At 36.4% G+C, this 144179-nt stretch overlaps 1 protein-coding gene across 2 annotated transcripts; it reads right to left on the reverse strand.

The window, feature by feature from the left end:
- Positions 1 to 17604: 17604 nt before the first annotated feature.
- Positions 17605 to 90791, reverse strand: LOC149576009 (transcription factor). 2 transcript variants are annotated; one of them, XR_016360945.1, is made up of 6 exons: positions 90570 to 90791; positions 90416 to 90480; positions 89543 to 89642; positions 29450 to 29522; positions 18610 to 18665; positions 17605 to 18121 (listed from the first exon to the last, which is right to left on the reverse strand). XR_016360945.1 is itself a non-coding variant. In XM_089816128.1 (5 exons), exons 1-5 carry the CDS (start codon positions 90666 to 90668, stop codon positions 18016 to 18018), a joined length of 399 nt encoding a protein of 132 aa, XP_089672254.1. In that variant the 5' UTR covers positions 90669 to 90779; the 3' UTR covers positions 17605 to 18015. The 2 variants fall into 2 exon arrangements, 1 of the variants encoding a protein (XP_089672254.1); XM_089816128.1 differs by lacking the exon at positions 89543 to 89642 and having other exon boundaries at positions 90570 to 90779.
- Positions 90792 to 144179: the final 53388 nt, after the last annotated feature.

A 144179-nucleotide genomic window follows, 5' to 3' on the forward strand; every position in this document is an offset into this window, starting at 1 on the left:
CTTTTCGAATTCTACCGTTGATCATCCACCATCTTCATCTTGATCTCTAACGTCCGTACGACTTTAAAAGGGAGAGAGCTTTCCCCCTCAAAGGATCCATCCATCTTTTGAGTATTGTTATGTTGCAGGTTTTCTAACAAGTTTCTTTGGAGCTTTGTGGAGAACTTCTATTTCTTGTCTACATTCTCTCATACCATAGCATTTTAGCTTAGATTCATGTTGCATGTTAGTTTAGCTTCTATTTTGCAATAATCTATCTCACATAGCTTAATATTTGGATTGTAACACTATCATACATGTTTTAGCATAGCTGCATTTTGCATTCTCATCTTAACTTAGTTTCCATAGTTGCATTGCATTCTTGAGGAACTCCTTGAGACATTTGCATTCTTGCATCTTGTCTTTGGAACCTCCCATTGCATGGTTTACTAGCAAGAAGAGTATTCATAAGGCTTAGCTTAGAGCCCTTGAACTTGAAATACACTCTCTTGCACTCCATGGATAGGGAGCTCTAAGTCGACATCCAAGCATTCCAAACTCATGGAATCGTTTGGATAGAAGGGTTTAGAGTGGGACACTTTCGAGTGTACACACAGTATTAACCAAGTTACACAATATTAACCATGATCTCCAATGTCTACCAAGCTCACAATGTCAGTAATCTGAATCTAGTGTTGATCGAGCCATGGAGTGTCAACCAAGTGATTCAATTTATACCAAGTTTCATAGTGTTCATCAAGTCACACAGTGTTGACCAAGTTCAAGCTACTTGGAAGTGATTAGTATGGACCAAGCCCCTATGTCTACCAAGTGCATGACGATGTCAAGTTTTGATAGTGGTTTTCGAGTATCGAAACATCACTAATTTTTTCTTCTAAACCCAAGTGACAGCAGTTGGGCTAACTTGTGGATTTTGATGTAAACTTGTATTGCAGCTGACTCCAATGAGTTGTGATTTGGATTGGTATAAATGTACTAGATTGTATCATATCCAAATATATGTGAGATATATATGATGAGTAGAAGTGCGAATTAAGAAGGCTACAAGAAGTATAAGGGACAGCAAAGGTTTATCTATCATAGCAAGGTGATCTTTACATTGCAAAGAAATCTCAACTAGAAAATCAGAGTTGCAGATCAGAGATCAACCACTGGTTTGTCCTAACAAGTGTATCAGTTAAATCCTTTAACTAACATGTGGATTTTGATGTAAACTTGTATTGTAGCCGACTCCAATGAGTTGTGATTTGGATTGGTATATATGTAATAGATTGTATCATATCCAAATATATGTGAGATATATATGATGAGTAGAAGTATGAATTAAGAAGGCTACAAGAAGTATAAGGGACAACAAAGGTTTATCTATCATAGAAAGGTGATATTTACATTACAAAGGAATATCAACTAGCAAATTAGAGTTGCAAATCAGAGATCAACCACTGGTTTGTCCTAACAAGTGTATCAGTTAAATCCTTTAACAAGGTAGACTTAACAGTCTTTGTTAAATCTCTTTACTGAATGCATACTTTATTGTATGTTTTGTAAGTCCTCTCACAAGGTGGACCTAGCAGTCCTTATTGCTCATAACTGGGCAAATCACCACAAGTGATCAATTGTAAGCCTTAACAGGTCAAATTTATAGTGCAGTACTAAAGCTTGTGGGTATCATCCCCACCTTAGTTTTAATTTCTATTTGGAAGGTTTCTAGGTCACCATATCTTGTGTCAAAGTGTTATGAATGTTTTACTTTGTTCATTCTTTCATGCATGCAATTAGATCAGAATATTTTATGAAGGATTAATTGGTGAACTAAATTAAACTTTTATTGGTTCTTGATTCACCCCTTCCCTCTCAATAACCTTTTCTACCTTATATTTCCAACAACTCTATCTTACAAAATATCGTAAGGAAAACATCATGTGGCTTTACATGTTGTATATATGAAATCTATAATTTCATACTTTCAGAGATAATAAGAAGATCCTTTTCTATTTTGAAAATAGTTGTTGTTTGTCTGATAATATTATGTGTTTGTGGTATTAAGGGGAGTACCCTTCATCAAGTGGTATCAAAGAAGGAGTTCTTGAGTGTGTAGACAAATCATCAATTGTGAAGTAGTTTGCACATGATTGTGGTTTAGGGTTTTAGTTGTAAATGTGAAAATGCCTCCATGAAGGGAATGTGGTAGAAGAGCCAAAGGTGAGATATTCAAGGTTAGATCCTTCCAAAGACAAGTGCAAGCATTGCAAGAAGTGTGTCACTAATGAATGAATCTTATAGTAAGAACTGAAAGTGAGGATGAATTTGAGGAAGAAGGAAATGTTGACTAGGAAGGAGAATGTGAAGTTATGAACCAAGAGGAAAAAATACTTTTTAAGGCCATTTTTGAAATTGGAAAAATACCTAAGATTAAGGTCCCCACATTTTTGGGAATATTAACCTAGAGGAATCAATCAACTAGATCAATGAATTAGAAGAATATTTTGAGTATGAAGATATCAAAGATTTTGATAGGGTCAAGCGTACGAAGGTGAAATTGAAGGTTCATTTGAAGATATGGTGGCAAAAGATTCAATTGGAGAGAAAGAGAAGAGGAAATGAGAAAATCACAAGTTGGGATTAGATAGTAGTTAAATTGAAGCGATAATGTATTCCTATTGATTATGAGTTTGACATGCTAAATAAAATGCAAGGATTGAAGTAAGTGAGAAGATTTGTTCATTAGTATATAGAAGAGTTCTATTGAGTCCTCATCCAAACAAGCCATGTGGAAGCTAACAAGGAGAAATTTGTATGTTACCTTAATGGGTTGAGGACAAGTATTTAGGAAGAGTTAAGTCTATTCGGAATGAATAGTATTGAAGAGGCATAACATTTCACCCTAATAGTAGAGAAAATTTTGAACATGAAGTTTGAGAGTAGGAAAAGTGGAAAAGGTCACTGTGGAAGATCTGATAAACGAGCTTATGGAGGCAGAAATGAAGATTAGAAGAAGAAGGATGAGGAGAGAAGTAATCGAATTTAGAAGGGAAATAATTGCAATCACTTTCATGATCAAAATAATAGGGATCAAAGAAGAAGATGAAGAGGACAATGACTTGGAAGAGGAGGCTTTCATGGAACATGTTTTCACCATAGAGAAGAAGGTCATAGGGCTTATAAATGTCCTCAAGGCCAAGGAAGGAAATATAGGAGAGATGAAGGCCAGGAAAGATTTTCTCATGTGGATGAAGATATCAAACGTCACATTTTAAAGATGCTAAAAGAATAATAGTCCTAGTTAACATAAGAGTCTTGTTGAGTGGTGAGAATGAAAATGACCAAAGGAGGAGCTTGTTTTGTACTAGGTGCAAGTGTGAGGGAAAGTGTTGTGATGTGATTATTTATGGTGGGAGCACTAACAATTTGATCTCAGAGGAGATGATCACAAAATTAAAGCTCAAGAGAGAGAGAAATACCCATGTCCATACTGGATTGCTTGGGTGCAAGATGACCACGAGGTCATGGTAAATGAATAGTTCTTAGTGAAGTTCAAGATTGGGAGCTATCATGGTGAGGTACTATGTGATATTATACCTATAAATGTGTGTCATATATTGTTGGGTAGGTCATGGAATTCTAGCGAGCATGTTGTACATGATGGTGGTGTAAATGCCTATTTCACTTACAAAGGATGGAGTGTGACATAAGTTAAAGCCATTGAAGGGCATAGAAAAAAACGTGTGAAATAATTCCAAAATATGTTTTGTTAATGGAAGAAAGTTCCTAGAGGGTATGATACATGAGCATATGTATTTTTCTATAATTTCAAAAAATGGTGAGGAAGAAGTAGAAGATGTACTTGTAAAAGTTGTAGATTTGTTGAATGAGTTTCATGATATTGTATCTGATGATGTGCCTAATGGATTACCACTAGTGAGGAACATTAGTCATCATAAAGACATGATTTTAGGAGCCAGTTTTTCCAAATAAGGCAACGTAAAGAATGACGCCAACAAAAGGTGAAGAGTTGAATATATAAGTACAAAGAGTTGTTGTAGAAGGGGTTGATTTAAGAGATTTTGAGTCCATGTGTTGTGCCAGCAATATTACAACCAAAGAAGAATGGAGAACGGAGGATGTGTATAGATTCTATGTCTATCGATAAAATCATAATCAAATACAAATTTTCCTTCTCGAGGATGGATGATATTATGGATTGTTTGAGTGGAGCTTTGTATTGCACAAAGATAGATCTAAAGAGTGGATGTCACCAGTTTGAATCAGCCAAGTAGATGAATGGAAGATTGTCTTCAAGACAAAGAAGGATTAAATGAGTGGTTAGTTATGCCTTTTGGGCTAACCAATGCACTAAGCACTTTCATGCAGCTCGTAAATGAGGTACTAAAAAATTTATGGATGATTTTTTCATTGTTTACCTAGATGATATTTTGATCTTGAGTAAGACATTGGAGGAACATATAATACATATCTGAAGGGTATATAAGAAGTCAAGGGAAGAGAAATTGTTGAAAATTTTGAAGAAGTGCAGTTTTGTGAAGGAGTTAGTGTATCTAAGATTTGTAGTTTTAGTAAAAGGTATAAAAATGGACCCAGAGAAAGTAAACGTTATCCTCAAATTGCCTACTCCAAGGAGTGCTACTGAGGTAAGATGTTTTCATGGTTTGGCCAAGAGTTTTAGCAATGTCTATGGACCCTTAATCAAAACAATGAGAGGAGATATGAAGGAGTTTAAGTGGACTATGGGAGAAGTTAAGAGTTTTATATTGCTAAAATAGAAAGTTACTAAACAACATATTTTAGCACTTCCAGATTTTTAAAACATGTTTCAAGTAGACTATGAATTGTAATAGGAATTGTTTTGAGTCAAGAAGGTAGACCTTTTGTTTATTTTAGTGAGAAGTTAAATGATGTCAAAAGAAAATATTATATTTATGATCAAGAATTTATGTTTTAGTTCAAGCATTAAAGAAGTGGAGACATTGTCTTCTTCCTAAGGAGTTTGTTGTATATATTGATCATCAAGCTTTATAATATTTGAATAATAAAAGTTGAATTAGAGGTACTTGAAATGGGTTAAGTTTTAGTAGATTTATATTATTTTTCAAATATAGGAGTGGGAAGTCTAATAGGGTTGCAAATGCTTTTAGCAAGAGACATTTTTTTCTAACAAAGTTGCATATTCAGGTTGTTGAGTTCAAGGAACTCAAGAGTTTATATCCGAAGGATCTTGATTTTGGTGATTGTAAAGCTTGTACAAAACGTGTTACTCTAGACAAAATGAAGTGGTTGGATTTCATCATCCAGGACGGTTTGCTATTTAGAGGGATCTATTTGTCCATTCCAAGGAGTTCTATGAGAGAGAATCTCGTCAAGGAGAACCATAGTGAACGATTGGTTGGATATTTTGGTTGTATAAAAACCATTCTTGTGGTTAGTGAGAATTATTACTAGTCATAGTTGCAGCAAGATGTCAAGAAGTTTGTACATAGTTGTAGAGTATGTTTGATTGCAAAAGGAGCAAAGAATAATACAAGTTTTTATGAGCCATTACTTATACTAGAGAAGTCATGGGAGGATATTAGTAATGGACTTTGTACTTGGTTTAACAAGGACTCGATGATCAGAGAAGGATTCATTTTTTGTGGTGGTTGGCAGGGTTTCAAATATGGCACATTTCATTTCCCCCGAGAAGACTAATGATGTTTTTCATGTGTCAGAATTGTTTTTCAAAGAAGTGGTGAGACTACATGGTCTACCAAAGTGTATAGTTTCATATCAAGAGACCAAGCTTTTTGGGTACTTTTGGTGCACATTGTGGTATATGTTAAAGACAAATTTGAAGTTTATCTCGCACATCATCCATAGACTAATAGATAGGCAAAGGTGGTGAATAGTAATTTGGGGAATTCACTAAGATGTTTAGTTGGAGACAAACCTACAGGAATGAATTTGTTTTACCACTATTGAAAACAAGATTGTTTGTATGGAACCTGGAACAATTGTTATAACGATGTCAAACCTGCTACTTGCTCGTAAGACAATTGCTTGTTTAGTCTAAATGCTATAATTTGTTTGATTGATGAAGAGGATTTGATAAAATGTGAATACAAAAGCACCTAGAGGAAAGGTTGAGTTATTTGATATAGAAAAGAAGTACTAAGACCAAGTGAGACATGGATGATATGTTGTATTGTTTATCTACTTAAGGATGAAGTTGATGGATACACTAGCTAAGTTTGGAAGAACATAGAAAGAAAATTATGTTTGCTAAGCTTGACTGAGTGGTTAGTTAGAGATGAGAAATGTTAGTTCAAGTCGAGCAGAGAATCAGTTAGTACCGAGCAAAGTAAAGTTCTAGTATATGCCGAGTAAACTTAGTATATGTCAAGTAAATTCTAGTTGGTGCCGAGTGATAGTAAAAGACAATATGTGCTGAGTGAACTCTTAGTGGATGTTGAGCAACATAGTGTGTGTCGAGCATTAGAAGTTAGTTAATGCCAAGTGACAACATTATGAGTTAGATCATGAATTCGTTGAATCTAAGCTGGCAAAGTTGACTTCTTGGATTGTGCAAAGTGTGTGGAAGATAAGCATGACGATCTGGAGGCACAAAATTCAAGGTAAACCATTTTAGGTGGATTCAAAGAGGATTGAGAAGGAAGTTTCTAGAGGGGGAAAATTGTAAAAGAGGGAAGATTCAATGAATCTAACCTAACCCTAAAACGGAAGATTGTTATTGAGTAGCAAAAGACCTAAATTCTCTTTATAAGGGGATACAAGGCTTGAAGCAACAATTGGCATGTGCAACAACCCAAGAAAAGCAAGGAGACTAGGGTGTTGCTTCATATGGTGGTCGAATAAGAGAGTTTGCAATTGGCATGCAAAGTGAGAAGGCTTAAGAGGATGAATGCTTGAAGGGTGAACAAGCTATAAAAGTTGAAGTGAATGAAGCCAAGCAAAATGGAGGACTAAATAGAGATCTATAATCTGCAAGTGAGTTGTGATTTTTTATCAGATCAAGCCTTACTATTACTTTCTAATCATTGTATCAGTCTAGGGTAAATCCTTTGGATTAAGGTTGACTTAACAAAAACTTGTAAATCATTTAATTGGGTGACATTCTAATGGAATGTTCCAAAGTCCTCTAACAAGGCTCACTCCTAACAGGGTGATTGAAATCCTTTAACCAAGTCACATTTAACAGTGTGTATCGTAAACTTTAACAGGGTTGGCCTTTCACAGGGCATCACTTCATAAGAGTGAGAATTAGTAGCATGTTACTGGTGGCCTTTCCCAAATTGGGTTTCCACATAAAATCCTTGTGTCATGTGTGTGAATTATTTTGTTATGTTTCATGTTTACATTTCTACAAAGTGATTTTGACCTAGGACAGTAACCTACAAGTTTAAGTTTTGAATGATCTAATGGATGCATGCAAGATATATGATAAGGAGATATACGTATGAGTTTTGTTAAGCACTAAAAAGTTTAATTGGTACATTTGGACTTTGGATAACTAATTCACCACACCACTACCACCCCCTCCCCCCCCCAATTATTCTGAAGTATTCCAATAACCATAGGAAAAATTTGCATACAATAATTTTGTCAATAGGAGCACTGGTAAATAACCATTCCAGATTGTATATGCAATTAGTTCTAGAAATCCTTTTAAATTGAGGGAGTTGGACAAAGGGAAGATAATGTTAGAAAGGCTAGAGTTTCCATTGCACCAAAAGGTCGTCCTATCAATGCATGATACAACCAATAGTCTTATAAAACCACATGAGGCAGTTAAGCCATGTCACAAGTCTTGCAAGGGATGTTGGGGATGATACAACCAATAGTCTTATAGTCTTATGAATACACAATACAAGGCTAATACAAATTAGAACATGAGGCATAAGGAATTTCAGGTTGGGAATGAATTCATGGTTCATTTGAGGAAGGGGCAATTTCCAATAGGAAGATATAATAATTTTAAAATAAAGAATTTTTGACCATGTAAGATACTAAAGAAGCATTATTTAGGAAATGGTTATGAAGTAGAGTTTCCCACTAAACTAAATATTTCACCAGTATTTAAAATTTCAGATTTTACAGAGTTTCATGAATAGGTTGTTGAAGATGAGGTCACAGAAGTCCAGTGGAGTATTCCAGAAACTACTTCAACTACAAAAGAAATTGAGGATATATTGGTCAGTCATGTTTGCAAAAGCACAAGGAACATGACATGTGAAGAGTATCTAGTCAAATGGAAAGGATGACCTATAGAAGATACATCATAGCTAAAAATGGAGGAGGTTAATTTTCTTGGCTTTCCTCTAAACACTCGAGATGTGATAAGATCAACTCTCAAATTAACACAGGTGCCTGATGTAGAAGCATCCTAACTTGTAAGGGCAATCTTGCATCACCCAAAAATATTTATGTTTATGTCTTTTCAATAAGGGTTGTTTTAGTGCAGAGTTACTAGTTTTGCAAACTTTCTATTTTTAGTAAGTTGTTCGTACGAGCTCAAAATGTTTTGATTTCACAAGTGTAGGTTCATTTTGTCATATCTATCTTCAGCTGAGCTTCATTGCCATACCATCTATATTGGTAAAGTTATTGAGGTTTTTGGATATAAAATCTTTGAGCTCAATTTTGAAGACCTTAGAGGCTCTAAAACGAGATCGAACCCCAATTAATTACGCTTAAGCAATAAGGGCATTGTAGATCAAGAGCTGTCATTTTCAAAAAGTGTTATAATAGCCAAGCAGAGCTATGGTTAAAATGTTATAGCCTCCAAAAGTTGAGCTACCTAAGATTATAATTTGTAATTATTTTGAGCCAATCCTAATGTAATAAATATGAAATAAAATAATTCTAGTGTTGGCCAACCTCGAGGGTTAGGGCTAAAATTCTAGAACCTTCCTTTGCGGTGGAAAATTGCCTCTATAAAGAAGGTCTATAGGATTGTTTAGGGAAATTTTGGGTGATTTTTTGTGGCTCTATCTTACAGAATATTGTAAGGAAATCGACCATGTGGCTTTGCACATTGTATTTCTAAAAATATGCAATTTCATACTTTTGGAGATAATAAGAAGCCCACTTTGTGTTCTTGCAAATTGTTAGTGTTTCTTTATTTATGTTTTGTGTTTGTGGTATTAAGGAAAGTACTCTTCATCAACTAGATAAGATTTTGACCTTTGTGGGAGCAAAGAGTCATATCAAAGGAGGACTAGAGAGATTTGGTTTTCTTACTTTTGACCATAATCTAATTGTCCTCAATCCTAAAAGAAACATTTTTCCAAGAAGTTGAATCCAACACAAACATTCTCCCACTAGCTGAAGAAATCAACAAGTGCAAGAAGGAGCCTATGAAATAAGGACAATAAAAAGTGGAAAATTGGAAGGATTCAAGAAGGATCCAACAGAAACCTAAGAAGTTGTGCCAACAATACCCATAGAGGAGCAACCAGCATCCTTCAACTGATCAGCAAGAATGGTAACATTTCTAAGAGCAACCTGACTCCTATGAAGAAGTAGTAGTAAGACTAGCAGAACTCCCACCAACCAATACCACACAAGGAAAATGAGACAACAACTACACTTCCAATCTAAGAAGGAGCAGCAAGACCAACAGAGCTCCCACTTGCCAAGGTCGTGAAAAGAGAAGAAGAGTCAGCAAATGCACCAGTAACCTGAGTCAAGGTAGCCTCAGCACTCAGAGATTCATGTGCGGCCACCTGGGAGAAGTTTTTCTTCCTAACAGAGTGGTGTTTTGAAGAAGCACCCTTCCACCAAGAAACAATTATTTTCTATTTTTATAACATGTTGAGCAATGACATGCCCAATTTTGAAGCATCTTTCACATATGAACGGGATACCTTCATAGTTGAGCAATAAGAGCAAAGAGCCCATATAATATTCAAGCATAATCTCAAGGGAAAGCAATTTAGAACAGTCCACATCAACCAGAGTTCAGGCACAAGTGAAATTAAAAAACTTGAATGATTCTTTGTCAATCATCAAATAAATCCGCCAAAGCCTCGACCACTTCCTCTAACAGAGAGTCGGTCTATAGATGAATGGGGGGTTAGGAAGCCTAACCACAATAGGAATCTTGTTAAACAGTCCAGAAAGGATTGTTAAAATATGGATGTCGAGGTTTAACCATAAACAAAAAAATTATCTTCCCAAACCGAAAATTTTAAAACATAAGTTTTTGTATCTATCTTCAGCCTGATTGAATTTAGCAATTAAATAACCCTCATTAATAGGATGAATGTAAATAGTACCCGTTAGGATTGGTTACCAATTTTGGGAAATCTAAGCATGCAACTGCGAAAGAATGGGCTAGAAGCCCCGAAACCAACAAATCAATCCATTGAGACACCATGTTACATTGGTCATTCCATCTATTTGTAGTTTTCTACCATCATGTTTTCCAAAGTCCCTTACGATTGTTGTGAGCTGTTGGAATAATCTTATGTTTCTTGAGTCAGTCCTATGCATGTGATACGATGTTACCTTGGCTCCTCATACCTTAGTGAATAGCATTTTATGCTATACCAAATGGAGTTCTCATTACATGGCAACTTAATTCAAAGTATTCAAACCTCCTTTCTTCCACTCATCCCACATTTGTTCCTCCCATTCCCCATCCCATTACCACTTGCTCATTGATTTAATATGCACACAAATCCTCATTCGCCTGTAAAATTGCTTTGTAGTATGGTTGGGACCCTTGTTTGTACTTTATCTAATTAAAAAAATCGTTGGCAATCGATGAATGGATATATTTCTTAAGTATTTAATGGTAATTTTTGCATTAAATTGGTGAATGTAGTTAACATTTATTTAGTTCAATGTATTGGAAGCTTTTTAATTCAGAGAGGGGTTGTAAATTAGCTACGTACTATATAAATAACAATAAATCGTCGTAAGAAGAAACTTAAATATAAGAAAAAGTATTGTTCCCATCAAGAATATGTATCCTCTGTATTAGGAAACTATATTATTGAATAGAAGAGGATTTTGATCATCATCCAGATCTTCTCAATCCAAAAGTTCGGTAAAAATAAAAGATAGTGTAAAGAAAGAAAACATGAACATCTGATCGATATTGAGATCAACAACATACTATTACTTTGGTAATTCAAATTCTATGATTGTTGGCAATTCAAAGTCTAACATAACAAAAGAGCGCATTAAATGTAACTGTTTTTTATGTTAGCTGCAATAATGATATATCACAAGTTTTAAGATTGCTTTTCTAGTAAGTAAAACTGAGATCGAGGTTTTGTTGTAAGCACAAAAAATGTGAGTGGAATCTTGTTTATCCAGCAATTTGTCTTGCAAGTAACATTTCGAGTATCATCAAGGCACATGCTAAACAACGACATTCTTTAAATAAATAAAAATTAATCACAGACATGTTCCAAGAAAATCAACTTATAGAAGGAAATGCAAATGGCTAATTAAAAAATTTCCAAACATATTTAATATTTCTGTTAACCAAATTCTCATTATAAGAGAAATGATGTCTTTAGTTAAATGTCTACTTAAAGTGGGGAATGTCGTCTGTGAGGGAATGTCGTCTGTGAGAGTTTTGGGTTGCATCCATATAGTATCTAGAAACTTTGTTCCATTCAACACTTATCAAAATATGTTGCTTAACAAATAATTGTTGGCAGTTCCTTCTAAAACCTTCCCATAGCATAAAATAAAAAATTAGAAGAAAATCCTTATCCTTCCCAAGATAAATCTCAATGAATTATTTTATTTTATGGAACCCTAATGTCTCATTTGCAAATATAAAATCATGTCTAAGTTCATTGGAGCTTGTTGAGAAAATATGTGTCTCAACCTAGCAATATTCTAGATAGTTTGGAAAGTAGTTGGGAAGATTTTCACATTATATTGTCATAAAAAGATAAATAAGTTATCAAATCAAAATTGTATGGGTCAAAAATAGGGGATAAGATTTTGGACACGAGTGACCACTTATAACCTAATTCATGCCTACATTGGGCAACACAAGTCATGCATGTGCAACATGTGTCAAGGAGGTTTTGCACATGGTATTGTAAAGCCACGAGTAGTCTCTAGGTTGTGAAAAACATATAAAAGGAAGGCTTGGGGAGGAGTTTGAACATTGAATTTTGTTTGCAAGATCAGGTGCTAGAATTGTGTTTGTGAAGTTTCTCTTGGATTGAGTTGAGGTGATACTCTTGTAAGAACTTGCATTGCAAGTGTGTTCTAATCTTCAGTGATTTAATAATACATTGCAAATCTTATAGTGTGGGGTTTTTCTCCTGTAAAGGGTTTTCCCATGATAAATCATTGTGTATGTGTTCATTTTTGTTTCATTTATGCACTTGTTTGTCTCTTGAAATCTTTGTAATGTAATAATTAAGTTATTTGCATAAATGTCCTCTCAAGATTGGCATATGAATTGATTTCGTTTACCTTTTCTTCCTTACAAATGGTGTCGAAGTCTGGTCAGTTTTGGTTCTATTAGTTGGGTATAGAGTTTTTGATCCAATCAAGGTTTGACTAGGAACTTGTGCAACATATTTCATTTCTACTACTGCAGGATAGTAAAGATGGAAATCATGTCCTAGTGGAGAAGTTTGCAAGAACAAACTTTGACGTGGATGTTGGAGATGAAAGAGTTGTTGATTGATTGTGATCTATGAGAAGCGGTGGATGAAAATGTGTAGAGGCCTACGGATCCAACTTTAGTTGCACAATATGATATAACAAATAGAAAAACTAAAAGTCTCATAAGATTGTGTCTTATAAACACAATTATGATATTCTCATAAGAGAAGCTAAGATATATCAAGCAAAATCACTTATGAATAATATTTTCTTGAGAAAGAAGTTGTATTCCTTAAGAATGGAAGGTGGACGAATATATGAGCATGTGGAAAGTTTTAATATGTTGGTGATTCAGTTGACCTCAGTATGGGTGTCAATGAATGAAGAAGAAAGGTGTCAAATATTTGTATGTTCATTACCAGACTCGTGAAATAGCCTTGTCATGACCATAGGAACATTGCACTCGTCTTGAAGATGAAAGATGTTGTTGGCTTTCTACTTTCTAAGGAGATGAGAAGGTCTCTTTGAATGTCAAAAAGGCTTTTTGTGTTTGAGGAATATCAAGAGAAAGAGGCAAGAATGAAAAGAAGCATGGTCATTCTAAGTCCAAGAATAAGGGGAGATCAAAATCCCTTAATAAGTCTAAGGCAATTTGTTGGAACTAAGGCAAACCCGACCACTTTTAAAAGGACTACAAAGAAGAAAAGCAGAAGGAAGATTCTTATTTCGAGTATGAGAAGGAAGATGGGGATTTCTATACTGTAGTCTTGGCTACTCATATAGGTGGCTATGCATGGTTGATAGACTTGATGCATCTTTCCACATGACTCCTAACAAAAACTAGTTTTGTAAGTACGAAAAGTTTGACAGCAGTAAGGTGTACTTGGGTGATAATTCATTTCTTGATATTGTTGGTTGTGGAAGTGTTGATGTAAAAAAATTCAGATGGTAGAATTAGAAGACTTGATGGTGTCTTGCGTATCCCAAGAGTGGCAAGAAATTTGTTATCTATTTACAAGCTAATAGATGAGGGTGTGCATGTACAATTTTTGAAGCGGGTGTAAAAATGGAAAGAGGTGCTATGGTGATAGCAAGAGGAAGCAGATTGGGTACATTATACCAACTTGATGCATGCAAAATTGAGTGCAATAGTACTTATGATAAGAGTGTAAAAATGGCTACTCTGTTGGAAAAGGAGAGGGTTTCTTTTTCATCAAATGGTCATGGATTTTGGGTAATCAGGGGTGTTAACAGAGAAGATGATGTTATGGCACTGAAGACAACCTTACAAGTGAGAAGGGTCTGTGAGCCTTGAAAAATAAGAATTTTCTTGATGGGTTGAACGATTGCAATCTTGAGTTTGATTTTTATGAGCACTTTATCTATGGTAAACAAAACCGCATTCTGTTTTACTCGAGTTGTCGTAAGTCTTCATGTATTCTGATTCTAATCCATCTATATGTATTTGATCCAATTGATGTTCCTTCTATTGGTAGATTGGTTTATTGTGTTTCTTTTATTGACTATTTTAGTAGAACATGGGTTTATTCTCTTAAGAGTAAAGCTGAAGTTTTAAGTCCTTTCAAAGAATTTAAAGCAATGGTTGAGTTATAGTATGAAAAGAAGATACAATGTTTATGAACAAATATTGGTGGTGAATATTGCACCAATGATTTTGATACATTTTGTAAATTTTGTGGTGTTAAAAGACATGAGATAACTCTGTATTCTCTATAGCATAGTGGAGTTGCAGAAAGAATGAACCAAATCTTGATGGAGAAGGTTAGAGTATGTTGAGTTGTGTTCGACTTAAACAAAAGTTTTGGGTTAAAGTTATAGTCATTGCTTACTTCAGCTCTTGTTGATTAGACACCAATGGAAGCATGGTTAGGTCACAAGGCCTCACTTAGACATTTGAGAGTTTTTGTTTGAGGCATATGCGCATGTGTCAAAAGAGAAGCAAAAATTATTGGACAACAAAGTTGTTAAATATATATTCATCGGATCTAATTATAGTGTGAAAGGATACAAAGCTTTGGGATCTTGTTGCACAAAAGGTCTTTTATTCAAAAAGTGTTATTTTTAGAGAAACTAAGCCTTATTATGTTTCACTACAACCATAGCAAAAAGAATAAAAGAAAGATATGATTCAAGTGTCTACTACACTCAAGAAAGTTGAATCAAGATCTTTAGAAAGACAAGAAGTCGAGGAGAGCTATACGAGTTCAGATCATTTGGAGTAAGAAGAACCTAAACCTGAGAGTGTTGAAAGGTCTAGACAAAGAAAACCACCTGAAAGGTATGGTTATTCTCTTGATGATTGGAGATGCATATTTGTTTTAAATGCTCATATTGATCTATAGAAGAGGCTCTCGATATTAATGATTCAAAGTCTTTGAAGATAGCCATTGATGAAGAGATGGCAGCTCTTGAGAGGAATGATACATGGGGCCTCGTACCATTGCCTAAGGGATGGAAGCCTATTGGATGTAAATGGATGTTGAAAAGAAGATAGGTTATGATAGAAGAATTGAAACATAATAAGAACGATTAGTTGCAAAAGGCTACTCTCAAGTTGCCTGAGTTGATTATGGTGAAAAAATTTCTCCTACAGCAAAAATGGCATCCATTCAATTTTTGCTTTCTATTGCAACTGTTAATGATCTAGGGATTGAGTAAATAGATTTGAAAACAACTTTCTTTCATGGAGATTTGGAGGAAGAAATTTATACAACACAACCAGAGTACTATGTGGTGAATGGTGAAAGTCATTTGGTCTATAAGTTGAAGAAATCTTTGTATGGTTTAAAACAAAGTCCTAGGATATTGTACTAGAAGTTTGATGTATATGTGTTGAGTTTGGAATTTGTCCAATCAAAATCTAATCATTGTATATATTTCAAATTTGACGGTGATCATTTCCTGATTATTATTTTATATGTTGATGACATGTTTATTGGCAAAAGAAAAGTTTTGATTGCAAAATTAAAATCTCAACTCTTAGCAAAGTTTGAAATGAAAGATTTTGGTGCATCAAGCCACATTATGGGGATGGAGATTATAAGAGATAAACAAAACGGAAAGCTTAGGATAGGCCAAAGTAAGTTGGCACTATCATGAAAAGATTTAATATGTATGATTCTAAACTATTGCGTGTTCTTGTCACTATGGGAACGAAAATTACCAATTCACAAAGTCCTGCATCTCTATCAGAGGTGAAAGTCATAAGTCAAGTAGCATATCAAAGTGTTGTTGGAAGTTCGATGTTAGCTATGCTCTGTACAAAACCAGATATAGCCCAAGCAGTTGGAGTTGTTTTGTGTTATACACCTAATCCAAGAAGAGCACATTTGGATGCCATAAAAAGAATTTTTAGATACTTGTGGGGAGCCTCAAGGTACTCTAGGAACAATAATGAGCATTCCTTGGATATTCAAGACTGTGGATTTAAACTAGGTTGGAGATTTTAATAGAAAAAGATCCATCGATGCATCTGTGTTTACATTATTTGGTGGTGCAATCAATTGGATGAGGAAGCTATAGGTTGTAATCGCTCTGCCCACTATAGAGGCAAAGTATATGCCAACTTCATACTTGCAAGGAAGCCATTTAGCTTTAGAAATTGTGTTGAAATATAGAGTTCAAACAAAGTGCAATGACAATTTATAATGATAGAGTGCAATTGCATAGCGAAGAACCCGACATTTCATGTCAAGACCAAACACATTGATGTGCAATACCATTTTGTGAGATATGGTTGAGGATGGCAAAGTGAAGTTGGACAAGGTAGAGAATTTGGCAAATGTCAATTCTTTAACTAAGCTTGTGAGCACAGAGATGTTCAAATGGTGTTTGGAGCCTACAAGTTTTTCAGCCCCCAACAATTTAATCCATGATAGTATGCATCTCTTTGACTCTCGCAAGGTATTCGAGGAGTGTGAGAATGTTGATACAACACGTGTCTCAACCTTGCAATATTCTAGATAGTTTTTGGAAGTAGTTGGGAAGTTTTCCACATGTCAATGTTTGGAAAAGGCAAATGAGTTGTCAAATGATTCCTTGTCCATAGTATATTATAAGAGGGGTTCATTTTAGAGTATATATGACACATTTTATAACAATTGTAAGGGTCAAAAATAAGGGATAAGATTTTGGACGTGAGTGACTATTTTTTAACTTGGTTCATTTCTATATTGCGCAGCACAAGTCATGCATGTGCAACACGTGTCAAAGAGGGTTTGCACATGGTATTGTAAAACCACAAGTGGTTTCCAAGTTGTGAGAAGCTTATAAAAAGAGGGTTTGGGAAGGAGTATGAGCATTGAATTTTGTTTGCAAAATCGGGTGCTAGAATGGTGCTTGTGAAGTTACTCCCGAATTGAGTTGAGGTGATGCTCTTATAAGAACTCGTATTGTAAGTGTGTTGTAATCTCTGTTGATTTGATAATAATACATTATGCAGATCTTACACTGGAAGTTTTTCTCAAATCATCGTGTTGTGTAATCGTTGTTGTTTCATGTATGCACTTGTTTGTCTCTTGAAATCTTTGTAATAGTTAAGTTGTTATTTGCATTATCATCCTCTCAAAATACCAACTACTACTGCATATGTTTACCTTTGCTTTCTTACAACAGAACTCCCTTTGCACCAACTACTACTGCATCTGCAAATGGATATTAATCCATCTGAATTTCTGAAAGTTAATTTTTCTTCTTAATCCTAATATCAAGGAAAAGAAATATATTAATCAAGACTAAACTAACTCTCAGAAACTGATAATAATGTCGATCACATTATTGGCATGTCTAACATGGTAACCTAAAACTGAGAAATATGAAAACGATCTCTTGATATAACAAGTGGACAGGTTTGCATGTATAGATGGACGGATCTATTTCTGCTGCTGCATAATCTGTGCACTTATTCCCATATTGTATAGATGATGTACTGATTCAAATAAATTAGATTCATTAATCAAGTAAAGCTTTGATGTGATGTTTGCAAGCTTTATCAAAACCATCCATTCAGAGTGCACATATTTCAATTAAAAAGGGTAAGTTGTGAAAATATTATACAGAAAATGTGCTTGATGTACACTACGAAAAGCTCCTTTCCTTGGCCATGTTACTGGTTAATATATCAGAGACGACCTGCATCAAGTAAATTAGATAGCATCTTCCCAATGCTATGTGAAATGAGTCTGGCTGCTGACTTGAAGTTTTAACTACATTAAAAATAATAATTCTGTCATTAACAAGAGCCAAGGAAGCATATTTTATGAGAAGTACCAAGACTTTGTGCCTCTACGTTTTCCCTTAGTCTGAGGCATGTCTGACACAATGTGGCTCTTGAGAGAACCTCAAAATGGGCCAAAGAGCTCCAAACCCAGCCTTCGTATGCCTCATATAAACAATAATCTATTTAGAACCAAATTGTTCAATTGTTCTGGTAGCAAGCACTAGGACATCCATAAATGCACTGAATGAAGCACGCAGAAATCTAGCCTCCACAGCTGAAAAATGACTGCATTAATGACGGACAAAGGGGTGTTAAAAGGATATTTTCGAAACTAATCCAGTCAGAAATAGAGTAAACTCAAGGAACAACTTAGAAATGGAAAAATTAGAAGAATGCATAAAAGCGCCAGTTGAAAAGATGCAAAAAGGATCTGCTATCATTTCACTCTTCTGCCATCAAAATACTTTTTCTGCCTGCAATATCATATGTTACCCAGAGCTTCTAGTTGAACAACTACATGGGAGCGAATATTAAGGGAATATGAACTAGTCAATATAGATGCTTAGAACACTGGATAGAAGTTACAGAATGATGAAAATTGAAGCACAGTATTGACTCCAAATTCTGTCCTTATTTTAGCACACTTTGCATATTCAAAATCAACAGTTGCAGTCTTGAAAACAAACACAATTGTTAAGTGTGTACCATCCACAGCACAAACATAAGTTCCACTGACCCACTTTATAAAATTGATTAAAAAGCACACAACTTACACTATGAGTTGGGGACCACTCAAAACCATATCCCTCTTCACTTTGTCAGGCTGTAACTGCACACACACAAAAAAAAACTTAGGTTTCAGAAACATCCTGCCTTGAAAAAATGGTTTGCATCCAACCATACAACATTTGATTAAAAAGGATGATATACCCAAAAAAAACAATTAATGCCTCAATATATATGGTTGTAATTTGTATTTAACAAACAAAATAAGTTATAAACATTATTAGAAAAGCTCTGTGCAATGCAATTGAAACACGATATAAGGACATCATAAATATTTAACTAATATTAAGGCCAACAGCATTGAAAATTGCAACAAGTGAATTTAAAGAATTACTAACGGGATCCATCGTCCTCAGAACTGGAAGATTTGCTCTATGCCTCCAGAGTCTAGTGGTGCTAGGAGGTTTGCTCTATACCCACAGAGTAAGGGGTACCCTGAATGTTTCACTCCATTCAAAAGGATTCACTTCAACTGCTCTGAGTCATAAAGAACAAAATGCAATATGGTATGTCATATAGGAATATGAGAGGTTAATGAAATGAGGAGTGTTGGAAGTGCATTTAAAGCACATGTAAGCAGAGAACAAGAGATTACGAAAAATGAACCTATTAAAGATACCTAATAATCAAGTCCTTGCTTTCCAAATAAAACAATGTATTTCTTCAATTTGTATTATTACCCTAGCCACTGGATCCAAGTTGTTCCCAACAGAAAACCTCTGCTGAAGTGGACAAATTCAAACTCAATCAACATGTACCAACTATAGAGACCAAGACAACCTATAACTTCAAATGATCAAAGACAGAGAAAGCAAGCAAACCAACAGTCTGATATAGAGTCAAACATAGAACACATTGGAGGCTCTGAGATGGTACCAACCATCAGGAGCCCTTTTTTCATTTACGAAGAATAGCAATATGAAGCATATTCTGTAGCTTCTGAACATGTGACCTGGAATCTTGCAGCCAGTACGCACATTCTGCAGCACTTCAGCTCAAGACCAAATAGGCAGATTTGGCAGTTGGAAAATCTGCCAAAATCAGACATTGCCATAACAATAATTTGGTACCTCCTCAATGCATCCAATGTGACATACATGGAAGACCAACAGCCCAAAATGGAATCTGAGATATCCAATCCATAACCAAATGCAAGCAGAATATGCAGATTGGTGTCCTGTCTTTCCTTCTAGAATTCTAGGTGATTACAGCTGGCTGTGGAAGTGATGTGATGATGTTTGAGCGATGCTGCAGAACACAGAAAGTAAGGTAGTTGTTAGGTACCGTTGATTTCCCCAGTGCTCTTAGAGGCTCCAAAGTAGAGCTTGGCTTGTAATCTTGCTGATTATTGCAGAGATGCATGGAAATAAATACGATTTTGAGTACAGCTACGGTGTCACATAAAGATATGATGAATTTTGAAGAGCCCTTAATACAGATACAGCTAGTTACAACAATTATAAAGATATACATATATTCAATTTATTATGGTATAGAGCATAACATCTAATATCTAAGTAGCCAATCCTGATTCTGGTTTGGATTCGGAATCTGGGATTCAGCAAAAAACAATTGGGCCAGATTTTGGTACCACAGGTATACATATAGACATTCTCGGAATTTATGTGTATGTATATATGTATATTCATAGATTCATACATGTAAAATGTCAGTGCTCATTCATCATTGGTTCAAATAATAATAAGTTCCAAACTGTTAATATATAATTATATCAAATTCATACTTTGCAAAAGTCTCAAAATGCCATTACATGATGAAAATTTAAATCACAATCCATATTTCATATTTTAAACCTGAAATCCAAATTCATCTTCATCATCTCAATATGAATTTAAGTCAACATTTGGTTCCTCCTCAACTTCATTTGAACCAAAAGCTCTGGCACTCACTATGTCCATACCATGTGAAACAGTTGCCTCTTGTTCATCTACAGAGACTTGGGCAAGTTGTGCAACTGTAACATCTAAATCAGAACACTCAAGGGCTAGATCCCGATTCTTTGTTGCAACCTCATAGTAGTCCTTTCTCTTATGTGACAATAGGCAAAGGTTGCAGAGTATATGAAGACCAAATCCTCTGCTTTTTTGGTGCCCAAGCGATTGCGCTTATCCGAGTGGAGGAAGGAGTATGTACTCCAATTCTGCTTAGCTGAAGAAGAACTTGCAACCTGATGACTTAGCAAACAATATTTACATTGAGTATTTAATTTTGATATGATAGAACCATATTATTAAATGAAAATTCAAAATCGAAGAATGATTAAAAAGATTCAAAAAGACACATTTGGGAGAGAAGTTTAATTGCAAGAGGCTGCAAGAGAATGAAGTGTTTCCCATGTGCATACCACCATTCATTAGCATCCATCCTGTATTGCGCATGCAGAGCAGTAGTGTCATTGATATTTGGTAGATGCAAATTGGGCAAACTCAGTGACGAAAATGTTTCAAATTCCATCATCATATATCTTTGAAAATGCAACCTTGTAACCAGCTACAACCTCTGCATCTATATATGGTGCCACCCTGTTTGGTTGTGAAACCATCTCTTGGTTATTATACTCTGGCACCAAGGCATACACCAAGAGATGTAAGGGGGTGGTCATCTTGTTCAGTCAACAATAATTTTTTCCACAACTTTGAAAAAAGTATTTGTATGTTGAATGTTCCTTGCCCACTATTATTGTTTTTAGTGCTCCGCCATGGTGCACATGTCATCATAAATTTCACACAAACATGGGCAATCGGTATCAACAAATAACCATGCTCATGATGAGCTCAGTGAATTTCAAAACATATTCCGCACGTTCCCACAATTCATTATCAAAGACCAATGCTTTTACTTTTTGGGCTTTTTCTGTGTTTGATTGCATCCATACACTGTACAAAGCATTGATAACCATAGCACTCAAGGCCTCTTGCACTTTTACGAGTCGTCTTAACACAATTATATGAGGTGCAAATCACCTTTCAGCAACCTATGATGGCATAAAACATACATGTCACATATTTAGTTCATCTATAAAATTAAAAACTAAAAAACAAAATATAAAAACTAACTTAAATTACCTTCAACAACTGCAAAGAAGAGAGGATCCTGAATATGGCACGTGTCATGTTAAGATTAGTTACAAACATTTCTCTCCTCAGCCTCCAGTATAAATTTTATTGACCCATTCAATTTGAGTGTCAATTTTTTGCATGATTAAATTGAGTGTGTGGAAATGTACATCGTGTCTACAAAATGTGATTATATGTGGCCTCCACTATATTCCCCAACTACCCTACAATGTTTAGTTTTGTCCATTGTGACTTGGACAACATTTGCAGCCACCACCATCTCAATTGATTCCATGAGGATTTTGGCAATGAATTTCGCATATTTCACTTGCCCATCACAATCCACTACCTTCAAGAACATGGCCTCCTTAAATGACACTACTATAACATTGATCAAAGGCCTATTCTCACAATCTTTCCATCCATAAGAAATGGACACACCCATTTCTGCGCATGTATCCTTGATCACTTTCAATTGTCTCTACTGAGGCTTTCTCCTTCAACAATAAGGTGGTTCGCACTTGTTCATACCCCTAGCACTAATATAATCAATAGGTGCCTTGCAAAGGGAAATCACCATTTCCTGCCAATAAGGTGATCTCACAAGGTTGAATGGAAGCCCATTCACATATAAGCAACAAGCAATACTTTGATGAACATCTCTCATTTTATTATTCAAGGCCACATCCAATGGGCCTCTTTTTCGTGGAACATTTTCTGGTTCAAAAGGTGGTGGCATTGGCAACAAAGGACGAGCAAATGTTACCAACCCACTAGAGGTATTTTCAAGCCTGTCTGGGCATGGGTTAGAGCAATCATCATCTTTCCTTTGTTGATTCTCCTATCAGATTTGTCTTGTTCTCTAGCATATTGTAGGATTAAATGAGTTGGCAACCCATTCCCATCTTTCCCCTAGGAGGTATTCTCAAGCTTGTCTGAGCATGGGTTGGAGCAATCACCATCTTTCCTTTGTTAGTTATCCTATCAAACTTGTCTTGTTCTCTAGCATATTGCAGGATGGCAACCCATTCCCATCTTCCCCCTACAAGGTTTCAATCCCTTTCCAGTGTTGGGAATGAAGTGAGATTTCACTCGACAATATGACCTCAAATACTCTGCATAGCAATGGTTATGCTGCCAAAGATAACTCCCACCGCCAAGCACTGCCTTAGTCATTGTCCTGTAACACCAAATTGGTGAAACTGCATAAATTCTAAAAGAGTTTGCCCCAACAACTGACCTAGAGCTTCCACTTCCAACCACTATGTTTGTCTATGAATAATGAACATAAAATGGAAAAGAAAATAAAACACTTTATTGCAAAATAAATAGAAAAAAAATCAGCATTATAACCCATTAATATGCATACAATCATCAATGTATAAAAAAGGTATTTAGAACTTCTTTAAAAACTTTCAAAAAATACTTGAAAATTTTTTAAAAATCTTGAAAAATTCATTAAAAACTTTAAAAGGGTGAAGATTCACTTACCTTTGCCCACTAAATCTGCCTTCCCCTGTTTACCGTACTGGGTAAAGAAATCAATGCGTACAGACAATAGATGAGAATGGCAGAACTTCTTCCTTTATTCGCATATGCCAAAACAGTACATTATGCTTAATCCAATTTACAATGACCCAAGTGGGTGTATAAATACTTTCCGAAGAACCTTCCCAAAGGGGTCCGTCGACTACATGACAATTACCGAAGGGCCTGTCGGCTACATAACAATAACTTTCCCGAAGGGACCCGTCGGCTACATAACAAGAACCTTCCCGAAGGGACCCATCGGCTACACAATATCTACCGACGACATACATCTTATCGCCTACACAATATTTACCTAAGACATCGTCCCACCCAAAAAGAAAAAGTCGTCTCCGGACGACAATTACAAAATATTTGAGACAATTAACAAACAAAATACATTAACTGACTAAGTATAACAAGATAAATTTGCTTCTGTCACATCACTTTCACATTTGTCTCGTACCTGCACCAAACTGGTCCCAAACCATGTTGCATCTGCAGCCTCTACTAACACAATACTGTCTCCTCAGCTGACCTTAATAGCCACCCATGCCGCTTTCTCTGTTTCCAACTCCTGGGTACACTGAGCCAAGTGTCGTCGTACTGCCTTCAATTGGATGATCAGCTCCTCTCGAGCTCTCTATGCATCCACCAAGATAGCCTCACGTCCAACACCTACTTCAAGTGCCTCTGGTACACAGACACTGCATGCCTGCAGCAGCTCTAAGTCTCATCAACTGGTCATACTTCCCACGACTGATAATCCGCAACGACTAGGGGTCTAGGGGGCAACGTCCTTAGCAGGGTCGACGCCGCCAAAACCAAATCAGCACTCTGAAACCCACAGAAAACTGCATGGAACACGCTATTTTTGCGATTTCTTCTGATCCCACACTCTTTCTGGCAACTGCTTATGTCTACCCTTCCCTTTGGCATCATGCATTACTCATTCCAAACTGTTTCAATCTGCTTATGTCTTAGTTCTTTGTAGCATTCACTTTCGAAGGAAAATGCTACAGTTTTAGAACAAAACAAAAATGGCGAAAAATGCTTGAGAGATGAACGAATGACCATCAAATGGCTTTAGGTAGTTCTATATTGGTCGAATTACTGTTTAGAAGCTTTTCAATTTTGGAAAAATAAAATAAAAAATTGCAATGTCGAGCCTATTTTTGGGTAACCACAACCCATTGATTCCTGCAGATCCCGCTTAGATTCTGGCAGGATTCCGGACCGAAAATCCAGGCTCAGATCGTACCAGAATCATTATCCAAGATAAATCAGAGGGATCCAATAATGTAGGTAAAATATATTATGTTGAAGTGACATCCGACAATGAAGACACAAATGATGATACTTCAAAAAGTGGTAATGAAGAACAAGATGATACAGCTTTACCTCCTGGGATGTTGTTTTATTTCCTGGTATTCCCAGGTATCAAACATTTGGAGTAAGAGAATTTGTGAGTTAGCTGCAAGTGACATGTTTGCTAGACAGTGGTGCAACTCACAATTTTTTGAGTAATAGCTTCATGGCAAGAAATGTATTGGCATTGGAGGATTTTCCAGGACTTTTTGTGATGATGGCAAATGGATTCAAGGTGAGATGCAACAAGAAATACCACAAATGAGCGTTAGACTTTGAGTATTACACAATGTCCAATGATTTCTACATGATTGAGATTTATTGATTCCAATATCATATTGGGAATCTAATGGTTGCATTCTCTTGAATGATCTATTTAGAACTTCCAACAGCTGGAGAGTTCATGGTGGATGAAGCACCACAGGTAGCAGCAGCACGTTTGATCACAAAAATGAATAACGACAAAGTGGATGAGGAGATAGCCTTACCAGTTGATTTTCTGAGGAATGAATATGATATTGGTGCAAGAGTTTTTCAGGTATAACATTCTATGATGAGCTTTTGATCGATTATGCATCTATGGTAGGCAGATTGGAGTATGAAAAATGGATGAGAATACTAATATTCATGAGGATGCCGCATGTTATTAATCAAACTTCAGTCTACAGCATGAGTATGAGTGGTGGGATTTGATGAGACATTGTTGGAAGGAATGGATAAGCCTAATCATAGGGATACTTTGAATGTCAGAGTTAGGGTTAAATGATGTTGACTGCATCATAGCGGAGCAGCAGAGTAACAAAGCTCTTCATAAAGCTGACTTGGGATCCTATTGGTCCAGTAGGGAATTGCTTGAGAACAAGCAATGTTTGGGCAGGGAGAACAATTATTTAAATTGATTTCAATTAAGTTATCAAAAAAAAAAGATAAAAATTTAAATGATGACTTAATATTAATTAATTTAATTAAATATAATAAAACATTATAAATGTCACTTTATTAAATAAAGATCTCCAAATTAGATTAAAACTGAAGTTGGCTAAGTTGACCTAATATACTAGATGCTTCTTGCAGTTCTTTATAAGAAAGACTGGATGGAGGAATTGGTATGCTTTCTGAGTTTGACAATTTGTTTGAAGCCTTGTACAAAGCAAATCTCTAAGAGCAAAAACCTTCAAAAGATCAATAGAAGGGTTGGACAAAAAACTAGCTCTTCTAATTTGTTTGAAGCTTTGTACAAAGCAAATCTCTTGGGGCAAAAACCTTCAGAAAATCAATAGAAGGGTTGGACGAAAACCTAGCTCTTACAAAGTGGTGGATCTGTGAGTGAGTCTACATCTATGCTGAATTTGTGAAATCTCTGTTGGAGACAAATTTGCAATAACTAAAGATACTTATTGAATGAGATATTTTATATCTGAATGGGGGAAATAAGGATTTATTTCATTCTGGATATTATAATACATTTGATGTGAGTTTTAAGTGGAGATTATTTATCATCTACTGAATGTCAAAGAGAATCTATTGATTTTATTAAGCAGAAGGTTTAATTAATTATTTGGGACTAGAGATATATCCATCCAATATTTATGGCTGGGCGAACCATAATATTCAGTATGCCTGATATATTAAAATTTTGCATTTGTATTGGACAAGGTTGCATGGGTACTCGTACCCACACCCCTGGTAGTCGTACCCACATACCCAAGTACCGGGTAGACATATCCCACGTACCGGGTACTTGGTGGAGAGCATCATAGCTAAGGACCTTGATTAAGATTCTGATTTTTATTTTTGGTTTTTTATTTTTGTATTAGCTGCTTGTTTATCAAACTTAATTCAATACCAAATCAGTTTGAAACTTTGATACTCATTAACAATAAACTTTATCACTGTTCAAGTCATAAGTTTATCATTTGCAATATGTCATTGTCATATGATTTAGGATCTTCTTGTTCATGTTTAAAGTCTGCCTTCTTTGTTATGCATCAAAGCATTTATCATGTATTATTATTTCAAACATATAGCAAATTTGAAACTGAAAACAATACATTACATTTGCAAACTTTATCACTCTTCTTGTTTTGAAAAACCATTGTCATGACTCATAATTTCAGATTTTTTATAAATATAAAAGTATAATTTTTAAATAAGTTTCACATACCCAAGTACCTCCATCCCCTATTATGAGAAATACTTTAAACATTAAACATTCAACAAAAGCATATATATATATATATATATATATATATTATAATTTGACTTATGGCTCATATTTTCAAATTTCTTGTTTTGAATGCTCAATGTCATGACTCATGACATATATTTTGATTTTTATATTTTCCATAAAATATTAATTATATAGAAAAAATTAGGCATACACACGTACCCCCATCCCTTGTTTTGAAAAATATGCGTACCCGTACCCGTTCTTGTTCCCGTACCCACGTACCTGTGCAACCTTGGTATTGGATGAAGATTGCTGTAACGAGTATTTGCTAAGACTAGAGGGATTAATATTAAAGACACTACGTAGCTGTGCATATGTTTCAGCAATTAATCTTATGAAGTTGTGGGTTTGATATTTTATAAAATTATAAATATCAAATACAGAAGCCTTGGAATCAGCTGAATATTCTTGCGAAGCTGTCGGTCATACACGGTGTGGGTGTTCCTCTAAATGCAGCTCCTACTAATGTATCGGTAGATCTATGATCATGCTCTCCTCTTCTGATTCACAGCTAAAGACAAACGTTTACTGCTTCTTTGATTGGGAGATAACACTCTTGAGGTCGTGGAGCTTATACCTTTGGGTAAGAAGAAGATATTTCTGTTTTCCTTGCCAGATTCAACCATACACCAATAATAATACTCGTGTTTGGGAAATCTAAGTAGTATTGAATCCTCAATGGACATTTTACTTTCCATTGGAGCAACTGCAAATAAATCCGCCTGCCTAAGATATTCCAGATTCAATGTTATTCTCAGAGTGCAGATTTGTTATTTCCATCAGATGTTCATTTGGATTGCTCTGTAACAATATGATATAAAATTATTAATGTCCAAGAAGACACCACAAAGAGGGTCTACGGGACTGCAAAAGTACAATACAATAACGGCCAGCTGTAGGAATCCAAAACAGTGCCAGAAGAATAGTTTTCTTGTGATCTTTCCTTGTATACGATATCAATGCTTTCACTGTATTAAATGCATCTGTAATTACTAAGGATTACAAAGTTAAATCACAAATACAACATCAGAAACATATTTTTGCTGTAACATTTCAAGACCAATTTGGGCAGGCTTAAATATTGAACAACTGAACTGGTAAGTGATTTTCAGTCTCAACAATTAGAATATTCTTCCTAAGTATGCAAACTGTTTGAGAAAATAACTCAGATTGGAAAGGTGAAATTTGGCTGTAAAACCTTAAGGAATATTACAGTTTTCTGTAAAGCCTTTCAATTTCTCTTTAGAGATGTCAATTTTTAATTTAATACATTTGGTATCCAAAGGAAATGTTTCTTTAAGAGATTTTAATTTTCAGTACTTTCTAAGCTGCCAAGTATTTTTGCCGAGTTGAAAAATTTGGGCTTACCAAGTACTCTCTGAGTCTGAGTCTGCAAACTATGGTTCAAGCTATTGTTCTGATATATACCAATATTTCAAGCTATTGTTCCGATAGATAAAAATATTATGTAGTATGCTATATAGTCATAGCGTTGGTTTCATCTCCCCAATGCAATATCAAAAAATAATCCTACATAAGTTGTCAACCTGCTTGATAGCTCTATTTGAAATCTCTGATACCGCCAAGATTAAGTTTCTAAACATAACAGGTTTTGTTAATTAACATAAATGAATTATTTCTTTATAAAGCTTATATTTTATCATATATAGTTTGTTGTAATTTTTTTTACTGGTAAGTAGTAAAACTAGTTAGATCATTAATAGGAGTAGGTAGATTAAGTGATAAGATACTAGAATTTTCATTGAACCTAGTCACTGAGATTATGTAGTAGCTTATGTCTACCCTTCTCAATGTAATTCAATCAAACCAATTCATATCAAATATAATTATGTGATAATTTCAAATCTTGTGGAGAAGAATTTACTTCGTGGATTTGCGATTATGTTTACTAATTTGGGTGTGCAGGTTCCCCGTTGCTATTTTGTCTAGATGTGCTTGCCCTGGTTTCAAACTAGCAAGTACACTATAATATTTCTCAGGTCAACCTAAATAGATATTTTTTATCCCAAAAAAATTGAATAACATGATTGTATCTCATGATGGAATGAATAAGACAAAGGAGAACTAGCAAAAAGAACCATTACAGACTTTGTGCCAATCATTTTCTCCGTTCATACTATGTTCTCTTCTATATAGGCAAGTATGTGACAAACAATACAAGACTCCACCCAAAAAGATATGTAAATTTATGAACTTCAAGAAGCACTACCAGTTTGTAACAACTCAAAATGTGACTTGAAACCTGAGTAACTAAACAAGAAATCTCATGTTTAATGGTTTCACTGTGGAAAGTTGGTGGCATCCAACATGTCAGAGATTAAATATTAACATTATACGGTTTCCTCTTCAATTCAGTTCAACCGTCAACTCGGCAAACTTTTAGACAATAAGTTATAATCATGCAATTATCTTCAAAAAAACAAGACAACAGAATAATGGAAGTTTAAGGAATCAATAAGCTTAATTTCAATAGTGTGTTAAAAGTGGTATTTCTTATCAACGTGTAAAACATTTCACGATATGCTAGTATCAAATGCATTAATACTAGATAAATATCATAAAACCATATAGGGGTTCCAGTTGTTGCCTACAGCTAAGAATTACCTCTTTATCAACAGACAGTGCTGTGTACACCATTAATGCATTCTCTTCTGATCCGAAATTCACTTGTAAATTGCTGCACAACAAATAGTCATGATATCCATCATGTTTACTTTTAAGAGAATTTGGAATGTGAATTGAACTGTAAATTTTAAATTTCTTCATATTAAACGCTGAAATGAAAATTCAGTGCAGATTATCACAAAAGAGAACACTGTATCAAAATTCGCATTGAGGATATTTGTCTTCTTGACAGTTATTTTAGCATTACCAGGAGTTGTATGTCAAAGCTAGCTGAGCTTTATGGTAAAAATATTCATTCACAAATTGTTGTATTTAACGGCATTAAAAACTGCACCATAGACTTGCCTTAAGTTACTGGTACTAGCAGAAAGACAGGATCCACATACATATAATCATATTTATAAATGAATTCTTTGAAGTCTATTTATAGCGTTCTTAAAAGAAGTTATCTGCATTGCAGGACCTCCGAAATTAGGTTACCTAAAATAATGATTCTGGTATGCAGTGAGGTATACCAAATTGTATTTCTCTATCCTTTCTATAGTATTTGTATGCCATTTTGTTGCAACATCAAGTATGAGCAACAAAACTGCAATCCATCTCAGCATGATGATTTTGTCTTTAACTTTTTCCATCTCAATCTGACATATTTATTGTTACAAGATTCAAAAAGAGTTGGCAGATTAACGGATTTCTAGATGATTCATTCATAAACAGAGGAACTAATGTGTTCCTTATAAAGAATTACAAGGACATTGTTTCTAAAAGAAACAACGTAGACTGAAGACGGAATTAGAAACAAAACTAGAGACAGGATAGGAAACATTCCTATCTAGACTGAAGACAAAAGAGACAGGATAGGAAACATTCCTATCTAGACTGAAAGATGGACTACAGACAAGTAGTTGACTATTATAGAAAGTATAAGATATTATCTTAATACCCTCCCTTAATGGTCAACGTACAGATGTCGAAACATTCTGTGATAACTGAGACCCTCCCTGGATCTATAGAATGCTGAAACCAAGAAGCTTTGCCAGAAGAGTGCTATGACTCAAAATAAGTTGCAATTACAAAACTTCGTTTTTGTGGAAAAAAAGTAAAACCCACAATCTCACACAACCTTGCGTATTACAGACAACTTGAAATGATTTTTGAGGAGAAAATCAACAAATCCAGAATCTCACACAACCTTGCATACTACAGACAACTTGAAATGATTTTTGAGGAGAAAATCAACAAACCCATAAAAACAGAAACAGATTCAGAAGGTGAAAAATGCAGCTTCGCCTCGATCAGGAAGCTCGACAACTTGTGCTGTTGTTTCATGCAGCTCCTTCAGATATTTCCAAATTTCTGCAGCTGACTTGCCAGAAGGAATCTGCGGTAGCTGATCATCGATAACAAAGAGCTTGAAAAGCATAATAGCCTCTCGATTGCGATCATCAAACTTGTCCTGTTCTGCTTGGTCGGAGGTCGGAGGAGACTTTGTGCCTAGAACAAGTTCATCCAAACAACGATATTTGAAGATGGCGATGATGCGCTGCTTCCAAGTTCCATAATTGCGACCATTGAATTTGGAATTATGTTCGAACAGAATATTTGTCAGAGATGCCATGGCACGTTTTTCAATGAAAATCGGTGAAAATCTGTGAAGGCACATTCTTCGAGGCAAAAATACGAAAGACCCAAAAGAGAGCTCGAAAAACCCAGAAGGAATTTGCTGTCATTTTTTGGATCCGCTGGCTCGAAAATCGAGGCACACAAATCGAGGCACCCAGAAAAAACGGACGACAACCCAGTTGAGCTCTCGAAAAACCCACCAAGAATCTGCAAACAAAATATTTTTTCGACCCCAAAAATTAGGGTTTCGAAAAAAAAGGCCCTAGCTGAAAAAAGCTTGAAAAAACTTCAGATTTCTTGATAAAAAATGGCAGATTTTTCTTCAAGGATCGATGTGCATGGACGAATGGGGCTAGAGTGTGCTGAACAAACACAGGCAGACCCGAGTTCAAGAATTTCTCTAGGCCGAAAACCCTAAGCGGGTTTTAGAGAAATTCAACAGAAAAAATTTTGAAAAAATTTAAACAAATAATTTCACGAAGAAATTATAAATTTTTTCGAAAAAATTTAAGTAATAGCTCTGATACCATGTTACAAGATTCAAGAAGAGTTGGCAGATTAACGGATTTCCAGATGATTCATTCATAAACAGAGGAACTAATGTGTTCCTTATAAAGAATTACAAGGACATTGTTTCTAAAAGAAACAACGTAGATTGAAGACGGAATTAGAAACAAAACTAGAGACAGGATAGAAACATTCCTATCTGGACTGAAGACAAAAGAGACAAGATAGGAAACATTCCTATCTAGACTGAAAGACGGACTACAGACAAGTAGTTGACTATTATAGAAAGTATAAGATATTATCTTAATATTTATGTCCACCAATATTGGAATAGATAAGCATTGAGCAATATTTCTATTTTAATTTTGGGTGGACATGCTGATATAGCTTATTTCAGCTTTGATATCATGACTTATTTATGGTGCATCAATTTTCTCTTACTTTCCAACTGGATGAGAGTCCCATATTTCATTATAAATTTCAGTTTTAACATATTGATTAGTTACTCTAACATGTTATGTTAAATCAATGTTGTACTTGTATTAAACAGAGGAGATGAAAGCTCCTTATGTAAATTTACAAAGACGATGTTTGTAAAAGAAACAATTGTGAACTAGAGATAAAAATAGAAACTACCTAATAAAGTAAAGACTAAAAATAGAAACTACCTAATAAAGTAAATAAGTAAGATGACCATTAAAGAAACATTATAATATTCTAATACCCTCCCTTAACGGTCATTGTCTAATTGCTATCTTTTGGTCACAAATTCGTCAAAACAATTTGTTGTTGTTGAGACCCTCCCTAGATATGCAAAATATTAATGACCAAGAAGTCAAATTCCATCTAGAAAAGAACAGAGGAGGGTGCCCCTTCTTTAGAAAGCTTTGCAAAAAAAGAAAAGAGCCTGCAACTCACTCTGTCACTAAGATAAGTCTGCCACTAACCCTCCTAGAATCCACAAAACATCTAACAAAAATATCACCAAACATCCAATCAAAAATCATCACAAAACATCCAACCTAATGTAAGATAATGAAGTTGGTCTTCCCTGGACACAGAGACAAACACTGAGAACAGCTAGCACAATTTTGAGTAAAATTCAACAAACCCTCCAGATTTTGCAGAGGAGCAACATGCCCCAAAACAGATTGCAAAAAGCCACAATGTTTTAGGAGAAAAATCAGATAACGAGACAACTTTTGAGGTGGAAAAACAATCAAAACTCAGCATGATTTTTGAGGTAAAAAAACAATAAAACCAAACAATACAAAGCTTTGTTTTTTTACGAAAAATGGTAAAACCCAATAGATACTTTATGAGGAAAAACTTATAAACCCACAAAGGAATCCTACACAACTTCACAAATTATAGAATCAGAATTTTTTTGAGGGAAAAATTATGAAAACCCATCAGAAGTTTTTTAAGTGAAAAAATTACGTAAACCTATCAGAAAAATCTTCATGTAGCGAAACACGAGACTTCGCATGGTAAAATAGTACATGCAAGAACATGCAACTCACATGCAAATACATTCAACCTTCAAAAATCAAAGGCTTTTGCCCAAACCAAGAAATTGCACAATCGAAACCCTCAACAAAGCTTGCAATTTTCCGCAAAAATCTTCTAAGACAAACAACAAATTTCATAAAGTATCTTTTACAATTTTCATTTCAAAAAATCAGAAACCATATTTTGGGAAAAAAATCCAAATTAGAAGACGCTCAATTTTTTCTTAAAAAATTTGTCAAATTTTATGAAATCCCATCGACCTACTCTAATATTTGTTATGGTAAATCGAAGTTGTTGTAGTTGTATTAAACAGAGGAGATTGAAGCTCCTTACATAGATTTGCAAAGACAATGTTTCTAAAAGAAACAATCATGAACTAAATATGGAAATAGAAACTACCTAATAAACTAAGACTAAGTAAGATGACCATTAAAGAAAAACTATACTATTCTAATATGACATTGGGACAATATGCATCCAATTTACATCCACCTATTTATTTGCTGCAGCCTTTTATCCAGCTACTTTTGAGATGTGTGATTTTGGCTTGTTTCGTACCCAGGCGTCTCTCTCCTTGGTTTTGAATGCTGTTCTAGCAATTTAAATTTTTTGATGACCGCTTCTGCCAGGACATTAAGTTGGAGAAAAATAATCCACAAAGATGCTACCCCCTCAAACTTGTATGATGAATAAGATTAAGGTATATTCCATATCCAAAACTCAACATCTTGGATTTCTTTTTGAAGCTAAATTATAGCTTCCACCCTGGCAAAATATTTTCAATAGTGTTCTTGATTAAATAATAATTCAATTCCCCAATTCATCACGAGGAAAGAGTAAAGACCTTTTTCAGATTTCTCCATGAACTTCAATAATTATTTGGAGGTCCTTTTCTAGATTTGATTCACATAATTTGTATGAATACATATTGTTATTCACCTATGTTACCGAATTCTTCCCTACAAGCCTGGGTTCTGGTCCTGGTTCAACTCAAGTGCTGGTTTGGTCCTGGTATGTCCCCAGTTTTGCCCAGAGTACTGCCCAGGTGCCTGAGTTCTCTGTGGGTTTGGCTATGCTTGAAAAGTGTCATGTTCAACCTTCATGGTATATTTGAGTGAGTTATACTTGTTAAAAGAATGAAATTGAACTGCCATTATAAACTTGTCCACCAATAATTGGTCCTCATACAACCCTGAGATGGATTTGCCAATAAAATAGGCATAAGGAACTTGCAATATTGAAAATGACAATGGAGAAAATAAATAGGATTTATAGTGATACAATTACCTTGCAGAAAATTAAGTCAAACACTTTGAATAAGTTATGGAACTTGGTATAACAAATTTAAAATTTTTGAAAACATTTGTGAGTGTACTACATACACACATACACATATATTAGTGTAACACGGACACGTCCGGCCTCCCTAGACCCTTGCATTCCTATGGACAAGGGGGCAGGGCATCCCCCAACCCCCACCTTTCCACCATCACTTTTTTTTACTTGTTTTGATATCATGCTACTAATTATAATCATTTTTATGATCTTTTTGATATAATAGAAATCTTTTGTTTGCTAATTCCACAATTTCATCATCAATTTTTTTTTTCATATTCTAATTTCTAATTAGTAATTTGATATTCAATGCTCAATGTTCAATGTTCAAGTATTTGGTATTTGGGATTTGCAATAGGAGACATTACTTCTTATACTTGTTATACATCTTTTCATAACTAGCATTTCAAGTACTATACGAATAGTATATGGAATATAGAGCACCAATCCACCGTTGTACCCAAATTTAGACCCATTGTCCCCCCATCCCAACGTCCCCAGCCCGATGTAACACTATATATAAGCCCTACCCATATTCAAGGAACAAAAATATTGTTGTCCCGCCGTACCAGGTTCCAATGCCCATACCCAAACCTTTACAGGAATCGGCAACTTAGATATCTAGTAGTAGTTTTGCTTGATTGTCAGGTTCCAATTCTTGTGCCCAAACCTCTACAAGAATCGACAACTTAGATATTCACTAATAGTTTTGAATCAACTTTTGATTGATTGTCAGCCCATGACTATTACAATAATAGATAATTGTCTATTATTAGTTAATGGTAATCTATTGTAAATATTTAGTTAGCTTTAATTAGTTGTATCTTTTTTAGCTTTCTTTCAGCTATAACAGAATGTTTCTATTCTTTACGATCGTTTCCTAAAGAAACATCATTTCATTCTTTTGTATATAATGACCTCTCCGTCTCCAATAGTAATAAGTATTTTTTACCAATTACTTCATCATATGGTATTAGAGCATGGTTGGATTTTTTTCAAAAATAATTTCTTATTGAAAATTTTGGTTTTTATTTTTGAAATTAATCTTTACCTGGATTTACCTGCTTCCTGACACTTAGTCTCAGCTAGGGTTTCAAAGAAAAATATCTGTGGTTTTGTAATGTCCCTTTTTTTCTGGGACATTATAATTCAGTGTTGCCAGCTCACTTCGCCTAGGTTTCGAGGGTGAGAAAGTTCTTTTCAGGGTTCAGTTTGAGATTTGGCCTAGACATTTTCAGTTTCAAACCCATCGGAGCAGTTTTGGCAGTTTGTCTGGATACTTGCTATTTTTAGTAAGTGAACAGAACTCAGTATTCTGGATATCTCAGTGTTGGTTTGGAAGCGGCTCACCGAGAGCTTTCCAACAAGCTATTGCATGTGCTTATCCAAGTTCGTTTGGTTAGTTATTTTAATGCCTGACGATTATATGGTTTACTGGCTAAGTGACTTTTTAAGTTCATTTAAGCTTGTCACTTTATTTTAAAAAGGTACTATGTTCACTTAAGTGACTAAAGGACCAAAAAGGTGCTTTATCCCACATTGCTTGAATGAGCGTGCATCACATTGGAAAAATTTATAAAGGTACAACAAGCTCCACATGAGAGGAGAGATGAAGATTATAATATTCAAGCAAATATTAATCTGGGAACTGGAAACAATTGTTGGTTTCTTCTTCCAGGACGCAAACCCTTGGAGAAGTGTTTTGAAGGTTGGACGCAAACCTAGCCTTCTTACAGGTTTCATTTAAATTTCCAATCTGACTGTTATTTTCTATTTATAAGATTGGATTACTTGAGTTGTTGCACGTTATTGTATTGCTGATGTATAATACAGTAGCGCATTTTGAAGTTATTTGAGTTAACTCCTGGTTTTTAATATGTACTTCTGATTATTGGAGAAATAAACAAAGTTTTTCAGAGTTTCTTTGAATGCAAATCTGTGGGTTACAAGTCATTTAAGGTTCTGAAAATTGGTTTGCTGTTCGGGATTAAATCTGCAAGTCTATATCTCAGTTTTTAGTAGAATATCCAGAAAGGGATATTATAGGTTTTGTCTGGAATTTGCGTGTTTTCGTGGGCATTTTTCCATAAATCACAATCAGCAAACCATGGTCATTTTTTACCTACTCTCAACTGGTTGAAATTGTGTCTCCACTCTGCAACCAGCGTCTGATATCTTTTGCAGCTCACGTCTAGCTTAAATTTGCAAATCGCGTCTACAACTCGAGTCTGTTTTGCAGCCGTTCTACCCCAAATTCGTGTGTCCATTTTCGAGTAATTCATGGGTCAAATTGCCATTTTTTGGAGGCCAAACTAAACTCTCTAACCTTGTCTTTACCTGCACATCACAATCTGTGCAAAAATCAACCATTTCTCTCCAAGAAATCGCCATTTTTTTGCACTCCATACCTTCATTGGTCACCGGCCAGGGTTTTGCTCAAAACCCTTAATTTTGAGCATGGAAAAAATAAATTTGCTTGCGGATTCTTAGTGGGTTTTTCGAGAGCTCAACTGGGTTGTCATCTGTTTTTTATGAGTGCCTTGATTTTTGTGCATCATTTTTCGAGCAAGCAGATCCAAAAATGGACAACATATTCCTTCTAGGTTTTTTGAGCTATTTTCTAGGTCACTCTCCAAATATTCTGGGTCTTCCTTTTTTGTCTCAAAGAACGTGCTTTCACAGTGTTAGTACCCAATATGAACATGGTTTTAAAACTTCAAGTGCAAAGTTTTTGAACCACTTCGAACTTCTTGGTTTTAAAACTTCAAGTGCAAAGTTTTTGAACCACTTCGAACTTAATGATCTATTCTGAAAGGTTCGTTCAAAGGTTCAATGGTTCAAATTGGTCAACATGCAGATTCATAATCAAGACTCAGGCTCAAAATTGTCAACTCCAATGATTCAGAGCAGAGGTATAGGGATCATTTAATTTAGGTTCAAATGACTTCACAAGAGGCTTCACAGGTTCAGAATTCAGTTCGGGTGTTTGGTGATATGATTGTCAGATTGTAAATGTGGGGGGCATTTAATTAAAGAAGATCCATCCATCAAAAGGGAGAAGATCAAAGGCAATCGAGCTTCATTTTGGGATTCAATTCAAATTATTAAGGGTCGGTGAATATATCAGATTCTTGGATTAGTTTATCTTCATTGAGATCATATTTGAAGGATGACTGTCTAATTAAATACCGATAGCAATGGAAAAGAATGATATATCTGCCAGAACACATTTTGAGCATCTAATAATAATAAAATATAGAGCTCAGGACAAGTTCCTGCAAGATCACTCACCTGTGCAGATTGGAGTGATTGGTCAGCTATTTATGAAGAGAACATGAGTCATGAATTTCTGTCAAAGACATTATTTCCAATCCATAGGCTCACCGTCGAAGGTAGAGAGTTTGTTGTGATAAGATTGACCAAACTCTATCGAGTTCAACATGTTGGAACTCACCACCATAGCCGCGAGTTCCTCATTAATCAAATGAAACATCCTTGCCATCGGATCAACAATGCGTGCAAAGTGTTTGAAGATATGGCGATGTATTACGGGAAATGCTCCACCAAGAGATAGCGCCATATCCAAACCAAATGCAAATTTTTATACACTTGAGCCTCACCTCATGTCAAAGAAAGGGTGGAGGCATAAGCAGATCCCGCGGTTACATTTAACCGCATGGAGATGCCATCGACTCCCACTTTCGCTCAAGAACCATGCTATTGAAATGTTCAATGAAAAACCTACAACTGTCAGTCATGGCTTAATCTAGTAAGAGATAAGGCAGTGTAAAACGTTCAGGCATCAGTGCATAACTGGAACTCCATAAACGTGGAATCTGCCTTTGAAAGGACAAGACGTATGTGTATGGTCGATAAAATAAAACATATGGAAATAATATCCCAAACAAAGAGCCCTATGTTTTTAAAGAATCCTAGTAAGCCGCAGTATTCAAAGTGAAAGTCGAGCTTGCTGTGAGCACCCGAATGTAGTTGAATTTTCATCAAATGCCAAATTATATTATTCTAGGGATGTCTGGGATTTTGTAGAGAAGCTATGTTCGAATAAACGTCTTTGGAATTGTTCAATTGAATGCTTATCACGGGTCTGCATATAATCACAGAGGACGAAAATTCATAGTTAAACTTAGCCCTCAAGAGAACTAGGAAGGAGAGGAACTCATGATAATGTCAGGAGGATCTATGGGCATTCGTATCAATGCTATATTCGTAAGCAAAGAAATAGCAGATATGCTTTTGTGATATGCAGATGATATCGACACAAAATGTTGTATTGTGCCAGCAATTGAAAATACCGCTTGGTCAATGCCTACAGTCTCTTTCTTATCCCTGCTTGCCGTATCAGCTGTCTTGTTGACCTTTTTCTTTGTTCGGAGGTACCACATTTGCCACAGCGATTCAAGGCATTTATTGGATTGTGAGGCTCATGGCTTGAGCACCCATGAGGTGTATCCAATGATTGGTACGCATTAAAGAGTGATAGTTGGAAAATCGGGCCTGTTGTGAATCCTTAACCTGGCGTGAGGAGTGAGAGATTGTTTGTGCAAATATGGATACATAGGTATATAAACAGAGATGAAACAATTCTAACATTAAACGAACGTGCCAATGGAAAAAGACATGGGAGCACGTGTTTTATGATCCCAGCCATGCATGAAAATTCAGATTTGGAACAATCTTCATTCACCCCAAATAACTGGCACCCTTGCTATTGCGAATAAAATTGATTGTTCGGTTGTAACTGAAGATGAAGTTTCCAGTAAGCAGTCAGAATACATTATGACAGATGATCGTGAATAGAAACTTGGAAAGAATCAAATAATATTATAATGTTTTAATAAACATTATATCATCTTTAGTGGGTAATGTTATTTAAATATCATATAAAGATAGAAAAAGACGATGACAATCTGACAGTGAAAAAGAGGGAATTTCAAGAATTAGTTTTGATAACCAAAGATGATTTGATCTTACGGAGATAAAAGTTGGGGAGTCATCAAAATGGTTTGAAAAACATAAAACTTTTGATAAAGTTTATCAAGGAGGACCAATGGGAAGGGTAAAGAAAATTTCCCGAGAATGTGAAAAAAACCAACCAGCAAGAAGCAGTTACAGCAACCAAAAGAAATTTTCATGGAATTCTATTTAATGAGGGAGGTAAAAATTCAAAGGGCTTCCATCTTTTTCTCTCCAGTACTGCAGACTTGGTGCTACAGCATAGAGGGAAATTTCTCCAAATTATTTTAAAAATTAGTCCATTTTCTTGTGAAGGTTATGGTGAGCAGAGCCAGGGTTTCCTTTCTTTCTTTCTGAACTGTGTGTGTTAGAAAACAAGAGAGTTGTGTTTTGTTTGAAATGCAGAGAAAAACTTTTGATTTCATTGATGGTGATTGTAATAGCAAATGCATCTTTATGCTTTTAGAGGAGGGAGACTTGAAAGTTAATTGTATGTCAAAACTTAAGAGTTTGAGCAATCTACTTTCCACTATCATGATCTTTGTCTCACTTTAGTTTTCTCTGAAATATGTTGTTACATCTCTATAGCTTTGTTTCTACGCTTTCTCAAGAAGATGGATAATGTGTTTCTTAACTTCGTCCTTCGTAACATGTCGGGGTGAATGGGCTTTGTATCATTTACCATTTTTTTTCTTGTAGTTGTTTAGGTTTACGCATCTACACTGTATTTACGGCTAGATGCTTGATATCCTTTTGTGCTTTCTAGTTAAAAGCGTTCACAATTAATTCATTGAATATCTCACACGGGGAGTTGTACCCGATAAAATTTAGAGGAAGGTTATCGATCCCGTGATAATCTGTCCAACTGTTGGTGTTGATTTGTCCTTTCACTTGGGCATTCAGGGTCAGATTTGCACACATTTTCTCGAAGGACAATTTTTTCACTAACACACAGATTTTCACATTTTTTCATTGAAAAGTGTGCCATGGTGTCTTTGACAAACATTTTTCTCTAACACAACTCCAAATTCAATGGTCGAAATTATGGCACTTGGAAGCAACGGATCATAGCAATTTTTAAATATCAGAATACCGATCAACTTGTTCAAGGTGTTACAGAGCATCTGACTACTCCTGGTATTGATCAGGGTACTTGGGCTCTGAATAATTGAGAGGCTGTGATGCTTCTCAAATTATCCGTAGTTGATGATCAGCTCTCTCAAATTCCATCCAGCAAGACAGCTACCGAGATCTGGACACATCTCAAAGGTCTTTATGAGACTTCTGACAAAAGCAGAGCTTTATTTTTGAAGAACACTCTATTTTCTATTATCATGGATGAGCAAACCTCAGGTTCATAGCCCAAAGCGAACAGTGCAAAGCACAATGAGCAGACGAAATCTGTCTTTTACGCCTTCATCGCTAAAAGACCTGCAAATCATGTCAAGTTGTCTCTAGTCATTTCACTTACTGCAAAGACTAGTTTACTAACTACCAGCGTTATTCAGACTCTGTTATTTTTGGTGGCAGAGAAGAGTACACTGTTGTCAGCAAAGGCAACATTCAGATTCAATCTACTGGGAGGAATCTCATTTTCCTCAATGTGTACTACGTTTCAGGGATAGAACTAAATCTACACTCAGACAATCAGTTCCTACGACATTCTCCACAGTTGAATGTCACCTTCAGTGCACATCAGTGTACCGTCACTGATAGGGCGACTCAATCTCTTGTTGCAGTGGGTCTTGAGTATCATGATCTTTTCCGACTTATTGATTCTGGTGATTCTCAGGACTTAGCTATGGCTGCTCGACGGTCTTCTATTAGCACACTTTGGCATCAGCAAATGGGCACTTAAATGTGCATTATCTCTCAGAGCTTGCTGGGGAAGAGCTTGTCCTTGGATTGCCAAAGATTCAAACTCAGCAGCTTGGAGTTTGTGATGCATACCAGGCTGGGAAGCAACATCGCACACCTTTCACCAGTGGCAATTAATGGCGAACTTCTCAAGTACTTCAGCTTGTTCATGCCGATATCTGTGACCCTAAGGCCACTCCTTTTGTTCTTGGGTCCAAGTATTTTTTGTTGTTTGTTGATGATTTCAATAGAAAAATGTGGGTGTATTTCCTTAAAAAGAAATCAGATGCATTTTCTATATTTCAAAATTTTAAACCTTTAATTGAAAAAGAGTCTGGGAAATCTATTATTACTCTTAGATCAAACAATGGGGGGGAATTTTGTTCTAATGATTTCTCTAGCTTCTTTGATAGTCATGGCATCAAACACCAGTTAACCACACCCCACACACCACAACAGAACAGTGTAGTTAAGCATCGAAACAAACCAATCACCAAGATGGCTTGATCCATGCTCGAACACAGACATGTTCCAAAGAAGTTTTGGGCAGAAGCAGTCAACAGTGCAATTTATCTTTTGAACCAGTCACCCACAATGGCAGTCAAAGGTATAACTCTGGCAGAGGCCTGCTAAGGTTGCAAGCCTAGAATCAATCACCTGAAGGTTTTTGGCTCCCTTGCTCTTGTTTGGATCCATGATGCGTCATACACCAAGTTGGATGCCACTACTTAGAAACTTGTGCTTGCTAGATACAGTAATCTTCACAAAGCCTACCCCTTGATCGATACTGAGACATCTCATCTCATCTATAGTCGTGATGTAGTCTTTGATGAGCAGCGAGGACCTTTCATGCTTGTTTCTCTTGTTCCTGATCCAGCAGACCAGCCTATTAAGGCTCATGATTTGGGAGTTAGGCTTCGATTAAGTCCACCTGATGGGAGTTCTCCAGTAGCTCCTGCAACTCCACTTATACCAGTGATACATGTACAAACACCTCCAGCTTCTCCTATAGGATCACCTTGATTTGTAGATGCTTCACCGTAGTTTGATCCAAATTCTACTGATGAGGAACCTGATCACCACCAAGCATCTCCTTATACTAATGTTGGTCGCTCTCCTCTCCAGCCTAAGAGGTGGGCTAAGACACTTGTTGATCTTTGAGATGATGAGCTCATTGATGGGAGAACTACTCGAAAAAGGAGCAAACCTACAGAGTTTGTTAACTTTGCTCTCATGGCCAACATTCAGAGTGTGTTAGAACCTCAAACATACTCCGAGGCTAGAGGAATTGCAGAGTGGGAACAAGCCATGACATATGAACACCAGAGCCTACTAAAAAATAACACCTGGGTCCTTTCTGATCTTCCACAAGGGAAGAAACCCGTTGGCTACAAATGGATTTACAAATTCAAATACAAATCAGATGGTAAGTTGGATAAGTACAAAGCTCGTTTGGTTGCGAAGGGCTTTTCTCAGCATTAGGGCATTGATTATGAGGAGACCTTTGCTCCTACTGCAAAGATGAGCACCATCAGATTAGTCCTGGCCATGGCAACATAGTTTAGCTAGAAGGTCCATCAGATGGACATCAAGAGTGCTTTCCTGAATGGTGATTCCATAAAAAGGTCTACATGACGCAACCTCCTAGTTTCAAAGTTGTTGGTAAAGACCATCATGTTCTCAGATTGGTAAAAGCTCTCTATGGCTTGAAGCAAGCCCCTCGGGCATGGTACATAAAATTTGATAAGTACCTTAGTGATCACGGCTTCCAGAGGAGTTCTTCAAACTCAAATTTGTAGATCAAGACTACTGATAGTGACATCATCCTTCTGGTCATTTATGTGGATGATTTGATCATCACTGGTAATTTTGCATTTTTGATTCAGGAAATCAAACAGAATGCCAGTCTTTTGATATGACTGACCTTAGGCTCATGCATTATTGCCTAGGTGTTGAGGTTTGGCAATAGTCTTCTGGTATATTCATCTCTCAGTCCTAATATGCCAAGGCCCTATTAGACAAATTCCATATGCAGGATTGCAAGCCTACATCTACACCTACAGAGAAAGGTCTCAAGTTATCAGCCAAGTCTGATTTTCCTTCTGTTGATGATACTACATACAGGCAACTAGTAAGCAATTGCATCTACCTCTCTACTACTAGGCCTAACATCAGCTTCGCAGTCAGCTACATCTCACACTTTATGACAGCTCCTAAGGCTGATCATTGGATGCCAACAAAGCGTGTGCTTCGTTATGTGAAGGGCACTTCAAATTATGGGCTTCTTTACTCTTGAAGTTCTAATCCTAGACTCAGTGGGTTCACAAATTCAGATTGGGCAGGCTCTATTGACGATAACAAGTCAACTTCCAGATATGTGTTCAATTTGGGATCCAGTGCCGTCACATGGACCAATAAGAAGCAACAGGCAATTTCTCTCTCCTCTATAGAGGTTGAATACAAAGGGATTATTAAGGTAGGATGTGAAGTTGTTTGGCTTCGTCAGATGCTTGGGAATATGAAGATGTTACCAATAGGACTGACTACTCTATTTGTTGATAATGAAGGCGTTATCAAATTAGCCCGAAATCCAGTCTTCCATGAACGAACCAAGCATGTGGATGTCCACTGTCACTACATATGACAGCTGGTTGAAGATAGAATAATAGATTTGCAGTATGTTGCTACCACAGATCAGACTGCAGACATTCTCACCAAGCCTCTTGGTCCTGATAAGTTTGTCAAATTCAGAGGACAACTTGGTGTTGTAAATAGATTAACCAGTAAGGAAGGGTATTACAATAATAGATAATCGTCTATTATTAGTTAATGGTAATCTATTGTAAATATTTAGTTAGCTTTATTTCATTGTAGCTTTTTTAGCTTTCTTTCAGCTAGAATGGAATGTTTCTATTCTTTACAATCGTTTCCTAAGGAAATATTGCTCCATTCTTTTGCATATAATGACCTCTCAGTCTCTGTTAATAATAAGCAAGTATTTTTTACCAATTACTTCGTAATAATGACAACCTGTAGATGCCTACATCTATTCAATCTGTATTTACTAAAAACTAGAGGGGTAGAATCCAAACTAGATAGAAAAGACCATGAGTTAAATGTCTAGAGACTATCTTATAGTGTATATGTCCATCCTATGTTTGCATGTTGCTTTTTGTCTGCAACACAGTAAGGAAAATTGCAACTTAATAAATCTGTAAAGATGCTTCATTATTCTGAACTCTTCCATAGCTCATACCTTGCAGCTTCATAAAAAAAAATCGAAATATCACAAAGGACCACTTTAGATTGTGTTAATTACTCTAATACAATTAAAAGGCTTATATAACAAAAAAAAATGTTGTAGAACAGTTATGGCTCATGCCTGAATCAAGCTAGTGAAATATCCTAACTGGCAGTTCTTATGAAGAACATCTACTTATCTCAAACAAAATTAATCCACTATAGAGATATAGAAAAATTCGACCTTCAAGCAAGCTTTATTGAGATTTCCCTTAATTGCAAAAAGCTCAATCACAAAAACATATTCTAGCAACTGGAAAGACTTCACAAAGTTACCATTTAATTTCTGATCCCAGCATTTGAGAATCACAATGATTATAGATGTACAAATTGTTACATACACAATGTTACCAGATTGCCCTTTCATAATCTTTTAATCATTGAAACTCCAAGCTTTTAATCATCGACTAGAATACCAAACTGGGTGTACGCATAGGCAAATTCCTGCTGATGAGTATCAGCAGACAGGCTGCAATTTTCATTAACTACAAAATAAGGACAAAGATTTTTTTAGCCAATTGATTGCTAGGTGGGCACCACATTTTTCTGAAGCTGACCAAACTGTTCTTCCTCAAAAAGCAACTGATCTCTATCTCAAATACCTGTTGCAGCCTCTACCATAATATGCAGCTGAAGTGAAGAGCACTAGAAAAGCTTGGGGTTGCGTCCAAACACGCGATTTCCAGGGTGTGTCCTAAAAAGTTAAGAATCAAACTTGCAGAGAGATGAAACAATAGAACATATAGAATAAATGTCTCCTTAAACCTTCAATTCCAATATATATGTCATTCTCACTCAAAAAGCTATCGAACTTCACATAATTTGACTTAGGCATTTAATATTAATATTTATCTCTTATTGACTTTTAATGCCTACCATGTGAAGTTCGCTGAGGACAGATAAAGTCTTCACTTAAATTGAGCCCTTTTAAATATAAAAAGTGAAATAATTAAGTACCAATAATTACACTTAAGCTCTTTGCTCTTTCATTCCATTTGTTGGAATGTGATGCTCATTATTATTGTTGTTGTAATTGATGGTTGTCATTTCTTGGTTGATTGGGTGAGGATTTTATGCTTTGGTGATTTAGATTAGTATGCTCCGGATGTTGTGAAGATCTCTCTTTAGCTGTGTTTTTCGTGGTCCCATTCATTTTGCAACATAATGTGGTACACTCTTTTGGGTTTGAACCAATCTGGAAAGTGATTTAGGTGCTTTAGAACATAGTTCGCATTGTAATGTGTATAATAGTTCGCATTGTAATGTGTATATCCTATTTTTTGTTTCTGGATATCATGGTAAATGTGTAGCATGCTGATTTGAGCAAGGCAATTATGTGTGGTTCAAATTTCATTCCTTGCCACTGCAGGAATGTTTTGTGGTGACCGATTTCAAATAATGTTAGGCCGATTAAATGTTTATGATGGCATGGCATGCTATATTAAAGAAATGATTATGTTCAATGTTGTGTGTACACAGGTGTGATAAATGTGAATCTGACAAGGAAAGATTTGTGTATTGTTGAGTATGCAAATTTGTGCAACCGGTAGCAGACAATAATATTCCTCTGCTGTTCCTATTGGTGACAGTTATTTCAGTGGTGAATTCCGTTCATTACTTTTATTCAGGCATTGTGCCCTATTCTATTGGCAGTGAGCCTTACCTGCAATGAGAAAGCTGGCAGCGAGTCTTACCTGTAGTGAGCAAACCAGCAGTGAGCATTTGTAAAGATCGCATTAACCAGAGTCACCTTAGCCGGTGTTTTTATTCATGAGAATTAGCTCCTCCACGGTTTTTCCCATCTTGGGTTTCCATGTAAATACTGGTGCTCATGGTTTGTGGTGTTTATGTGCTTTTAAATTCAAATTTGTTTTAATTATTTCATTGCTTTAAGTTTGCTCCTTAAGAAAAATATTTTACAATAATTGATTCATCCCTCTTCTCAGCTATCCAGATTGTTTAACACAATTATTCCCTTTTTATTTGTTTTATTTCCTAACCTTTGGGAATAAGCGAAGCTAAAAAATTCACTTGCATTAATTATAGAGTGAAAAGGGAAATAACAATCCTCTCTTCTCGGGATTGCTGGTCTTCTAGCAATTGCAAATTAAGATCTTCCATAAATTGTTCACCTTCCCATGTAGCATTCTCTTGTGGTAAACCATTTGATGAGATATTCACGGATTACCCTCGCAGATTACTCTCTCGTTCTCTACAGGACTTTCAAGAACCACTACTAAATTCCCTTCTTCATGCGGCGACTCTGGAGATGAATTTGTATGCTAGCCCGAAGCCTTCTTGAGCCATGAAACCTGGAAGACATAATGAATTTTACTGCCCTCTGGAAGATCTAGTGCATATGCAACCTCTCCAGTTCTTTTGAGTATCCTATAAGACCCATTGAAACATGGTTTAAGTTTTATTGCACCGACTTCTCTAGTGTGGATTGTCTATGTGGTCCTAGGCGCAAGAAAATTAAGTCCCCAACTCAAATGATTTCTCGACTCTATGCATCTCTGCATACACTTTCTATTGATTTTGAGCATGTTGAAGGTCATCCTTCAATTTGTTGAGGATATCTTGATAGTTTTGCATTGTTTCCTTTGCTCGAGGGAACTTACTATCATCAAATGTCAAATCCACAAATGATAGAGCATCCCAAAAGGTCCTAAATGAAATGTCAATCAACATATGAAAAGTGGGATTGTAATAATACTCACCTAAGTGAAGTTCATCTAATCCAAGCATATTGTTGTCCTGAAACATAATTTCAAAGATAGCCCTCAATCTATTTATTTACAATTTCTATCCATCCATCCATTTGAGGATGGTAGTTGGTGCTTGATATCAACTTTGTACCTACCAAATGAAATAACTCTTGCCAAAACATATTAAGGAATCAATTGTCTCAATCACTAACAATAGTCTTGAGGAGCCCAAGCAACCTAAGCACCTCTCCGAAAATCAAATCTGCAACCTAAGGAGCTGAAAAATATGTAGTGATGGCAAAGAAATATGCATACTTAGTCAATCCATCAACAACTACACATACACAATCTCTTCGCTAAACACGTGGAAGTCCTTTAATGAAGTCCATGAATTATTCTTCCTACTTCTATTCAGGTATAGGCAATGGTTGAAGTAGGCTTGTTGAAAAGGTATGTCTTGACTTGTTCTACAAACAAGCCAAAAACTCTCTGACATGCTGCAATACATCATCCTTTAAACCCTTTTACGAGAATCCCCCTCGATCAAACAGTACATTTTGAAGAAACCTAAATGTCCTACTAGAGGGTATCATGCATCACCCTCATAATCTTGACCTTTTAGATCCTAGTACAAGATAGACTTTGTTCTTATAATAAATAGCATCATCAACTACAGAATACTTGTCATCATGTACTCGTCCATCAATCAAATCACAGGCAAAATTGTTTTTGGTGTATTTGATCAACAATTGAGATTTCCAATCAGTTGAAATCTTAGTGAGAGGAAAGCAAGTAGGTTTCTTGGAAAGAGCATCAACAACAATATTCTTTCTTATCTTAACATGCCCCACATCAAAGTCACATGCTTCAATTTTACTTGCCCACTTGTGTTGTTGTTCATTGAAATCCCTATGACTAAAAATTGTAGAATGGTTCACAACACAAAATGTACACAGTAATATAACATGTATCCAATTATTGCCAATATAATATTCATTACTAGTACTAAAATACCAAAATGGTGAGGATTGATTACCAAAAACATGAGTACATCATTCATATTCCAAAGTTCTTATATAATGGTCGGTTGGTTGGGAAAACCAATGGACACATCCCTTTGCTTCCTAACTACCTCAACCCAACAAGGCTTAACTAGTTCTAATTATAACATTACTTTATTACGTACTACATTTATCCCCCCAAAAAAGAAGCTGTCTTTTAGACGACTACTCCACAAAAAAAAAAAAATTCATACTTCAAGAAGGTTGTGAAGACATCCCTGGACTCAGGGCCCCACGGAGGTGTAAAAGATCTCATTCAACCGCCTTCTGATTGGCACGAACTCCTTGCAAAACACGCAATGCATCCATCTTTTGCTGCTATGAATTTCTCCTCTAGGGCAGCTTTCTCTACCCTCCATTTTTCTTCCAGGGCAGTTTTTTCTAACTTCCACTTTTCTTCTAGATCAGCTTTTTCTACCTCTCATTCCCTTGCCAATCGTCTCGCCAATTCCTTTTCTTGCTAAAGTTTTAAATATGTCCTTCTAATGCTACTTCCATTTTGACAAGTGCAAGCATGAGAGGTGGTCATTCCTTGGTTGGAGGTATGGTATATCAAGTAATCCACTCTACAACTATTTCCTCATGCTTGTACCCACCTTACTGAAGTAACCCCCAATCTGTATGGCAGTCCCTCTTTATAAATGCTACCAAGGATTCAGCTGCTCTAACTATGGCCTCAAGGTTCTGACTCTTAGCATGTTTTATAATCTCCTTAGTAGTATGTTCTATAACTTGTAACTCTTGGAGAAATCTTTTTGCTTTATCTTCTAATGAGATTGTTTTAGAAGGTCCAACTTTCTCATTTCGCATTTCTGTTATGTTCTTAGCTTGTACCTTCAAGGGGGTCGGCGAGGGTGGAGGTACCATCCCAACTTCTTCAAGAAGTCTATCTGCCTCTTCTAGTACAACGTCCTCCACCGATGTATCCTCCCCTAGTGTGTCTTGATGTTCAATTCTAGGTTCTTCCCTGTGCTTCTCATGCTCTACATCCATTTTTCCTACGGGTTATAGCACCAAAGCAATAGGGTGTGCCACTTTTATACCTTGCAGTGTGTGTTGTCTTACCTTGTGCCCACATTCTTTCTGCTAATTTGTAGGAACCAAGTTTGCCACTCCTAGCAAGGAAAGTCTTGTTGCCCCCCATTGAGGTACCTTTTACTCTCTATTGCCTTCTCCCTTTGTACTATGGTTCCCCTCCTCTGTACGGCTACCCTATATGGTACAGAGTCCGGACATTTGTACGAACACCTTCCTCCATACTCGTGGTGGTACATCCTTCGTACTAGGCATAGTACGCATGCCTTCCTCCATATCAAGGGTACGGACGTCTTCCTTCCTACCAAAAATGGTATGTCCCTCTTCTTGTTGCTTACCTATACTAGCCTCTTCCGTACTCTTAACTTTAGAAATCCGAATATCAGCATGGTAAATCTGGGCGTACTCGAGTATGCCGCATGGCAATGGTCCCTCGGTTGCTGGTAGAAAAGTGATATCTATGGGCGTGCCCTTCAAGTGGCTCAAACAGAATTCCTCCTCTAGGAATTTGAAGATGTGTCTATACTAGTCTCATCCTCCTCTCAACTGTCCTTTGCAATCTCCTCCTAACTTAAACTCTCAACATATGCTACTTCTTGTACTTGTGTGGTTGCCTGTCTTGGTTTCTTTTTTTGTGGTTCTCCTCCACCTGACCCTACTCCGAAGGTGTCCATGTGAACCCAATATGTCATCGTTGGTTTGTAGAGTTCCACTTTGTTTTTTGGAACCAATGCCCCTTTATGCTCAACGGCCACCTGAGTATGAACTACATCCAAAAATAAGGCTATGGCATGGTGTGGCATGTAGAATGCCTTATGCTTCAACTCCATGAATTCTTGTAACCCGTATGAGAGAAATTGCACCTAGTTGTACACTTGCCCCATATTCGATCCATCAACCACAGGTAACATCCATAGAGCAATATCTGATGTGCGACTTTCGATTGTAAGTTTGCTTTTAACCAAGTCTACAATGCATTGCCATTCTTCATTAGCTATGAAGATTTTCTTTAATCCCCGATTATTCTTCTTACTCAGGATGCCCTCCCATTCCTGCTTTATGAGATCATTCCTCCACATCAACCCCAGCCACTTCTTTTTTCCTCCATTGTCATTAGGGTTTTTGTGAGTTTCTAACCTCGGTTGGGAATTCCAAAAACCTTATTTATTTCCTTAGCCGAGTAGTAGATTGTCAGAGTTTGATGCAATCACTGAATTACAAATTTATGAGCATTCTTATCATAGCTAGCCACCATGGTCCTTAATATAGATTCAAACTCCTTTAGATAAAAAATGGGCATAAAAATGATTGTCTACCTCAGTTTTTGCCTAGCGCCTCTTTCAGTGGATGATTGTCTTTTGTATTTTCCCACCAAGTACGACATTCACTCCCTGCTACACTTTCAAAAGTGACAATGGCAGCAGTAGCAGTAGTCTTTTCGGCAATTTTCCTTTTATCCTGCTTGTTTACCATCTTCCTGATCTTCTTCATCTACAAGACTGAGTTTCTCTTTATGGAATCATTGATTTTCCCTCTGTTGGGGTTCCCTACGCTTATCTTTACCATTTTTAGATGTTGTGCACATATCTAAATGATTTTAATCTTCCAACCATTTTCTTTCTCCAGGTGGTTGTGTTTGATTCGCTCTTGGAACGGTATTTCTTTAAGAGTGTACTTTGTGTATCTTACAGATACAGTTCTTTGATACTTTTGCTGCCTCAAATACCTACGTATGGTCTCTTGCCCCTGCAGGTACGACCTCTGTTTACCGTACAGGGTAAAAGGATAATTAACACATGTAGTATAGCACGATATAACGCAGAACAGATACTTTATTCATCTATGCAATATGCTTATTACAATAACTCCCATGATGATTCAAAGTCTATTCCAGATGGTGTACATATACCTTTGCGAAGGGGTGACTTAACCGCTACGTGCCCGTTCAGATACAATTCTACCCATCAGCTACAATATAGAATTTACTAACAACATCATCCCCCCCAAAAAGAAAAGTCATCTCTAGAGGACAATACAACAAAACTCAAAAATTAAACAACTAATTACATCAATGCATATATACTAGACAAAGGGATGCATCCCTAGTGTAGTGGCTGTCCGCGCCCTCAACTCATTCAGTTTTGCCCGTAGCTTGTAGACTTGTTCCTTTCAAACTTTCAACTCCGCTTCTGCCTCCATCTGAAGTTCCAAAGCTGACTGCATCATCCTTGCAATTTCTCCCAGCTCTTTCTCCTTCTCCTCTGCTACTCTCTCCTCTGTCGCTATTTGTTCCTTCTCCGCTACCAACTTCTGTAGCTGACTCTGTCTATCTAACGAGGTTGCCCTCTCAGATTCCCAAGCTGCCCTCTTTGTGGCTAACCTAGCAGCTAACTCCTCCTGAGCCTTTTCAGCTGCTACCTGATCTGCCTAGCTCCTCCGCAGGGTGTAGCATGTCTTCCTGTGTATCTCCACTATCTCGTAAGTCAAAGCCTCTACTCAGCTCTCCATACTAGGGTCTCTCATCGTGGCCTAGTCCTATCACATCTCTGCAGTCTCCACATCCGGCCATCCTCGCTCCTTGAACAGACTGTAAAGGTAGTTGGGCATCCTAATCTCATGAAGGATATTACTCCCTTCAATTCCTTCACTACTGCGTCCAAAGCTTGGGTCTCTATAGAGGCTATCACCTAGCGTACCCGAATCGCTAAAGCTGCTATATCAGCAAGGATTGTCTCTCTCATCCCTACTTCCGATGCTACTGGATGTTCCTGTTGCACACCCATAGCCCTCTCTACTGCTTCTGCCATACGCTCAACAGCGCTATGTGATAGTCCCTCCTCCTGAGTCTGCTCCACCTCCTATCTCTGCAATGGGTTCTCCTCTAGAATTGCTTCCCACATGGGTGTTTGAGGGTACGCCACTCGAGGTGTTGGGGTACGGTGGAACCGCGTACTCAAGTACGCACTCAACTGTTGGATTCGACTCTCTCTATCTCGCTCTGGTGATGCTAATAGTGTCGTATCCTGTAATCACTGCATCAGAACCCACTACATTCAATTGGACACCCAATGCCCCTAAAACCTCACCTGTCGATTCCTCCATTACCCCTATCTTTGTGTCTATCTCAATATCAAGTACCAGTGTCTCATCTCCAGCCTCTAGTAAAGCCTCACGAGCCGACTCCATCGTTACCTTCGGAGCGGCTATCTTCGTTGGTGATGGATGTGCCTCGGCTACTGCCTCCAAAATAGCTCGTGTCTCTACGGCAGGTTGCGTCGCAACAAAAACTGGTGTCATCACTACTGGTTGCCTAAGCTAACCACAACCCGAAATGCCATGTATGCCAAAAGAAGCCAAATGTGTCGTAGGTGAGAGTACAGGTCGTGGGAATCTCAATAGCGTCACTGTAATCACCTCTACCTCCTCGTCCTCTTCCCCTTCCCCATCGGTCCCACTCTCCTTCGAAGAAGTCTCCTCTCGACCACTCTCCGTGTTTCCACTGTCTGGCCTCGGTCGTTTTTGTTCAATGGTTTTGGTGCCAAGTGTATCCAAATGTCTCCACTGCATAGTCGGTGGTTCACCTGGCGCAAGTAGTCCCGGTTTGGCTTCCAGTGCATCATTGGGGATCATCTGCATCGTTGCCTCTAGGAAGAGGCCGATGGCATAATGCGGCATGTAGAATGTTTTGTGCTGCAATGTCATGAATTCCGACATCCGTTCGGCCAACAACGCTGCCCAGTCATATTCCCTACCATGCAAAATCTCGTTCATCATTGCTACATGTGCAAATGAAATATCTGAGGCATGGCTAGAGCCTGTGAGGCGACTCTTCACGATGTCCATCAAATAGCGCCAGTGACCTTCCTATATATTGGATTTCTTCAACCCTCTGCCTTTTGATGTGTCTGAAAGAGCTTCCTGTTCTACCTGCGACAGGTCCCCACACAAGCTGTATCAACTGCATCTTTACTTCCTAGCTCATCTTTTTAGGTTTACTTACTATTTTCCTTCCACCTTGAGCATGGCCAGGTATCCCAAATACTCGTGTGAAATCCGCTGGTTTGAATGACATTACTAAGTTGCAATCAAGATACTCAAACGTACTAGTTCGAGAAAACCTATCATACATTTCTATCATGATGCATAGAAACCCTTCATAGTCTCTGATATAGAATACCGGCATTTGTATCACCCATTCCACCTATGCTTTCCAAATGCTAGCGTTCACTTGATGGTTATCTGGAGTCTCCTACCACCACTTTTGGCATTCTGCACCATTCAACCCTTCGAATGTAACACTGTACTGTACAAACATCTATTGTAGTCAACTGCTTTGGTTGCTTTACTTTCTTCTTGCTTGGTCCTGTACTGGTTCCCCCTTTAACCCAGACTCCGGATGGCAGTATCTTCACATTCTTGTTCATGGTTGAATCTTCATCTAGTTTCTTTTTCCAAAAGCCCTTTTGCCAGCTCAATGCATAACTGTCAGTTCTTTGTCGTTTTGTGGGATAGATTGCAAACTGTTAGGTCAGTTGTTTTCTCTGTACAAGCTTGTTCCAAAATTCCTCTCCTATTTTTCCACCCGTACGGATTCGTATGGCCCTCCCTCAAGGCTTTGTGAATGGCTTTTGTCTACAACATTTCCTCTTCCTCAAATTGTATGGCTGAATGATATCGACTCCTCTTGTGATTGTACAGCTACAAAGCGCACGATCCTTGCTTCTTGCAAAGTACGGCTCCTTATTTGCTCATTACTTCATCTTTGAAATAGCCGTACGGCCAATATATCTTTTCCTCACTAGTCGTACGATCCTTCCTTCTCCCAGGAATGCCCGTACAATAATTGAAGATGTGGCTCCCTATTTTGGTGTATAGAGTGGCTTCCTTTCATGTTCTGAGTTTTGCAATTGCTAATGTTATATGCTTCCTATTCTCCTTTTTCTATGTCGTATGGCTTCCTCACCCCTTTCCCTTACATTTGACCATACAGTAATTATGGCTTCTATCTGCTTCGGTCGTACAATGTTTTCAAGAGTCGTACAATGTGCTATGTTTATCCTCCCACAAAAGTCTGTACGTCCACTATCCTAGACGTCTGTACATCCACTCTCCCAAAGTCCATACTCTGTGTGGTGTCCTTTATTCCTGAAGTTTTTCAAGCAGTGCGTTATTCTCCAACACCGTACGTTGCTTTTGCGCTTCTCTCACATGCCTAGGCCGTACGGACAAGTATACACCGTACGGTGTTAAACTTATGTCTTCTCATATGGTCTGTACGGTGGAAGTCTGTTTGCTTCCAGAATCACAAGGTCGTACAGTGGCTGCTGTCTCATTTCCTTCTTTGTGATTTCACCTAGGTCGTATAGTATTTGTTCCGCCTTTGTTATACAGCTCTCCTCATATCCGTATGACAGTACGATCACTACGTTAGAATTGGTGTCCTTTTACTAGCCGAACGGTGGTTTCTTTTAACATTCTATCTTCGGAAGGCTTTAGTTCTGAGGTGATTTTCTTGACTTATGCTCTCCTGTTTATACTTCTTTATTACGTTTATCAAAAAATAAAATTAAAATACAAGATTTCATTTTACACTTATTTTATACATGTACATTATTTACTGTCATTCTTTCTCCCTTAGTTGTTCGGCAGTAGGGCAACATTTCTTTCATGATATATTTTTAACTTCAACCCGTTCATCGTGTCTACTACTTCTTTCCCATCTAGCGTCCCTAACTTGATTGCCCCGTTATCGCCAACTTCTCGTATCTTGTACGATCCAACCCATTTAACTTTAAATTTTCTCGGCCTGATTTCGTTCCATCCATTATTCTTTAGCACTAACTAGCTCGGTTGAAATTTGTTTAATTTTAAGTGCTTATCATGCCATGCCTTCTGCCTGTTTTGTCTGACTTCTATGGCCCACTGTGCTTGCAGTTGTTGCTCATCCAATTTGTTCAAGTAGTACAATCTTTCCCTTAGGCTTTCTGTGTCACCCAGCTTGTTCTCAATTGCTATCCTCAAACTCGGTACCATGAATTCTGTCGGAACCAACTGCCTCTTGTCTGTACATAGTTGGAACGGAGTATGTCCTATAGTTACTTTATATGAAGTATGGTACACCCATAGGGCTGATGGTAACTTTTCTTCCCAATCCTCTCCTTCCGCTACACAAGATTTATAAATCTCTGACCAAAATTTTGTTCGTGGCTTCGACTTGTCTATTAGCTCTCTGATAGTACGGGCTCAACAATGAATGATAGATTTTAAATTCAATAGTGAGCAGTCAGATAACATGATTAACAAAGTGTCCTCCCCAATCACTTGTCAACTGTAGTGGAATCCCATACCTGGTGATGATTTGCTCATAATTGAATCTCGCTATGCTTACGGCCGAGTTGTCTGGTAGTGCGCGTGCCTCCACCCTCTTAGTTAGGTACTCTGTCACCACCACAATGTATTCAGCACCTTCTGGTTTTGCTTACCTTCAAGGGTCCGACAAAGTCCAATCCCCATCTTTCAAAAAGCTCCTATGCATGCAAAGGATTCAGAGGCATGAAGTCCCTCTTGAATGGTTTCCCAACTCGCTGACATGTGTCGCATGCAACAACCCACTCTCTGGCGTCGCTATGTACGGTTGGCCACCATAATCCTGCCAGTAGTATCTTCCTTGTAGTGATGTCTGGCCCCATGTGTCCTCCGACCAGTCCTTCATGTGCTTCCTTTAGTACCTTTGGAATTTCCTCCTCTAGGACGCACCGCCTTAGAATCTGATCAAGTCCCATTTTGTTTAATAACCTGTTGATTAAATGAAACGTCCGGCTCCTCAGCACCAATTCCCTTCTCTCATTTGGTGGCATCTCGATTGGAAACTATCCCGTCAATAGATATTCTCCACTACGTGCGTACCATGATGGTAGTAGTACTGTAACATGAAATAGTTGCGCGTTAGGAAAATCATCATTAACTCCTTCCGATGGCTCCCCTAACTTTATTCTCGACAAATGGTCTACACTGACATGACTCTTTCCTGGCCGCACCATGATCTTAAATGTGAACTCCTGCAATAATAGTAACCATCTACTTATCCTTGAATAATTGGCTTATTTACCAAATATAGTACTGCCTAATGATCTCCATAGAATATGAATGGCGTCGCCAACAAATAATGTCTGGAACTTTTGCAGTGCATATATCCTCCCTAATGCCTCTCACTCCGTCGTACTATAGTTTTTCTCTGCCTTAGATAACAATCTGCTTGCAAAATACACCAGATGGTCCAATCCATGGTCACTTGTCTACGACAATGTTGCTCTAATGGCGTAATTTGATGCATCTACATGAACATGAAATTCTTTGTCCCAATTCGAATAGGCTAGAATCGGTGTCGTGGCCAACCTTGTTTGCAATCCTTCGAAAGCTTCATTCTATTCGGCTTCCCATTTATAAGGTTCACCCTTGCAGGTGAGTTTGTCCAATGGGTAGGAGATCTTCACAAAGTTCTTAATGAATCTTCGATAATATCTGATGTGCCCTAGAAACGACTTTACTTCAGATACATCTGTCGATTGTGGCATCTCCAATATTATGCGAACCTTATCCGGATCCGTCTTCAATCCTACTTTGTAGACTATGTGTCCGAGCAACTTTCCCTATGGCACCATGAATCTGCACTTCTTCAGGTTCAATGCCAATCTGGCTCATTTGCACCTCTCCATGCATTCTCCAAGCGTTGTTATGTGTTTATCCTCTGTGCTAAAGATTGACCAGTCATCTAGGAATGCTTTAAAACTTCCAACAGATATTTTATCAAATATATGTAGAATAATCCTTTGAAATGTCGCAAGGGCATTGCACAGTCCAAACGGCATCCTGTTGTATGCATATACTCCATCTTCCACAATGAATGTTGTTTTTAATTTGTCCTCCTTGGCGATGGGTATCTGATTGTACCACGAGAATCCGTCCATGAATGAATAAATTTCATGCCCCGCTACTTCCTACAAGATGCTATCTGTGAATGGTATCGAGAACAGATCTTTAATCGTTACCACGTTTAGGCATCAGAAATCTATGCATATTCTTATCTGTGTGGTGTCTTTTTTTAGAGATATCACAATCGGCGATACCCACTCACTCGTCTACACTTTAAAAATAATTCCTGCTTCCAGCATCCAATCGATTTATTCTGTGACCCATGTCACATAGTTTTTATTCATTCGGTATGTCCGGTTTCGTACGTGTACTACACCTTCAATCAGCGGTATCCGATGGACACATAACTCTGATGACACTCCTTTTAATTCTTTATACGTCCAGGCGAAGACGTCCTTGTACTCCATAAGTATTTTCAACGATGTTGCCTTCAAAACTGGGTTCCAATCATCTCCTACAAGAATATTTTTTGGATTCGCCTCATCTCCCAAGTTCGTTGTTTTCACCATAGGCTCTTCATACTTCATAAGTTTATCCTTACTGAACATATGAGCCGGTGTCTCATCCAACTGTGCTTCTCCCTCCCTTAGTTCACTATACTCCTTTGAGAACTCGTTTCCTTCTTTTTCTTCCTCGACACCCAACATGTTGCAGCTTAGGAAGAGCTCATAATCCTCCATCTACCAATGTAGCAGTCCGTTTACCGAATCTAGGTCGTCATCAATCGACCCTCCTAATCTCAATACCCCTTCTTCATCTGGTTCCATTCTCTTTTTTCCTTCGTCATCACTCTCTCCCTCACCTTTTGGGTTTGATAACGCTCCCTCCTCCCCCACCATTTATGTGTGCAGGTCAATTATGAATCTTCTGCCTCCATGCTCCATGGATAGAGTGTTTCATTTCCTATCATGTTTTACTTTTGCTTGCGCCAACCAACCTCGTCCAAGGATAGAGTCATACCCTCTTCTTTTCAATGGAATGACCACAAAATCTAGTAAGAATGGTTGCGTCCCAATCGTTACCGATTGTACCATCAAAGTTCCCAACGGTTTAATCCCGTGCTGATCCACTATGAGTAACTGGAATGTAGGTGGCCACAATGTAGGTTGTCCTAACTTCTTCCATATGTCTTCTAATAACATGTTCACGCCTGACCCTCCATCAACAATTGTGTCTATCAGTACAATGACCAAAATGCCCATTTCCACTACTGTTGGATGCCTTCCTGTCGTAAGTGCTAGTAGCATCGGATCTGCTGCAGTTGTTCCACTACAGTTCCTTCCTGTTTCCTCCGTCACTCTCAGAAGCCGTGTCACATTCATAATAACCGTCTACAACTGTGGCATTGTGAGGTCATTTAATTTAATAGGAACTTCTATTTGCATTATCTGCCTTATCATGTTTTGTTCCGCTAAGTTCCTTTTCAAAGTCTCAGCAATGTCTTTTGCTTGTGATTTTTCTGTTTTCATCTGCCTTTCCAACTCTATACTTGATTTTTGTAACCTCTCCTCTTCTTCTGCATTAGGGCATTTCACTTTGCTTCACCTACTTGTGTAACCGCCAATACCTTCTCATCACATGTTTCAATGCTTAATAGATTTACCCCTTACTTCAGGCATTTTGAATCTTCGTGGTCTCCCGGATCACACCGTCTGCATAATAGCTGCGGCGTTCCCTTCGTGGTACAATCTCTGGCGAAGTGCCCCTAGAGATTGCACGCACGACACTATATCATCAGCCGTCCACTTGTGTCGTACTGTATTCAGCTCCAGCCTCTATTGTTATTATTGCCACCCCTTTCACATCTATTATTGTTTTGATATCCTCCTGAAGTTGCATTGTTGTTTGTGTTTGTTCCCGCAGATGCTTCCTGCATCAATAGTACTTGTTGATGGCCTTTTAACTTCATGTTAAACGAACACTCCTTTATGGAATGTCCCGCCACTTGGCAGATATCACAGAACTGTTTCTTCGGGCATGAGCCCTTTGTCTGGTCATCCTCTTTACAATTCGTGCACCATAGTTCTCCCTTCACTGAATCTGGATTTTTTTTCAAATTCTTAAATTCTTTCATCATTCTTAGCATATCTTTCTATAATGGTCGGACTTTCTTGTTGATTCTTTGTCACTACTGCTACTTTCGGATGATGAATCATTTGAATCTGATGATTTATATTTCTTCTTTTTACTTGTCTTTTGTTCGCTTTCTAGATCCATCACACGATTATACGCATCAACGTACAATGCTGGTGGTACAATTTTCATCTTCTTTTTCAGAGCTCGTCATAGCCCCTCAACAAACCATCTTTTCTTCAATCCGTCAGCTGGTTGACTCTCCATCTTCCCAACTAGCTCCTTCAACTATCTTGCATAGGCACGGATTGTTTCGTTCTTTCTTTTCTTGGTGATGTATATTTCTACTACAATTTCATTATCATCCCGTAGCAATCGGAACTCTGTTATGAACTCCTTTCTGACCTTCGCCCATGTAGTCAGTTTCCGAAGGTCGACATCCACAAACCAATCAATTGCCACACCCCATAGGGTCGCAGGAAAATACTAGACCCAATCATCTTCATCTGTTACATCGTTTGCAGCCCATAATGTTTCACACGTTTTCCAATGTCTAATTGGATCTATCGTCCCGTCTCCATTAAACTTTGGCAATTTCTCCTTTGGTCCTGTCATTGTTACTTTCTTCTGATTCTAAGGTACCTGTTGTGTACCCGGGTTGTTCAGAGTACCTGCGTTGTTCTAAGTACCCACGCTACTCTGAGTACCCATGTTGTTCAGAGTATCCGCGTTGTTCTGAGCACCCATGTTGTTCTGCACAACACCTACATTGTTTTGCACACCCACGTTGTTCTGTACAACCGCACTGCTTCGGACAACTATCCTACTTCTAACAACTACGTTACTTGGTGAGAAAAGATCTTCCTCAAGCGAAGTTGTTCGATTCTCTTCCTGTATCCTTTCATCGGGTGTATTAAGAACGAAGAGTTCACTCTACGCTCGTGCTCCCTCGGCACTTCGAGCCGTGCGAGTTGTTTCCCTTCCATTCGGCTGCTCTACCCTCGATGTATACAAGTTAATGAACTCCTCCCTTGTTTCTTCCACCAAATTCAATCGCTATCGAGTCTCCTCCAGCAATTCCTTAGTACTCCTCAGCCTACTAGGTGAGTGCACTCCCTTCGTTTGTGCCCCTTCACCCCCTCGTTGTCCGTTGGCAATCTACTAAAGCTTTCGTTTGTGCTCCGCTGCTGTGCTAAAATTAAAACTTCTTGTGCTGTGTGTACTCTATCCTTATCTTTTATCTTATTTCTATCCTTGTTAAGCAAATTAGGCATTAATCTTCATCACACATCCTTCATTCCAGGTTTGATTGGCAACAGCACCAAATGTTTACCGTACAGGGTAAAAGGATAATTAACACATGTAGTATAGCACGATATAATGCAGAACAGATACTTTACTCATATATGCAATGTGCTTATAACAATAACTCCCATGATGATTCAAAATCTATTCCGGATGGTGTACTTATACCTTCCCGAAGGGGTATCGCAACCGTCACACGCCTGTTCGGATACAATTCTACTCGTCGGCTACAATATAGAATTTACCAACAACAACCACCTCCCAATACCTTTGTATAGTCTTGCAAATATGACTTCCAACTCCTACGTACAAACTCCTCCCAACACTTGTGTACGGCCTCCTGTACATGCAACTTCCAAATCTTGCGTATGATTGTCTCTTGCCCGTACTACTCACCACCTCCATGTATCCAAACGGGCACATGACGGTTGAGTCACCCCTTCGGGAAGGTATATGTACACCGTTCGGAATGGACTTGGAAACATCATCATCATATCAATCATATTGAATATTGTAGTATCTTTTGTATACATGCGAATAATAAAAGGAATACTTCTATGTTACATGTTATTGTCTATTGTCTACATGCATTAATAAACTGTTTACCCTGTACGGTAAACATTTGGCGCTGTTCCCTATAAGAACCGGGGGCTATGAATGTTGAACACATTGGATAAAGATAGAAATACGAATCCAAAAGATGACAGCATACGTGTGGCACGGAAAATAGTAAACCGCACACAACAAAGCGACTGGAGGCACAGACTGCAACAACTCACTAAAGGGTACAGCAATGGTGTCACAGGAGGTGACCACGATACCACAGGAGCATTAATGAACGGAGTGCAGTCACCAAGTCGATCAAGGGAGAGGTTGATAGAAGTCCGAAAAAAGGCAAAGGTTGATCGAAGGAACAAAAGAAGAATTAGCAAACTCGTATATGCCAAGGGGGAATCTGAACGGAAGGGAAAGGACCAGCACAGCTCGGAGTGTCAAAGGAACTCAAGCGTAGGGTGAACTCTTCGTCCCTAATACACCTAACGAGCAAATACAATTTAGTTGAAACAACCAAGTCCTTAAGGAAGCCTTCACGCCACTTGAGAATGTAGGTGTCCGTAACGCGAGTGTTCAGAGCGGTATGGGAGTACAAAACGCAAGTACAAACAACAGCGCACAACAAAAGAAATAAAGGGTACCAATGGCCAGTCCAAAGGAAAAATTACCAAAGTTTGACAGGAATGGCACGACTGACCCGATCAGACACTGCAAAACTTGTGAAACGATTTAGACAGCGAATGGAGAAAACAACCAAGACGAATGGGCAAGGCAATTTCTAGCCACCTTACGAGGTGCAGCAATCGATTGGTTTTTTGACACTGATATGGCAAAGCTAACCACATGGGAAAACATAAAGAAAGAATTTATTACAGAGTTTCAACTGCTACGAAACGACAATGAGATAGTAGCAGAAATCTACACCACAAAACAAGAAAAAAATGAAACAGTCTGTGTATATGCTAGAAAACTAAAAGAATTAGTAAATAAAATGGAAAGTAAGCCAGAAGACAAGCCGAAAAAGAGATGGTTCCTAGAAGGACTACACCCGGAGTTAAAAAAGGAAAATGAAGATTGTACTGCCATCGTCGTACACTAAAGCGTACAATCGAGCGATGGACGTAGAGAGTGAACAAAAAACAAAGAAAAAGAAGAAGAAAAGCAGATCATCCAACTTGGATGAATCCTCTTTTGAGGATAGCAGTAGTGATGAAAAGAGCAGTAAGAAGGTCCGAGCCCTCTAGAAGGATATGATCAGGATGATGAAAGAGTTTAAGAATATGCAGAAATAGAATAGCCAGACCAGAGAAAACAAGCTATGGTGCATAGAATGCAAGATAGAAGGTCACACTAAGGGATCTTGTCCAAAGAATCAGTTCTGTGATATCTGTCAAGTTGCGAGACATTCCACAAAGGAATGCCCCTTCAATATGAAAAAAATAGGGCATCAACAAGTGCTCCTAACACAATATGCATCCACGTCAGGAGAGAACAAGAACACAAACAATGACGATGCCACCTCGGGTGGGTACAGAAACAACAGAAGGGGACAAAATAACACCACCAACAACAACAACAAAAATAATGAGGGCAGCAATCGGATTCAATATGATGCAAACGGCCAACCGATGGTTCAATGTCAGGCATGCAACTTGTGGGGCCACTTTGCATGAAACTGTACAACAACGAACACACCGTAGTTGTTATGCAAATGGTGTGGTCCTGGAGACCATGAAGATGCCAAGTGGCCAAAATCGAAATCAAGAGTGAATTTGATCAACATCAAATCAAGAACGGACGAAGAGGAAGTCCTGGCAATTACACGTGAACAAGCAAAGTTGTACCCAGACCCAACGGAAGAAAAGAAGAGACTGGAAGAAGCACGGGTAGAAATTGAGAAGGGGATGCAGACAGAGAAATCACAAATGGAGAAGGGGGACACTGCAGGTACCTCAATGATGAACTACATAGAACAAAACATCATAAGGCGGATATTACAAACTGAAGTGCCAGTAAAATTAAATGATCTGATCCTCACAATGCCCCAACTACGAACAGCACTCACAAACTTGGCTCCGGCTGCTAAACTACCAGAAGAACCTCGGACGGAAAAGGGAAGCAGAACAAGCACAGCAAACCCAATGCTGCTAGCCCTCACATTAGGAAGGCATCTGGTGGTCGTAAAAATGTGTATATTGGGAACGATCCTCTCAGACACAATTGTGGATGGAGGTTCGGGGGTAAATGTCCTACCAGAAGATACCTGGAAGAAGTTGGGACAGCCAATGTTGTGGCCACCCACATGCTAATTGCTAATTGCAGACCAACATGGCATTAAGCCTCTAGGGATCCTGATGGCACAACCAGTAACTATTGGAACACAACAGTTCCTACTCGACTTTGTAGTCATCTCGCTAAAAAGAAGGGGATATGACACCATTCTTGGACGAGGATGGCTCATACAAGAAAAAGTTAAACATGACTGGAAAAAAAATACACTATCAATGGAGAGCAGAGGACGGAGATTTATTACTGATTTACATAAACAAATGGTGGGAGAAGAAGCCGAATCATCTGATTCAAAAGGAGAGGATGAAGGTAAGAAGCAAATGGAAGCAGATGAGGAAGGAGTCCTACGGTTGGAAGGTGAGTCGAATGATGACGACTTAGAGTTGGTAAACGGTCTATTTCATTGGCAGATGGAAGCTTATGAGCTCTTTCTGAGCTGTAATACGTTAAGGGTCGACGAAAGTGAGAAGGGAGAGGAAAATGAATGTCTGAAGGAATACAGAGAAGTGGATGAAGAAAAGGCAGTTACAGCTGAAGCTAAAGAGAACAACATACTGTACAAATCTAGTAAAAGGAAAGATTCCACCGTACGGTACATAGTGAGCAGACTGCATGGAAAGAAAAGGTTACACTGCACCACGGATTTAGTAGAAAGGTACCAACAACAAGGAAAACACATCGTACAGTTTGCACAGGAAACAAAGAGGAAGGGCTTAATAAAAATTGCAGTTGTACGGAGTGAATGTTCTAGAATCAAGAATACAGTTATTGGCGGCAAGGAGTGGCAGTGGACGGAATTCATGGTATCGAGTTTCAAGAACAAACTGGGCGATATGGATAGTCTGAGGGAGAGATTGTATAATTTAAATAAACTTGATGAGCAACGATTGCAGGCACAACGGGCCACGAAGGTTACAGAAAACATGCATAATCATGGCATGACAAGCACTTGAAGTTGAGCAGATTTCAATCGAGACAACTAGTGTTGAAGTATAATGGGCGCAACAAGATCAAACCAGACAAATTCAAAATGAAGTGGGTCGGGCCATATAAAATCCGTGAAGTGGGTGATAACAGAGCAATAAAATTATGAATGCTCGGCGGGAAGAAAGTAGCCGATGTAGTGAATGGGTCAAAGCTGAAAGTCTATCATAAAAGAAATGTTTCCCTACTAACGAACAACTGAGAGAGAAGAATGATTGTAAATAATGTATATATGTAAGATAAGTAAATGTAGGCAAAATACAAAGTTGAACATAATTTCGGAGTACGAGCACAGAAGTAATAAAGAAATAAAAGACACTAATAAAGTAATAAGAGACTAGATTTTTAATAAAGGAGTACAGAAATGAAGAACGACATTATTAACAGTCAATTAAGGAACTGTACGACCACCAAAGGGAGAAATATTTGATCGTATGGCTCAGAGGAAGTAAGCATAAGTTCCCTACAGAATGGCCACCAAACGGAGATCATACCATACAAAGAGCAATTACAAACTAAAGAAGTATTAAAACACACCGTACGGAATTGGAAAAGTGGGGGCCAAAAAAAAAAAAAAAAGGCACCGTACGACGTACAGTCAAGAAGGGAATTAGAAGAATGTCGTATGGTTCATTGAGAATTCCGTACAGCCCATTAGGAAGACTATAAAAGATAGGAAAACTAACGTACAACGACACGAGCATATTTGCATAGACAAGAGGAAAATTAAAATTAAAAAACACTGTACGATTCACTAGAAAGTTAGCCCCATACAATAGAGTATCGTACGGCTTGAAAATTCAGAAGAGATATTGTACGGTATTCGAACTTCTAGAGAAAATTATGAAATGTACGACCTATCGTGGGAGGGCAAAGCCAATATCTGGAATATTTGCACGATTAAACAAGGTAACACCGTACGCTATACAGTCTATACAGACGAAGAAGGAGAAGGCACTTGAGCATAAGAGGGAGCACTGATGTACAGTCATACGGATACACAGAGTCAATTGAGAAGGCCATACGGCTGTTGGTAAAGGATACGACAGCAAGGAAAGCCAGCATAAAAGATACCTTACCAAACATTGTAAATCAGTATCCACCAGGAAGTAATTAGGTCGTATGGGCAAAGGAGAACACATACACTACAGAAGCATTGCATCAGGTGGTTGTACACCATATGGAGTTAGGTTGTGATATAATAAAAGGGATCAGAGAAGCCGCATTGACAAAGGTATAGTAATAACAGAGGTCGTACCAAAGCATTCAAGAGGAAGGCGCCGTATTCTTCAGGAAACAAGAGTCGTAAAAAAAAAAAACAGATCAGAACAGTTGAGAATGGAAAACGTATGGTACCGGAGGTACAGACATAAACAGGTAATGAAGAAAACATAAGCGATTGGCAGAAAGAGTATGGGATTGGAAGAAAATCACAAAAAATGGTGTGTTCCATAGACTTTTGTGTGGGTTTGAGAGTGCTAATTTGGTCTTGACAACGGAGGCGCTACCCCTCGACCCCGCCTTGTATCGCGATAGGGAGAGCGCCTGGGGCAAAGCCCCAGGACCCCGCAAGGGCGCTGCCCCTCGACCTCACTGGGGGCGATGCCCCCTAGACCCCCAGTCAGTTCAGTTATCAATCATGGGAAGTGTGACCAATTGATGAGCCCTGGAGCTACTACAGGCATGGAGTGTCTGTCTGCCAGAGGTGGAGAGAGCACTAGAGCAAGCCTTTTGAGAGGGGTGATACGCTTTAAGGCACTCGAAGTAGTTGTTGGACATGAGGTTGTCTTGGTGGATGCATAGAGAGCTCGAGAGGAGCTGATCATCCAGTTGGAGGCAGTAGAGTGACACTTGGCTCAGTGTACCCAAGCGTTGGAAGCACAGAATGTGGCATGGGTGGCTATCAAGGTCAGATTGGCTAAGGTGACAGCATTGTGTTAGTAGAGGCTACAGATGCAACGTGTTTTTGGAGACCAATTTGGTGCAAGCACGAGAGGAATGTGAATGTGATGTGACAGAAACAGATCTATCTTGTTATAGTTAGTCAATTAATGTATTACGTTTTGTTAATCTGTCTCGAATATTTTGTAATTGTCGTTCGAAAATGACTTTTTTTTGGGGGGGATGATGTCGGTAAAATCTATATTGTAGCCAACGGGTAGAATTGTATCCAAACAGGCGCATAACGGTTGAGTCACCCCTTCAAGAAGGTATATGTACACCGTCCGGAATGGACTAAGAAGCATCATCATATCATTCATATCGAATATTGTTGTATCTTCTGTATACATGCAAATAATAAAATGAATACTTTTGTGTTACATGTTCTTGTCTATTATCTGCATGCATTAATAAACCGTTTACTTTGTACGGTAAACACTCCACGTACGGTCCTTTATGGTTGTCTATACAACTCGTACGGCTTGGATGCTCCTCGTACAACCCTAACTCCATTTTCTCCTTGTTGCAACTCCCTACTCATAAATTGTTCCCTCGTGCTCCAATATGAGTTCATACGCCACTACTTGCCCATCGTATGCTCCAATATGAGTTCATACGCCACTACTTGCCCATCGTATGAGTACTTCAATTCTCTTTTGTCGTCCACCTCTATTTATTTTGGGCCGTACTTGTGTAGGTTTGTTTGCACTTGGTATGTTAGTTCCCCTTTTGCTCCAATCACTTTGTCCACCATCCCTCCTTCATGATACTTTGATTTATAGAATGATCCATGATAAGAGTCAAATTTATTTATATTTCTTTTCAAATTTTCGCCCCCTACATCTTTTTTTTTGCAATTATGAAGTAGAAACAAGCTCATTTCTTTCCTTATATGGTTTTAACTTAGACCCATTAACCAAGTCTTTCAACAGATTTTTATCCAGAGTCGATAATTTTGTGACTCCATTTTCTTTCACTTCCAATATCCTGTATGGTCCTAGCCCTCAAATTTTAAACTAACCTAGCTTTATTTCATGCTTTCCATTATACTTGAGTACCAATTGGCCTAATCTAAAGTTCATCCTTTTTAAGTGCTCCATTGTCTTGCACTTCCAATATCCTGTATGGTCCCAGCCATCGAATTTTAAACTAACCCGGCTTTATTTCATGCTTTCCATTATACTTGAGTACCAATTGGCCTAATCTAAAATTCATCCTTTTTAAGTGCTTCTCATGCCAGAATGTGTGCCTACTTTGTGCTACTTCAGTAGCTCATTGAGCTCGTGTCCTTTCATCCAATTTTATTAGAGTGTTGAGGCTTTCCCTTAAACTCTCCTCATCTCCTAGCCTGTGTTGAACTGTTATTCGTAGGTTGGGTATTACATATTCCATTGGCATCACTACCTCTTGTCTGTACATTAAATGAAAGGAGTTTTGCCCCATGGTGGCCTTCTAGGTAGTAATGTACGCCCGCAGAACTACTGAAAGTCTTTCTTCCTAGTCTCCTTGTTCAACTCCACAAGTCTTGTACAAAATTGTGACCAATATTTTATTTGTAGATTATGCTTGACCATTTGCCCTTGGATAGTATGGACTGGAAAAAGAATAAAAAATTTATACTCACTTGTCATAGTTCTGATTGCCTGATTTAAAGTGTACCCCTTTGTCACTTGTTAGTTGTAGTGGTATACCAAACCTTGTTACTATATGCTCATAGAGAAATTTGGTCATAAAAAAGGTTGTGTTATCTAGGAGTGCTCGTGCCTATGCCCATTTTGTAAGATATTCTAGTGTCGCTACTATGTATTTGCATATGTGGTTACTGCTTGTAGGCAAGGGCCCTACATAGTCCAACCCCCAACGTTAAAATAATTCTTGTGGTTGTGATGGAAGCAGCAGCACGAAATCTCTTTTTAGGGGTTTGACAACCCTCTGACACATATCACAGCTCAGGACCCATTCTCGAGCATCTGCATATAGTGTAGGCCACCAAAGTCCAGCCAACAACACTTTTCTAGGTGTTGCATCGAGTCCCATATGGCCCCTTGCCAACCCTTCATGGGATTCTCTTTGAACTCCTTGGATTTCTTCCTCCATGACACATCTCCTTAATCCCTCATTTGGCCCCATCTTATACAACAATCCATCAATCAACTAGAATGTCCTACTTTCGAGTGCAATTTTCTCCTCTCTGCTGCTAGCATCTCCCTTAGAAAGGTAGCAATTGGCATGTATTATCTGATCCCTTCATACCACTGAGGTGGTACAACAATTTGAAATAAATGGGCATCTAGAAAGTCCTCATTTACTTCACTTCTAGGACTGACCTGCAATTACATGACTTTTCCTTGGGCAGACTATGTTTTTAAAAGCGAATTCTTGCAGAAGGATTAGCCATCTACTTACTCTCCCTTGGATCATCGACTTCTTTGCAAGATAAAGAGTACTTAATGATCGAAAAAAATGTAAAAAGAGTAGCTAACAAGTAATGTCTATACTTCTAAACTGCATATAACATACCTAAAGCTTCCCTTTCGATGGTGCTATTATTTTGCTTTGCTTTTGATAGCAACTTGCTTGTAACGTACACCGGACGGTCCAGTCCTTCCTTCCCCAGTTTGTGCTAAGGTGGCACCTATTGCATAATTAGATGCATCTACATGGACGTGGAATTCCTTGTTCCAATCAAGGTATATGAGAATTGTAACCCCCACTAGTCTTTCTTCTAATTCCTGGAAGGCCTTCTCCTGTTCTTTCTCCCAACAAAACCGTTCTCCTTTTCCGCTTAGTTTTTCTAAGGGTAGAGATACTTCTGCAAATCCTTTTATAAATCTCCTGTAGTACCCCACATGCCCCAAAAAGGACTTGACACCATTTTCATCCAATGACGCTTCCATGTCTAGGATGACCTTGATCTTGTCAAGATCTGTTTTCAACCCTTGCATACTATATGGCCAAGAAGTCTACCTTGTGGAACCATGAACCTACATTTCTTGGGATTCAAGGCCAGCCTTGTTCTCCTACATCTATCCATGCATTCACCAATAACTTTGAGGTGGTGCTCCTTCCCACTGTAGATTGACCAATCATCTAGGAAGGCTTTGAAGTACCCTACAGACATATTGTCGAAGATATGCAATATGATCCTTTGAAAGGTGGCTAGAGCATTGCACAGGCCAAACGGCATCCTGTTACAAGCATACACTCCATCTTCGACTACAAATGTGGTCTTGAGCATATCCTCCTCAGCAATGCTGATTTGGTTATATCCTGAAAACCTGTTCATGAAAGAGTATATTTCATTGCCAGCCACCTCTTCTAGAATACTATTAGTAAAAGGGATTAGAAAGGGGTCTTTTATAGTTACTACATTCACGTATTTGAAATCAACGCATATCTAAATTTGGTTCTCATCCTTCAGTGATATATCTATAGGCGATACCCACTCACTGGTTTGCACCTTGAATATAATTCCTGCCTCAAGCATTTTCGTGATTTCTTCCTGAATCTTGGCTACATAGTTCCTTTTCATTTGGTACAGCTATTTGCGCACCAATCTTGCTCCAAGTATTACAATATTGGATGGATGCACAATTTCGGTGGCACTCCTTTCAAGTCCTTGTACATCCATGCGAACACGTCTTTATACTCGAGGAAGATTTTAAACGTCGTCACCTTCAACACCTGATCCCAATCATCCCCTATGAGGATCTCCTTGGGTTAGTCCTTCTCTCCTAGGTTTATTGTTTACAGCTTAGCCTCCTCATATTCCACTTTCTTCTCCTTGCTAAATATATGTCTTGGTTTATTATTGAGGGTGGTTGTACCCTCCTTGTACTCCTTATACCTTATAGGTATTTTTCTTCTAATTTGGATTCTTGGATTTGCAACATATTACATTCTGGCTGGAATACTTCATAGTCTCCCATCTGCCAGTGAAACAAGCTATTGAGGGAGCATGTTTCATCTTCTAAGCACTCCCCAAGCTAGAGTACTCCTTCATTGAATTCCACTCCTTCCCCGTCTTCTCCTTGCACCTCAAAGTCGGATGCCAAATCCTATCTTACAAACAGATTCTTTAGATCAATTGTGTACTCTCGGTCGTCTACTTCTATGGAAAGAGTATATCTTTTCCAATTATGGATGACCTTTGCTATGACTAGCCATCCTCTCCCCAACAACATAGCATAACCTTTCTTCTCCAAGGTAATCACCACAAAGTCCAAGAGGAACTCCTGTGTACCAATTACTACCTTTTGTCCCATCTAAGTTCCTATCGACTTGATTCCATGTTGGTCTGCACTCACCAGTTGGAATGTGGGTGGCCAGAGTGTAGGTTTCCCTAGTACCTTCCACGCCTCCTCAGGTAGGACGTTCATGCCCGACCCTCCATCCATGATAGTATTTGTGAGTTTGCATCACATTATCTCAATTTCTACCACTACAGGTGTTCTCCCCATGCCTATAGTGAATAGGATGTTAGTCTCTTTCTCGGCTTGTGCTCCCTCTTTTCTTTTCTCTGTACACGATTCTCCTTTGTCACTTGCTCCTTATATTATTGCTACCCATTACTAAGGTAGTGTTTCTAGTAGATCCGTAATACTCACAGGACTAGTGGTCTCCAATACTTGTTTCATGATGTTTGGTACCAATTGAGTGGTTGGAAGTTCAACCATACTTACCTTCCCTCCCTCTGCCATGTTATCTTGAATGTCTTTTCTAACTTCTTGGAATCTTTCTCTCTCTGTAGATGCATTAGGATATACCAATTTCCTTGCCTACAATCTTGTAATGGCCAACACTTTGTTTTCTAGCTCTACAATATCAAGCATGTTCGCCCCTTTTTTTCTAGGGCAATTGGCATCCTCATGATTACTCGGTCTGCACCATTCACATAACATTCCTCCATTATGCCCTTCACTATTCTAGCAATCCCAAGCAAAATGCCCCCATTCGTTGCATCACCTACATTGGATCATAGGTCTTCCTTTGGAATCATACTAGATTGCTCTCTTGGGTGTGTTATTATTGCTATTGTTATTGCTTCCCTACCTATTATTTCTATACCCTCCAGGTGAAGCTTCTATATTTGTGTTTCATGGAGATACATGTGCATTTCGTGCTTTTAGATTGTAGGGATAGTCCTTAGCTATGTGGCCCAACACCAGACAAATATCACAAAAGGCTTTGCGAGCGCATGTCCCTTTTGTGTGTCCTTCCTTTTCGCAACTTGTACACCACAGTTCCCTCTCCTCTCTTTTCTCCTTCCTATTACCTCCTCCATTAGCCTCATCATGTCCTTCCTCAGGGCTTGGATGGTCTTGGATTCATCCCTGCTCTCCTGTGAACTTTCACTCCCACTTCCATGTCTCTTGGCTTTGGAAGTTTTGTTCTCACTTTCTATATCCATTGCCCGAGTGCATGCATCAACAAAGGAAGATGGTTACTATCTTTATTTTCTGTCTTAACGACGGAGTTAGCCCCTCAATGAACAACTTCTTTTTTATCCATCAGCAAGTTTGTTGTCAAGCTTCCCTATTAACTCCTTGAGTCTCCTGCTATATGCTCTAACCAATTCATTTTTCCCTTGTCCTGTATTATAGATTTTTGTAACTATCTCATCATCATCCCTTAGAAGTCTAAATTCCTCCTCAAAGGCAGTACGGAGGTCTTTCCATGTGGCCTTCTTTGCAGCCTCCAAGTTTGTATACCAATCAATAGCTATGACTCTTAGTGTGGCTGCAAATGCTTTTAACCATTCATCGGCATTATTCTTTCTATAAGCATACGATATAGTCATACATGTTTTACAATGATGTGCAAGCTCCTCTAATCCTTCCCAAGTAAATCTAAGGAATTTTTGTTTGTCTAACGCCATCCTCCTACCGCTACTCCCCCCTGCAGGGATGCCCCCTCCTGCCGAGATGCCCCCTCCTGTCGTGATGCTCCCAACTGTTGGGATGCTCCTTCCTAACAGACTAGATTCTTGGGTTCTTTGTCCAATACTATCTCCTTCGCCTTGTGATTCCCCTTATGTGTGGCTTGAGCTTTTTTCCTATTGATGCTCTCTTTGTTCGAGGGTTTCAGGATTCTGCCACCCACCCTTCCTCTGCGGTGCTTCCAAGATAGCCAAGTTGGCTATACCTTCTATTGTGTTTTCAATCAACCTTCCCTCGATTTGATTTGTACTTCGGCTATACCTTCCATTGTGTTTTCAATCAACCTTCCCTCGATTTGATTTGTACTCCAAGGGTGGTTCACCAATCCCCTTAAGTTGTGACGTCTTTCCTCCTATTGATGGAGACGCAAAGTTTGCAGTGCGGCTTCCTCCTCGATGTCTTCCTCTGGCACTCGCCCGGGATATTTATTTGGAAACAGGGGCATGAATTGTTCTAGTGTCTAGTTATCTTCCTTAGACTATCACGCTCCTCCAATTCTCGTGTCCTTTCAATGAACTGTTGGAGTACTTGTTATCTTCTTTGTTTTCTTTCCTTTATAGCTCTTTATTACTCCATGCATTCCAAATTTCTTGCCAACAGTCGAGGGATTTGTCCAAATAGATTGTACACCACCGGTGGTACCACAAGCTCATACCATACCATGCTCTTTGGAACCGCTCTCTCAGGCTTCACTTTGCACATTTTGGTAAGGTGTAATGATACCTATCTGTTAGCCCTAGCATGGACCATAATTTAAAATTTAAAATTTCAGGTCACCTTCATGACAACCCTAGCTCAAATGAACATTTTATTTTTCTTATACATAAATCTTGAACCTCATTGAAATAGGATCAAAGTAGTTCAATCCAGTACAACGCAGTTCAACCTGGTTCTCACAGATTCGAACTGGTTCAATTGGTTTTTAGTGACTCTAGTTAAGCTCAAATAGGAGCACAAAGGTCTCGGATCCAACAGATTCAAAAGTATAAGTCAAAGGCACAAGTTCAAATTTTGAAATGCAGACTCAAAGGCTCTCAAGTTCAAGGTTCAGAATGTTCCTGCTTCAAATTTGAGTGCCCAGACCCAAGTTCAAATTCAAAGTCGAAACATGATTCAAGATTCTGAACTTAGTCAGAGCTCGAGGTTCGATTCAAAGGTACTAGAATTCAACAGTAGTCCAAAGTTTAAGAACTTAGTCAGCTTCAGGAGTGCAATTTTCAGCAGTTAGTAAAAAAATAGGAGAATCAAGGTCATCATCAAGCTAGTGGCATATATTAGAACGCGTCCATGATCAGCTGCAAAAATATATTATGAATATTCCTCTTGGTTCAATTTCATGGATTCAATTCAAAATAAACAACCATAAATCCCAAGTTCTAGTACCATACTGATGATTAGATAACCAAGGTTGTTTGGAAGATGTTGTGGCTTCAAATAGCCTGCTATACATAATGGAAGCACTGTTAAAAGATGACGTGGGATGGTAAATGTGCATGGCACTTCTTGAACAGAATGTCAACATAGTCATCATGGATTCACAATGAACCTAAGTTCTTTAAAGTCGGCTATGGCAGATATACATGTGAAAAGCTCGGCAAAACATTGGTTAGCAAAGGAGTGAACTGAGTTCATTCCCACTTCACACAAGGGTGGTATGAAAAGACAATGAGCAAAAGATCTTATATCAAGGAAGTAGCGGGTTGAAGTTCATAACCTCTCTGTTTGTAAGAAGAAAGCCAATGATGATGGACATCATTCGATGTTCTATGAGCATCAAATTCCCCCATTCTCCATGCGGCCAATATTGAACAATGTCGATGGTGCCCGGCTCATCCGACTCTAACAAATGTTCAGTTTCTGCACAAGTTTAGATGCCAACTATTACAGACTCATGCAAAGATGCAGGTGAAGAAGACTTAGGAACTGTTTGACAAAATGACAAAACAGTTCTGATGTTAATCAACTAGCGAATTCACAATTTTAAAGATCTAGCCATCAACACCTCAGAAGGTCGAGAGTCAAATGAATTGTCGTGGTTTTGACACAACCATTCCTCCCTCCCACAATGGATTAAAGAAGAGATGTGACAACTAAATAGAGGTGTCCCTAACCTTCCAAGAACCAGATCAAATATCTATCTTTGGTACAGATTAGTTTGGTGATTTCTGCCCCAAAGAAAAATTGCAGTAGGTTTTGTCGTTCAATGGGTGAATCTAACTCTCATTTGGTACACTAGGTCGATAAGCATTAGTCTCCATGACTTGAGTATGATGCAGTCTATAGTGTAACATCAAAGGGAGAGAGTCGATGTCTTCATCCCAATGTGCCTACAGCGTTGACTGTTCAACATAATGTATGCGTAATGTTGGCCTTACCAATAAGTGGCAATGTATATTTGAAATATATATATAGCGAAGTTTGAGCACTTCCAATGCAGAGAACTATGCATATAAGATGCTGATGCAAGGAGCATAAGCATACTATTTGACAGAATGATCAAGCCCGATAGGTATATGGAGGCATAGGCAGCGTTGATGGCATCTTATTGCGTCATGGTTATGAAATCAATGCTTTGTGATTGTATTGACACTTGCCTCAATATGTGAGTATTGGGAGGAATCCAAAAATGCATCAAGCATCATAAGGTCTTAATAATTCATGAGCCTGACAACATCTGGAGGCTACGCAACCTTAACCACCGCGCTCAGGAGAGAGTCCACAACACACAAAAGCCGAGCCCAAGAGGCACCATTGTGTAGAGCACGAGCCCACGAGAGGTCTAATATCTCAGAGAAACGAAAAAGAAAGCATCGTTCTGTATCTAAAACACTTTGTTTCCAGTGTGATCAGTTGTAAGAAAAGCCCATGAGACTGATCAAGAATGGTTCAATGGAATAATGTTGTCGTGGCTCTATTCCCTATATGAAGTACTCCAATCATCTCACAAAATGCCGACTTTGCCATGGTTCAGTGAAGTAAATGTTGTGGAAGCCAACTTCCCATGACAATGTTTATATACTTGTAATAAATCTTAGAATGCCTATTATAAGCCTTTAACATTTTGTGAAAAAATAAAATAATCACCTTGGAACTAACAACAAACTAGGTGCCCAAATTTGGGAGGTAAGCAACTTCATTGCAACCTACATTGGCCTATGTTAGGCAAGCGTTGGGATGTAAAACCAACTTGAACTTCGCATTTAGGGGTTTAAAAGTTCTATAATAGGTGCTTAGTAAGGTAGGAATGCGTACAGTTGGTTTTACTAAAAGTAAATGATATGTGCAGCAACAAATGATCAAGCACTGATCATATACATAACGCTGAAGCAAAGATACCAATAGGCAGATGTAGTAATGTCTGTAGCAGAAAAATATGAAAACTATTTTGTTCATCAACATCTTCACTCATCTGTTGTAGTATTCCTCCTTGGAAACCATGAATGATAATAAGAGCCGATATGGAAATCTGGTGATGCAGTGCAAACACGTCCAGTCTCCAACTCCCAACGCTTAATCAGTTTGTCGTCTTTCCCTGTAAGGAATGCAATATCTCAACTATTGTCCACTCCTCATTCAAAAGTCACCTAACTTCATGCAGTTGCCAACCCGACTAGTCACCTACGGCCTGTGAATGATGAAATCGGTTTCCTTCAATAATAATGCATCCCGTGAGCTACCACCTATAACAAACTTGCCTAAATATCACATTACCATTGTGGTTTGTATTTCCCCGAGTATCCATGTCATATTCGCCTGATGATGACGTTCCTCTGCTATTGCCCTTTAACTCCAATATGCAGATATTAACCAATCTTCGACTGTCACTCATGCCCAGTATCAAAAGTATGTCCTCGGACTGTGCTCAATCACCCTATGGAGTTCACTATCAACACCAGTTGCTATCTGTTCCAAAGTGTGTCTACTCATTATCTCAGAACATGTACATGAATACTGGGTTTGCGTCTAGTATCAAAACTTTCTTAAGGGATTCCGTCCTTAAGAATAATCCAATCACACGTTAAGCGACCATCAAGATTTGAAGAATTATCATATATTCATTCGCTGTGTCTTTCCCAAGAGGAGGTCTCTTATTTATAGCCTCGAAGTGGGGGATAAGTGTTGGGATAAGAAATGTGGGATAAACCACCAATTTCGTCTTCTAGTCACTTAAGTCACTTTATAAAGTGAATGCCTTAATAAAACATAAAGTAACATATTAGACAAACTGAAGACAAATCTTCCCTTGTGACTGGCAGGCATCCTTACTGGTAATGTCGTTAATCTATCTGGATGTGGAGATAGATTAACCAGGTGCCAAAAGAACTAGCGCGAAAGAGGGGACATGACAATCCTCCCTTCCCGGGATTGCTTGCCCTCAAGCAATCTCAATGATGGATGCTGTAAAATAGACTCACCTTCCCAAGTGGTGTCTTCATACGGTAAATCCTTCCAACGGTCTAGATATTCTCTGATAGATCTGTTTTGCAGCTTCTTTTCCCTGGTCTCAATCACCTCTATCAGCTCCAATACAAGTCTACCCTCCTCGCCAAGTGGAGGCAAGCCCTCTGACAGTACAACCTGCTGACCAATTGCCTTCTTGAGGCATGCGATGTGAAACACGTTGTGGATTCGACTGTCACCAGGTAAATCCAACTCGTAAGCAACCTCACCAACTCTCTTGGTGATGCAATAAGGTCCGTAAAATCTGGGCTTAAGCTTTTCTCACCCACTTTTCTTCAAGGAGCTCTGTCTATATAGTTGGAGACGAAGATAAACCATGTCACCTATCTCGAAGCTCCGCTCAGTACGATGTCAATCAGCATATAACTTCTGTTGGTTTTGCACCTGTTGAATATTATCCTTAAGAGATTTGAAAATATCCTGTTGATCCAGAACCCAATCTTTGGCTAAGGGAGCCCTGCTGTCCTATAAAAACCAAATCAATGAAAGAGAGAGGTTCATAGCCATAAAGAGTGTGGAAAGGAGTCATCCGAATGGACATATGATATGTGGAGTTATAGCAATACTCCCCCAAATACAACCATTTAACCCAAGCTCTTTCCTGACCTGCAATGTAGTTTCTCAAATACCTTTCCACCCATTTATTCACTATTTTGGTCTGACCATTCGTCTGTGGGTGATAGCTAATACTGGGTGTCAACTTGGTACCTGCCAATCTAAAAACCTCCTGCCAAAAGGTGCTGAGAAACCAGTTGTCTCTATCACTCATGATAGTCTTGGGTAATCCATGAAGACGAAAAACCTCTCGAAAGAACAACTTTGCCACCTAAGAGGCCAACCAGTCTGTTACAATAGCAAAGAAGTGCGCGAACTTAGTGAATCTGTCAACCACCACAAAAATACAGCCCCTGCCTTGGACCTCAGCAACCCTGTAATAAAATCCACGATGATACTCTCCCACCTTTGAGTTGGAATAGGAAGAGGCTGAAGTAAACCTGCTTGGAAGCCCTATTCTAACTTGTTCTGCTGACAAGTCTGGCACTCTCTAACATACTACAATACATCGTCTTTAAGCCCCTTCCATGAGAATCTCTCTCTAATCTGCCTGTAGGTTTTAAAAAAACCTGGGTGACCCGCTGAAGGCGCATCATGTATAGTGTGCATATTCATTTTAAGTTTAAATTCTGGTACTAAGTAGATTCTATCCTTATTGTTAGTGAAATAGGATTTGAACTTGTAATAGCACTTGTGGAATTTTATGTATTTTCCAAGTTACTATATGAACGAATATATATGTGAAATAAAGAGGCATGTCTCTTGAAGAGACATGTCTCTTTAACATATTAACTTACATTAGTTATAACACAAGTAATATACCCTCAATATATTATAATTGTTATATAACAATATATATAATAAGATATATATATATATATATATATATATATATATATATATATATATATAAGTTAATTATTCCATATTTAATATTTGTCATATATTATATCTCATATATATAATATAATTTATCCGACAGAATTATAACATTAACACTCTCTTAGTGAAGAATGATAAAACACATAGAGATTACACCATAGGTAATATTTCAAAAATAATACATATAGGAAATCTTTGATCAGAAGATTTCTAGAATATGATATCATGTAAGTATTGGCCTATCAGAATATCAACATATGATATTCACCAATTACTATTTGATATCATATTTGGTAACATGAGCATTGGCCTATCAGAATATCAATCAAATGATATTCACCAAATACTCTGAGTAATGGCCTATCAAAACATCAACTAAATGATATCCACCAAGTACTCAATGTGGTAATGGCCTATCAAAATATCAAGGCAAGATATACACCAAGTACCGAAAATATATCTATACAAGCAACTTGCAGATAATCAAATTAATGATATCAACCGCCTAGTTGTTGATTTATAAGATAAAGCCTTTACATGAAACAATTTCGCAAAAATGAATCATGCTACAAGTTATTGTAAGGACGTCACTTTACAAGAACTTCTCCTAATACAAGTGATAATCATTTAGAAGTCATCACTTCTTCACGATGTACACAAGGGACAGGCTCATACATGTATGACATAAAAAGTTCGCTTGAAGTCTCCACAAATACTGTCATGTGGTGTTGTCACAACATTCACCATAAAACATATCAGAGAATAAGGTTTCTCCCTCTTAGTTTGCTATCAACTTTTCTGACCTCTTAGCACAAGGTTCTCTCCAATGAAGTATCAAACTTCCTCTAAATCTGTTGTCATCCTTCTAACCTCTTGGTAGCAAGTCATTTCATGCTTCCTTAGTTCAATGGTTATCCTGATAGCATTAGGCTTTCCAACCTACATACATGAAACTTTATCCCATGAATCATAGTCCTTTAGCTGTTATAGTTTTTGACTAGTGGAGAATCCATCAATCAAGGTCTACTCCTTCTGAACCAATATCATCAAAAGTTTGATTTAAGCATTTTATTTTCTGCTCTCTCTCTTTCTCCAAGGTTGCCTCTAATGAACTGTCAAACTCCCTCTCATAATTTCAATCATCGAAGATATTTGCTTTAAGAAACTCACATTATCCAACCTAATCATCAGATAATTCGCGAATCCTAAATCACAGCTTCTTTGAAGCTACTATCATAAGATTGAGGCTGGACAATATTTGGTAGCATGCTTAATGTACCAATCTTCTTTTCTTGCAAGGACATCCTCAGAGACAAAGGAAAAGATCAAGGCAAATAGCTCTTTATAGTAATTATAGAAATACAAAATAAGAGAAATGTAAAACTCAAAGATAATGAGTACTTATATGCACATCCTTGATACGAGTTGCTCCACTGAGGGTCCATATGCAACAAATCAGATTATGTCTTGATATAAGCATTTGTCAAACAACGGGAATAGAACATTGATTATTATTTTCCCCACAATGTAAAATTCCCATTAATATACCAGCTAACTATGTTTGATGCCTTTATATGACCTTCCTGGTAGACGCTAATTTGTACCTCCCAATTCTATTTGATATTTTGAAATGAATGTAACTTAACAACAAAAATTTGTGTCCATCATTTTGTAAGATCTTTGTATCCATCTGTAGAAATTGGTATTTCAGAGTGATCCCTACAAGATCCATCATAAAACATAATACGTACACAAAACACGATCCCTGTGTAGAACATGATCTTTGTAATCCAAGCTCTTGTCATGTCAAAATAAAAAAACAACCCCTAGTGCCATATAGTGCAAGGCTCTCCATTTATACGAACTGTATGATAGTTTGCCTGGTGCCTTCAACTGATTTGGGACTGATATTATGGATAGTCTGAGGAGATAATAATTTAAATTAACCAACCTTGCATAAATCATTAGTGTCTTTGAGATACAAAAATATATGTACACTTCTCTTGTACTGTTTACTCGTGAAACACTCATTAAATGAGTCTTTAATTTTTGTTTCTGGACACTAGGTACAACTCGTGATAAAGAAAGGTATGCACTATCTTTTTGTTGATGGAAGATGTCTCTAGGAGTTAATAATTCCATCCCTATACATGGTGGTAGGGAATCTGTAAATCACTTTAACGTTGATCGTGAAAGCTATCATTTCTGTTCATTTTGAATTGCCGTCTTGACCAGAGCCTTCAAGCAAACGCTACCCTCAATCATTACATTCTTCATAATATATCATACAGAATCATATAAGTATATGATCAATTATTCATTGCTGTATGCACTCCTTTAGAGGAAAGGTGTCTAAGCAATAATGAATTTGCAAACTGAATGCTTTACACTAACAACTCTAACACCACATAGCTAAGTGTATTCATAATCACATTAAACATTATAGGCTACAACAAAGACCCTTGCAATCAGCCCTCCCAAATTGTATGTTTAACCTAGCTTGCACAGTAAATAACATATTGGGCTCCACTTTAGAGTCACAAGAATTAAGAAATACTTCATGTTCTATTGGTGTGCACATGAACAGCCTGCCTTATCCTTTTAATGATCCAACTCTTTGGCATTGAAGAACCGTCAGCTATACACACAAGAGTCTCTTCGGATTCAATGAAGGTGATGCTACTTTTATGAAGCTCTTCAACATACCAACTAGTATTAATTAAAAAATAGTGGCCATTGTGTTGCATCTGTTGCAGATCATACAACCTCCTCTATCTTCATACAATGAAAACTAATGGTATCTATGTGTCCATTCTTGAGTTGCATTAGCTAATCCTCCAATGAAATATTGATGAGATGTCACACAAACTATAATTTGGGATAAACAATTACATATACAACTCTTGATAAAGACTCTATTAGTGTTGAAACACCTCCACCTCTGCAATACCTGAGCCTTATAAACAAACAAGCAGTGATGAAAGACAACTATTCTTTCTCGGGTGTTTTATCTTCATTTTGAGGAAGCCAGAATAGATGGATTAAAGCTTGTGAGGTTACAAATCTATCTCCTTACTCCATCCATGACAACTTGAGATGTCTCAAAGCTTCCATTTCTTTAAAGTCAAGGAACTAGATGGCACATTCCCTCATTAGCCACATCTTTAAAATATTAGTTGATAGATGAATATCCCATTATCATATTTATTAGTCACATGCAAGGTGTGGACTATAATGGATTCTCAACCAAGTGCACTCACTTGGATATTGTTATTTGAAATTTCCTGCTTTAAGCGGTCGAGTGCATCAATTTTCCGACCACTAAACAAAATCTGATAAATCATCAAGGAATTATGTTCGTAATGAATTATGATGTCTCCAATTACTGGGCCTCGTGCTTTTAGATATTTCTACTATTCATTGCTACAATAAAAGTATCACCCACATCCAAGAATATGATAAACTCTATGATCGCGATCATATATAGATAACCCTCAATGTGGATCTTTCTCTAAAGATTACTCACCAGAATCGTCACGTGCTTCGATAATGTATTTTAATGTGAGGCTGACTCTGTTCCTCTTCGAAAATGTGTGAATTGAGATCTGGTTCACTAGAGTAATAGTATGCCAGTAATATATTTTTAACCTCGGGTCCTCTGTACTAAAGTGGCGATCCTTTGAACTGCTCCCCATTGCCAAGCCTTAGAGGACACAAACATTGTTTCTATACTACTGGCACCCACAATGGTCATGATCCACTACGCCATGTTTGTAAGAAAAGCTGAGAGAGGCCTAGAGTTTCCAGTAGAGGCAAAAACAAATAAACCCTTCTCTATAAACCCGAATGCTCGCAGTCGCCTTTCTCTCCCCAATGGACTTTATAAATGACCAGACTTGAGTGGACGAAAAATCCCTACATCTCCCATTTAGAGTTCATCAGAGCTTCCAACTTTAGCAAGCCCGTACAATCCATGCTCCACATCTACTCGCGGGAAAGAAGAATGTCTCAACGCTTGATGAATTTGGCTAACACTCACTAATTGCATTTGATTCAAAGACTCTCAACTTCAATGACATAAACATATAAATCTACGACAATATTACATCTTTCCTCCCAGGCTTTGCTCTAATACCATGTTAGTGAAATAGGATTTGAACTTGTAATAGCACATGTGGAATTTTATGTGTTTTCCAAGTTACTATATGAACGAATATATATGTGAAATAAAGAGGCATGTCTCTTGAAGAGACATGTCTCTTTAACATATTAACTTACATTAGTTATAGTTATAACACAAGTAATATACCCTCAATATATTATACTTGTTATATAACAATATATATAATAAAATATATATATATCACTCTTAATATAAGTTAATTATTCCATATTTAATATTTGTCATATATTATATATCTCACATATATAATATAATTTATCCGACAGAATTATAACATTAACACTTATAATATATAATATCATTCATTACCTTGTACCAATCATCCTGAAATAGACCATCCATAATTTGACAAGCTTGAGTATTTTTACTTTTTAGAATACTCAACTAACAGTTGGGACTTCGAATTTGCTAAAATCTTAGAAATGGTGCAACACTCCATCACTGAGGGTCTCCTAGAAAGTGCATCAACAATAATATTATTTTTCCCCTTGACATATTCAATGTCAAAATCATATGCTTGAACCTTGCTGACCAATTTTTGTTGTCTTTCATTCAACTCCTTCTGTTCCAAAAAGTAACGCAGGCTGTTATGATCAATCTTTGCTATGAACTTACTTCCTAACAAGTACTGTCTAAACTTGGCTAAAGCGTGCATTATGGCCAGCATTTCCTTATCATAAGTAGAATATAATAACTCGCTGCCCCTCAGTTTCCTACTCTCAAAAGCTATGGGATGTCGGTCTTGCATCAAAATTGCCCCGATTCCGCTCCCTGAAGCATCACACTCCAAAACAAAGGATCTAGAAAAATCAGGAAGTGCCAAAATTGGGCACGTGCTCATCACCTGTTTCAGTCTATCAAAGACTGCCTTTGAATCCTCAGTCCATCTAAATGCCCCTTTCCGTGTTAGATCGGTAAAGAGGGTTGCTACCTGAGAAAAACCTTTAGCGAATCGCCTGTAATAAGAACAAAGGCCAAGGAAGCCCCACAACTCAGATACATCTCTCGGTGGTGGCCAATCAAGGATTGCTTGTATCTTTTTCTAATGTACCTTAACTCCCTCTACACCAATCACGTGTCCCAGATAAAGAATCTCAGTTAGTCCAAATTCGCACCTAGACTCCTTTGCAAATAAAGAGTGTTCTTCCATGAGACTAAGGATCTCATCTAAGTGCTGCAAAATGTTCCTCCCAAGTCCTGCTAGAGATCAAGATGTCATCAAAGAAGACCAGCACACTCCTTTGTAGCTATTTTTTAAAGATGTGGTTCATGCATGACTGAAAAGTAGCTGGTGCATTAGTGAACCCAAATGGCATCACCAAAAACTCATTGTGTCCGTAGTGGCATCTGCAAGCTATCTTATGCACATCCTCCTCTTGAACTCGTATCTCATGGTATCCCGATCAAAGATCTATCTTCGAGAAATAAACAACTCCATGAAGCTCATCCAATAACTCATCAATGCGGGGAATCAGATACCTGTTTTTAATGGTCCTCTTATTAAGGGAACAGTAATCAATACACATCTGAAGGGTGCCATCCTTCTTTTTAACCAACATCGCTGAAGAGACAAAAGGGCTGGAGCTGGGCCTAATATGTCTGATATCTAGCAATTCCTTAATCGTCTTCTCTATCTCTTCCTTGTAATGCCTGGGGTGACGATAAGGAGTGGTAATGACAGGTTTGGTGCCCTCCTCTAGCTCAATGATATGCTCAAACCCTCTATCTAGTGGAATACCTAGGGGTAAATCCTCAAAGACCCTCCTATGTTTGTCAAGCATTGTCTGGATGTCATAATGGTATTGTTGTCCTATATCTTATGTTTCCTTAGAAGAGATGAAACACTATGTCGCCCACTCGATATCATCGTGCCTCAAAATGGCTTCCATCCTGTGAGTTGTTATCAACCTGGGCTCCCCTTCTGGCATAGCCTTGAGGACCATCTGTCGGCCATCCTGTAAGAACTCCAACTGCATCTTCTCATGGTCAACCGTATATTTGCCTATGGTCTATAACCACTGTCTCCCCAACATGACATCTAGTCCATCTAAATCCACCACATAAAAATCTTCCTCAAGAAGGAAATCATCAAAATGAATCATAAGTCTTGACACCTTCTCTGCGCATCTCAATCTCTCACCTCCTACCACCCTAACCTCAAACTCAGGTATGTCATCACTCTATAAATTCCTCTTGGTAACCCATCGTGAGCTTATGAAGTTATGTGAGGCACTTGTATCCAAGAGACATATAATACGTTGTCCTTTAACAATTCCTTTCAAACGAAAGGGGTGTCCTGTGGGATCGCTAGAAAGTGATGCTATGATAGGAGGCTACTCCTAGGTACCTGCCTTCTTCTTTTCTCTAGGTGGTCGATCCTCGTTCTCCTCCTCATCACTGCCCTCAACATCGCTGCCCTCCTCCTGCTTATCCTCCTCCTCTGAAAGTACCTCTACATAATGTATCTTGCCCTTGCCAAGGCATCTATGATCCGACGTCCATGCCTCTCTGCAAGTGAAGCATAGTTTCTTCCTCCTGAGTTCATTCTGTGTCTCAAAGTCCATCCTAGGAGGTGTAGCCTTAATCTAGTTTTTGTTCCTTTAGAAAGAAGAGGTCCCCTTATACGTCTTCTTAGGAGGTTGTAATATCAAAGAGGGTGACTCTAGATCGTGTGCAATCTTAATAGCATCATCCAGAGCATTTGGTTTAAGTACCTTAACCAAACCTCTATATCTATCCTACAAACCCTCAGTGAACAACATTACCTTAAGTTATTCTGTCATGTCAGGAACCATCACCGAAATCTACTGAAACTCGTCAATGAAATCATTTAGAGATCCGCCTTGTCGTAGTTGTGCCAAATTCCTGTGATAGACCTCTATATCCTTCCTGTCAAAGTGAGTAATCAGCTTAGAGCTGAAAGTCTCATATGATGTAATGAGACCATGATCCTGTGTAACCAACCCGTGGTGCCACCAATCATATGTCGCTCCCTCTAAGTGCATCGTAGCAAATCTAATGGCTTCTGTCTCTGACATGGGTCTAAGAGTTAGGTACGTGTCTAGCTTGTGCATCCAAGCTCTCGCAAATGTCTTACTACTGCCATCAAAAGTAGGGAGAGATTATTTGTTCATAGCATGCTTTTAAGTCTCTGTTTGGTGCTCTAGGCCTCCTATCCTGTTGTTGTCTATTTGACTCCCTTCTCTGATTTAGATATTGGACAAAGGACATATTTTGTTTAATAAGATTAAGAAACAAATCTCATTCATCATACATTGCCATAACATTGTCTGGTAGTAAATTTGGTGTTGCTAGTGGTGTTGCCTCTTCTTTTGCATTAAACACTGACTCTTAACAACTCGAGGCTATCCAACTAAACTATTACCTCCACTATAATGGCTCTGGGCTCTCCTACTAACAGGGGCTAATTGTTGTCTATTAATTGCAAGTTGTTGAAGCGCGTCAACTACGTTATTCTGCCCATCTCTAATAGCCCGCAATGTTTCCCTTACTTCCCTGTCTCATTCAGTTTCATTATGTGCCATTTGCATGTTGTTTACATGTTCTGCGTGTTCAAAATGATCAACCTGTTTAGCGTGTTCAGTTTGTTCACCTGTTCAAAAAATCAATTCCTCATCCACTATATAGCTATCTTCAATATCAATTTGTTCAGAAGACCTTGTTTGTTCTGGTTGGAGGTGACTGAAACTGTAAAGTTTTTTCTTCATACCCCACTATCATTTTATTTCTTGTTTGACCCACAAGATGGCAAGACCTGTGGCTCTGATACCACTTTAGTATTCCCCATTAAAAACCGTGAATGATAATAAGAGCCAATATGGAAATTTGGTAATGCAGCGCAAACATGTCCAATCTCCAACTCCCAACACTTAATCAGTTTGTCGTCTTCCCCTATAAGGAATGCAAAATCTCAACTATTGTCCACTCCTCATTCGAAAGTCACCTAACTTCATGCAGTTGCCAACCGGACTAGTCACTCGCAACCTGGGAATGATGAAATTGGTTTCCTTCAATACTAGTGCATCCCGTGAGCTACCGCCTATAACGGACTCGCCTAAATATCACGTTACCATTGTGGTTTGTATTTTTCTGAGTATCTTTGTCCTATCCACCTGATGATGACGTTCCTCTGCTATTGCCCTTTAACTCCGATATGCAGATATTAACCAATCTATGACTGTCACTCATGCCCAATATCCAAAGTATGTCCTCCGACTATGCTCAATCACCATACAGAGTCCACTATCAACACCAGTTACTTGCTGTCTATTCCAAAGTGTGTTCACTTGCTGTTATCTCAGAACCTGTACGTGAATACTAGGTTTGCGTCTAGTATCACAACTTTCTTAAGGTATTTCGTCCTTAAGAATAATCCAGCCACATGTTAAGCGACCATCAGGATTTGAAGAATTATCAGATATTCATTCATTGTCTTTCCCAATACGGAGTCTCTTATTTATAACCTCGAAGTGGGGGCAAAGTGTTGGGATAAGAGATGTGGGATAAAACACCAATTTCGTCTTCTAGTAACTTAAGTCACTTTATAAAGTGAATGCCTTAATAAAACATAAAGTAACTTATTAAAGTACTTCAATACATTAAATGCGGAACTCAAGAGAAATCTTCCCTTGTGACTGGCAGGCATCCTTACTGGTAATGTCGTTAATCTATCCGGATGTGGAGATAGATTAACCAGGCGCCAAAAGAACTAGTGCAAACGAGGGGATATGACATCTGCTTACACTAATATTATTATTAATACACAGAGCTTTCATTGAACATGATCCAACCAAGATAATATTAACCGCTAAGGAAGATCAGTGCTCCATACATTATAAAAGACTTGAAGGTGGTTACGCTCCATTTGATAAAATGACCAATACACACAAATACCCAAAGACCACAAAACTAAAGTCTTTTTAACATTTGCTCTTCAATCAAGAAAATCATGAAACGACGGCACTTATTACAAAGTATTGTTGCGTAATCAGGAGTTACGATGCCACAATGACTTAATCACTGACACAAATGATGTATGTCCTTCTATATAGAAGAAAGATTCCAAATAAGAAACACCATTGCAGGTATGGTAATAGCTCCTGCAGCTACCTGTCTTTAATAGTCGGGTTCCTCTAAAACACCCTGATATTGTATAGGTACAGTTCAAGTTAAAGTGATGCTTAAGTTCCTCATTCAATTCCCTCCCTAGCACCATGGATTCCTTATGGGTTTTGGGTTTCTCCTAGCATCCTAGGTTCCTTGTAGGTCCTTCGCCTTCCACAAGGAACCCAATGCGTCAAGGAGAGACCCAAGAAAAAACTTTTTAAAATATTTTTATAAATAAAAAATTCTTGCATATATAACTTTATCGTTATGTGATAAAATTTTGGAAATCGCATTCATTATGAAGGTTTGTGCCATTTCAAAGGCCTTAAGGAACTTGATTACAATGCAAAGATGGCAAGAAATCGAGATCTAACTCTTGAGTGCATTGACTTAGACGTTATTGTTGCAGCTCCTACAATACATGGCTAGTTGAAGTGGCATTGTAACTCATTGAGGTTCAACGAAATAGAACCAAATGTTAGACTTTGATGCTTTGGAAGAATATTATTTACTATCGACTAGAAATTTCATTGTGTATTAGTGTAATACCAGTACTGGGATACGTCGGGATAGGGGGGATGGCAGGAGTAGTTTCTCGGACAGGAGAAAATGAGCCTCATTTTTGGAACAGCAAGGGGACGGCCAAGGGGCGACGGCAAGTGGTGGATGGGGTAGGTAGGGGTGTTGAATAGTATACGTACAGAACTTGAAATTTTAGTTATGAAACGATGTTTCAGCAGAACATACCAAATTAAATACTCAAATACAGCGAAATTACAACATGAACTAGAACCATTGAACATTCAACATAGTAACATATTACATACCCAATAGTAACATTCAAAAATCAAAATTCAAATAGAAATTCAAATACTCATCCCATCTGTGGCATGGTTGCGGAATGGTGGAGGTGGGGGTACTTGGGTACTCAAGTACCCGGTGCAGGGACGTCTCAGGGACGGGTACTTTGAGGTTTGGGAGGGGGTGCGAGTCCTCGTGTTACACTATTGTGTATTGACATTTCATATCATTGAATTATAGATTTATGAGTATTTTTATTTGTGCAAATTATGAGACATTTAAATATTTCTTTTAGTAGCTATTATAAATGCCATTTTTTATATTATACAATTTTAATTTTTTAATGAATATAGCATGCATACATACATATATGCATGCATGCACACACACATACATACATTAATATATATTTTCCAATACCTGTCCCCAACAACCAAAAAAAATGTTATTGTATAATGTTCCAAATACTCATATACACACCTATATCATAACTGATAACTTGAACCATGTTAAAACAGTTTTTATTTAATTGATGAGAATATTGATTGTTGTGAACGTTGTGTTTGGTAAAAAAAATAAAGCATATTTACCTTCAAGAGATAATAAAGCTATGACTAAATTACGGATAGTTCATTTGGATGATTTTGGTCTTGTGTTTATTCAATCTATTGGAAAATCATATTTTGTGTCCATTGATGATGTTTCAAGATTTAACTAGATTTATTTTATGGGACATAAATCCAAAGATTTCACTTAGTTCAAGGATTTTCAAGCCTTCGTTGAAAAGCAATCTTGTAAATAGATTTTGAAATCTGAAAATTGAAGGGTTCTAAGAAATTTGATGAGTTTTGTAATCATATAGGTATTGTTAACAAAAAAACAACTCTTTAATCCCTTCAAGAAAATGGGGCGGTAGAATACAATGCTGGACCAAATTTCTAAACAATTTCTTTTTGCAACTCCACAGTTTAAAAGGTATTATTTCAGTTTGTAATCACTTGTAGCGGTTTATTTAAAACCTCTACACATACTCTTTACATTATAAGCTCACTTTACCATTATATTTAATGAGAAATTATGAAAATAGTTGAAAAATATTTTATAAATAAAATTATAGCCTATTTCTCTATTACCTGCGTGGTTATTGGTGATGTCTTTGAAGAGTGGTGTACATTTTTAAAACACAAGCTTGTAGTTTCCTCACCAGATCCGTCAATTCTGTTCCTGTATTTTCTGGGTACGTTGAAAATATATAGATAATGTCATTTAATGATCTGTGTTGCTCATAGTTTTGAGAAATATTATCTACTTAAATGAGAGATAAAATCTGGAATTTTCAGCTTGGCGATATTCTGTTTTTTGTTGAAATTCGGAATTATAAGTTTGTTGCAAGTGTTTATTTTATCTGCACTCTATTTGTCATTCCGAACCCATTGCAAATACGTTTCAGAAACTCAGATAAAACTAACGCAAACAGGACAGCAAATTTAACTAGAAAATTGAAAAAATTTGCTACAGGTTTTCTTATTATACGATAATGTAGAATTTCTATAATCAAGATACGCCGTCACAAATAAATTGCAGACAACAATTCGTCCTTAGTTGCAAAGGCAAGGAACAAGGAGTAATCACTTCAGCTCTTTTTATTCTTCTCCTTTCGAAGAATGCGACAGTCTCAGTAAGATGATGATGTGACCGCACTCTAAAGGTGAAAATGAGAGAGCGTTCTCTCAATGCGGCATCAGACAATTCAAACAGGCATATTGCGTCCAAACACGTATAAAATAGTTGACGGGCATTTTTTTAGGTCGTGACCTAGCCAGAAACAAAGGGCTCTATTCACATCATTTTCTAGGTTTTGTCAACGAGGAAAGACGAAAGGTGCTAGGGTTTAAGAAATTTCAAGCCCTTGTTTAACAAAAAAAGAAAACTGTTTGACATTAAGCTAAATGTTTATAATTCATAGGCCAAAGTTTGAATGAACTCAGATAAACGAGAAAACTTACAGTTTTATGTCTCCTTCGTTAAAGACACTGTAATTGAGACTGGGTTGTTGCAATCCGTCTGGAAGCTGCATAAACAATATTAAAGGTTAACTAAAACCAAGACAAAAAAAAAACATTTTTTTCCGTAGCATATATTGAGAGGGAAGATAAATACAGTGGGAGAAGATTGTTGGATGTGAGAGGATATTTCACTGCCCTCTTGCTTGGGCTCCCCAGTGTTGGCTCTCTTCATTTCGCTGGTTAACTCATTCATCGAAGAACAAAGTTGTCCCCGGTGAAAAATGAGTACACTCAGGTTCTCGCATATGAGAAGCTGAGAATTGTATTTTTTTAAAAATAAGTTTATAATTAAGCTCTACGCTTAAAGCAGTGAAATTTTCACCACAACTCAGGTAATTAAAGGTGAGTGGATAGATAGATAGATAAAATTTTAACGTCCATGAGGCCAAAAATAGCCTATGGGACAGCAAGATAACTCAAGCAGACTTAAGTAGCGCTGTTCGTCTCTTGTGTAGACTAATGATGAGCCCCCCCAATTGCTCAATGTACTCTTCGTTGAACAGGTTATGCCAAGAACTGTCACATATAGTATCCGCAAACTTATCCCTGCTATCCTTGTAGGCCTCACATTCTAGAATAAAGTGCTGTTCAGTTTCCACTTTCCCAGAATTGCAAAATCTGCAAATTCTCTCTTCCCAAGCCTCCTTTGGCCTCTTCCAACGCCCGGTCTCACAACGAAGTTGGTGAGAGTTGGTTCTCAGCTGAGCAATAAGAATTTTAGCTCTCCAAGAAATGTTGGCTCCTATGTACACTTTTTCAAGTTGATCACAAGTGGGGTTGAACTCATTTATATAATATAGTTTCTTCCTCCCAATCTCGCTTCCCCAATTTCTCTTGTAGAATTTCTCCATAACAAAGACCTTTATTTCTTTATTACTTGTGGGGCACATATTGAAATGAATATTCCATTTACTCATCCACTTGATGTTTTGTTGCATCCATGTCCTTTTTCGCTTACATAGTGTGTCACTAAAGACAACTTTCGGCCATCTATCCTCTTCCATTTTTTCGATTCTTTTTAGATAGCTTAAAAGGCGAACCATAGCAAGTGCCTCAATAGGCGCAGCCCCCATTTCACTTAGCATGATGTCATATGGAACAGTGCTTTTAATTTTAAACTTGCTTGTAATCAAGCGCTTTTGGATTCCTTCGATTTGTTTCCATTGTGCTATAGTAGTGCTGCTGGCCCATAATTCACACCCATAAAGAACAACTGGCAGCACAAGAAGACCAAACAAGGTTTGAATAGTTTTCCAATCCCACAACTCCACTTCACGGCACCTATTCTGAAGAGCGTAGAAAGCCTTCCATTCACCTAATGTCCTTTTATACCTGCAGCTAGACCAGCTTAGTTTTTTGTTGAAATCGATGCCAAGGTATTTATATTCCGCAACTTCTTCGAGAACACTTCCATTGTAATAAAATTCATGTTGATGCTGTTTTTTATTATTAGAGAAAATCATAACCTTGGTTTTGCTGATATTGACTTGCATCCCCACCATTCTACAAAAGCGCTCAAGAGAAGATAGATGGTCTTGCAAACCACAAGCAGATTTGGCAATTAAAATGAGGTCGTCCGCATATAGGAGTAGCTTTATAACAAATTCCCCTAGCTGAATGCCTTCACGCTCTTGCGTGTTTAACCACTCTTCCAGTTTGTCAATATATAAACCAAATAAAGTAGGGGATAAAGGGCAGCCCTGTTTGACCCCGATATCGCTCCTAAAACATTCTGAAATGCCATTTGAAGTTCTGATTTTGACTTTCACCTCTTCGTACATTCTATGAGCAGCAGCTCTGAGATGCCTAGGAATCCCCAATTCTTCCATCCTCAACCAAAGCTTGTCTCTCGGAACGATATCAAAAGCCTTTTTGAAGTCAACAAAGCAACAAAAAACCTCTTCTTTTTTCTCCCACTCTTTTTCAATAATGTGTCTCAGAGTGACACAGTGATCCACTGTCGAGTGCTTTGGCCTAAAACCAGCTTGCCCTTTAGCACGTTTATGATTTTCTTCTGCCCATTTGCTGATCCTAGTTTCTATCATACTACCAAAAAGTTTAGCAAAGAGGGGATTGATCATTATAGTCCTGTAGTTGGAGGGATTGTTAACATCACCACTCTTAAAAAGTGGTATTGCAAGGCTGATTGTCCAATCTTTCGGAAACCCTTCCTGGCAGATTTTGTTGAAGATTTCAGTGATGTGCGGTGCAAGAGTTTTCATACCCCACTTCAAATATTCAGCTTAGAGCGCAACAAGGTCTTTTGCTTTGCCTCCACCCAACTTCTTAATCCCCGTCTCTATCTCTTGCACAGTAAAAATATTTGTGGTATCATTGACCAAAGGTGGTTGTCCCACTCCACCCTCTTGTTCATAAAGTTTCTTAGCATAATCAAACCATTGGGTGGCAGTAATATTATTTTCAGTTTGCTTCCTCCTTGGTTGGAGTTCTTTCCAAAAACGTTTGGGGTTATTTCTGCCCAAGAAAATTAGCTCCTCTCTCCTTGTGGACATAAAATCGATTTTTTTCTTCTTTAGGATCTGTTTGTAGGTCTTAATGTCAAGGTTAGTTTTATTTGACTCCCTTAGATTTCTCCTAGCCCTCTTGCATTCCTTATCAAACCATGCATTGGCTGGAAAACAATTAGTTTCAGATTTTCTATTTTTTGCTCTCTTGCATTTTGAAAGAGCCTTGTGAATCAGATTTGATAAATCATGACTATTAACACCATGCTTATACATAGGGTGTCCCATACAAAGTTCCTCAAGAGCAGCCCTGAAAGTGTTACTATTTTCTGAAGTTAACAAAATTCTGCCCTGAGAAGGTGGGTGTTGAGGGCCTTGGATTTTTGCCCCAATCCGTCTATCCTTTGCCCAATACAAATTTACGTACAGTGGTCTATGATCTGATTTGAGATCCCAAATGTGCTCTCCAATTTCAACTTCTTCAATATTGTTATACAAATGCTGCGAACAAATTACATAGTCTACCACACTTGCCCCGTTGTATGTGTTGCAAGTGAAATTGCCCGACTTAGCCCATCTAGCCAAACCATTACAGATTATTAGATCAAATGTGCCACACAAAGTGATCAATTCTTCCCCAAAATGATTGCAGCCTTTAGCATCTTCGGATATTCTATCCCATGGATGATTTCTCTCTTCTGTGAGCCAAATAGGGTTATCATTTACTTCGGAGCTGAAAATACTTGCTTGCCAATTTGCTGTCCTAGCATTGAAATCTCCAACGAGAAGGACATCCCCACGTTGTGAAAAAATAGCAACATCTTTCTTTAACGTAGCATAAGGGTCATTGTGATCTAAACCACACTTTTTATAAATTTTAGATACTTGTGGAGCAAAGTAACAAGCTGCAATCCTGAGAAGAGTGTTATTTTCCACGATTTTGAGCCATATAAATTGTTTATTAGAATCAGTCTTTTCCAGCTGAATGACACGACCTTCTTTTTCTTTTACTAGAACCATTATACCTCCATAACCTTTACCATTTCCCGCTGCCTCATTCCACACTGCCATCTTCCAGTAGCCTTCAAACAATGGGGTCTTACATCCCTCATGCTCATGTGTCTCTATGAGACAAATAATGTCTTTGCCTTCCGCAATAGGCCCTAACCCAGGCCCACGTCTCCACGGATAACCTCTGCAATTCCAACAAACTAAACTTAAGGACGCCTGGGTTAAGCTTGATTGCTATTTATTTTGATGCGAAAGACTCAAAGTTGAGTTATTATCGCTAGGTGTGATTATGGATCTTGTTGTATCGCTGCCTGTTAAGGTGTTTGTTGTTGCACCTTTGTTGCCTTCTTGCTGCCCTTCATTGTAGCGGTGGCCAAAATGAGCAATAACTGCTTTTCCCTTGAACATCCAAGCTCTTTTGCCTTCATTTCTAGCTGTTCTGATTTTTTCCATTTCCATCCTTCTTTCTACTTGCTGTCTCATAGTTAAATCCTCCTCTAAAACGAAGCGAGAACCCCACAAAAGCTGTTTTTTGTTAAGTAGATTTTGTTTGTCGCTAATGCTGAGCATGACTACCTTGATTGGCCTATTTCTCTCAGTGTGTGGTTTGCCAACCCTCCAAGCTTGGCAGATTTGTCCTTGCCACAACAGCACATCTTGTAGGAAATCCCTCGTTAGGTCAAGGGTATGTTCGCCTTCCCCATAGTCTTTTATCCCCTTGATAATTATATTGGATGCCCTAAGCTGCCTTTCCTTGACCTCTTTGTCTTGCATGTTCACACGAATCTTTGCCTCTTCTCTTGCCATATCAGGGTGTTTGCTGTTTTTGTCCCAAGTTTTGGTGACTTCTGCAAAACTCCTTCTCTTCTCTTCACCATCTGCCTTTCCTGGCAAACTAGTGTGAAGAATCGTTTTCTCCTTATTATGAGATGACTCGGTATTTGCTGTGACCTTGTTTGTTTCCAATGTCACATTCAGGTTTTTCCATTCATCCTTCATATTCTGCCATTCAAGCTTCCCGGCTAAAAGTGTTTCTTGCAACGTTGAGATTTGAGCTTTTAAAGTGTTGTTATCATCTGCAAGAGTTTTATTTGTTACAATTAGCACCTGTATATTGCGGTAACTTTCTTGCTCCTTAGCCTCTAGGAGCTCCAACCTCCTCTTGGCCCTCAAAAGTTCTTGCACATAAAGATCTGGGCACCAAGCGAGAGGTGTGGAGGTAGGGCTGTAACTGACAGACTCATCGAAGTTATTACTACCATACAGATGACTGTCACCACTTAAGTGTGGAGGAGGGCACATTTTGACTTGTTTATGCAATCTTTGCCCGTGTTTTTGCTTGTCCTGTGACCCTTTCATACGAGCAAGTCTACGTTTTAAAATGCCCTTGAACTGTTTAACATTGACCCAGATATATTTTTCTGTCTTGCCAAGTGATGCCATTTTGACTTGCCCTAAATGGTTAGTTTCAAAGTGTACCATAATTTCTTGACCGTTTTTTACCAATGAGATGGTTTGTTTTTCCATGGTTTGCATATCCACCGTTTGTTTTCTCATTTGTGTATCCTCAATTTGTTTTTCCATTGATCAAAAGAAAGAAGGGCGAAACAAAAGCTAACAAGAGCAAATATATAAAACAAAACCAAAAAGTGCACCTTGAAACCCCTGGCTTAAGGCCTGCCACTATCTTGCTGTGGGCTGGGCCCCAGTCTTCGTTTTACCCTTGGAAACGGGCCTACCTAGGATCTGAACCCTGTCTGGTATTGTGTCTGCTGCCCTGGTCCCACTGTTTCTTTGAGGGACCTTTCTTTGAAAAAAAACAAAGTCAGTGTCTTTATAAGAGTTTTTAAATGCTACCAATCGCACAAGTGTGCAATGGGTAAGGCGTAATTATTATTATTTTTATTTATAAAGGCTTTTTAAATCTTCTATTTTCATTAATAGACAATTAAGTTTTCAATCAATGAATGCAATCAAAACTTTTAACTGTCATTAATAGATAATTACGAATACAACAAAAAGTTTTTATAATTATTAGTACTTGTCTATAAGCTAAGGTACTACGAATTTATTTCATTAACTAGTTATTAAATAAATTCTAATTTACCAACTAGAATTCATTTTGTTTGTTTTCTTCTATAAATGTTAAGTTTTTCAAAAATAGATGATAATTTTTTAACTTCATTATTTTACAATATTAATTTGCTATGTTTACATTAGTTGATTGTATTGGGCTCTTATATGGATATCCATATACGATATTTATTATTATATGAAATATTTTTTAATCCTTTAGATATTAGGTTTAAAAATATTTTACATTAATAATTTATTTGATTTGAATCTAGAAACTACAATCATTCATGCATGTAAGTGCAGACACTGCTTTGTATTCACCTAGAATTTAGAACTATTACCAACTTCATTGCCTATGCAAATATAGAAAAAAAATTGGGAGTTGCTACCGCAAGTGCCTGAAATCAATCAAAATACTTAGGGAGCTTAATTATGGTGCTCTGTTTGAAATTGTACATTTGTGAAAAATCCACCATTCCACATTTTGTACGTTGCATGCCGAAGAGTGACCAAAAATTTACATTAAAATTGGATGTTTTGATGATCAATTTTTGTTTCTTCTAGTTTTTCATTACTTTACTATATACATGACTCTATGGAATTGACAAGTAATTGTTCTGTCAAAATTTAGTCGAGTATGCTTATTTGTCTGCTAAAATATGTGTTGGGTTTGCCAATTATATTTCCTTTTGGATTAAGTATTAGCATTGACCTATCATTGGTACTGGCGTGAATGTTGGTATAGGATTAGTTTTTTGAAAAAGAAAAAGAAAAAGAATTTGACAAACTTAGCACTAGATATACTCCTTGCTCTCTCAAGTATTGAGTTGAGAATGAATCTTCTTCTTTTGAAATGAATCCAATTATTCATTTCCCTTGTTGCTATCTATTTAGTTTACATACTCTTGTCTCCTACTATTCCTTTTGAGAATGGTTGTGATTTGGGTTTTAGATAGAAAGTGGTGGCAAACCTACAATGACTAGTTTTCTTACAAGAATTGATTTATTCAAAAAAAATAGAGCTCCCTTCCAAAATCAAATTTATACGCATAACATGTGATTGCCAAATTCAATGAAGATAGCCATTCTCGATGTATTTTTCCTTAAAATTATGAAATCAACCCTAAACTAGTTGCATATATGGATGATTCTACCTATTTCAATGGACTGGGAAAATTCTTGGTGTTATACAATGGCTTCAAATGATGAGAGTGTTTGAATCAAAGAAGTGTTTAAATTCTATCAGTGAGGGTTATTCTATTGAGAATGTTTCAATGGCTGAGAAAAATAACACACCTCTTGGTGATAGTAGAAACGATCAAATGGAATACAAATGATAAATGTCAATCGTTCTCACATAACACTCTATTTAAAACCTACTGACTTTGATACATTAAGGGACAATAAACAAGGCTGGACTTTTTTTTATGAAAATGAATAATCTATAAATTATATGCAATATCTAATGTTGAAATTTTTTAGGGTTTTGATAAAACAAGAGTCATAAAAAATAAAATTATTTATAACTACTCTCTGATCTTTACTTATAGAGCACTATTATACTACTCTATCATGTTGTGTTTAATTCAAATAACCATACTTATTTACTTAACTAGAGGCAAGTACTTAGCCACATCATGGCACTTGTTAATAGATGATTGAGTTTTAGAACTAAATGAGTATTATGTGGTTGCACAATGTGCACATAGGTTATATTGTTTGGAGTATTATTATTGAAAACATGTGCATATTCTTTTTCCTTTTTTAATAGTATTAGATAATAGGTAGATTACATGTGAATTATTGTATAGGAAAATAGAGTGATTGCCTCTACCTTCATTGTCGAGTCGCCATGTGAGTTATTTTTATGTCAATATATCATGCATGCATGCAAGCATTAAAAGAAAAATGGAAAATAGATTATCTTATAAACCTAATTTGGCCTCTATTTAAAAAATAATTGCATTTTTGAATGATACTAATGTTTTGTGTGTTTTACAAACAATAATATTTTTAAGTAATATTAATTTTTATTAAATAATTTAAATATAAAGAAATATTAAATAGTTTTTCTTTTTAGTTTCAATTACTAATTAATTTTATATTTAATTTAGATTATAAAATCGCTAACATATATTTATTTATTTATATGTTGCTTACCAATTTATTTATTTTTTTACAATAATAATAAATCTAAATCTAATTTAATGACACTTTTTAAATTTATGTAAAAATTATAAATAATTTCAAGAAAAATAAACTTTATAATATTTTAATTAAAATAATTAAATATACATTTTGTAATTTATACTTTATTTTTTATATTACATTTTACTGTGACTTTATTTTTGTAAACTTTTTTCCTGTGTTAATGTGTTTCTATTGGTACAAATTGCATGTGCGAGGGGGAGATACCAATGTTTATAGGGAAGATGACCTAGTAACCACATAAGCTAACTTCGAGCACCTAGAACTCTTAATTTGTACGTTGAAATGTGCCTAATTTTTCAATGAACATATGTAGGTGAGTGAAGAGCTTAAAGCTAACCTTTTAGCTTTTCTGCATTTACGGAGCTCTCTGTATAACTCATAGACTATGAGATGTTCTATAAGTATCTTTTTAAAACGTTCGCTTGGAACCCATTGTGTTCACCACTCAGCTTTTCTACATTTACGGAGCTGTCTATAGAACTCGTAGACTACAAGGTGGTCTAAATGTGCCTTTTCAAAATATTCGCCTGAAACCCATTATGTTCACTGCCCAATAATCACTCACCCAAAAAAAATACTTTTTGCACAAATGGACCAATCAACAACCAAGAAAGCTAAAGAACTCCCCAAGTTTACAAATTTGGCTTCGTTGAAGAAAATTAATGTGTAGTATTGCCCAAAGTTGAAAAATTACAAGGTTTGAAACACGTGAAGTCTTATTGCCCCAAATTGAATTATAATTTATATTATTATTAGTCTTATTTCCCTAAAGTTAAATAAGACTAATAATAATATAAATTATAATTGAATTTCTCAAAAAAGCTATGAGTAAATATAATAGAAGGTTACTCTCTATCTCTGCATTTTTTTGATAGGTAACAAGGATTTTGTATTGATTTTAGAAAAGATAATGCTTACATAGGTATGTCATATTATAAAGTGGTCATTATCTCAAAAGTCCTCCTAAAATCCCTCCCCCATTGACATTTAAAGTCAATATATACATAGGGCATTAACACTCATTCTCTATCTATGTTTTTGTTAATATAAACTATCAACATAATAGCATTAATCGATTTCCTATAGCCTATAAGGTCAGAGTTTAAGCTCATATGTCCAATTTTAAATCCTAGTCATCACAAGGGATTTTTTGAGTTTCTCCAATATGCTAGATGTATGATTTCATAAGGCTTATCACTACTTAGATTTTGTTTGCTAGACCAAGACTTTGATATATATTACAACTTCCTTCTGTAATCAGTTGTATAGTGTCACCTATACAATTTTGATATCGATGGCTTTAAGTAAATAAAATATAGTGGAACAAATATAGCTGTAATTTTTGACAAAACAAGTAAAATTTTGGTTTGATTATAGTATATAGGTGTGATATCAAGACTAAAAATGGATGTTTTATGTATACTCTTAATTGGAAGAGCACATTGTAAATTCATTAGCAAATTTGAGGAAATCTAATCAATATATCTCCAAACATGGCATCTCCTATTTTCGTGCTCAACTTGGGTTAATCTTCAGTATATAACCATATTTAAGTAAACATGTGTTTGAATTCCATTTTCTAAGTAAAATTAAGCGAAGTATCTTTTGGATGTAATTGAATGTGCTCCACTAACCAACAAACCAAATCCTCAATAAGACAATGGAAATAGATTCCAGACAAACTTTCTCTCATTTATCAAATCATAGTAACCTACAATTCATAAATAGAAAAAGTCAAAAATGGACAAGATGACTATAAAAAAACCAACACACAATGTCATTAAGAAATCTTATTGAGTTTTGAGCAAAATGTGAACTTCATCAATCAATGCGTAAAGATAGTTATGAATTCTTGCATTTGATAATGTGTACAAATCTTGTTTATATTATATTTGGCATTATATATTAACACTAGGAGAAATAATGAAAGGTTCCTCTCAAACACATGTATTCATATTTACTCAAGTAACTATGGATAGAAAACATGTAAATAGATATATATTTAATTATCTCGATTAGTAATGTTGTAGTCTCGCAATATGACATAAGCTTTTATGGTGAGAAGCACCAAGGTAATAAGCCCTTGTTTTAAATTTAATAAGAGTTAGTAATTGAGAAAAAAAAAAACTCTTAAAAAGAAGCATCCAATGTAATAATCATAATTGGTGAACATGGTATATACATAAATGCCATTGACAAAAATGCTATAGGAGAAAAGAGTTGTATGGAAAGATCAAACATAAAAAATGTGTTAAGATATATATTCCCTTATTATATAGCTAGCTCAGACTTTCAACATTAAGGAAAACTCTTCACCAAGCACGACCCATATGTACATTCAAATCAAATGGGAATTAGATGACCCAGGGAACTTATAAATCAAACCAATTTTGCAACCTAACTTTGAAACTCAAACTTTAAATTTGGAAACATTCATAGAAAGGGATAATGTATTGGATTGTCAAGCATATTAACATACATAATTATAAATCCCAAAGGCTACATAGAAATAAAAAAATGTTCATGGAATACTAGAATATTAGAATATGAGATGACCAATCTCCAAATAAGAGAGAGGTCTCTCGGTCTAAATAAGATAAACTGAAACATAACTCAAATGTGAAATAACTAAATCTAATTAGATTATGATTTAGAATGGAATGTAAAGATGCTCACAGTGGTTCCCTAAGCAACTAACAAATATTTCTTACAAATTACAAGATTAAATAAAGGACTACAAGTTACAAAACCTAATAATGCTTAAGAATTAATAACATACTATACCAATTTTAGTAATCATATTAAAACACAATTAAGAAAATAATATATACATTAAAGAAATCATTATATTAATGGAGAAATATCAAAACATTATTCTTTAACCATAACACAGGAGTAAGTCATCCTAAACACCAATAAAGATACTCGTATAACTAGGGAAAACAATCCTATGATTCCTATAGTGAAGCTTGTTAATTGGAATTTGAAGACTAACTCATATTCATGAGCTTGAAGTGCATTTGAAGCTACAAGGAGACATAAAGTGAAAGGAATCAGACCAAAAAGAGACTTTGAATAAAAATCAATTAAACTTCAAAAACGTGATCAATTGTGCATAAATATTTTTTGAAAATCCACATTAGAGGTCATATTAAATGAATATATCAATTTTGCAAAGGAATATATGCCTTCCTAAGTCCCCAATTGCTAAGGGGCATCTATATACCTTCTCAAGACTAAACAAGGAAATAAATGATGTAAAGATGCTCTTAAACTGATTTCGATGTAAGGAAAGGTGTGGCCTCTCAAAGACCTTTGTAATGATACAAAGGTGAATGCATCAATATGTAAACATGACATAAAATGTCTCGAGCGATACTATGGGTTTTCTTCCCCATTCTTTTTCCCCAAGTGCCTAAACTTTGAATAGGGATAAAAAATTTGTAAATTATTTGGAATAATAAATATGGCATTTAGCCTCTTATACACACACACACACACATATATATATATACATACATACATACATACATATGTATATATGTATATGCATATGTATATGTATATGTATATGTATATGTATGTATGTATGTATGTATGTAATTGCTACTTATTTCAATTCCCCTTTTTTCAATATTAGTTTCCAATCTTAAGCATTGGTTTCTCCACTTAAATAGGGAAAGATTTTAGTTTGTCATTTCTCCTTGATTAAATTTTAACATGGGAACACTCCAACTACCTAATTTTAAGTAGAAATTGAAATTAAGAAGTCACATAGGGACATGGGGCAATTTATTTTTCTTACACCTGGCTTCAATACTCACCTTGTAAGATATAAAGAGAGGAGCAAAGTTATGGAGTCTCAAATTCAAAAATCCACAAAAAATGAGACATTCTCAATGTGCAAAAATGAATTGCAAATTGTACTGAATGAATGTGTTAGATTACAAAGAGGGATCATCCTTATAAAGGAGATCCAAAACCCTAAAAGGTAAAACCTAGGTTGCATTATAATAATTCATAAAAGAATTAATTATTAGATGTGAATTTTAGCTTAAGTAAAATAGAGTTAATTAGAAAATATCTAATTACTCTAACAACCCCCCTTAATATAAAGTTAGGGTGTAGCTAAAAACCTAGAAACTACTACTAAAAGTAAATGTGGGTCCTAGCAACAAAGTATAATGAGATACCCAAGCACAATCAAATCTCTGTAAAGAGGAGAGAAACTCACATGGGAAAAACCCTACTCCAAGATGGAAAGAACTAGTGAAAAATTGAAGAAGCCTCCAAACTAGAGAATGTACTAGGAGATAAGAACAAAAAAGATGACCATGAAGAACACCACTGAAGTATGTAGAAGCTACAAAGCTTTGTCAAAAAAGTAATTGTTGATCTAAAGGACCTCCACTAAAATAGAACTTGACCAAGTAGAGAAGACTATAATCTGCATTAGTGCTCTCAGAAGACACTACTCGAATCAAGTGGTACACAAAGGCTAACAACTGAACTCAAAGATATAGATGACATAAAACACCAAATCCTGATGAGCAACACATGAATCAATTCAATTTCTTAATTACAAATCAAAATTATCTTCCATATTTTATCCTATAAATTTTAGCAATATGGCAGACATGAGGTAGATAGATCTTCCAAAATAATTTCAACAAATGAGTTCTCAGACCTACCTCAATCTAACAGTTGAAATTATGGACAATCTAGTGAATGCATGCAAACCCAAATTCTCTGAAACTTTCAACAATTCTTTTGCTCCAATTCCAAATTTTCCTTCCCAAACCTATGTGTGTAGAAATGAGCTTGAATCTCTTAATAAAGAGTTTAACTCTACCTAGGGTTTTTGATTTTCGAACATGCAAAGACCTCTTCTTAAAATAAACTTTTATTATTTAATCCTTTTAAGCATACTTAAAGAACTTTTTAATTAAAATATTTTTTTATATTTTATTTTCCTCCACTTTATTAATTAGTACAAGCATTATTGAAAGTGTAGCCTGTTATTTAAATTAATAATAATTAAAGCCTATTATTTAAATCCAACTCTAATTTAATTATTAATAATTATATAATTATAATAAAATAATATTGAATCTTTAATCTTTTAATATTCTAATTCTCATTTTATCCAACTTCTTAAATTAGACTTTTAAATTAAATCTTTTAAATTGAAGTACATAGTTAATTAATTTCTAATTAATTAAATATCATCATATTCTAATTTTCTTTTAACCAATTTTTCAAATTAGACTTGCAAAATAAGTCTTTTAAATTAAAGCATATATTTAATTAGTTTGTAATTAATTAAATATTCACATATTTTAATATTTTCTTTTTAATCAAATAATATTTATTAATTCTCAATATTACAAGATCAACCCAAATATTATAATTAAATCATTTACCAAATAAATCACATAGTCAAGTCCACATAAAAGCAACATTACCAAATTTGACCAAAACGTACCAAAACTTAAAAGTAAACAACACGGACAAAGATAAACTCATGGGTTTAAAAATGGTGGAAAGTCAAAAACATGACCTTCTTAAGAAAAGTAATTAAGTTATGGCTGGGATTGGACCTAAACATTATCTCCTCATTCTTACCATTAAGTTATTGCGATAGGCCACGCTCATCCTGACAATCCAGGGAAGTTGATACCCAATACCTATAATTTGTATAAAATATGAGCATTTTATGTATACATATATGTCTAAGCTAAACAATCAATGAAAGGGAGTAGTACATCATGTAGATCATGACTAACAAGTAACTATGACTCCCTCATTTAACCACATCAGACAGAAAAGTAAAAAAAAAACTACGCACACCATACACATGCAAGTATGGGGTAAGTACTATAATAAGTCTTGAGTACAAATCATCACATATTTAAACATGGAAACTCATCATTGTGAATACAAAATACTCATCATTTGATATCATCATGAAAGCAACCACATTTACTAACTTAGAACTATTAAGGCATCATTAATGCGCTAGTAATCATAATCATCAATAAACATGTGAAATATAATCAACTAAGTAATTCTTTATTAATATACATGTAATCCAAGTCATGAAATAATGTCATAATTATAAATTCAATATCCTTGAAACTAACACATGCATGAAATAGGCATAAAAGAGTTTGGTAGATATAATAGAAAAGCAAACTATGAGTGGGCATTACATCCACCCCACTAGAATCAGGCTTACTCCTAGAAGCCAACTATAATGACTAGGGTAACTAAAAGTCAAAGAGTACTATCTACAATGTCAAACAAAATGATCATTTAAGAAACTAATATAAATAAGTTAACTATGTATACACTTTTAGTCACTTAGAGTAGTATGATTTTGGTTTAATAATAAACTGAAAACCATATTAATCCAACATTCATATTTTTAATAAATACCGAAACAAATCCCCTAAAACACTCCAAATAAAAGATCAACATCTCTCAATCCATAGAAAACATAAAATTTATAATGCATAGACATAAATCAAAAGTCAAGAACATAAATGTTATGAGTTTCCAATTTTCATGTTCAAAAGTTCCACCATTTATAATTTTTTGTTCAAACTATTTAGGTTCAAGTTTGATATTGATAAATGTTTATTGTTTAAATCATGTTTCAAGTTTAACTACTTGTTAACTAATGGCACATAATATGCCCAGAGTTCCTAGTGTTGAAACTTAGGCTCTGATACCAAATGTACTGCCTCACTCGAGAACCTAAGAGAAATAAACCTAACATGTTACAATATTTACTAATTTTTTTATATAATAAGTTTAAATAATATGAAAGTAACAATAATGCAGAAGCAATATATACATACACATCAAATACACAAAAGAAAATTACAAATACAATTTCCATTCCTCAAAGGTTCCTTCACATTGAATCACATTACAAAGTTTGTATTAATTAGTTTAAGTCTCAAGTACAAAGTTTCCTAATCATAAAGAAATAACAAATACATTATCACATAAGAAAATGCATAAGTACAACTAATAATATGAAAGCACGTCCAATGAATAACATCCACTGCACATGTCATAGGGTATGTGAAACTAGATACAAGTACATCAATATACAATACAATATTCCGTAGGATCTAAAAATACATGATACATAGATACCTCAAACGAATAGAAGTCTCCAAGTTAAGAATAAGAATGATAATGGTACCATTGTATCAACTAGCATCCAACAACTAGCAATGTAAGGGGGACCTAAATGGTAAGTAGACATTATCTCCCGACTGCGTGGTCACCTAATCAGACTCCCCCTCCTACTGTGCAAGAGAGATAATGTACTATCCACACACAGATAATCAAATCATAAAACAATCCTAGGTAAGGAATCTTGATAGCCAAATCTACCTCAAGGGTAACACAAAATACTGATAAAGAAAAGATAACCAAAGTCCAAAAGACACTCATCCAAACCAACATCACATTCCAAAATGAACAACAAATACCAAGTACAAATCAAATATCAAAACCAAAAAGATACAACCACCTCCAAATCAATGTCAAGTGTCTTAAGCACAATAACCAATAGATAACAACTATCGTGAATAAAAGTAAATCACCAATCACTAACTGCAACAATGAAAACACCACCAATGAATAATTGATCATTCATTAATAAAAGTCAACTGTCAACAATAAATGACATCCAATAAATGAGTAACAACTCACAATTGGACTGAGAAGTGGGATTTTCTTGCTAGTTCTTTCTCCATGGAGTTCTTGAACTAGTTATTACACACACACACACACACACACACACACACACACACCACTTTCACCCAAAAAAAAAAAAAAAAACCTCACAATAATTACACAACTAGAGGCAAATATAAAAAAACCATGAAAGAGACTTGTGCTACATACTATGGAGTGTCATCAGCCAACTTTATAATTACCCTAGCAGTCTCTCAGGACCTCAGAACTCTATGCAAAATTAGAATACCATCTCATGAAGACAAGGAGACTAGTCACACCTCTCAAGGTATCATCTCATTCTCATCCATAGTCTATACAAGTACTCAAGGCACGGACGAGAAAAAATCTCTAACTTATCATTTTAATTTATCTCAAAGCATGGGGAGGAAAGTATTTTAATTACTATGTTATTACTTGTTACACAACTTACAATGAATTACCGTGGCAGCCACTTTGGGCCCTAATCCCCATTGCAAGCCACTCTCATAGACATGCACCTAGACTACCTTCCTAAAATGCACAAACCACAATTGTGTCTCATACTACAAAAATCATATTGATTGAATTTGATTCCTTAACATGCAACCAAAAAATAACATTGATTCTCAAAATCCAAGTTTATATAAATGCTCAATAGCATAAAGCTCATAAAAAATAAATCTCAATTCAAATCATAAAGTTCATCATGACATCCAGTCAAATAATCATAACAAAAATCTAAAAAATGCCTCTAGTTCACATCCTAGCTTGGCCAACTAAACAACACACAAAGAAAAATCATCACAAATATAAACATTACAAGACTATAAATAGAATTTTAGAAAACACATACTTTTCAACCACATGATTTGATTCCATCAATTTCTCTTGCTTAGTTTGGGTCATAAGGATGTGTTTAGAAATAAAGAATATACATGTTAATATGAATTGTTATGCTAATATACTTATTTAAATCAATAAGTGTTTAAATGTCAAAACTCTTTGTGCATATAAAATATCATGCAACTTCACCATGTTTTTAATTTAAATAATCTTAAATCATAAATGATTTAATTAATAACATAAGTGCACATTATTAGATTAAATATTAATATTAATTTCATTTTTCAAATATTAATTTGACTTATACTAAGTCTAATATTAATATTTACTTTTCCTTTTAATTCATGATACAACTAGAGATAACTCAAACTTGAAATTATAATTATAAATAAGCTATTTAGAATTTTGCTCATAATATTAAATATTCATAACTAGAAGATTATATAATGAACTCCACTATAACTTCTCTTAAAATATAACTAAATCACAATCATATATTTATTAATTTCCCACTTGCATTAATAAATATAAAATCATTTATATGCAACTAATAGTTTAACTTAACTTAAAGATTCTTTAATACCAACACCCACTTTATAACTAAATGAGTAGTATTAAATTAAATTTTGAAATTAATAAATAACAATAATAAATTAAATTTTAAAAAATAGAAATAACAATAATTCTAAAAAAATAAAAAATAATACATCTGAAAATTGAATTTTCTTTAAAAGAATAGAATTAGGTAATTTCACATGGCTAAGATTTTCTAAAATATGCAATCATAATTTTTTATTAACTTTCTATCTTGAATGCATTTGTTTTCCAGAAAGATTCTCAACCGAAGGCTATTATACATTTTGCTTGATGAATCTTTATGAGGGTTTCTATTGAAGTTTTTAGATAATTCTCTTTCAAACCCCAACTAACAATAATCATTGTTCTTTAAAATTTAATGTTGAATTTTCTTTGGTTGCTCAGATCTTGAATTTTCTAGATTAATTTTCAACAACATGATTCTATTGTTTACATCTAGCTGTGGTTTTCAAACAACGCATGAATCAATTATATTTCTTAATTGCAAATCAAAGTTCTCTTCCATATTTTATCTTATAAATTTCAGCAGTATAACATATACGAGGTAGACAAATCTTCCAAAATAATTTTAACAAATGAGTTCTCATACCCTACCTCAATCTAACAACTAAAATTCTAGACAATCTGGTAAATGCATGCAAACCTAAAGCCTCTGAAACTTTCAACAATTCTTTTGCTTCAGTTCCAAAAATTTCTCCCCAAAACCTGTGTCTAGAAATGAGCTCGAATCTCTTAATAAAGAGTTGAAATCTACCTAGGGTTTTTGATTTTCGAAAATGCAAAGGCCTCTCCTTAAAATAAACTTTTATTATTTAATCCTTTCATGCACACTTAAAGAAATTTTTAATTAAAATATTTGTTTATATTTTCTTTTCCTCCACTTTATTAATTAGTACAAGTAGTGTAGCCTATTATTTAAATTAATAATAATTAAGGCTCATTATTTAAATGTAACTCTAATTTAATTAATAATAATTAAATAATTATAATAAAGTAATATGAAATCTTTAATCTTTTATTATTCTAATTCTCATTTTATCTAGCTTCTTAAATTAGACTTTTAAATTAAATATTTTAAACTGAAGCACACATTTAATTAATTAAATATCATCATATTCTAATTTCTCTTTAACCAATTTTTCAAATTATACTTCCAAATTAAGTCTTTTAAATTAAATCATATATTTAATTAGTTTGTAATTAATTAAATATTCACATATTTTAATATTTTCTTTTTAATCAGATAATAATTATTAATTCTCAATGGTGGAGAGGAGAAGGAAATAAGGGTTTTGAGATGATGGTGGATGACATCATTTATAGCAGGGGAGAGAGTGACATGCAGGCTTTAGGTTCCCATGGCAGCCACCCAGATTTTAGTCTGATATGCGTGAAGGGTGTAGGGAGATTTCAGAGAGATGTACATTGATACACACCACCAAAAGGATGTTCCTCCCTCCAAGTTTAGGAAGTCGAGAGAAGTAGGATATGGATAAGAAAGGATGTCAATAGGAGGCCAAATGCATTAACTAAGGACTCCCTAGAGATAGTAAACGATAAGGTGATAAACATTCGAATAGACTCTGGGGAATGGAGATCCATAGTATCTCTCCTAAGAAAAAGGGCTTTCTTTATGAAATGGGGGGGTGGATGGCCATCTCTAGCCAAGATGAAACAATGAGTTATAGATACCTAAGGACTGCAAACAACAATCAAGACCCTAACCAATGGCTTCTTTTTAATCATTATGGAGTCCAAACTAGAGAAAACAAGGATTACGTTTGATGGTCTCTTTCTGATGGATGGAGTGGGTTTCTTTATTAAAGACTGGGTACCCAACTTCAACCCTAAACAAGAAAAGGTCGAGGAAGTGTCAATTTGGATTAGGCTATATAGTCTTCCTCATGAGTACTAGAATAAGGATATTTTCAAAGCGGTCGGGGATAGATTGGGTTCTTTCATTAAAGAGGATGAGGCCATTAAACAGAAAGATTTTAGCTAATATGCAAGGATTTGTATCGTGAAACCTCATCCTCTGCTCCCTCATGCTATTGAGATCAGAATAGTTGAAGGTTATTGGTGGCAAGAGATTGAGATTGAGGAAGATATTAGCCACTGTAAATTATGTAAGATTTGGGATCATACATAGGAAGAATGAAAAGTCAACAAAAAAGACAAGGGACCAGTGGAGAGAGGGACTATGGAGTTAAGACTGGACCCAGGTCGTTCAAGTATAGTAGGGTAAGAACCTGACCGAGCAGAAATGGCAATAGAGCTCCTATCAGATCACAGATTGGATATGAAAACGGTTTTACTTATGGCAGAGGAGGGTGTTGTCAATGAGGAAAGGTTGAAACTAGATTGAACAGATACTGCAAAATTTTCTACGGGGGGTTAGGAGGTTGATAGGGTGCAAGTTATGAAGGTGGCACAGGAGGACTCTTCAAAGCTTGTAGAGGCTAGAATGGCAGAAATCAAAGATACAGATAATCAAGAAGGAGAAGAAGGGACTAACCTGATTAATCTACACAAACTTTTTGAGGATTTGAAGACCTCAGAGGTTGACGATGGGATCAACTCACTCTCCTCACCCACAAAAAGGGGGGTCTCCTATCTTGGAGGAATCCCAAAAATTGAAGAGTGGTTGGGAGATGGAGACTCGACGAAAGAGGATGGACTGGGGAATGTAGAACCAAGAACAATCTCATAGACTAAATCATGCAAGGCTATTAAGAATTCAGAAGGGTCACAAAAGAAAAAAGGGAGGAAAAACAAAATGGAACTACTTGCAGATGCAGGGAATACGTGAGCTCAAACCCACTTGAGATCTAGGAGGGACATTGTCTCTCTTGGGAGACTATGAAATTCCTAACGTGGAATGTTAGGGGCTACAATGCTCCTAACAAAAGATGCTTGACCAAGAAATCCATTGATCAAGCAAAAGCATACATAGTATGTATTTGGGAAACTAATATGGAAGTAGAGGGGGTGGCGAAGGTTTTTGGAGTCAGATAAAAATGGTCTGGGTTCTTTGTTAATGTGATTGGAGTTTCAGGAGGTTTGGCTATACTCTAGAATCTAAGACTTCTCAAAGGAAATCTCCTAGTGAAAGAAAGATTTTGGAAAGCTATTAGGTTCTCTTCACAAACTATTAACTTATTAGGAATATTGATTAATGTGTATGGGCCCATTAAGACAAGAGACAAAAAGGCAGTTTGGGGGGAGATTTATACTTTTTGTGCCTCTCTAGGTAATGAGTTCAAAGTGATTGCAAGTGATTTTAATGCCATTTTGACTGTGGTAGACAAAAGGGGCGGCACTCACTCTTTGGGTTCTATATAGGAAGACTTTCATCTTTTTGTACAAAATAATATGCTTTGGAAAGTACCTACTAAAGGCAGATATTTCACATGGACAAATAGAAGAAAGGGCTTCTCTCACATTGCTAAAAGATTAGATAGAATCTTCTTGTCAAGAGATTGGTAGAAGGTACCGATAGTCTTTGAAGGAAGAATTTTGGAATTATCAGGCTCTGACCATTATCTGGTCTCAATGGTGGTCCAAAATGATCGTATACTAATCAGGTGCCCTTTCAAATTTGAATTAATGTGGTTCATAAAGGAATTTTTTTTGAGAAAATGTGCTACTGGTGGAGCCAGTGCTCTGCCAATTGAAGGTAATGCGACATTTAGGTTTTTCTCAAAACTCAAACACCTCAAGGCCATGCTTAAGGAGTGGAACAAGAATCATTTTGGGAATATCTTTTAGAAGAGGGCAAGTAATGAAGTTGATCTTGAAATGTTAAATGGAAAATTTTTGAGTGCAGGGATGGATGAGGTTGATTATTGTACAGAGCAGGATCTGTTGGGGGAGTACCAAGAAGTCTTAAAAAGAGAGGAAATCTTCTTTAAGCAAAAATCATGGGAGAATTGGGTTAAAGTTGGAGATAGAAACTCGAAGTTTTTTCATAGTTTGATGAAGACCAGACGAAGTATTAATCAAATACTTTCCATTAAGAATCAGCAAGGAGTTCTTTTGGAGGACATGGACAACATTAATAAGGAGGCTGTGGAATTTTTTGAAGAGTTGTGGAGGGAGGATCAGGTGGATAAGGGTAGGGCACAAGAGTGAATTTTGAGTGTTATCCCAGATCAATTTCTAAAGAAGATAACAAAATTCTTATGGAACCAATTAAAATGAATGAATTAAAAGCTACAGTTTTTGGATTAGGAGGTAAGAAGGCACCAAGTCCGGATGGTTTCCAAGCTTTTTTCTACCAAAAAATTTGGGAGTTTTTGAAGGACGAATTGTTGGAAGTGGTGGAGGAATCTAGAAGTGTAGGTTTCATTTCACATGATTTCAATAATACGTTGATTGCTCTTATCTCCAAGAAATCACATCCATCTAGGTATAAGGAATTTTGACCTATTTTGCTTTGCAACATAGTATATAAAATTATTACAAAAATTGATGCAAATAGGTTAAAATTGTTGTTAGATTCTCTTATCTCCTCGGAACAAAGTAGCTTCACCCTAAATAGAAGCATTGTGGATGGAATCATAGTTTCCCATGAGGTAATCCATACAACAAAGAAAAGTAAGGACAGGAAAATGATGCTCAAATTGGACATTAAAGCCTGTGATAGGGTCAATAGGGGTTTTATTTTGAAAGTGTTATAGAGGTTTGGCTTTGAAGACAAATGGTTGCAGTGGATTAAGAGTATGATCTCAAATTTTAGAGCCTCAATACTAGTAAATGGAAGCCCACATGGTTTTTTCAGAACTGGTAGAGGTATTTGTCAGGGAGATCCACTATCTCCTTTCTTGTTTATCATTCTAGTAGAAGCCCTAGGCAAACCTATTACAAGGAAAAGGGCTCAAGGATCTTGGAAAGGTATCTTGATAACCTAGGGAATGGAGCCAACCATCCATTCCCAGTTTGCTGATAACACCTATTTCTTTAGGGTTGCATCCATGGAGGAGGCTAAATGTGTGCAACAAGTTTTAACTGACTACAACATGGCGTTAGGGCAATTAGTCAATTGGGAGAAATTGAAAATATATTTTTCAACACTGAAGTGGGATCTCAGAGGGCAATTGCAAAATTGCTTAGAGTCAAAATTGGCACATTACCAGGGAGATTTTTAGGCATGCCTCTTTTTGGTGGGGCAGTTAAGGGCATATGTGGGACAAACTGACTAAAGGTTCTAGGAAAAAGATGGAAAGTTGGAAGGGACAATCACTAACATTGGCAGGTAGAATCACCATGCTAAGAGCAGTAATTTCAGCTTTGCCAATATACTCTATGGCCTACTTTAAGCCAAGAGGGTGGGGGGAGCTGGGCTTAGGGACTGGTCTTTCCTTAATTTAGCTCTCAGAGCCAAACTAGTCTGGTAGATCTATAGTGCAAGAAATCAAAGATGGGTCAAGCTACTCCAAGCTAAATATCTTGACAACATGGAAAATAATTGCATTTTGACTGTAGAAGATCCCCCAAGGGGTTTTGCTGTGTAGATTTTTCTGATGGAGTGCAGATTTTTAATCATAGACCACTTAACATGGAAAATTGAGGATGGGAAGTAGGCAAATTTTTGGAAGGATTCATGGGATGGGGGCCCTCAACTAGAGAAATCGGGAGTCTTAAAGAAGTTGATAGACACTACTAGGCAGCAGTGGGGACACAAAGTTGATGATTTCATTGAGATTCTCACAAATGGCAAAGAGGCACATGGAAAATGGAAAGAGTTGTCATTATTAAATTTGAATCTAGCAGACAAACTTTGTTTGCAATAAATTTTCAAGGAATGAATTCTTGTTCTTTCTAGAAATAGGGACTAGTTGATTTGGAGTGCCTCGAAGAGTAGTAAATATATAGTCAAATTAGGATATCAGATCCTTGAAGGCAATCAAAATCTTATACAATGGACAAAAAATTGTTGGGATAGCGCATGCCTTCATATGGTTGGCAAGAAATGGCTCTCAGGGGAGAGATTGCAAAAAATGGGCTTCCAAGGTCTATTATGATGCCCTTCGTGTAAAAGTGAGGAAGAAACTATAGATCATCTTCTTCTCCATTGCAATTTTGTGTAGAAGGCTTGGAACATGGTAAAATCCAAACTAGGGTGGGCAAGCCTAGCATAATCCACCTTAGAAGGATAGCTAGAAGCCTGTCCAAGAAAGAAGAACAAACTTGGTGTTCAGGTTAGCATGGAGAGTCATTCCATCCATAACATTATGGAAGCTATGGAAAGAAAGGAATAGAAGGATCTTTCAAGATAAGGAAGAAGCCTAGCCGAGGTTTGAACAGAGGTTGGAAAGGGTGATAGCAGAGGTAATATCCTCTACATCGTTAGTACAAAATTCCCAACTTTCATTATTCACTAGACATGATGCTCAACTACAATCTAACTTCCCACTTACTAAGTACCAACCCATTCATGGGTGTATTGGGGTTAATCCAATCTCAAAAAGGGAGAAGGCATTATGGATACCTCCAGAGGAGGGATGGATTAAAATTAATTTGGAGAGGGTAGCTAGGGGTAACCCAGGTGTATGAGGGTGTGGATGTGTGGCAAGAGATCACAAAGGCAACATAATTGTGTTTGCAGCCAAACGATTGTTGGATGGTACTAATAACATTGTAGAATGTTTTGTTGCCAATGAAGCTTTGGGGTTAGGAGTTAAAATTGGATGTCTACCTATACATTTGGAAGGAGACTGGGAAATCATTATCAATGGCATTAAGAAAATAAATATGGAGGCATGTCATCTGGACCAAATTATTTGACAAATCAAGGAGTTGCTTCTAACTTTGAGGATTTCAAAAGTTTCATACTACTTTAGGGAAGTGAATAGAGTGGCAGATCGGCTAGCCAATTCAGGTGTCAATTCAACATTGGGTCCTCAATATGAAAATTTTGAGGACTTCTGTCACCTTGGAGAGTAAATTTGATGGCCATTAGATTTAATAATCCACCTATGGTACCTCTATTTGAAGTCTAAAAGGAATAGCATTATGATTTTGACTCATGAGGACATTAATCATCTCAAGGTAAGAAGAGATTTCAATGATACGAAGGTACCCCTCACGTGTGTCAATAGAGCGTTTGGTTGCACTAGTACCCTATTCCAGAGAGTTTCGAGGATGTTAAATTCATGTGAAAGGTAGAGAAAGGTCATTGTTTTTCTTTGAGATAGATATGGAGGCAAATTTTTTGCTTGGTTTAGATTTGCAAATGCAGACCTATGAAGGTCAGATATCTATGTGGTGCCTGAAGCACATCTTCACTATCAATGACTCGAGCTTTCTAAAAGGAGTTCAACATTTATTTGGGCTAGAGTATTTGGATGATTTCTGGAAGAGAAGGTCAAATTTGGAAATGCAATCATTGTTTGTGGTGTTAGCTTTAATGGTGTGGGGTTTAAAAGATAAGGTTCGACGGGTAGTGGCTGCAAGCATTGACAGGCAATGGCTCTTGGGACTGGATGAAATTATTGAGAGAGTTGTTCTAGGTGAGGGAATTGAAATGGGTACTGAACCCTAGTGACTGATTCGAGGCAAAAATTATTCATTCAACTATTGGTGGTGTGGACGTCTTTAAATCCACAGGGCGTTCACGTACCCAAAGGTGAACAGGGATGGAAAATGATCATGGAATACTTGGCAGAGAAAATTTGTGTGATGAAGGAGGCAGGGCAAGGGTTTATGAAGGCCACACCAAGGAAGAGCAGCTTGGCCCCTAGACAACAACTTCACCATCAAATTGAGAAGAAATATCAGCTAAAGGAAGGGGTGTCCACAATAGAGGGAATGTGGGTAGATGCTTCTCTTCTTCCAAAGGAGGGAAAAGGCAGTGGAAAGTGCAACAAGATGAGTTAGGGATTTTTAGTGGAGGATGATCATGCAACCCTGACCTTCACTTGCAAGGAAGCAACAAAATGGTTCAAGGAGTAGTTGATAGAGGAAGTGGTGGTGTTTCTTTTTGTTTTTAAGATTGGATATTGTATGGGTGGGTGTTAGTACTATCAAAGTGTTAATACTTTATTTTTGTTTTGTCTATCTAACGGTATATGTAAGGGAAAGGGTAGCTTAATATGTAAGGCTTGAAGCCATATTTCTACAATGTACTCTCTTTTTTAATATCAATACAAACAAATATTACTTATTATTGGTCTTAGAATAGTTTTGACATTTTAGTGTCAACACACTTAACCACTTTTTATATTGAAGTCGAGTACACTATGTATGCCGAGCCATAGTAGGTTTCGAGTCAAAATTCCTATAGGTGCTGAGTGACTTTAGGTGTTGAGCATTATACAGGTGTCGAGTGATATATAGGTGCCAAGTCACAGTTGATGCCAAGCAAGTCAGAATGCTTCATATGGTGAGTGAGCTAGAACTATGCATGTGCCGAGCAAGATAGAATGTAATAGGTGCTGAGTAAACCAGGATGGTATACATGTCGAGCACTAGTAGTCCAGTATGAGTCAAGTAACACAGAATCAACATATGAGTTTGTGCCCTCACAAAATCATATGTAAACCATTTTTGGAGCCAACATAGAAGGATTTTGAAGGATAACAAGGATAAGGATGAATCTTTTACATGTCCTAAACTTAAGATTCAATATGGATCGTAGATCCATACCTAACCCTAAGTCTTCACAATCTTTAAAAGGAGGATGAAAACCCCATTATGTGTGGATAAGAACAGTGTATGGGTGAACTATAGTGAAATTCAGTGTGAAGTGTGAAAGACTTAGAAGGACAGAGCAACAATTACACATCCAGTTGATTAGAACAAAGCAAGGGATACGAACAGATATTAGATCAAGGAAGGATCACATCAGAGGGAGCAGATCAAGTGCCTAGAATTAGCAATTGAAGATTGTAAGCAATAAGGTCAAAGGTTTCTAATACTCTTTAGCAATTGTATTAGATAGTGAAAACCCTATGTTGATAGGTTAGCTTAATAGCTATTTTGTAGATCTTTTGAAGAGGTGACTAAATCCTTTAACAGGGTGACACTTCATGTAAAGTGTTTGTAAATCCTTTAACCAAGTCACTATTGACACAGTGTAAAGCCTTTAACAGGGCAAACCTTTCATAAGGCAGATCATTAAAAGTGGTCAAACAATTATTGCTGCAATGAATTTTGTGGGTATCATCCCCACCCCAGTTTTACCTTCTTATTCCTAGAGGGTTTTTGGGTTACCAAATCTGGTGTTATGTGTGTTGATGCATGTCTTTACTTTATGTTCATTTAATATGTTTACATGCATACAGTTTACTTTCAGTTAATTGTTTTAAAGGAGTAGAAAAGAGTTAAAGTGTGGTACTTTTGATTCACCCCCCTCTTAGAAGTACTCTTCCCATTTTGAATATTTCAACAATTAGTATCAGAGCACAAGGTTCTCACAAGGAGAAGCCTAACAACTTAGAGAAAAGGTCTGATGATGAAAGTTTTCAAACTTGGGAAGATCATAGACAATCAGGTGATTGATATGCACCTCGATCTACACAAATTGGAAGAAGCCAAAGAAGAATTGAGAAAGTCCTTGAAAAGAAGGAAGGATATAGCCATAGCTGAAAATGACATACACTACAAGGAGATACAACTGCTACAACTACAAAAAATATGGACATAGAGCATTTGAATGCAGATCAAAGCCTATGTGGACACCTAATCAACTTGCAAGGAAAAACAACCATGCACATCACTACAACTGGGATTACAATACTAAGTATAGCTATCACTATTGTCAAGAGTATGGACACATTCCTAAAAATTGCATAAGGACACATTTCAGAGGGAACTATAGTAGGTGGTTAAGTCAAACCACATGTTTCAGTTGCTTGAAAACTAGCCATATTAGTAGGAATTGTCCAACAAAGTCAAAAACACCCAAGACATAAGTCAACAAAGGAAAAGAGAAGGTTGATGTTGAACAAATAGGAGGGCAAATGAACAAGACTTGGAAGAAAGATGAGTGCAACACATCAAATGGAGAGATCACTTCACCGAATAGGTCAAGTGATCACATCTCATCCAACTAACCAAGAATAGGTGTATGGGACTGATATACAAAGTTATATCATACATCAGTTCCAAGACAAAGAAGTACTGCAAAAGAGAAATCTACATGAGCAAAGATGCCAAGTCAAATATTGAAGTTTTTGTAAATACTATCGAACTATCCTTAGATGCTGAGTAAAGCTCCAAAGTATGCCAAGTTTCTAATAGCGATCGAGTTGATAGTTGAAGCCGAGTGAAGATGAGAACTAGTAGAAGTTGAGTAAACAAAATACAATGGGAGCTAAGTCATGTTTAATCCTTCAAGTGTCGAGTTTATAGTTGTATGCACTAAGCATTTAATGCTAGGTTTTGACAGGTATAAGGTCAATTTTTGATCATTTTTAGGCCATTTGAACATAGAGAAAAGATGAGAAAAGAACAGGAGTGATCATACAACAACTTTGAAGCCATTTACATTGATTTCAACAATGATTCAACATACATCTCGACAATCTAAGGTATTTATCAAGTGTCGAGCTACGTAGAATTATCGTTTTTAATACATTTAAATCCTAGTTCGTTATAATGGCTTTTAGTTCAAGAAACCCCAAAGGAAAGGAGGGTCATGAGGTCTAGTTAGTTAGCAATGAGGTAAAACAACCTGAGTTTAGGCCAATCCCTGAAATCGCCTACAAAAATGACCCAGCTGGTGCATTGTCTATAATTCCACCTAAAGTTGTCATGGTACAAGATGTGAGAAAGTGTTATAACTGCAAGATAGGTACAGTAGGTGATCTAGAGATATTCCAAGCCTATGAAAAACTATGTGAAAACAAGATTTGGAAGGATGAATTCCAAATAGTCAAGAAAAAGGGTTTGACCAATGCCCTAGTTTACCCTACAGGTTTCAAAACTAAATGGATATGAATTGTCCTCAGCATAATTCACAATGGATGTTTGTGGTTGGAAACAGGACCAATAAAGATTACCAAAAGAATAGTTCATAGGGTTACGGGTTTCCCAACCCTAGATCAACCTAAGACTCTGCGCAATGACTCCAAAGAGATCATTGAAACAAATACTAGAGCCAAATGGAATAAGAGGGGTATGACTATTGACACTATAACTGATCCTCTTCTAGATTTTGTTGTGAGAATAATATCCCACAAATTCTACCAATCTAGCAGATTGAACAGTGTGCCATGTATAGTTGTTGATGTAGCCTACAAACTGGTAAAGAAAGATCACACATATGATCTATCAGAACTAATGTTGCAACAAATAGATGAAAACCTAGAAGCAATAAGGAGATCAAAAGGTGCTCAATGCAAATTTGGTTCGGTTCTTATGTGTATATTCTTTTATGTTATGGAAGAGTTTCCTTCTATTGGAAAGGTGAATTGGAACCCTAAAAAAATTGCAATTACACAAATCAATGAGTTCATTGGTCAACTAGGTGATAATTTTGAGGCCTAAAAGATAAGCTATTTTGAGGATTTTAAGAAATCCATGAAGCAAAGGGTGAGAATACTAGTTTCCCTAGTGGAAAAACACATCAATGACATATGCTTTTTGGTTGACATTGATTATACCTACATATGGGTAGCAATACCAAGAGTAAGATGGCTAAGGCCATTGAGATATGAGCTTGATATAGATGAAGCCTCAATAGCAATCACAACATTGCTTGTAGAAGAAATAGATAAGGTAGCTCCTCACTTTGGCACATATGATGTTGTCAAATCAAAAGTTGAAATTGAATTAAAGACAACTTCTATTATCAAGAAGAAAGATAAATTTGTAAAGAAGATAAAGAAGAAATTTGGAGCAAGTATTGAAGGAGAAGCAGGTGATGAAGAAGAAGAAGGAGAAGAAGGAGAAAGTGAAGAAGAAGAAGAGCAAGGGCAAGGCCCAATGGAGTTGACACAAGGCTTAAGAGAAGACAAGGAGGAAGGTGACGAGGAAGAAGAAGCCAAGGAAGCACCTACACTAGCCGAGCAAAAGAAAATAAAGGCTAAAACTCAACCTCCAGCTCAGCCCAAGCCCAAGAAGGTCACTAAGCCTACACAAGCCAAGCCGACACTAGCAATAAGAGCTACTACAAGGGCATCCACACAAAAGGCCAAGGAATAATCAAAAGAGAAGGAGAAGGCCATTGAACAAGCTGATGAAGTGTTAAAGAAGAGAAGAAAATATGTGGCACAACCAGACACAGATGATGAGGAAAGAACAGAGTTAGAGGATATCAGCCAATTCAGAGTGGTAAGTCATCCTCCTAAATCTACCTTAGACACAATTTGTGAAAATGTTAGGAAAGAAGATTTGAATGATCTGAAAAATATTGATTTCAATAAGTTAAGTAGAGAAGAACAAAATAAAATAGAGGAATTAGTACATGCCATGATGGTTAAATTTAAGAACACACCTCTAGAGCTAGACAATACCATGCCTAAAGAGCTACATGAGATAATTGAGAATAAATGGCATTATTGTCTGAAAATGGAAAAGGAAATCAGATAATCGACCTTAGCTCAAGTAAAGCCTAATCTAAAAAGAGGTCAAATAACAAAGGCTAATAAGAAACATGGTGGAAAGTTTGCACCAAAATATAGAGCCTTCAACATCCTACAAAACAAGATTGAGGATGTAGTGGATAGATCCACACAATTGTGGAAAACAATTTATAAGATAACTAATGACAAGGAAGAGGAAACAAATAAGGTAGAGACTAGTGCCAAGGAAAAGATAGAGGAAAAGGAAATAGAAGAGAAGAAAGGAGAGGAAGAGAAGCAAGAGGAGGCAACAGTAAAAGAAGATGAGGAAAAGAAAGGAGAAGAAGAAGATAAGGGAAAAGGTGAGGAGGAAGAAACAACAAAAGAAGAAGATATGGCAACAACTGAACAATGAAAAGAAGAGGAACAAAGTGTGCAAGACACACAAATGCCACCTCCTAGCCCTCCTCATGTAACCATCACACCTGTAGACACAATAACTATCAAGGATGTTCCTAACAATTTAGCTTAGAACATCAATCCTTTGACTGCAGAGAATCTCTCTAAGATCCTTCACCAATCTACTCTACAGGCACAGTTATGTAGAAACCCTCTATTGGTGAGTGTAGATGAGCTACAGAAGGTAGTAGTAGAGCCACAAAGAGAAAAGGTGAAACCAAAGGAACCACCTTTCACCTATACAACTACTAGCACCAAAATTTTGATGCTTCCACCACCTACAACAGCAGGTGATAAATTACAGAAGCCAAGCACATAAGAAGGAAAATCTAATGAGAAGGAGGATCCATCAAAGGAAAAGGAGTAGGCCGCCATATAGACATTGGTAGAACTACCAAAGATAGGCACTCTTATAAAGATCCTTTAGAAGCTGAGCACTGAAGCCATTCCTTTGCAAATCTCCACACCAAGCTCAACCTCAACCAGAGTGGCCAAGGTACTTCACTATGGAGACCCTAAATTAGATGAAGACATTGTAATACCTACCTATGACTCCAAGACCATCACAATGGAGCAAATTACTGAAATGCAAGATGAGGCAGGAAATACTCAGAAAAGAGTATAAACACAAGCAAGCACTACATGAGATTAAGGACATCTTTATGGATGTCTTCAGCTTGCAGTCACCAGATGAAACAAAGCCCATAATAGAACAACTATCTGATATAGTTGACCAGGTGACTAGTGAAGACCAGGATACCAATGTTAAACTTATGGAGTGGTCTAAGAGAAAATTTTAGGGGAAGGTAAATGAGAAAATATCAAGTGGTATAACACTTGAATAGGTAGAATTGGCCAAGAAAATTGACAAGGTCAAAGCTATACTTGAGAACATTTTCTCATTGTACAGAAAATTATGTGATTTTTCCAACTTCACACAAGAAACAAACCAAAGGATATTGAGCTTGGAAAGAAATTTGAAGATTTCTAGCATGCAACTACCAAAGAATCCAGCTCAAAGTGAGAATCATTTTGCCCAATCGCTTCACACTCAAAGAGAGTTAGTTGCATTAGCAAGTGAAGAGGCCAATACAAAGGCCAAATTAATGTAGATTCAATCCTCCATAACCCCACACTTGGAGGTCCTCCACAAGGAACAAGTCTATGCTGAAACTATTTTAAAGAAAGATCATAATCTTTCTACATTAGATGGACTTGTACATCTTGCTGTAGAGATTGCCATCCAACACAAATCACTAGATATTGCTTTGGAGAATCGGGATGCAACTTTGAAAATAATAATGGAGGTAAACAACACATTTTTGGCGAAATATGGTATTACTCCTTAGAGCCCTTTGACATAAGTGTCAAAAAGGGGGAGAAATAATAACAAAGATAGGGGGAGAAATAATAGTATGGAAGATATGACTAAGGGGGAGATATGTGTAAATAGTATGGGGGAGATATAATGTTTTGAGGGAAAACTGCTCAGCACACAGGTATAGGGTAAAGACAAAGAGCATCAGGCACATCTAGCACAGAATTTTGGGATACAAGAATGAAATGGCACAATAAGCTCGAGGAAGTTATAAGGTATTTTTGAACAAATTTTAAAAAAATTCTACATATGCAAAACATATTGGATAGGGTACTCATAAGGACAGATTAGTAATGTTTATTTAAGTGTTTTTAACACTCATGTCAAAGGGGGAGATTGTTGGTCTTAGAATAGTTTTGATATTTGAGTGTCACACACTTAACCACTTTTTATATTGAAGCCGAGTACACTATGTATGCCGAGCCACAGTGGGTGCCGAGTCAGAATTCCTATAGTTGCTAAGTGACTTTAGGTGCCGAGCATTATACAAGTGCCGAGTGATATATAGGTGTCGAGTCACAGTTGATGCCAAGCAAGTTAGAATGCTTCATATGCTGAGTGAGCTATAACTATACATGTGCCGAGTAAGACAAAATGTAATAGGTGTTGAGCAAACTAGGATGGTATATGTGCCGAGCACCAGTAGTCCAGTATGAGCTGAGTAACATAGAATCAACATATGAGTTTGTGCCCTCATAACCTCAGATGTAAACCAATTTTGGAGCCGACATAGAAGGATTTCAAAGGATAACAAGGATAAGGACGAATCTTTTACATTTCCTATGCAATCAACATGTAGCCAATTAGAAAAATAGAGAAGGCATGCAACCAATGAGAAAAATGCAAGGAATGAGGAGAAACTTAAGATTCAATATGGATTGTAGATCCATACCTAACCCTAAGTCTTCACAATCTTTAAAAGGAGGACAAAAACCCCATTGTGTGTGGATAAGAATAGTGTATGGGTGAACTATAGTGAAATTCAGTGTGAAGTGTGAAAGACTTAGAAGGGCAGAGCAACAGGTGATCAGAACAAAGCAAGGGATATGAACAGATATTAGATCAAGGAAGGATCACATTAGAGTGAGTAGATCAATTGCTTGAAATCAGCAATTGAAGATTGTAAGCAATCAGGTCAAAGGTTTCTAATACTCTACCAATTTTATTAGATAGTGAAAACCCTATGTTGATAGGTTAGCTTAACATATATTTTGTAGATCCTTTGAAAAGGTGACTAAATCCTTTAACAGGGTGACACTTCATGTAAAGTGTTTGTAAATCCTTTAACCAGGTCACTATTGACACAGTGTAAAGCCTTTAACAAGGCAGATCATTAGAAGTGGTCAAACAATTATTGTTGCAGTGATTTTTGTGGGTATCATCCCCACCCCAGTTTTACCTTCTTATTCCTAGAGGGTTTATGGGTTACCAAATCTAGTGTTATGTGTATTGATGCATGTGTTTACTTTATGTTCATTTAATATGTTTACATGCATACAATTTACTTTCAGTTAATTGTTTTAAAGGAGTAGAAAAGAGTTAAAGTGTGGTACTTTTGATTCACCCCCCCTCTCAGAAGTACTCTTCCCATTTTGAATATTTCAACACCTATAATTTTTTTAAATATTAATTCTCAATATAATATGATTAACTCAAATATTATAATTAACTCATTTGCCAAATAAATGACATAGTCAAAGCCACATAAAAGCAACATTACCAAAATTTTCCAAAACTTAAAAGTAAACAACACAGACAAAGATAAACTCATGGGTTTAAAAAGGGTGGATAGTCAAATACATGTCCTCCTTCTCAGGACAGATAATTAAGCTATGATTGGGATTGGACTTGAACACTATTTCCCCATTCTTACCATTGAGTTATTGTGATAAGGCACACTTATCCTGGCAATTTAGGGAAGTAGATGTCTAGTACCTACAATCTGCATAAAAGATGAGCATGTACATATACATATATGTCTAAGCTAAACAAGCAATGACAGGGAGTGGTACATCGTGTAAATCTCGACTAGTAGGCAACTACGACCCCCTCCCTTAACCAGATCAAACATGTTAGACAGAGAAGTAAAACAAACAAACACACCATACACATGCAAGTATGGGGGTAAGTACTATAATAAGTCTTGAGTACAAATCATCACATATTCAAATATTGGAGCTCATCATCGTGAATATAAAATACTCATCATTTAATATCATCATGAAAGCAACCACATTTACTAACTAAGAACTACTAAAGCATCATTAATGTGCTAGTAATCATAATCATAAATCAACATGTGAAATATAATCAACTAAGTAATTATTTATTGATATAAATGTAATCCAAGTCATGAAATAATGTCATAATTATAAATCCAATATCCTTAAAACTAACACATGCATGAAATAGGCATAAAAGAGTTTGGTAAATATAATGGAAAAGAAAACTACGGGTGGGCATTACATCAAAGTATGAACGAGAAGAAGAATGTATATATGGTAAATGATCCATCTCATCGAAATGCACAAGTACCTAGTAACTGCATCCACCTAGTACATAGGAACAAATATTGAATATATAGCTTGCTCCATCTAACCAAGGAAGCATAAGAACAAACAAAAGAACCCTTTCTAATAAAGACAAGGGTGAGGTGACAAGTAACTAGAAATGTGGGCCAAAAGAACTACATGTCAAAGAACCACAATTTTTGTATGCCCATGCACTCAGTGCTGACTGCCCAACAAGGTGGCTTATATTTTGGAGATGATGCCAAGTCACTTCTTTAGCCCCCACATATTTAGGCCACATTAGCGATCCCTCTGCTCTTTAATAGCAATGATGGGTGAAATGTTGAAGTTGATGAAAGCTCAAATCTATAACTCCCAATAATCATTGCATGCAAACACCTATCATAGAAAGAGAGGAGCAAAGCTATGGAGGCTCGAATTCAAAGATCCACATAAGACGAGACATTCTTGATGTGAAAAAAAGAATTGCAAATTATATTGAATGAATGTGTCATATTACAAACAGGGGTCATCATTACAAAGGAGATCCAAAACCCTAAAAGGTAAAATGTGGGTTGCATTATAATAATTAATAAAATAATTAATTATTAGATGCTTAAAGTTTAGCTTGAGTAAAATAGAGTTATTTAGAAAATATCTATTAATTATTCTAACATGATCACTAATATTTATTTATTTTTAAATAGTCTCCAATATTTCATAAGAATTATATTGCATTGCCATTAAAAAATAATGAAATACTTGCTTATTGTAAAATAACATAAAATTAATATCATAATTTTAGAGGTAACTATAATATCTACAGGGGTTGAGGGGAAATGTAATACTAATTTTTTTTCATAATGTTTGAATATTCCTTTTATTTTATATTTAAAAATTGAGTAGTGAAACAGTCACATATAAATTAAATGTTTAAAAAATGTACATGTCTTACTTTAACTACCGATCCACAAAACCAAATACAAAAAAATGAAATGACATGAATAGGTTTATTAGAATGGAAAACCAACTACTAACAATCAAAAAGACATTTTCTTTCACTATTTTGATAGTAGCTCCATGGAACGATGAGTAGAGCTTGTTATATCTTAAGCATCTACACTTCACAATCAAACTTAAAAATGAATTTATGAGAATAATATGTTGGATTATTATTTCCACTATTGACATTAATAAATAATGAGTGTAAGCATAGGATATCATCTACCCAAGTCCAAAAAGTTTGAAGAGAGCCTCAACATAGTAAGCTAGAAGCACATTGTTATTGAAGTTTTTTACCTAACGAAATAGACATGCCTTAGCTTTATTGAATATTCCATACAAAAACCTATAAATAATGATTTGTTCAAATTTGTAATGGTGTTAATTTCACCTTTCCAAAGGAAAATTATCTTCCGTTGAGAGCCAAGTTCACAACATACATTCAAATATATCCGACTAGCTAATCCAACAAAAATATCTTACTATAAATGAATTAAAAGAATATTCTATTTGTAGTAATGGGAACACCCAAACGATAGTGGGTCTTCAATCCAAATCTAAGAGTCACATCTGAGGATGCTAATGTGGCATGTGGATGTTTCTATAACCTTTGTAGTCCTATATGGGCCATGACAGAGAATTATTAGAATAGAAAAAAACTAGGTTCTCACATCAGATAACTTGCAAAAGTCAAAGTCAAAAACATAATAAATAATAATAAATAATAGAACATAATAAAACCCTCATATAGTTGAATGCTTCCTATGAAATTTCACACATGTGAGAGAGGAAAATGTTTGGGGTTGTTTGGAGACTTGTCTCAATCAATTTTGTGTTTGGTGTTTCTACCTCCACAACATCTAGATAGATATATTTAAAAGATTTTTAAAAATGATAATGCAATGAAAATAAACCCCTCTTAATGGATCAAAAATCATGTTACATAAGAAACATAATAGAAAGAAACCCCACTCGAGGCAGGAAATCTTTTATTGCACAATATAAATGATAAATAAGAGATGTGAGAAATCCCAATATGCTCAAAAGTACAAGAAAGATATAAGGATATTACCTATTGTATTTAAGAGTCACAAAAGATATAGATGTTAATATGAGAGAGCATCACATCAAATTAGAGATCATTTTAGCAAAATGAGAGAGCAAGAGAATGCATCTACAAAAAAGAGAGAACTATAATGTAGTTGAAGAGATTGAACAAAGAAAGAGAATGCATTTTAAGATAAGAAGAGGAGGGGAAAAGAGGCTTCTAGGTGGTTCTAGAGGATTCTAGGTCATTTCACCAAAAAAAGTAACCACCAAGTGGAAAGCATGCATGAACCCAACATTTGAATATTAAGATATTGGTGGACAAGTTCATAACACACAAATGTCTAGGTTGTGTGTTAGTGTCTAAATGAGTCATTAAAAAAAGGACATGCGATGAAGGAAACATGTGATTAATGAAAATGCGATGTTGGAATATAGCCACTAAATAGAATTTTGAGCATCTTGATGGGGAAAAGGTTGATGCAAGGTTTGAAATGGACCTGCTTAAATACTATAGGGATGGGCATTAAAGTGGTTATAAAAATATGGCCTGAATTGCAAATAAGGGTATGTAGTGTTTGACTCTACAAAATCAACAAATTATATAGATAATTATAATAAATGGAAATGGAGAGATAATATTTGAAGCATTCAAAATCTCTCTCTCTCTCTCTCTCTCTCTCTCTATATATATATATATATATATATATATCAATCATAATCAATACCAAATTATTGGTGTACGTAAGGTAGTTTATCATAGTTAATTCACTCTTTCATACTAATCACACTCTAAGTTGACTTAGTGACCATATTGGATCTCTTAAGAGCATTTTCACTTTAGGTTGTTTTATCATGTTATATCATGCCACTTTATGTGTTGACTCCATCTATAGTGCATTTTTCATTTCATCACACTTCAATTATGTTGCACATGTTTCACAAACTTCATTACTCATTGGAGGATGATCCACCTATGGTGGAAATGTGAAGATAATATTTGGCTCTTAATTATCATGTGGGTAGACAGCACCACTTGTCATTGTCTCATTCATCTCCTTTGTACTCACCTTAGCTATATAACCAAAGGCTCTCCTATGTACTATCATCCAGTGTATTGATTGTGTTGCATTCATGAGAGGAATACAACTTATTCTTATCATACACATTTTCTCATCAATTTTCTTTCCATTTGGTCTCTAGATCTTGGATGAATTCCTTCATAACCAAATCTTACATAGAATCAAAGGTTTTTGAGTTCTACGTTGTTTTATCATTTCAGATAACTTTGGTGCATTTTAGGATTGTTATTTTTCTAGATTTTTGTTGTGGAGAAATATTGGAGATTTTTGGGTCAAATATTAGATCACCATTAGACTTAGGAGGTTCAAAATAATCAAAATCACATTATGTTTTGTCCAAATCTAAAGCTAAATCTACAATCCTTTAAAGATGAGGGGTAATTAACAATTCCAAGAGTGATCTTTATAGAAATTCAAGTTTTTGACCTCACCATTATGCATAGGAGGTCCATAAAACCCCAAAATTGGCTATCAATTTGTCCAAAACAAAGTAGTTAACCTCATGCATCAAAAAATTATTTTTGAAAACAATTGTATATATTGTATATTGTATATTGTATATTGTATCTGATGTTACACAAAGTGTCAAACATTCACCAGTCAGTATTTGCCAAGCTCATTCGGGTGATGAAGATAGTTCTCTATGTCTGTCGAGCATTCTTGTGTATGCCAAGTTCAGAAGACACTATCTATCGAGTTCACTTGGGAGACAAAGGAAAGTTGGAAGGTAACAAGTGTTAACTAAGCTCACTTGGTTACCAAAAATGATTCACAAATGGCAATGTCTACCGAGTGTGAAGTAGAAGAATGCTTAGAGGAAGCAAATTAGAAGGATAAACAAAATATCCTTATGGAGCTACAAAGATACATTCTATCGAGAAGGATCAAGTATCAAAGCCAAAATTGAGATTTGTAATCAGCAATTCAGTTGCATCAAAAATCAAGTCATCTCATTTTTACTCTCTAACAATTGTAGTGGTGATCTAAATCTCTCAATAGAGTTGGATTAACAACTATTTGTAAATTCTCTATTAAGGTGGCATTTCTACTTGAACTGTCTTAAAGACCTCTAACAAGGCGACTCCTAATAGGGTGATTAAACCCTTTAATAGGATCACACCTAATAGTGTGTTTTGTAACCTTTAATAGGGTTGGAAATAGGGTTCACTTCAAAAGAGTGAAAAACAGTAACTAGTTGCAATTGGTAGTTTTTTCCAAATTGGGTTTTCACGTTAAATCTTGGTGCCACTTGTGTTCATGCTATTTTCTTTATGTGTATGCAACTAAGTTAATTAAGGTTATTCACAATTAACATCTTAAAGATCTATGAGTTTAGTTATTGCTAAGTAATAGTTGATATTTCAGTTCTTATCGAGTTACAACATTTGCTAGTGTGAACTAAGTGCCTGTGTGTTTGTTGAATTACAATAGAATTAAATTTTTCAGAGTTTATGTTTTAATTATGTTGACATATAAGGGATTTGGGATTTATTTTTGTGGTCACTGATTCACTCCTCCCCTCCCAATTACTCTTATATTTCTAACAATTGGTATTAGAGCTTTTTGGTGCTTATAGAGAAAGTTTAAAAGACCTAAGAGGTAAGTTTGCAGCCTAAAAAGAACTTATGAGGTTGCATTTGGCAACTATCAATGATTCAAGTTTGAAACATTTGGATAATCAATACAAGGCTCCTACTAGAACATTGATAGTTGAAGAGATTTTTGAAAAGAAAAATCATAACATCATGATGATTGATATTGCTTCTTCTCTTAACTATGTTGAATTTGATGAGATCAAAAGTTGCACTACTACTCAGGAAATGTGGACCAAACTGAAAGATATTTTTTTGGAGGTGATGAAAATGTAAGGAGAGCCAAAGAAAAAAGTCTTAGAGGCCAGTTTGATCAAATGAAGATGAGAGAGGATGAAAACATTGCAAATATGTTGATTGAATCAAAGCAAGTGTAAGTGCAATCAAAGCCTCTAGAGGAGACATTGATGATAAAATAGTTGTAAGCAAGGTACTCAAAACCCTTTTTTCCTATCTATGCAATTAGAGTATTTTCTATTCAAGAGATGAGATGTGATCCAAATAATAAGATAAATCTGGATGCTCTAGTGGGAAGATTGACAACTTTTGAATTGGATAACTATGATAACTATGTTCCTAGTTCCAAAGGGATTGAGTCTGCATTTGAAGCCAAGCTTTTACTCAAGAAGAAAGGTGGAAAATCAAAAGCCAAATAATTTGAAAGTGAAGAAGAGGAAGAAAGTTCTAACAATGATCTTGAAGTTATTGAAGCCCTACTTGCAAGGAAATATTCCAAAGGAAGAGGAAAGTACAAAGGTAAGATTCCTCTAATCCATTTTTCATGTGAAGAAGTTGGTCACATTACTGCAAGGTCCCAAATAAAGAAGGAAAAGAAGAAAAGCAAAATAGTAAATTCAAAAGCAAGAAGGAATTCAAGAGTTACAAGGACTACAAGGACAAAGGTAATAAATCTTGTTTTATGGCTAAAGATTTTGATAGCCGTGATAATGATGAAATGATCTATATAGCTGTAAAAGATGAATTAGATGATGTGCCAGATAAGATGGCATTGATTTCTCATGTTAGTAAGAATGGTAAATGGATTATTGATAGTGGTTGCTCTCACTATATGACTGGTGACAAATAAAAGTTTGAACATATGGAACACTATGATGGTGGGAGTGTTAGATTTGGAAATAATGAACCTTGTTGCATAAGAGGAAAAGGTTGTATTTCACTAACCAATGAACTTAGATGTGACAATACCTATTGGGTTGAAGGACTAAAGCATAATCTACTAAGTGTGACATAGTTGAATAGCATTAGATTCAAGGTAAAGTTCATGAATGTGAAGGCCAAGCTGCTAGATTGAAAAGGAAATCTAGTTGGGTCTAGTAATCAAACAAAATGTAACTTATTCTACCTAGATCTCAATGAGAGTTCATGTTTCATTGCTCAAGTAGAAGAAAGTTGATTATGGCATAAAAGGTTGTGTCATGTGCAGTTTGATAATCTAATCAAAATAAGAAAAAATAAAAGAGTAAGAGGTATTTCTAGTTTGAGGAAACCTAATATAGGTCTATGAAAAAATTGTCAAATTGGACAGATGGGAAAAACTAGTTTCAAAAGAAAGAATTATCATTTAGAATAAGTCTTGGAGCTAGTTCATACAGACCTCTATGGACCTATTGAAATAGAAAGCTACAGTGGAGATAAGTATTTCATTTTATTTGTTGATGATTATTCTAGAATGATGACTATAATGTATTTAAAAGAAAAATATGAAGCTTTTTAAAAGTTTAAATGGTATTTGGCTAGAGTTGAAAAAGAGATAGGAAAGAAATTAAAATGTCTATGGTTAGATAGAGGAGGTGAATTCTTCTCTAATGAATTCAATAAATTTTGCATTAAGAAAGAAATCAAAAGACAAGTATTAGCCCTTGGTACACCTCAACAAAATGGTATAGTAGAAAGAATGAATAAATCTATCATGGATTGTGCAATAACCCTAATGATAGAAAAGAATGTTGTAATCAAATACTGGAAGAAATTAATTAGTACAATTGTTCATACCTTAAATAGAGTATAACTAAAGAAAGACTCAAATCAAACTCCTTATGAACTATGGTATGGCTATAAACCCAATGTAAGTTAGTTGAAAGTATTTTATAGCAAACGTTATATCTTGAAGGAGTCTAGAAAGGAAAACTTGATGTCAAAAGTGATGAGGGCATATTCCTAGGGTACTCCTGGAGAAGTAAAGCATATAAGTGTTAAATCTAACCACTCACAAAATCATAGAAAGTGCACATGTGAAAATTAGTGAGTTTGCAGAAAAGAGTGAAGAAGAAAGCAACAAAGAACATAAGGATTATAGAAGTTTCATGTACTATGAGCCTAATACATTGCCAAATCTAATTGGAAGTTAGGAAGCTTCACCTCCAAAGTCCCTATAATCTCTAGAAGTACCTGAGTTGTAACTAGTGCAACACAATTCATAGTCTAAAGGACCTGAGTCACAATTAGAAGCTATCAAGTTGTAGCCAGTGCAACCCGAGTCATTAGAAGGACCAGAGTCACAAATAGTGGAACCTGAGCCTAATTTTAAAGATCATGTTGAGCCATGTGAGACAAGTTCTAAATCCAAAGTACCTATATTGGAAAGATATATCAAAATGCGCAATGCACCTAAGCAATTCATTGGAGAAAAATCATATGGTAGAATGACAAGGAACAAATTAAAAGGTACATGTTTGCTTGCTGAATTTGAACCTAGAAATGTTAAAGATGCTTTGGATAATGAAAGTTGGATTGAAGCAATGAATAAAGAGATAGAGAAGATAGAAAGGAATAAGACCTGGACTCTTGTTCCTAGAACCAAGAATAAGAATGTGATTGGCACAAAGTGGGTTTTCACAAATAAGTTGAGTGAAGATGGAGAAGTTTCAAGAAACAAAGCGAGGTTAGTTTGTAAAGGTTATTCACAAGAGGAAGGTATTGATTATGGTGAAACTTTTGCTCTTGTTGCAAGATTATAAGGTGCTAGGACTTTACTTGCATATGCAACACATAGAGGATTTAAAGTTTATCAATTCTTGAAGAGGAAGTTTACGTAGAACAATTTGAAGGTTTTGTAGATCCTAACAAAAGAGATATGGTATGCAAACTGTACAAAGCATTATATGGTCTGAAATATGCTCTCAGAGCTTGGTATGAAAGACTTCATAACTAATTGATAAAGATTGGTTTTCAAAGAACAAATGATAACAACAACTTGTATATCAAAGAAGGACTAGACAAGAAGATTGTATTGGCATAAATCTTCATGGATGACACATTGTTTACTAGAAACAATGACTTGTTCAAAGCCTTTTCAGAAGAGACGAGTAAGGAATTTGAGATGTAAATGTTTGGAGAGATAAAATTCTTTGTTGGCTTGCAGATTTAACAGAAGAAAGATGGTATCTACATTACTTAATCTAAGCATATCAAGGAGATAATAATGAAGTTTTGAATGGAGCATTCAAAACCAGTTGGAACACCTATGTCTACTGGACATAAGCTATCCAAAATAATGATTCCAAGGAGGTAGATCAGACCACATACAAATCAATGATTGGTAAACTGTAGTATGCTGTGCATACTAGGCCTGACATTGCTCTTGCAGTGGGTATGGTGGCAAGATTTTTAGCTAATCCTAAAGAAAATCATATGATGGCAATCAAGAGAATCATGAGGTATCTAAAAGGTACTAAAGATTATGGCTTATGGTACAAGAAAGGAAGCAACTTATATTTAAAAGCCTTCACTAATGCTAATTGGGTATGAAGCATTGATGATAGGAAGAGCACTAGTGGTGGGGCATTTTTTCTTGGTAAAAGACTAGGCAGAATATGTTGCAGCAACAGTCAATTGTTCTAATATTGTTTGGTTCAAACAACTATTGGCAAGTATGAAGGTAGAGATCAAGGATCTAGTGGTTATCTTCTGTGATAACACCAGTGCAATCAACATATCAAAGAATCCAGTGATGCATACCAAGACCAAGAATGTTGTAATAAAATATCATTTTATGAGAGAATTGGTGCAAGACAAGGAAGTAAGATTGGAATATCTGAACACCAAAGAACAGATTGTGGACATATTCACCAAGCCATTACCTAAGGATGCATTTATTTATCTAAGAGGTAAGCTAGGGTTCATTCCCCTATCTGAAGCTCACTAAACAACATTTAGTGATGCATCAACTAGAGCATGTTGAGGATCAATCAAGGTGATGTAGTAATGAAAGGGCAGATTGCATATGAATTAGTACTTAAGGTACAATGAAATCTACACTAATTATTGCCTTTGGCATAGGATGTCAAAGAGGGAGAGTTTTTGTGTCATATCACATAAATTTTGCTAAATTAGAAAAGATGATAAGGAGGGAGAGTTTGATGAAGAGTTTGATATAAAACTTGGTCTAATATCAAAGAGAGAGAATTTGTTGATAGAGGGAGAAAATTGAAGTCAGAGGGAGTTCACACTAACAAAGAGAATTCTCATGGATGAGAATTAGAATGAAACTAAGGATATTATCCTTACTTATAATTTTTTGTAAAATTTCATTATGACATGTTGTGTTGCCATCAATACCAAAGAGGGAGATTGTTGAAAATAATTTATCAATTGTATATTGTCTTTGATGTTACATAAAATGTCATACATTCACTAGTCAGTGTCTACTGAGCTCACTCAAGCAATGAAGACAATTCTCTATGTCTGCTAAGCATTCCTATGTATGCCAAGTTTAGAAGATAGTGTCTATCGAGTTCACTTTAGAGATAAAGGAAAGTTGGAAGGTAACAAGTGTTAACTAAGCTCACTCAGTTACCAAAGAGAATTTGCAGATGGTTCAAGTGTATGTCGAGTTCACTTGAGAGACAAAGAAAGTTGGCATGAAAACTAGTGTTAATTGAGCTGACTTGGTTAATGAAAGAATTTTTTTTGGTTAGCGTCTATGGAGCAAGATTGACTAACGAAGGATTTTCTTGTTTTGACTTATTGAGTTGAATGATTTTGTCTAATGGTTTTAGCCGACTTAAGAGATGAATATTAATTATTCTAAGTTGTATTCAAGTTGACTCAACAATATATATATATATATATATATATATATATACACACACACACACACACACACACACATATATAGGTACACCTATATATATACGTACATACGTATATACGTATATATGTACATACGTATTTACGTATATATATATATACGTATATATATATATATATACATACATATATAGGTACACCTATATATATACGTATATATGTATATATATATGTACATACGTATATATGTATATACGTACATACGTACATATATATATATATATACACATACATACATACATACATACATACATACATACATATATATGGTTAAGTTGTGGGATTGAAAAGTGAACAATTGTGTGGAGTAGAAGAATGCTTAGAGGAAGCAAATTAGAAGGATAAACATGATATCCTTATGGAGCTACAAAGATACATTTGATCAAGAAGGATCAAGTATTAAACCCAAAATTGAGATTTGTAATCAACAACTCAGTTGCATTAGAAATCGGGTCATCTCATTGTTACTCTCTAACCATTATAGCAGTGATCTAAATCTCTTAATAGAGTTGGCTTAATAGCTATATGTAAATCCTCTAACAAGGTGGCATTTCTACTTGAAGTATCTTGAAGACCTCTAATAAGGCCACTCCTAACAGGGTGATTAAATCCTTTAACAAGGTCACACCTAATAGTGCATTTTGTAACCTTTAACAGGGTTGGCTCCTAATAGGGCTCACTTTAGAAGAGTAAAAAATAGTAACTAGTTGTAATTGGTGGTTTTTCCCAAATTGGGTTTCCACATTAAATCTCAGTGTCACTCGTGTTCATTCTATTTGCTTTATGTGTATGCAACTAAGTTAATTAAGGTCAATCACAGTTAACATCTTAAAGATTAGTAAGTTTAGTTATTGCCAAGTAATAGTTGATATTTCAGTTCTTAACGAGTTACAACATTTGCTAGTGTAAACTGAGTGCCTATGTGTTTTTTGAGTTACAACAAAATTCAGTTTATCATAGTTTATGTTTTAATTGTGTTGACATCTAAGGGATTTGGGATTTATTTTGGTGGTAACTGATTCACCTCTCCCCTCTTAGTTACTCTTATATTTCTCACACTTATATCATATCGAATGTATAGATATTATTTTTGTATTTTGCCCTGATTTATTTTCTAAAAATAATATTCCATAGTTAATTTATCTACATTATTATAACATTTTAAAATGATTAAATAGTCAGTGCATTATAAATATATTTTATCTAAAAAATAAATACATAAAAATAATGTTGGAATATATAGAATAACTGAGAAGGTGGGGGGGGGGGGGGGGGGGTGAATCTGTTATCCAAGGTCCAAATGTACAAATACAACTTTTTAATACTTAACAAACATATATGTGCATGCATTGTATAGATCATCCAATATCTTCATACCTCTGTATATTACTGTCTTAGGTCAAATGAACTTTGCAAAAATGTAAATATTAAACATCAAAAAATCATTCACACAATTTAACACAAGGATTTAATGTGGAAACCCAATTTAGGAAAAACCACTAATCATATGCTACCAAATTTCACTCTTCTAAAGTGACCCTTGTAAGGAGCCAACCTTATTGGTTACAATGCACACTGTTAAATGTGACCTAATTAAAGGATTTCAATCACTCTGTTAGGAGTGAGCCTTGTTAGAGGACTTTAGAACATTCCATTATAATGTCAAGTGGTTAAAGGATTTACTAATGACTATTAGGTCAACCTTAATCCAAAAGATTTATCCAAACTGATACAGTTGTTAGAAAGTAGCAGTACGACTTTATCTAATAACAAAACAACTCACTTGCAGATTACATATCTCTAGTTCAATCCTCCATTATGCTTGGCATTCATTCCCTTTGTATTTGATTGCTTCTTCACCCTTCAAGCCTTCACCTCCTTAAGCCTTCATTCTTAGTATGCCAATTGGAGATTCTTTCCTTCGACCACCATATGAAGCAAAACCTTCAGACTCTCAACACACTCATTGCTTCTAGCCTTATATATCCTTATATAGAGAATTTTGATCTTTTGTCACTTAACCACAATTGTCCAATTTAGGGTTAGGTTAGATTCATTGAATCCTCCCTTCTTTCTATTATATTCCCTCTAGAAAATTCTCTTACAATCCTCATTAGATTCATCTCAAAATGGTTTATCTTGAATTTTGTACCACCAACTCATCATACTTATCTTCAACATGCATCACATAATTCAAGAAATCAACTTTGTTAGCTTAGATTCATCAAATCTTTGATTAAGATATTTTTACTATCACTCGAGAATAACATTGTTCACTTAGCAATAACAGTCTTCTAAAGCTTGACCAACACTAGGTTGCTTGACATGAACTAAGTATTCCTTTCTCGGTCATTATTGTTATTCCTCTGATGCTCGACACTTACTAAATTCTTCTTTTCTCAGCACATACTAACTTTCTGCTCGGCCTGAACTGAATTACTCGGCTTGCACTATTTTCTCGATCAGGTTTAGCAGACATATTTTTAAGTAAACACTTTTTCTAGTTTTTGCTTCAGTAACCATTTACTTTAGCCTTAATTAGATAAACAATACACCATATCATCAAAGTCTTACTTGGTCTTAGTGCTCCTTTTATATACCATATAACTTAATCTTTCTCTAGGTACTCTTGTTACCCTTTCTTTTCAAATCCTCTTTATCAATCAATCAAATGATAGAATTCAAACCAAAAAGTAATTGTCTTACCAGCAAGTAGCAAGTTTGATAGATCAGTGTCAAAATAATGATTGTTCCATGATAGATTCCACACTTCAACAATCTTCTTTTTCAACAATCTCCCTCTTTGGCATTGATGGAAAACCAATACCAACAACAATACCAAAAATAAACTTAATACCTTGTATTGAAATCTCTCCCTCTATCAGTACATGTCCTTCCTTTGTATAGGGTAATGTTTTCTTTGCAATATCTCTTCTTCTTCTATAATGAAACTCTCCCTTCAAGATATACAATGTAACTTCTCCCTTTTCTTCGATAAATTCTCCCTCTTTCTCCTAGTAAATTCTCCCACTTTGACAATAATGCTAAAGGCTTGTCATCTATTCATGTAGATATCAATCAATTCAGGTTCTCTCTCTATCACCTTGCTTGTGACTATAAATCTTTTGTTCTAGCTCCTTTCTTTACATTAGGCAATTCCTAAAGTAAGATCCACTACATCAAGTTATGAAGTATGCCATTCAACTCAGTTAATGTAGGGCACTACTCTTAATCCTTAAAGTAGCTTGAGATAGGGGTGTCACCCCTAGCTAACCTCTTAGATAATCATGTGCAACCTTAGGTAAAGCCTTTGTGAATATATCAACTATCTGTTCCTTTATATTCACATATTCCTTTCTCACTTCTTTATCTTGAACAAATTATCTCAAATAATGATATTTGATTGCAATGTGCTTTGTCTTTGTGTGCATCACATGATTCTTAGATATGTTTATAGCACTTGTATTGCCACAGTAAATTACTACAGATTCAGTGATTTCCTCTTTCATTCCTTTGAGTAACTGTTTGATCCATACCACATTTGTACAATTCACTGCAACATCCATATATTTAGCTTCAACAATAGATTTTGAAATATAATTTTGTTTCTTACTAGTCTAGGTAACTAGTCTTTTTCCTAAGAAAAATGCTTCACCACTTGTACTTTTCGTATCATCAATATTTCCAGCCCAATTAGCATTTGTATATGCTCTCAATTCAAAATTGTCATTCTTCTTGTGGTATAGACCATAGTCTTCTATCCCTTTTAAATATCTCATAATCCTTTTGACATCCATGAAGTGATTCTCCTTAGGATTTGCATAAAACCTTGCAACAATCCCAACAGTTAGTGTAATACTAGGTTTGCTATGAACTACATGTTGCAATTTCCCAATCATAGACCTATGTAATGTTTGATTTACCTCAACAGAATCATCAGTTTTGGATAGTTTGTGACCTATCACCATGGAAGTGCTAATTGGTTTTGAATATTCCATACCAAAAGTCTTGATTCCTTTACATACTTGGACTGAGTGATTTAAATACCATATTTCATCTGATACACATATAATTTGACAAATAACTTAATCTCTCCAAACATAGACATCTCAAATTCTTTCATCATTTCATTTGCAAATGTCTTACACAATGTATTTTGTCCTCCAAATATGATATCATCAACAAATATTTCAGCTAGTAAAATTCCTTTACCTCCTTATTTATTCAAGTATAGATTTTTGTTGTCATTAGTCTTCTCAAAACCAATATTCACAAGATAGTTATGCAGCCTTTCATACCATACTCTAAGAGCTTGCTTTAAACCATATAAAGCTTTGTGCAATCTACATACCATGTTTTTATTGTTTGGATCAAAAAATCCTATAGCTTGTTTAATATAAACCTCCTCTTCCAATATACCATTCACAAATGTTGACTTAACATATATTTGATAAACTTTGAATCCTTTATAGGAAGAATAAGCAACTAGAGTTCTCACTCCTTCCAATCTTGCAATAGGGGAAAATATCTCCCCATCGTCAATTCCCTCTTCTTTTGCATATCCTTTGCAAACTAATATTGCCTTATTCCATGCCACTTTACCATTCTCATCCAATTTGTTTTTGTACACCCACTTTATTCATTAACATTCTTGTCCTTTGGTCTCAGCACTAGTGTACTAGTTTTGTTCTTCTCAATCTAATCAATTTCTTCATTCATGACTTTAATCCAATCTTTATTCTCTAGAACATCCTTCATAGGTTTAGGTTCATGTATGCTTTAAAAACATGTGTCATTTCTCAATGTATTCTTTGTCATTGGTCCATATTTTTTTCCTCCAATGATTTGTTTAAGAGGATGATGTCTTTTGACATATTTTGATAGTATTGGCTCTATTCTTCTTTTTTCAACAATAGGTCTTTCATAAACTTCAAATTTAGGTTCACTGTGTACTTCTTTATCAGGTAACTCGACATTCCTTTCTAGTGATCTAATCTTAGCATCGGATTGTAACTTGTCTTCTAATTGCAACTTGAAATCCATTATATGTGACTCGACAGTCACCAATTCTTATTCATCATTAGTAGACATGCCTTCATAGTAGTATACAAAGTTTTTGTAATCTTCAGGTTCCTCCTTTTGTTCTTCTTCATGTATTTCTGTATATTCATCAACTTTTACATTGGAACTTTCCACAACTTTGTTAGTATTAGTGTTAGTATTTAAACACTTATAAGTTTTACTTCTTGTGGAATATCCAAGGAATATACCTTCTTCACTTTTAGTATCAAGTTTACCTTTTCTATTTTTCTTGTAGTCTTTGCCACTTTCATCTCTTTTACTTTTGTATTTGTCTCCATTTCTGTTATTTGTCTTCTTAGGACATCTTGTTGCAATATGACCAACTTCTTTATAATTGAAACATATGATGAGCAACTTACTTTTGCATTTGTTGGTAAATAGATTTGTTCTTTCTGATTTTAACTCTTCAATGCTCTAATTTGTGAACAACATCTGATTACGACAGTTGAAAAGTCACTTCTGAGAAGACTTACTTTCCTCTAAATTGTTAGGTATAGCTCCCTATTGTGAAATTTGCAATTAATTTTGTTTATTCCTAAATCTAAACAAGGTATGTTCTTAACCAAAGAACAAGAGAGGTAAATCAAGTCAAACATATAAGGGATTTAACTCAGACAAGAAATGATATTTCAAAGGTTAGTTAGGTCTATAAACTCACACATCTTATGAACTCATAGCTAGTATGCACTAAGACTGACTAATCTATCTAGAAACTAAATTATAGAGAGAGAGAGAGAGAGAGAGAGAGAGAGAGAGAGAGAGAGAGAGAGAGAGAGAGAGAGAGAGAGAGAGAGAGAGAGAGATTTAATTGAATGAAAACATCTAAAGGATCTCTTTAAAGCTTATAACAACAATACTTATGATATTTAGCTCATTATCTTAAAATAGGGGAATAAAACTCTATTTGTTCCTCATTTCAATCTAGAATAAAGAGAAAGACAAGAAATTAACAACTATTCAAAAGGGAATAGAAAATAATTGATACAGAAATACCATTCAATTGACTTCACAACATCAAGTACTTCACACCAAATTTTTTTTGACCCTTTATTAATCCTTCATTATCATACATATAGGATTCCGAGATGAGCATTACAATGAAAGTTCAATCAATTCATCTCCTCAAAAGTGACAAATAGCAAGGACCTAGTTCATCTATTACAATGATTACATAACAAAAATAGAAAGGGCAAAAAATGAATCACTTTGCCTTATTTCCCTTTTCTACCTTTTCCCTATAGGCTTTGGCAGCAACAATGATTGGAATTACCTATTCATGTCTATCGACGTGTACATTGGTGTATCTTAAGAGCCATTTAGAATGCTCTCAGGCCAAATCCTTAATGGAGCTCAACCAGTCTTGTAATTCTTCCATGGCTACGTGCACACATACACCAAGCCTTTGAAGCTCAAAAATTATGTCCTGGTATCTAGAAGTTATTCTTGTCAGATCATCTATGAAATTGGAGAAATTTGTCTATGTGATAGTTACTCCAATAATTGCCTTCCCTTGCCCACTAGACTATGAGTTTTTATGCAAACCTCTTAGTAGTTCATAATCTCTGTCCTACTCCTTTTTTACTTTGGCTTCAATTTCTTTAAATCCCTCTTCTGCCACCATGATCATTTCAGATTTGAACTGCATGCTCTAGAAATACTCAACTAGGGGCTCATCTCCTTTGAGTAAAGTCTTCACTTCAACGACCTCATCTTCAACAAAGAAACATAATCATCACTCTTGACTTTCTCTACAGCCAAGGTGACTCTATTTGATGTTATGTTATCTTTTTCTATTTCTAATCTTAATATGGCATTACCAATTTGCTCTATGCTGGAGAGTCCTTTCGCCTTAATCTTCTCACTCCACTCTCTATTGATTCACCCAAAATTCTTATCTTCTTGGAGTTGGGAGATAAGTGACCGGATGTCTACGATGATGGGATTTCTAGTAATGGGCATCTTAGAAATGCTTACCAAAGGGATGACTAATTACCTTATGAAACTATTCAATTCCTGTATTTCTGCTTTCATCCGAACCTTTGACAACTTAAGACTTTCGAATTGTCCTTCGATCACCTCGTTTGTGGACTTCCACAAGCTAACTTTGGTATCATGTTTGGCTTCCCCAAGATCTACTAAATGCATGGTGAAAACTTCTGAAGTCATATTCTCAATCCTTCCTTCTTTAGTAGGTTTGGCTATCTCCATTGTTAAATGCCCTATTTCAGGGTCTTGCCCATGGATAGACAAGGTTTTTAATTTCTTAACCTTAGTCAATGTAGAGTCATAACATATAGCAAGGGATTAGGTATCCTTGTTGGGAGCCCCTTCATCTTTCTTCTTTCTCTTCCTGTCTAGAGTATCTTCCAACCATGAATCTGTGCCTATTACCTTTGAGGCCATCCTATGAGACTCTATACTAAATTTTTTCCTTTTGACTGGAGTGATTGCCTTTTTGGTCAAAGGGAAGGGATTGTTTTGAGCTTGTGAAACAAGCTTTAAGGACTCTTGGCCTTTTTCTGTCTCTACAGTCTTCTTAGCTACTTCATTTGATTCAGTGGACTTACTATCACTACTTCCTCCATCCCCTAATTCTACTACTTGCACATGAGGGTTTCTTGGGAGGAGAAGTGCAGGGCTTGTACTTGGAGGTGAGGGAACTAGAGTATCAACACTATCTTTCAGCTCATCCACCTTCTTCTCAACTTTTGGCTGGGCATCAATCACTAGGGAAGAGCTGTCCTAACAAGTCTTAGCTAAAGGGATATTTTTTTCTAGAGGTTGGTCACCTCCACCTGCTGATTGAGCTGGTCCTTAAGTTATGGCTAGGGTTACACCTAATGTGCCACCTTGTGAGGAAGAAGCAGGGGCAACTGCTGGAGAAGCTTGAGTGGGGGTGTTTTTAATTTGACTTCTCCTTGTTGTAGTCCACTTGACCCACTTCCCAGTCCTTTTAATAATTCTAGCCATTATGACATCTAGATCATCCCCAGTATCTTGATAAGGCTCCGAGCTAATAGGAATATTTCTTAGCTTTGTTAGATATGTATTACTATACATATTCTGCCCATCATCTTCTACTCCCTCCACATTGATATCAACCTTATACATTTTCACTTGATCTACTATGAGTCTGGCAAAAGCATGATCATGGCTCTCAAATTCATCCTTGTAATCAGCCCAATAATCTTCAATGATGGTGATATGTTTGATAACACTTTCAATATACAACACTTCTCTTGCATATCCATTTGGATCAAACATAAGCCTCAAAACTTCATACATCTCCAATTTATATTTCATCTCAAACACCTTCAACATGTTATTTGCATCAGAATGAGACTCATAACTGAAAGCTCCCACCTTCATAGGGAACTCATGACCTTTCTTCTTTAGACTCCCACTCAACACTTTCACTTGAAAGACTTGTCTCATGATCTTGATCAACACGATCATATCGCTTAGATATCTTGACAGCTTCAAGGGGAATCCATCAAAAGTTGCAAGATGCAAATATGAAAATGATGAGAACTAGATAAATTAACTCCCAAAATAACTAATGGCCACCATAGCTTTGAGGCTAAATCTCCTCTTTGGGTATCCTTGGAGCTCCCTGCAAATTCTCATGGTAAACACATCATTGACTCTTATATACTCTGCATAACTATTTTCCAATTGTAAACATGGGTAGAACTCATAAGACTTCACATCATTAGGGAAATTTTCTACCCTTGGGAGGCTTGGCCATAATTGTAGAGAAGCTAACATGTAAATCAAAAAAGAGGACATATAGAAGGTGTTGTAGAATTTTGTAGCACTGAGAGCATTGGATAGAATCTCACTTACCTCATGAGCCCAATCAATATATTGGGTGTTAGAGCAGATAACTTGTACCAAAAAGAAATATTGCTCAATGAAGTTTAAAGCTTCTACCTCACCTTTCAATCTGTACAGGAGAACCAAAATGTCGACAATCTTGGGCTTGAGATTAGTACCAAAAAGAGTCTTAGGAACCTTACTCTTGGCACTCCATGGTTTTTGAAACCATGATTGCATGATCTCCTTTTTCTAGACCATGTTCTTCATGGGAAACTTAGAGACGGGTCCACCAATAGTCAAATCTAAAAACTCTTCCCACTTCGAAACTTGAAGACAATTTACCACAATTTTCCTATCAATGGAGATCAATATTATGTCATTTGACAATAAAATTTGTCTAGTATCTAGGTTATAATGATTTATGCATTCATATGTCAACTCCAGAGCTTGGACTACAACTAGAAAACCCGCTACTTCAACTAGTCCGCATCCTTGGAGCTTCTTAGTAATGGGGTGGATAGGCTCTGATCTCACTCTTTTCTAAAAATCTTGCATGTCATAGAAATGAAGAGAAGTTTCCATGAAATTTTGTAGTGAAGACTTGATCCCATTCAATCTGTCAAAGCCCACAAATATAGTTGCCATTCTGTTTGAAAATGAACTTTGAATTTAGAAAATGAAAGGAATAGAAAATGTGCGTTTACTAGATTTTTGAAAAAGTAATGCAATTTTAATAGAATAATAGTTCAAGAAAGAGTGGTAGTTTTGTAACTATTCGCATTTCCATCTATATAGGGACTTCAATTCACCCGTTGATCTTTAAAATTTGTGCCACACGAATGAATTGAAGGAGAGATCTATTGGAACAGTAAATGCATAGTTTTAACAGATATTAAGGTGTCCTTTCACTATTCCATTAGTCCAATGGTAACTTTCTATCTCTCATATTTACTTTCCCATTTTCCACTAAGTTTTGGGAAGTTATAAATAGAGTACTTCGTAACAAAATATTCGCTGAAGTGAATTTTTCTTAATAGTACTTTCCTAAAATGGTTAGATTATTTACATTATCATCTTGAGAGGTTTAGCACACAAAATATGGGTTTAATCTACTCGTCAACGTGATTTTCTTTAAAATCCAAAAAATTGTCCTCATGGGTTGAAAACCTGCCGAGGAG

The sequence above is a fragment of the Cupressus sempervirens genome, chromosome 1 (genome assembly GCF_028749045.1).
Source record: "Cupressus sempervirens isolate cs-2001-9-10 chromosome 1, ASM2874904v1, whole genome shotgun sequence".
Lineage (NCBI taxonomy): Eukaryota > Viridiplantae > Streptophyta > Pinopsida > Cupressales > Cupressaceae > Cupressus > Cupressus sempervirens.

Coding starts and splice junctions, on each gene's coding strand:
- LOC149576009 (XM_089816128.1), bottom strand. CDS start 90,668: ATGAATGAGTTAACCAGCGAAATGAAGAGAGCCAACACTGGGGAGCCC. Junction 18,666..29,449: donor CACTGTCTGTTGATAAAGAG/GTAATTCTTAGC, acceptor GTGTGTGTGCAG/TTACAGCCTGACAAAGTGAA. Junction 18,122..18,609: donor AGTGGTCCCCAACTCATAGT/GTAAGTTGTGTG, acceptor TCATTAATGCAG/TCATTTTTCAGCTGTGGAGG.